Below are 123,362 nucleotides of genomic sequence, written 5' to 3' on the forward strand. Positions count from 1 at the left end.
TCACAGCGAGCGATCTCTCTAGACCTCACCACGTTTGCCTGCGCTGCTCTCTCCTGGTATTTGATCAAACAGGACCTGTTGTTGTTGTTGTTAATACTCACCCAAGGATATTTTTCCACTGATTTTTAGAGAGAATGAAAGGGAGGGGGAGAGACAGAGAGAAACATCGATGTGAGAGAGACACATCGATTGGTTGCCTTCCCGCATGCACCCTCACAGGGTCTGGGTTCAAGCCTGCAACCGAGGTACATGCCCTTGACCGGACTCGAACCCGGGACCCTTCAGTCCGAGGGCCAACACTCTATCCACTGAGCAAACCCGGCTAGGGCTGGGACCTGTTTTGATTTCCATACTTTGACAGCTGTCTTGTCTGTCCAATGCCCTCAAGGACAGGCACGATCCGTGTTTCATGTCATTTATATACATTCCTTCCTTCTTTTCTTCTTTCCTCCCTTCCACAGACATTTACCTGCCAGCCACCTGTTTGTCAAGCACTTTGCTAGACACTGGAGAAAGAGACAAAGTTGTATAAGCCATAGTCCCTGCCCTTGGGTTCTTGTATGATTTCGCCCCTCCTTACCGTTCCTGCTTCACCGTAACACTTTCTTTTAGCTATAGACAGGTCGAAGGATACTCAACCCTCTAAATAAACTCTGTCCTCGCTTTCCTCTGTGTCTGAGAATACTGACCCTCTATGCTCCCATGACATCCTCCATCTGGTTTATCTGACTAACACCTACTCCGTTCTTCTGGTCTCAGCCGAGATGATGCTTGTGCCAGGAAGCCTTCCCTGATCCCCAAAGTGAGGTGCCCTTATGGGCTCCCTTGTACTCTGCCCAACATTGCATTTTCAAAATGGAGTTATAACTGCCTATCCACCTCTGTGTGTCATTGCAATCTATTCTCTGTTAGTACAAATATGTGTGTGTGTCATTGCAGTCTATTCTCTGTTAGTACAAATATGTGTGTGTGTCATTGCAATCTATTCTCTGTTAGTACAAATATGTGTTTCTTTTGTGTATTGGGTATGAGCCATGTATATATTTAGCTGCTGGTACCTAGTAGGCTTTTTAAAAAATATATATTCAATGAATGAATAAATGCGTGAATAGATGTCACAAAGGTAAACAGGTCTCAATCCCTGCCCTTGAGGACATCACCATCTAGTGGGGGAGACAGAAATGTGGGTAAACCGTCATCAAGGTGCTAAGTTTTAGAGTAGTTACATAGTGAAAAGCTCATTTTGCCTGGGAACGTCAGGTCCTCCACCCAGGAGGTGACGTTGGAACTGAGTTCTGAAGGATTTCAAAGGCAGATGCTCAGTAATCAAGTATTGTAGAATGTTCCCAGCGTACCTCTATGTGAGTACCAAAGGGCACCCATGCCTCTGCTTTTGTCAGAGTTCTCAGTGTTTGTCTGTTCCCCAGTGAGGTAGTGTCTCTGGCGGGCTAGTCCTTCTCACCTCACTGCGCTCACCACAGCACCTCTAGTTCAATAAGACAGATGGCACTTATCCTCCGTTGGTGTTCGGCAAATAAAACTAGCTGTTTATGGACCTTGTGGGTTCTAACTCACGGTGATGGACGCTGGAGAGAGTTCGTGCTAGCATCCTCTCGTGATTATGCTGGTCACACCACTTTAATTAGCCCCCGAAATCACACTTCGGCAAGCGCCCCTGCAATGTGCTTTCTTAGGACTGGGCAGTGAGCGTCATTCACTGTCTAATTCTATATTCAAAGCTTGCAGAAAAGGCACGCCTTCCAGAAACCATGGCAGCAGAACTCCAGAGTCATCCCCTGCAGCTTTACAACTTCCTGGGGGAAGAGTGCAGTTCATGAATGTGCTGTAATTTCTGTGAAGGGTCTCTAAAGACCTTAAAAACATTCATGAATGAGGCTTTTCAATACAACTTGGACGGAAGTCAGGAACTTCACCATCGAAACAGCAGTAATGAAACTCCATGGCCCCGGCACGGAGATATATGAATGCCTGAGGGCAGAACAAAGGCCAGTGGAATCGGCCAAGAGCAGTTACTTCCACAAAATGCATTTACCTGAATAGGAACTTGAATGGTTTCCAAGTAGTGACACAGTACGCTTCCAAAAAGTGTCACGTGTCCTTCATTCATCCTCTGAAGCTAAGAGTCTAAGTTTAAATTGTATTCTACTTTGGTATTGGGGTTGTATTTTGGGGTTTAATCATCAGGACTGGAAGATCTTAGGAAGCACTGCTTTTTTTTTTTCCCCCAGATGGAAAATGGGAGCACTGAAGGCTTGCCTTTTCTGCAAGCTTTGAATATAGAATTACAGGTCTCTGGTGCTTAAGGAACGCCACAGCACATCTCATCCAAGCAGGTATGTTATGGATGAAGAACTGCTCTCTGTGAACCTGATAACATAGGAAGTATCTATCCTGTTTTGTGAAATTCGTCCTGCTCTAGAAACAGGAATTAATGGAGGAGAAATTAATGGTAGTTATATTATTAGAAGAAAGTGTGTACACAGCCCCGACAGAAATCAATGCCCTGGACTTCATCTACATGCCTTCAACTTATTTCCATCCCATTTTCTGTCATTCAGAGTGGACAACCACTTTAGGTTTCTCTGGGGAAGCCCATGAGTGTCTGCAGTGTGGTGTGTTAACTTTAAAATAATTCCTTCTTCGGTTTGTACTTTTTAGAAAAATAATTGAAATGAACTTCAAGAGTCTGCTCAAAGACACTTACATTACTTCATTTAAAAAATTAGGCTAAGACACACTTTCTAGATGACATCGTGACTACCCAATTGGACAATGGATGGAAAAGTACTTTAAAAAATCTAAAGTGCTTTGTAAAGAAATGGCTCCTTTTGTTTACTTGATGTACACATTCTACTCCATTTATGCCTCCAGCAAATATTTGTTAAGCACTATGTGCCGGGTCCTATGCTAGCTAGACACTGTGGACATGAAGGGACATTAAATGAGACCCCAACTCCAGGAGTTCACCACGAAGTCTGTACCTGAGCCTGGCAACCATCCGCCCCCCACCCCCAATAAAACAAAGCAAGAAACTAGGCAAGGTTCCCTGTCACGTGCTGTCACAGCACTCAGTACTTCTTTCTTTAGCATTATCAGTTAAATCGTGCGTTGTGTTTTTTTTCCCATTTCAGTTAAATGGTTAAGTAATTAATGAATTGCTTACTACCTGTGCCAGTTGCTAGAATTTTAGCTCCATGGGAACGGGTACTTAATCTCTTTTATTCTCTGCTCTATACTCCACGCCTCGCGTGTCTGGAATAGAAACGAGGAGCAATGCACATTTGTTGAATGGGTGGATGGGTGAATGAATGGGAAATCCAATGCAGGTCCAAAGCGTAAGCGAGTAACAGTGTGACGCATAGTACTGTACGGGGTGTGCATGGCACCCTGGGAATTTGCAGGAGGCGCATTTCAAGCTAGCCTGGGGGGAAGAGGCATTCATCTTTGCAAACTCGGGCACTTGCATGCTACCGTCCCCCACCGGCCTGCCTCTGGTTTAGCCGGGATGGTTCTCTGCACGGTCAGGATCTGGCCAATAGCAAGGTACCCCTAAGATCGCTTCAATGACAGGGCTCGACGCGGACAACAGCCAGAGATCACCTCCGGCGAAAAGCCAGAATGAATAAAGGGGGTTCGTTCCTGGGAGGCGGCGCAGAACCCGCCCCGGAGTCGGTCGCAGGCCTCCACGTCGGCGCGGGGCCCCAGGGCCGCCGCTGGTCACGTGACGCGGCGGCCGGGCCGTTCTGCGCCTGCGCAGGGCTCGGGGGGCGGGAGGGCCGCGTGCGCTGACAGCTTCCGGTGTGGTGGCCCCGCCCCTGCGTGGCAGACGCTCTGGGGCTCGGCGGCGGCCCCCGTGGGGTGGCGGGGGGCGGGCGTGGTCGGGTCGGGTGGGTGACCGGCGGGGCCGCCGGGAGCCATGGCCTGCTCCGTGGTCCAGTTCTGCTCCTTCCAGGACCTGCCGGCCGCCCGCGACTTCCTGTTCCCTCAGCTGCGGGGGGAGACCCCCCTCGGCGCCCTGCGGAGGGACCCCAGTAAGTGCCCCCGCCGCGCCGCGCCCGGCCCCGGGGGCGCCCTCCTCCCCGCGCGCCCGCCCTCTCCCCCCGCCCCCCGCGGGGACCCCCCGCCCTGCGCGTCCCCAAGCCGCCACCGCCCGGCAGCGTGGGTGTCGCCTGCCTCTCGCCGGCTTCCTCCTGAGCACCCCGCCGCCTGCCCCAAGCCTCGTCCGCCTCCTCGGTCCCCGTGTGTCCCAGCCCCGGCCCCTGGCTCTCTCCGCCAGCGTCCTCTTCACCTCCCCCGCCTGCCTTTCCACCCGGTGTTCCCGGTGCCTTGACAGCTGTCGGTGCTCCAGCCCCATCCCGCCCTCCCCCCACCCTGGGTCCGGCTCCCCCACCCTTGGGTCCGGCTCCCCCACCCCTGATTCCGGCTCCCCACCCTGATTCCGGCTCCCCAACCCTGGGTCCGGCTCCCCATCCCCGAGTCCGTGTCCTTCTCCTACCTACCCCCCCCCCCAGTGGTTCTCAACCTTCTGGCCCTTTAAATACAGTTCCTCATGCTGTGACCCAACCATAAAATTATTTTCGTGGCTACTTCATCACTGTCATGTTGCTACTGTTGTGAATCGTCATGTAAATATCTGATATGCAGGATGGTCGTAGGCGACCCCTGTGAAAGGGTCCTTCGACTGCCAAAGGGGTCGCGACCCACAGGTTGAGAACCACTGCTCCCCCTTCCAGAAGTGTTTATCTTCGCCCTCGCGCCTCTTCTCCTAACCCCCCCTCCCCCCCTTCAGATGTAGAGACCAAATGGCTGATTGACAAGTGAGTGACTCCTAAGTAAGGGTAGTAACCTGTCAGGAAGGGAGCGAGAACCCACAGCAAGAACTGAAATCGCATGTAGGGAGATATTTACATGAAGGTTCATTGAGACGGGAGGCCTTCCGCCAGTTATTACTATTATCATCACAGCGCGCAGCCTTGGCCCCGAAGTGTAAGGTCCTAGGTCAGGTTCATTAGTCACTGCCTGGCTCCTCAGCGTCCTGCTGCCTCCTGTGGAGAGGGCGGGTGTTTTGTGTGTTGTTTTCTTCACAGTTCCAACCGGAAGCACCTTTGGCTTTGCAGCCCCCTGCTGTCACTTTGGGCTGTGCTGGGGTGGTGGTACAAGGCCCACCGCATAAGCTCCACCCTGTTTTTTAAATTTCCAGGAGAGCAAATCAAAACTGTCTGAATATTTATTCTAGTGCTACACACCCAACAAGGTTGGTGGTCTCTGCCCTCTTGGAGCTTATAATTTACTGGGACGAATAAATGAGCAGCCACCATGCCGTGCGAGCGAGATGTGTACATATATGTACATATATGAATATATGTATAAATGCAGATATAGTTTTATGAGGCACTCGGGACACTTCCCTGAAGTGGTAATACGTAAGCCTACCTTTGAAGTAGTCGTTGGATGAATAAGGGAGAGGTAATAATAACATGTGCTGAGGAAGGATGCTGAAATGACAGGGTATTAGAGAACTAAGAAAGCCTGACAGAGGAGAATGTGGGGGGTTGGGGGGGCTGTGAAGGTAACAGGGAGGGAGCTGGATCATAAGAAGCCTCGTGAGAAGTGGTGGGATGCTTTAAGCAGAGAAGCGATGTGGATGGTCAGATTTGAACTTAGTGTAGTCAGTGAAGTTTTTGAATCGCTATGACGTGCTTCCACAGCCACGGGCAGGAGCGGTAGGAAGCTGGTAAGTTAGTTGGGAGACTATCCCAATAATCCACGCAAGAAGTGATGTGAGCTTGAGCCAAAGCAGCCTGAGCAGGACTTGAGAGGAAGGGCTAGATTGGAGAGCATTAAGGAGGCAGAACCTGCAGGACCTGGTGATGGGCGTTATAGCTGATGAGTGAGAGGGCGTTGAGGATGCCGCTGGGCTTTTGACTTTGAGCAAGGGAATGTAATGAGAGAATGAAGGAGATCAGTTTGGGACCTTTTGCATTTTAAATATTGCGGTATGCCCAGGTAGGAGGGGCCAGTCCAACACCAGATACAGCGGTCTAAAACTTAGTAAGGATTCCTGGGTCAGAGATGTTCATTTGAGAGTTATCAGTGTCCGATGAGTTTCAGGGATTACGTATGCAGTCATGCCCCGTTAGGTGGTCGCGCTGTTGTGGGAACAGCGTAGAGTGCACAAACCTGGGTGGTACAGCCTGCTACTGTGGCTGTATGGTCATACTTCACCTGACCGGCCGCGCAGTATGCTTGTTTACACCAGCACCACCACGAACACTGAGCAGTGCTTTGTACTGTGAGGTTAAGATGGCCACAAAGTCACTAGCCAGTGAGGATTTTTCAGCTCTGTTATAATCTTATAGACCAGTGATGGCCAACCTATGACACTCATTTTTTTGGTTGATTTTTCTTTGTTAAATGGCATTTAAATATGTAAAATAAATATCAAAAATGTAAGTCTTCGTTTTACTATGGTTGCAAAAATCAAAAAATTTCTATATGTGACACGGCACCAGAGTTAAGTTAGGGTTTTCAAAATGCTGACACGCCGAGCTCAGAAGGTTCGCCATCACTGTTCTAGACCACCCTCGTCTATGCGGTCCGTCATTGGCGGAAACACCTTTTGCAGTGGGTGGCAGCCTAGTTGGCTTGAACTGAGGACTGAAGTTTGAGTCAGGTGGGGGTTCATTGGAAGAAGGCTGAACAAGAGTAAGAGAGAGAGAAAGTAGGTGAGCTGGATGCCCCAAAGCTGATGGAGGAGAGAAATTGAGAAGTCAGAGTGGTCAGCTGTTGCAAATGCAGCAGAGGTGAGCCAAGGTAAGGTAAGGAGAGAGAAGTGCTTGTTGGTTTGGGGAAGGTGGAGGTGACTGGGAGTTTAGGACAGTTTCGGTGGAAAGGTGTGGGCAGAACGTATATTTGCAGGATAGTGAGGAGTTAAAAAAAGGAAGTTGACTATTTCAGGGAGCCAGGGTGTGAAGGACAGTAGACACAGGACTGTAGATGGGATGCAGACAAAAAGAACCCAGTCTCTGTATCTCACTCTCCCAGTCCAAGCCACCATCTGCTCTCACCTGGGCAATGGCACCTGCCTTCTAACAGGTTTCCCTGCTTGCACTCTGGGTTTCTTTAACTAGTTTCCTAAGGCAGCCAGAGTGAGTTCTTAGACATAGTTTAGATGGTAACGTTCCCCTCTTTAGAAGTCTCTATGCTTCCAATTGCACTTCCATATAAAACCCAACATTCTTGCATGGCTCACAAGACCCCTGAGGCCCTGCCTCCTTCCACTTCCTGCGCCTCAAGCTCCCCTCTTTGATTTCTTGCGCTTCAAACATAGTTCGTGTTGTTAAACCAGCCAAGCGCATTGGCACCAGAGGCCTCTGCCCTTGCCCTTTTCTCTGCCTTGGATGCTCTATGCAGGCCTTTGCATGCCAGCTGCATCTTGTCATGCAAGTCTCAGCTCAGATGTCAACATCTCAGTGAGGCCTTTTCCACCATGTCATCTAAAGTAGTCACTCCCGCTCCCTCGGTCTCATTTGTTGCTCTCAATCATGTCATCTCGTTTATTTTCATCGCCATGTCTGCACTGTCCAGTACGACAGTCTCTAGCCACATCGGCCTGTGGAGCCTTTGAAACGTGGCACGTGCCTTGAGGCACTGAATTTTTAACTTTATTTCATTGACATAGCCCCGTGTGGCTACTGGCTGCCATATTGCATGGCACGGTGACGGGTGCTAAAAGTTAGGCACATACAAATGGAATAGTTGTCCCAGGTCACACAGCAAAGGGTAGCCTTAGGATATGAACTCAATCCAGGTAGTTGGGGATATAATCGTACCCCACACTTCTAGGCTAATTTGCAATATGCCTATGAGTTTGAAGATATTTAATTTATTACCCTTTTAAATCAACTTTGTAGGTTTATGTTTGTTGGTATTATGGCTAACATCAGTTCAGGTAGAAAGTAAATGGAGAAAGAACCTATTACCCAGTGAGCCCCTTTGCCAAGACTATATTTTATAGTTTAAATGGTGCTTTAATTTACAAATAAAAATCAGGAAAATAGCTTGCCCTGCTGGGGGTAGTTTACTGGGAATTCTGGGAAAGGCTAGGGCCATGGATTTCAGTAATCCCTCCGAGCCATCTTTTGCAAAACATCAGGTTTTGTAAAGAGCTCTTTTAAAAAAAAACCTGAACCTACATTTTTGTGAGGATGAAATCTATAGAGTAAAAATGAAGTTAGTTCAGTGGGGTAAATAGTTTGGCTCAGTGGATAGAGCATCGGCCTGTGGACTGAAGGGTCCCGGGTTCGACTCCAGTCAAGAGCACATGCCCGAGTTGTGGGCTCAATCCCCAGGATCGTGCAGGAGGCAGCCCATCAATGATGCTCTCTCCTCATTGATGTTTCTCTCTATCCTCCTCCCTTCCTCTCTGAAATCAATAAAAAATACATTTTAAAAAAATAGTACTTGCCTTAAATTGCTGGTGGTGTTTAACTTTGCTTTTCTTCACTTTATTGGTGTTATAAATGATTACTTTATTGGGAAGCAGAAATCATGAGATTATTTCTTTTCCTAGCTCATAGTTTTAATTTCTTATCCCAGCTAATGTCTAGAGGATATGGAAAACCAAAAGAAAGAAAGAAAGAAAGAAAACTTACTTACTTTTCATGAACTATTTGTCCTAGATCAGTGATAATTTGGGAAGCTTATTAGTTGGGTTAATAATTCTTTTATTTTAATGTGAGCAGCTGCCATAGACATAGCGCTAGCTGGTGCCTGGGTATTTGAGTTGTCAGCGAATAGCAGCATGACTTGGTTACTCTTTATCTTCAAAATGAGGCTGTCCTCTGTCGCTTTAAAGGAGACATCGAACCCTACTGTTTCCCAGTGGTTTACATTAGTGAGAACCCATCATAGTTGCTTCTACTAAATCAAAATTTAATATCTACTAAGCAGATAGTAAAATGTCTCCTACTTTGAAATTTCAGATACGGGTGATGGCATGGGTCCTTACTTCACCTACAGTGACTAGATTTCCAGTGAGCCTGGACTTCTAGACTGGAGCTTTCTGATATTTATAACTGAGTTGGGCAGTAAATAAATAAGTAAATAATACATTACATTAGAATAGTATTCTGTGGAGGAAATGGAGTGCAAAACAGAACTTGAAGGAGAAATAAGGACTTATAAAATTACTCTTAGAGAAGGTCATCATACTTTTTAATGGATGTTGGTGAGTATCATTTCCCTATAGTATTTAGAATCCACTGAATAAGTTTAAAAGGATGATATAAATTTATATTAAAATTTTAATGCCCATGTTTATAATATATCAGAAATCACTTTTTTTTTTTTTTTTTTTTGTGCAAAGGATACATACTAGGGAAAAGTCTTTGGGAGTGTATATAAGCAAAAAGTGTGAAGACATTTTTTATAGGGCTCAGTCATTCCCAATCTTTTTTCTTTGGCATCATAGCATGCATAAAAAACGAGACATGGACCCTGAAAAAGAAGAAAAACGTTGGGGATTCATACTTCCTGATTTCAAAACATATTACAAAGTGACAGTAATCAGACCTCTATGGTGCTGGCATTAAAGACAGACGAGTAGAACGGTGCAGTAAATAGAAAGCCCAGCAATAAAGCCTTGCTTATGTGGTCAAATGATCTTTGACAAGGCGCCAGACCACTCAGTGGGGAAAGGACAGTCTCAGCAGCACACATGTTGGGAAAACTGCATATCCATGTAAAAAGGGATGATCTTACCCCATGTACAAAAAGTAACTCAAAATTGCATTCCTAACCTTGGCAAACCGAAGTGCCTATTTACATACATATTTGTCATCATACTAGGTTATCAGTTTCTCTGACTTTTGCTCTTCTAATAAATGAAAAATGGTTTTCTTGTGGTATTAAGATCATTGTATATATTCTGTGTGTTTTTTTTAAGCAGCAAGTAATAGCAAGATTAAGCTGGTATTGGAAGGATTTAAGGAAAGCTTTCTCCTAGGGACAGTAGTTGAATATTAGGATGGATTTAATAAGGAAGATGTCGAATTGGCTTCTTTAGAATATTCAGAGATTAGCCTTAGCTGGCAGTATTCACACACCTTCAGCTACATTTCATAATGGCATGCCCTCCCTCACCTGATTAGCTATGCCTGTCTTTGCTGCTTCGGATATAATAAATCAGTAACATAAGTATGAAGTTGTCGGAAACAATTATAAGAGGTATATAAGTTCTTTCTAACAAATTATTGCCCTTACTTTGAAAACCAAATAATACAACAGAGAAGAAGGCATATTAAATTTCTTCAAGTCTGTTTTATTGTTTTTGTTAAGTTGGGCCAAAAGATTTCTTACGTCTTTCGGCAAAGGGAGCATATTTAATAAACCTCTTTCTGCCTAAAGATATGTTCAGTTTTGTCACTTTGTGAATTGGCTATCAGAACATGTGTTCTTATGTGATGCATGAGGTCACCTATTTGACAATATGAGTCATTAGAATTCTAGAACCGAAAGGGACCTTAAAGATCCAGTCTGATTTAATCATGGGATTTGAAAGAGCTAAACCCCTGCTGTTGAAAATGGGATGGCCTCCTCATTTTAGATTGCTGCATGTGTTTATGTGCTGAAAGGAATATGCTAATGCGAGATTTAGTTTCCCATTTCCATCTCTCTAGAAATAGAAAAATATTAATAATTCTGAGGCATAGGAAATCCAGAAGCAGATTCTCCATGAGTTAGTCTTTTTTTTTTCTTCTTTTTTCTTTTTTTAACTTTGTATTGCTACATGATACTTTCCTTGCCATGGCCTGGAAGGCCCAACTAAATTGTGTTGGATCCCCTGAATTATTTACAAGTCATAGCTTCTAGAGGTTCTTCCTCTTTATAGAAACAAGTACATTATTCCTCTCTCTCTCTTTTTTTTTTTTTGTCTCGGAAGGACGGAAATGAATTTGCTTCTGTGCTAATAAGATCTTTCATTAGGCCATAGGGATTAAATTAAGTTTTTCTTTTCCTAACATTTAATGATTTCAGTGTCTCATTTAGTTCTCGATCTTGACATACTCATATTGGAAAAAGCAAATGCTGTCAAATTAATTGCCCACTTCTAGAATTCAATTTCCTTTCTAGCTTCAGGTTCTTACTATATGAAAAACATACAGGCAGTTTATGAGTTTTATGAGGACAGACTGTTCAGAAGCAAATCAGAATGATGTATTTTTGGAATTAAATAGAGCTATAGAAAGCAGAAGTTGAATTTCTTATTTAAGCTTTTGTTGGTAGAATAACTCATTCATTGGGAATAACCCTAAAAAAGACATCTGTAATTTTTTTGATGGTTGATAAAATGTGTTTTCTCAGTGGTGTGAAGGGTTCAGTGAGTATATCATTTATCAAGTGAGAGACTGAACAGGTTTTTTTTAATACTAGTATAATCTGATCTCTTCGGGAAAAACTTCTCTCCAGAAGGAGTTGTAGTTACATTTTATATTTTGAAGTCATTGGTTTCATTTATTCAGGCAAAACATTTAACTTGATAAGGGTAAGAACAAGGGTTTATGCTTATATTACCAATTATTCTAGTCTTCATTGGTGCTGGGTATAAAAAAGTTAAGGACTGAAAAGTCAAGTTACTAGTCAGTGAGGAGGTAGTTAGTTGCTTTTTGTTAATTCTCTATATTAATTTTATTCAGAGAGAGAGCAAGTATGATTCAAGATGTGGTATAAGATCAGGGAGAAGGGTATTCAGCAAGGGAGGTGGACTAACAAAATATTTTAAGTGGACAGTCTTCTTAATACTTTAAATGAATCTTCAATACATCCTTGGTTTTCGGTGAATTTTAAAGAAAGATGACTAAGAATGTGAAAAGAATACGTATGTGTGTGTATAAGTGTTGGCGCACACACAGTACGCCCACTCCCTGCTCTCCAAGGCTTAAGTTGTATAGACAGAGGTATCTATATTTATGAAAAACCAGACAAGTTAACAATTCAACAGATGGCCCAAGCAGTTTGTAATTAAGTTCTGAAACAAAAATACAGCCAAATGCTGAGGTTTCACAAGAGAGAAAGATCATTGGTGGATGTAAGTAAACTCCCTAAAGGATTCCTCTGAGCCCTTGAGTAAAAGCTGAATCTGAAGAGGTAGAGACAGTGTGTGTGAGGCAGAGGCAGAGAGTGAGAAGGAGGAATTGGGGATGTTGTATTTGGAGAATGATAATTTTATCAGCACTTAAGGGTGTCTCGTGCCAAGCACTGTCCCGAGGGCTTTGCATGTATTAACTGTATATATGAGTAGATACAATGACTAACTCCATTTTGCTAAAGAGGAAGCCAGGCAGTAAGAGATTAGTTAAATTGCCCAAAGTCATATAACTCCTTAGGGCAGTGGTTCTCAACCTTCTGGCCCTTTAAATACAGTTCCTCATGTTGTGACCCAACCATAAAATCATTTCGTTGCTACTTCATAACTGTAATGTTGCTACTGTTATGAATCGTAATGTAAATATCTGATATGCAGGATGGTCTTTTGTTCGACCGCCAAAGGGATCACGACCCACAGGTTGAGAACCGCTGCCTTAGGGGTAAAGGTGGTTATCCAAGCCAGGCAGCTGGAGACCTAATAGTTAACTTGATAAGGGTAAGAACCGGGGCTGTCTCACACTGTAGCCACCATCACTGTGCGGGCAAGCCCTTGAAATGTGACTAGCCTCAACTGAGGTGTGTTCTAAGTGTAACATACACAGACTATGAAGCCTGAGCATGGAAAACACAGTAAAATGATATCATGTGTCAGTGAACATAGATTGCATATTGAAATGGTAATACTTTGACTATTACGTTACATAAAATATTACCATTAATTTCACCTAGTTTTCAAATATAGCTGCTAGTAAATTTTAAATTACTTGTGTGGCTCGCATGATATTTTCCTTGGATAGTGCTGCTAACACCTGCCCACCAGTGAGGGAAAAAGAAAGAAGGGTGATGGTAGGAAAACGATGTTTAGGATCAGATTTTATTGGTATTCAAGTTTATCTTTGAAGCTAGTGATCTGCCTCAGATTCGTGGGTGGGTCCAACCCTGAAACGTCAGTCATCCCTAATTCATTACTTTCATCTCGTCCTCGCCGAGATTTTAGGGCTACCTGGAGAAGGAGGGGAACCAGCAGAAGAGACCAGCTCTGGCTGTATGAAAGCAGTGAATGTGAATGCCATTTTCTTAATTTTCTGCTCAATTCCATTGATTTGGACGTCAGCAGCCTGCAAAACAGTGTCAAATGATTTTAACGGAAGTCAGGAGGCTGCAGAAATTCCATCACTGGCACTGCACAGAAATAGCCACAAAGGCAGTGCACAGTTTGCAGGCGGTTGTTTTAAAATGTTTCCCATTGTTAAGACGACTAGAATTTGGAGTACATTTTCTTAGAGTATTATAAAGAGACTTGGGATTCTAGGCGAGCCTTCAAAAACATCTTTAAGCTACCCGAGTATTAGCTTGTTTCACCTCCCTTTAACCTCCGTTGGTACTGTGGCCTCCTTGGAAAATGTATTCCTGCGATAGTGGGAGATGCCTGATTAAATTCTTCCCCACTTCTTAATAGAAACTCCCCCGTCAGGGGCATGGAGAAATGGCTAAGCTGTCATAAACACACATAGCTTATATAAAAGAAAGCATTTTTTTTCAAGTTTTTCCTCTTCCTGGATGTGTTGAATTGTGGCATAAAGAGATATTGGGTCTCTGCAGGGGCAGGAAGTCCAGATTGCTGCTGTCTTCTGTTTGATCAGATGAGTCATCTGGGAAGTGAGTCAGGTACTTTTAATGCCAGGATGGAGGAGAAAGAACACAGCTTGCATGGTTTGGTTTTGTACAGCATTCAACAGAGGTAATGTGCACAGACTCATCTGTTTGAAGGCTTATTTGCTTTTGTATCTCCAGCATTTAGCTCAGTGCTCAAGACAGAAGAGATGCTGTGTTTCATGGATGGATGGATGGATGGATGGATGGATGGATGGATGGATGGATGAATGGCTAGTTGACCTTCATGAAGTGCTATACATTCTGCATGGTTTTCAAAGATTGTGGTAATTTGATGAATACATTATTCTTACAGCAATTTAAAAATTGAACCTTGGATTTTAGAGTGATGCACTTTGCTAGTTACTTTGCTTTTTCATAGCAGGGCCAGTGAGTTTTCTAAAACTGTGCAAATGGATGGCCTAGTTGCCACCAGCCCCACAATGAGGCAGTTGTTTTTGGTGCAATGGAAAAATTAGCAGAATAAAGAGATTACCTAACCGAATTAGGTTGCCACAGAACAAACTGTAATTTTCCAAGGTATACACACAAAAAAAACTGCAAGTCTCAATCTCCAGGAAATGTTTCTATATTAAAATAATAACCATTCTTACTTTCGACCTTAACTGTAAGCCCCACTGTTTCTTAATGGTATCCTTCTTCATAAGCCATAGGAAAATGAGTATACTGGGTAACAGAATACTTGCAGGCATGGGCTTTGGAACTCAGGCCACCTGGACTCAAACCCCACTCCACCACGTAATCCCCTGTGATGGTGGTTAAGCTGTGTAAACTAAGCGATCTGTTTTTCTCATTGTAAAGGGGGGATGATACAGGATCCTTGTGGAGCTTTAAGTGAACTAATGTCTAGAAAGCACTTAGGCACATAGAAACTCAGCATAGGTGTCAGTTGTTATCCAATAACCCCTGTAGCGCAATGCGTCTGCTTGCCTCTTTGCCTTTGCTCGTGCTGACCTTTTTTTCAAGTATATCCGCAGGGTTCCTGGCCACTTTTGAAGGACTTAGTTTAAGATGACTCCTCACTATGTTTTTTCGTCTCTCTCACTGCCTCATCTGGTTCCCATAGTAGTCAGTTACAACACTCAGCATGTGTTATAATTATATGTTTGTCCCCTACACTAACTACACTACAGGTTCTTTAAGGAGTGGGTTTGTATTTTGCTCTGCTCCTGCTGCCCGTTTAGCAGAACATTTGTTGCACTGTTTAAGGGACATGTATTTGGAAACCTTTTGTAAATTATACAGTGTTAATCAGAAGATAGTGCTCCTTGAGGACTTAATATATACCTAGCAATGTGTATTCAGAAGCAGTTACTTGGTATTTAAATCCCAGAGATTTAAGAGAGTATTATTACCGTGAAGCTAATTGAACAATGATTTCAAATACTAGACTGTAACATTCTTTGCCATCTAGACCTAATCGATTTTAGCAACTTGTAAAACCTCATAGATGGGAAAGATCTATTTCCTTCCTACCGGTAGGCATACTAGATATCAGGTTCAGCTCATCTTTTTAATTGATTCTTCCCTTTAGATTCTTAAAGCTGGTTGGTTTAAATACAGTATTTTGTTCATATTTTATAGTGTTGTAATGGCTAAATCTTGAGTACTGCCAGCTTACATGTTGGGCCTTGAGGACATTAGTATGCGACCTGGTTTACATCGTATAACAGCCCTACGAGATGTAGGTACTGCTGTTTTCCAAGCTTTTAGTGTGAGAGAACTAAAGCTTGTAGAGGTGGGTAACTTGCTCTAGGTCACAGAGCTGGTAAATGCTGGATCCAGGCTAAGAACCTAGGCAATCTGATTTGGGGGCCTCAACTTATCATTCATCTATTGTTTGACTCAGAGTAAATGATTTAAAAAATGATAGTTTTATTCCTTCTTTCTGGTGGGATACCATAAAAGATAAATTCAAAAATATTTTATAAAAACATGTAACATGAACAATGTAAGGAATCATACTCTCCAAACCTATATAGGATTTTTAATTCCTTGTTACAGTGTTTGTTTTTCTCATGTGTAAGAAATCACAAAATATCTGAAAAAGGTAGAGAATAGTAGATCTGTCATTTCAATACTTAGTTTTCATTGATACCTTGTCTTATCAAAAAATAACTCACTTTTTAAGACATCTGTGTAAAACTTTAGGCATTTTTGTCACTGTGTATATTTAATTTGTCTAATGTCTTAAGTAACAAATGCTGTCATTTTGAGATTTTTTTTAAAGTCACCGTCGCAGTTTGGTTTAAATGTGGACGTCCAGTATCTTAAGATCCAAACAACTTGCACAGTTATATTATGACATAGATTTGGAAATTTAGGTCATATGTTTCCTGGTTATTATTACATAAGCAATATCCTGATATAATATAGTTTACCGTTATTTTCTTCATTAACGTCAGCATTATATTTATATACTATACATCTATATAATGTGTACTGTCTATCAGGGGTTGGCTTTATTATGTTTAGAGAAGATGTTTTAAAATGCTTTAAGCTCTATATTTCCTGTAAGTACTTTTCATCTGTTTTAAAACAGGTAAATCAGCGAACTGGGAAGATGATGGGTGGGGAGCATGGGAGGAAGCAGAGCCCGCTCTTCAAGAACCGGTGAGTCTTTATCACTGCATGCACGCGCTTTGATAGTGGCATTTTCCTTTTGTAATGATGGTGACACCTTGCAGTGTTAGGTTGAGATTTTAAAATCTTTGTCAAGAGCATTTTTGTGCTTAATAGTACTAAGTAGATACGTGTTGTTTCCACTGCTTTCTGTGATTATGAACCATTCCAAAGGCATAGCCAGCTCCAGGGACAGAACAAGACAAGAATAAGAGCAAATTTTGGCCGATGTATGAAATGCAAAAGTATATGCGGTAGCCACCTAATCAGAATGGAAACAGCAAACTCAACACCTGCCTTCCCTGCAAGTCTCATTATTGACTTTAAGGGCTTACAAAGGTAGGCATTTTGCTATAGCTTTAAGCTGGTTGAGTGACTGAATGAATGAGCAAACAGAATTCTGTTAAAATGGGATCATAGTATGCATACAATTTAAAAGTAAATAATAATAGAATCAATCCTACTTGAATTGACAGTGGAAGTAAAACTGTAAGAGTTACTGAATTATCATTAACTTCCTTTAAAGTTAGGAAGAAAAGTTGTTTTAAAAATTGAAATTGTAGGTCTATGTGACTAATAGTGTTTGTAAATTTTTTTCACTGGGTCACCTGTAATCAGGTTAGTAATGACATTTAGAAAGAGCCTCTTGCCTGGTCCCATTTTAATTTTTGAAAAGACCTTAGACCTTGCATCTGAGAATTGTAGTGTCTAGTGTGGAAGATGGCCTAGAGCTGTAGTTGGCAAACCACGGCTTGCAAGCCACATGCGGCTCTTTGGCCCCTTGAGAGTGGCTCTTCCACAAAATACCATGTGCGGGCGCACACGTACAGTGCGATTGAAACTTCGTGGCCCATGTGCAGAAGTCGGCATTTTGTGGAAGAGCTGGTATTTTGTGGAAGAGCCACACTCAAGGGGCCAAAGAGCCGCATGTGGCTCGCGAGCCGCAGTTTGCCGAGCCACAGTTTACCGACCACTGGCCTAGACCAGTACTTGTCATACTTGTTAGAGCGCTGGGGCTCCACAGAGCTGCTGTATTGCTCCTACGCTCTGCTTTTATCTGTCTCATATATTAGTCTGTTGCATAGAATTTTGTTTGGGAATGAAAAGTCCTGCTACCTAAAAAAAATAAAAATAAAAACGTTGAGATACATTGGACATTACATATGTTGATAGCAGATTGGGTGGGTGGGAGGAGACAAACCTACTTACTTAGCATTATTTACTTTTTGTGTTTCAATATTGCCAAAGCACTTACATCTCTTGGTTTAGAAAGTGTAGGTGACTATTTTATTTCTATGATTTAGATGGGAAACTGGTGAGAATTACAGTGAATTTGCTGACAGCCCCTTAATTATCCTGGGTTCTCCACTGCAATATGTAAATGTCTGTGAAAGCACAGTGACAGTGACAATATAAATTGCAAATCATGGACTCATTATACTAAAGTTGGCAACTTTGAAAAACTATTCCGGCAATCTGGTCACCGCAGCAGCTGAGGTACCAAAACCGGGTGCCATTCTGTTTACAGAGGGGTAATTTACCAGCCCCGGTAGTGGCCAGCTCTACTTGAAAGGCTGGTTACATCACTGCAGTTTTTACCACCTGCTTCATTCTGAAAAAAACACTCACTTGACAAATTTGCGGGCTTAAAATCAAAAGAAAGAAAAATTTAAAAATATGTGACAGCCCTAGTTATTTAGAATGAATTCCTTTCTATAGTCTAGGTTTCATAATCCATATTTGTGCACACTAAGAAAAAGTTTTGCTGCTCTCAATTCAAAGAAAACAGGTCCTTGAAGTTTAGGCCACATTTAAATAAAATTATACATTCTCTCCCCAAGCCCCAGCAGGAGTTATGCTTATAGCCAATGGGTGCATTTAATGTTCACTTTAGTAATTGGTAGGGGCGAGTCTTTGTGGAAAGCAAGGTAGTCCTGGGTGGTGCTGTTTTTGTTTTGTTTTAATTTCATGCTTCTCTTGGGAAATTAACCAGCTTGTCAAATGATGGTGTTGTTTTAGAATCAGCACCTTCCAGAGAGCAGTATTGGTGACTATGGGCCCCGTTACTATGGGGGAAGTTTTCAGAAAACCTAATTGGTAGGCAGATGCCTTTATGGTACAAAACAAACCGATGAGCTGGCATCTTGTCGGTGCCCAGTGTGTGCTGGTACTCACTGAACATTCTCCCGAGGGCTTTCCGGCCCACTCTCCAGCCTGGGCTTTTTTGACAAGTTGGAAATCAAGCTTTGTTGTTCATTATATAAGCAAATTAGTTCAACACTAGTTCACTGTGACCCGCACTGGCGAGGGGATTTCCTCATCTCTGCTGTTCCAGGCCATTGGTGATGTTACTTGTACTTGGACTCAAAACATCTTAAACATCTGACGTGGGACAGACCCACACTCTTGTATTATTTATTAGTTACTAGAGGCCTGATGCATGAAATTCGTGCAAGAGTAGGCCTTCCTCCCTCTGGCCACCGGCAGGCACCCGGGACCCGGGCTTCCCTTGCAGCCCCGGCTTAGTCCGGAAGGACATCTGGTCTAATTAGCATATTATGCTTTTATTTATTAGTTATTGTATTATTTGTCTTCTTCTGTAACCCACTTTTGTGAACACCTGTATGTAGTGTGCTGCCATTTGTGTTAGAAAAAGGGGGAAAGGGTAGTAAATGTATTTATTTGCATGTGCAGAAAGCCTCTCTGAAAATACAACCACAACTGATTGCCTGGCTTGTCTCTAGAGCAGCAGTTCTCAACCTGTGGGTCGCGACCCCTTTGGAGGTTGAATGACCCTTTCACAGGGGTTGCCTAAGACCATCGGAAAACACATATGTAATTACCTATTGTTTTTGTGATTGATCACTATGCTTTAATGATGTTCAGTTTGTAACAATGAAATTGGGGGTCACCACAACATGAGGAACTGTATTAAAGGGTCGCGGCATTAGGAAGGTTGAGAACCACTGCTCTAGAGTCAGCAGGGCAGCTAGAGGACAGGAGTATGAGAGAGACTTTCCAAAGCAGACCTTTTAAGATCTGTTGATTTTTTTTTTTTTAACTCTGGGAATTCACTTATACATAAATAATTTTTCAGTTGAAAAAATGAAAAAACCTTTCAGGTCAAGTAAAAAAGTGTCAGATGTAGCAAACAGTTCACAGATCCTACAGCCGTACTCATCAGATAGTTCTGTTTTGCTATCTGGCTGCAGACAGCCTGGCTGCCTCTGGCATAGGATTATTACTGCATTTTCTAATACTCAGTCATTTTCGGAGTGACCCTTATGTGATATTTAATGTCTTGCTAGTTTATATTTGTTTACGTTAAAAGTTTTTGGCATTAATATTCAAAGCTGAGGTTTGTATGTAGTGGACATTTTGCTGGTCATCTTTAACATGTTTTGATAAGAAATATTATTGAGACTTTATGAAATAATTGGGAAGATTTCTTGTCCCTTTTTTCTTCCCCCTCGCCCTTCAAGGTGGACAAGCTAAGTTTAAATAACTCTCGATATTGTTGCATATACAGTCTTTGCCCTGTTACCCACAGGAAGAAGAAGGAAACACTTGCAAAACACAAAAAACTTCCTGGCTTCAAGATTGCGTTTTATCCTTGTCGCCAACCAATGATCTTATGGTGATAGCCCGGGAGCAGAAAGCTGTATTTCTAGTGCGTGAGTATCTGTTATTTTCCAGTGGTCTTCATTTTAATGCATAGACTAGGACAGAAAATGTATTAGAGGGAAAGAAAAGATGTTATTTCTGTTGTGTGCATTATATGGTGGCATTCGAAAGTTCATGTTATATATTGTATAAAACTTTGTATTTCCTTTTTTGTATTTCTTTGTCTTTTTTCCTTTTCTGATTTTTCCCCGCTCTCAGTTTTTCTTTCTTGGCTGCACACACTTTAGCCATCTCTCTGTGGCACATCGGAGACATGGCTGGGCATTGCCCAGTCCTTGCAAGGGCAGCCAGAGCTCAGCGGGCCGCTGACCCTTTTTAGTAATAATGAGAGCGAGGAGATTGTCAACTATAATTGAAAACTCACAGTACTGCAATTTTCTATTTGGGACATAAGCGTTCAGCTCATGATGTTTGCTGAGGTTAAAATTATGGTTTGGGTATACAGAGCATAGGAAGACCTCACTGATCAAGATGAGATCCTATATTGAATGGCTGTGGGATGATCTTATAAAGCAGATTTACCCTCCAGTAGCATAAATCTAACAGGAAGTTTTCTTGTCATCTAAAGATAAAAGTAGTTTTATACATAAAATAGGTTGGGGGTATATATGAATTAATAACTTTATTATATGGATTTAATTAGAGGAAGGAGAGACGAAGGGTAGAGTTTTATAAATATCTTATTAAAATTTTTGAACATTCTCTTATATTTATGACCCAAATCTATTAATACAGAACTATTAAATTTTGTACTCATCCTTCTAAAGCAGTGGTTCTCAACCTTCTGGCCCTTTAAATACAGTTCCTCATGTTGTGACCCCCAACCATAAAATTATTTTCATTGCTACTTCATAACTGTAATTTTGCTACTGTTATGAATCATAATGTAAATATCTGATATGCAGGATGGTCTTAGGCGACCCCTGTGAAGGGTCGTTCGACCGCCAAAAGGGTCGCGACCCACAGGTTGAGAACCGCTGTAATCTAAAGGGAAAGAGTGAAATTTATAAATTATTGTTTTAGTATATTACAGTTATTTTATGTGATAACTTAATTTTTTCAGCAAAATGGAAATATAGTGATAAAGGAAAGGAAGAAATGCAATTTGCTGTTGGTTGGAGTGGCTCTTTAAATGTCGAAGAAGGGTAGGTACCGGTTCATTTTTTGCCTCTATGTGTGTTAAATGCGTATATGAAATTGTTTGAATTGTAAGCGAATCTATTTAAGTTTCATCTTTTGGAAAGTGTACATTCATTCCAACTTTGAGGTGGTAGAGCATGACTCAGTTAGCAAGTTTTAATTTTACTCATCATGTGATTTCTTAAAAACACACACAACTGTTTGGAGAGGATTTAAAGAAGAGGTCAGAGAGATTTTATAACATCTTTTCTACATTTTTTCTTTTCCGCCATCTTCCATTGCTAATTTTATTCAGCCAGAAAGTCAAGGGCAGTAATTGTCTTCTCTGCTTCGCTGGCATTGGACTTGTACTTAAAGGGGACAGTGCTACAGTAATTTTTTTTTCTTTTCATTTCTATTTTTATTTTTATTGAATTTATTGGGGTGACATTGGCTAATAAAGTTATATAGGTTTCAGGTGTGCAATTCCATAACACGTCATCTCTACTTTGTTTTCTGAGTTCACCACCCCAGGGCTACATTAATGCTTAGAACTCACAAATACTTCAAAAAAGCAAGTTGGTGAATTCAAGGTTTCCTGCTAACCCAGTAAGAGTCATACAATCAAATCTCTGACATGGTTACAGGATGGAGCTGCTAGCCTGAACCTGGAGCCAAAACTGTTTCGAATTGCATTTTTATGACCCAAAGCTCTCTGATAAAAATGAATACGATTTTTTAGACTTTGAATTCAGATAAAAGAAAGCCAAGTGGGAGCCCGTAGTACATGCCTGCACATTATAGATACTCTTATCAAAAAATGAAAATATTTCTCCTTACTAGTAAGTCATTTAGTCTAAAGCATTTCAAAGACACTTCATTTCTGCCACGAGTGCAGAGCAAACATACTGGCTGAATTCCTTTACAGACAACAAGCAAAAAGATTGACTGTGTTCAGTGATTCCCTGGCGTGTGGGCAAGAGTATTTCTAGTTTCTCCTAACGGTCCTGGGGTTCGACTGGTTAAATAATGATCAGTCAAGGAGTTATTTTATTTTCGGGCTTGTTCTCTGAGCTCCTGACAAATTTTTCAAGCCGACATGTCATGAAAAAAGAACCACTCGGGAACATCCATCCTAACCTGTGCTTAGAGATAGGTTATCAGGGCCAGTTTGTGCAAACTCTGAACGAAGCAGCCACTGGTTGAAGCACAGTAGGTCCCTGGAGTCTGTGCTCTGCAGACCTGCACTCCCGTGACCAACAGTGCCTCCTGCCCTCGCCCAAGTTCTCACTGATGCGGAGGAGAGGGGAGTGGGCTGTAGCGACAGCCTGGTGAGCTTTGATACTGTCTCAGTTCTGTGTACATAATCACAGTGTGTCGACAGGTTTTGCTTTCTTTACTTTCATGCTTTTCATGACAATACAGAATGAAAAATACTGCTTTTAAATTACCCTCAAGTGAATGTGGCATTGCCTTTCGTGAGAATGGATTTTATGGTCCTACTTACAGTGGAGTTTGTTTGTTTTAAATATATTTTTATTGATTTCAGAGAGGAAGGGAGAGGGGAGAGAGAGATAGAAACATCAGTGATGACAGAGAATCATTGATCGGCTGCCTCCTGCATGCTCCACACTGGGGGAATGGAGCCCACAACCTGGGCAGGTGCCCTTGGCCAGAATTGAACCTGGTACCCTTCAATCCGCAGGCCAGCGCTCTATCCACTGAACCAAACCAGCCAGGGCTTAAGGTGGAGTTTTACTGTGATTTTACTGAGGCACTGAATCAGACTGGTCCACAGAGCTCATCTCTCACTTACCGCCCTTTAACGTCACATTCGAGAGAAGTAAAAGCAGTCCATCCACTCATGAGATAAGCTCTCACTTTTGTTTTTGTTCTTAGGGAGCATGTCACCAGTGCCCTATGCATCCCGCTGGCAAGCCAGAAGCGGTAAGGATGGATAAGAGGGGTTTGTTTGCTTTGCTGTGATTGCTGGGCCGTTCCGGTCATGGCTTTTGTTTGTGGCAGGAGTTCCACGGGCCGCCCTGACTGGACCTGCATCGTGCTGGGCTTCACGTCAGGTTCCGTGCGCTTCTACACGGAGGTGAGCCCCGGGCCCCCTGGTCGGAAACAGCAGGGACTAGGACACCTAGTTAGGCACCACTGTAGTCGTTTGTGACTCCTTCCTGCCGGCTGGGAACGTGTAGTTGATGCTTTATGGGGGTGGAGGCTGGACAGGGGAGGGGCGGTGGTAGAAAGTTCTGGTAAGAGTGATACAGAAGAGAAACTGTATTCTTCTGAGAAAAGAGGACCTGGTGTCCGTGGAGAACTTATTGGGGATGCAGTACTCCTTGCCTGGCCGCACCGGCTCAGGTATGTTGGTGAGAAATCAAGCCGGGCCCTTCTCTGTGCCTCCTCCTAGAACGGTGTGCTGTTGCTCGCACAGCTTCTGAATGAGGACCCTGTGCTGCAGCTTAAATGCAGGACCTACGAGATCCCACGACATCCGGGCGTGACTGAGCAGGTATGTGAGAGTTCGTATTCAAGTACCAGTGGCTTTACCTGAAGTCGTGTCTTTCTCTGTATCAGGTGGAGAGGTAAAACTATCTTTGTCTGATGGCACAGTTAAGCTGTACGGTCACATTCTTGAGATACAACCAATTTACAGCTGAGCAAAGAGAATACCAGTCATGCTTTTACTTATTTAATGAAGTTTTGCATTAATTATTTAATGTTTGTTCTGCAGTCAAATAAAATATTTTAGTCAGAAGCCAAGAAAGGTTTCTTATTTTTAGAATTTAACAGTGACTTAAAACAAGAATGTGGCATTATATAACTTTATAATATAGTTTTAATTTGGATTTAAGTATCAAAATATATGTGCAAGGTGTCCCTCCAAAAATGTATCCACACTTTTTCCTGATAGCTCAATTGATTTTTCTTTCTTTTCAGATTTAATCCATTGGAATTAATAATTATTCAAACTATGTATACAATTTTGGGGGACACCCCATATATTCGATCCTTCCTTGTACCACCCTGCTTCCAAAGGTTTAAAGTTAACAGGTGTATATATTGTGTGCCTGTGGGGACTTAACTAGCATTATAGATGGAGTAGAGCTATGAGGACTGGAGCAATAGAAGAAATTAATCTTATAAGAAAGACTAAATTAATACCCATTAATTCCTATGAGAGAGTTAATTAGTAATGTAAAGCAATGCCTAGTTAATTACTGTGTAGCCATAATGAAAAACTACTTGTTCGCTTAGCAAAATGGAAAATCATGGACATATTATTGAATAATTAAAACATGTTATGGGATAATATATGTGGTATATTCTCACACAAAAGTGTATGATTATATGTGAGGATATGTACTGAGACCTGTCAGAGATTTCAGGTGAGTTTCCTTTTTTCTTTCTACTTTTATATAGTGTTTGTATTTGCGCAATGACTGTATTTTATTTTTATAAAATGTATACCTTTTTTGTTAATCTCACCTTGTATCCTAAAAGCATTATTCACCATGAACAAAAGTTTATATTCGAGAAGAATCTCAATTCCTTGGCCAAAAACTTTCTGAAATTAATTTTCCATTTATTTTTACTTTTCCTCTGCTTGTGTTGTTTTTTGTTGTTGTTTTGTGTTGGTGGTCGACAGTTGTCATAGTATTTTTTACTTTACATTAGTCATGACACTCAGCTCTAATAGGAAAATGGATACATTTATTTGGCAGTGATGATTTATTATTTTCTTCTTTCTTTGGTAGAATGAAGAGCTGAGTATATTATATCCTGCTGCCATTGTGACTATTGATGGATTTAGCCTTTTTCAGTCTCTTCGTGCATGTCGAAATCAGGTAGCAAAAGGTAATTTTTGGCAAGAAATAGCTAACTTGTGGTGATGTTTGTCTAATTTCATTTAACCTATTTAACCTGTGAGTTGCCAGAGGCGAGTGTGACCAGCACAGGAACAATGGGGTTGTTCACGGATTCGGCAAAATGTGCATCTCTAATAGACACGCTTTTCTACTAAGTCAGAATTCAGTTGAATTTTTATAGCTATTTCATAGTTTTTGAAATTTTGAAATTTAGCCCATTATAAACTGATTGTCTTGGGGACACTTAAAATAGTCACTATAGCCCGGCTGGCGTGGCTCAATGGTAGAGAGTCGATCTATGAACCAGGTCACAGTTCGATTCCCAGTCAGGTCACATGTCCAGGTTGCAGGCTTGATCCCCAGTAGGGGGCGTGCAGGAGATATCTGATCAATGATTCTCTCATCATTGATGCTCTACCCCTCTCTCCCTCTACCTTCCCCTCTCTGAAATCAATAAAAACATAAAATGTTATTACATTTTTTGTGATTTTTAAAAAATATAAAACTTCACTGTACTCATTATAGTGAAGTTGGTTTGTCTAATTTTTGTCTTTGACAGCTGCAGCTTCAGGCAATGAGAACATACAGCCACCACCGTTAGCTTACAAGAAATGGGGTCTGCAAGATGTTGACACTATCGTTGATCACGCTAGCATTGGTAAGTAAGCATTACTAGCTCAGTTCTTTTGAAATTTACTTTCTATTCCTTTTGATTGCAGGATCTCATTGATTCGAACTGTAGATTTATTCTTATGTGAAAAGAAAATGCATTGCTTTTAGTGAGACACGTGGAAGTTAGTTCAGACTTTCACTATTTGATTTGATTTTTCTGCAGACAAGTTTAATCATATAATTTCCCTATAGATTAGTGTTTTTAAAATGTAACCTTTAAGCCAGCAGAATATAGAGAAAAGCAGATTTCTCCTTGAAACCAGTATTTGAAGGCTCACCGTGCTAGGCCTCGGGAATAGAGCCAAGAAGACATGGTCGCTGCTGCCAGGAAGTGTGTGTGTCGTGGGAAGAAACCGTGGAATAGGTCCAGGACCACAACCGAACGGTCGTTGGAGTGGACGGTGGACTGCTGCGTTGGGAGCAGGGGGAGGCCCGGCACTGAGGGAGTGCGGAAGAAGGGTGGACTTTAATCCGGGACGGGAAGAAGAAGGACTTGGCCAAGAGAACAGACACAGAGAAGGCATTCTTGCCACGCAGGCATGAGGGTGGAAGTGCATCGTCTTCTGGAAAAACAGTGGATCCCAGGAGAACTGGCAGGAGCGAGGCCAAGTTTAGAAACAGGAGTCAGGTTTTGAAGGGCCCGGTGTGCTCTCCAGGAGGCACTGAGAGCCTTCCCACAGCCACACTGGGAGCCACTGAGGAATGGTGAGCAGGAGCATGACACTATCTCAGCCTGTTAGGAAAACCACTGGTGGAAGTTCAGAGGTCGCGATGTAAGGGTCAAGACTAGGAAATGAGTACAGTAGGGAAGTGCAATAATCTTGGGAAGAAGTAATGGGCTCCCGAGTTAGGGTAGTGAAACGGGGTGGAGTTGAAGAACATGCTATTTTAATATTTTTTCTATTTGTCAATGTAATATTTGCTTGTTAAAAATGTAAATAGTACATAAACAGGTAAAGAGAAAAGGAAAACAGTATCCCCTTACATTCTACCATCTAAAGATACTTATCATTGGCATTTTTGTAAACATTCGTTCAGAATTGTATGTGTGCCATTATGTATGGTTATGTAGACAGGCTTTCAAAACTAGGATTATTCATACCAACTATTATAGCCCTTTTCTTATCAACATATTATAAAGAGGCTTTCACATCAATTTTGCCAAATGTACGTTTTTATCAGAGTCCTAATAGAAGACAGGTGACATCTTAAAAATAGCATCATTGAAAGGGGGTTATTTGCAGAGAAACTATTTATAAAGTGTGAGACCCACCCATTCGGGATAGGGTCTCAGGGCTGGTTAACAGCACAGCTGTTACCCACTCCCAGGCCTAAGAGATGAGGGCCCAGAGCAGCGCCAGGACTTGGGGGTGAGGAGTAGGCTCAGCACCTGAGAGCAGGCTCTGTCTCGGGTGCAGGCAGGGGAGCTGGAGAGAGGTGGACAGAGTTGAGACGTCCTTTGCCCTTGCGAAGGGATGGGCTTTTGTTCAGTGGTCATGGGAAGTAGGTATCCTGACCTCATTCTCCTTACTCTCTTTGACCCAGCTGTCTGACCCCAACTGCAAGTCCTCAGGATCGGCACACTGGCCCCGGGAGTGAGCAGGGAGAGAGGGCAGGAGTGTGAATCTAGAGGCCAAAAAGTAGATGTTGGACAGATGGTCTGTTTACTGTTGCATAGGATTGTATGCAATCCTCTGTGTTAACACCTTACTGGTAGACATTCAGTTTGTCATGACTCTTTTGCTAAAATAAAATTGCAACAAAACTCCAAAGTGTTGAGTTCAGTTCAGGGTAGCATCCCTGTGCTGTTAATTAAACTTTGGAACATTGAAACAGGCTAGGATAAATGAGTGGGTAGAAAAATCTGACTCTATTCATTTATCTCCCAGCCTACAAAATGAAGAAAAAAAAGTGCAGTGGACTTTATGCAAAGGTTTGATTAGTTCATTCAGCAAATAAATGAACAAGTGCCTGTTGTGTCCCAGCAGCTAATATTGGCGCTAGAAATGCAAGGCAGACGGATGAAGTGTACATTCTGGTGATAAGGAGACAAACAGTATGGTAACAGCAGAGTGTTAGACGCATCAGGAGTAAATCATCAGAGTTGTGATAAAGGAAGAGGGTACTCCAGGGGGGCCTGTGAGGAAAGGCCTGTCCAGGGAAGTGGCATTCAGACTGAGACATGAGGGTGAGGAGGAGCCAGCTCTGGGCAGAGGCGCCAGGAGAACATTCTCAGCGGAGGGAGCAGTGAAGATAAGATGTAATGGTTCATAGCTTAGAGGACTTACAGGTGCACTTTTAACCTTACAAGTACATTGTGATAATTACTTTTGTAGCTTTTAAAAATGACTTCTATCTGTGAAATTGAGCGGTTAATGTCCTCGAATGGAATTGAAGTAAACATTCAATGGCCTACACTGACAGGGTCCTTTCAGTGCGTTCAGGTCATGCCTTGTTGTCGCTTGATCACTAGGTATTATGACGCTGTCCCCTTTCGATCAAATGAAGACTGCCTCCAATATCGGCGGATTTAACGCAGCCATTAAGAACAGCCCACCTGCCATGTCTCAGTACATCACTGTCGGGTCCAATCCGTTCACTGGCTTCTTCTATGCTCTAGAGGTAAGAGGTTCCTCGCTGGTCATGGGTAAGGCCGCAGACTGAGTTTTCACCTTGTCTAAAAATGGCTGTGGTACCTGAGCCTTACAAAGGTTGAGCAGTTTACGTTGCTGAGTTTCAGTCTAAGCTCATATGAATCTCCGCTGGCTTTCTTCTCAATTCTTTAAATTAACTGAAAGGTACTGAAGGCAGTGTAAACAACTGAACTTTGTTTCTGTGGCCCGAGTTCGTGGACACCGCGTTGCCTTGGATACTGTGGGGTGGTCAGAAGCTCGGGGTGTGGACCAGCCCCCCCGGGTTTGCATCTGTGAGGATTGTCAGGACAGAACTGGCTGCCAGCTGTCGTTATCCACGTGGTGAAAATGGCTCCTTAAAACAGGAGACAGTTAGATTTGGCAGCTCTTACTTCTCGCTTGAAAAGCAGCCTTCTCAGAATTGCCTAACCTATCTTTTTACTTTAGTAAAATATATATATATATATTTTTTTTAAAGAGGGCAGAGAGCAAGTTGTGTATGGTTGGGAAATCCACAGCCCTGATATAGTAATGCCATTTTAATATCCTAGTTTAAAAGTTTCAATTAAGTTACAACTAAAAGAGGGAACTCCTAAAGATAAAACGCCAGTGGCTTTGACGTTGACACTTTGATGACACTGCTACCTCCTGAAATAAAGTGACTATACTCCCCTTAAGGAGCTGCATAGGTTCTTGCTATCCAGGCTTTACAGCTTTTTCAGACTTTATAACGCAGGCCTCGTTTAGAAAGGCTTAGAAAGCTACCCTGTTCCTTTGTCAGCGGGCACGTGTTCTGTCTTCCAGGGAAGCACACAGCCGTTGCTCTCTCACGTTGCCCTCGCCGTTGCCAGCAAACTCACTTCTGCTCTGTTTAATGCCGCCAGGTAATCGCATAACAATTACATTAAGCTGTCTCTACTTTGTCTAGCTTGGTTTGGCTTCTAATGTGATAGTCTGCACTTGGACGCTCTGCGAGCCCCGGTTTTATTCTCACGCTCTCTTTCCAGTGGTTGGCTTGGTTGGAAGAGTAGGCACGAGGAAGAAGCTGTCCAGAAGCAAAAGCCAAAGATGGAGCCAGCCACCCCATTAGCTGTAAGGCAAGTCGGCCATGCTCTTCTCAAACTGGGGTGGTTTTGGAAACGTTCTGTGGGATTTAGGGTCTTTCGATGAGCTTAGCTGATTCGTTAACCTTATGAGTCTTTGGAGCCTCTAAAAGTCACTGGTATGGGATGACTTTTCCAGTAGAATGTAAACTCCCGAGGACAGCCGTTCTTGCCTGTTTCATTCACTGCTGTCTCCCTGTGACATCACAGGGGCTCAGTATGTATTTGTGTGTGTGTGTGTGTGTGTGTGTGTGTGTGTGTGTGTGTTGTTGTTGTTGTTTTACAGATACCTGTAAACTTAGCTTCTAAGTCGCAGGAACATTAACTCTGTGATAGCTGATGAATTTCTTTTTAAAAATAGTTTGGTTTGTCAGTAAGCTATAAAAATAAAAAATAAAAATACTTAGTAATTTCTTTAAAAAAAAAAAAAAAGAAATGAAAACAGGAGCCCCCTGCATTCAGGCCCTCTTCAGAATGCTGGCTTTGCCTCTTTACTTACCTCCATCCTTAGTGCTGTCAGGTTTGGAGAGGAGAAGAGGTGTTTTTTGCTAGATTTTGTTTTAAAATTATTTTTTATTACCTAATATAAAGAACCACCATGAAGGGAAGTAGAAACACTCCCTTCCCCCTTTTAGATATTCTTTACCTAAAGAGATATAACTAATTATGCTACCAAAACTTATTAAAGTTTCTCTCCTAAGGTTTTTTCATCTTATTTTAAAATATGCCACATTTTTAAATTCATTCAGGAATCAAGAAATAAACCAAATGGCCCGATGCATCCCCAACAGATGTAGCGAAGTTGAGCCCTTTGTTTGCCTCAGGGACTGTCATCAAAGTGAGCTCTCCTGGTCCTTTCTCAGTACCGTTCGCTCTTACTGTACTTACAGCTCTAGTGCGATTGGTTGGTTACAGACCAGGAGCAGCTTAGAGAGAAATATTTAGAAGGGAAGTTCTCCCTTCAAGCTAATTAACATTGGTATCAGCAAGATGTGATACCCAGCAAAGAGAAAACAGGTTAGGAATAAGAACTTAAAACAGACGGCACATGCCTGTGGAGGAGCCAAGTTTTCTAAAATTTCGCTGGTTGTGAGGGTGTTTTCCATGACATACCGCTTAATCAAGGAGAGATGGTTATGACGCACTTGATGTTCCCTGAAAAATAAGGTCGTGCGTATTTACATAGAAAACCTATAACATAAATAGATGTTTTCATTTTATAACGGAGGAAACTTCTTATAGTGCAAACTGTCATATGTAGGTAATTATTAGTCCATGCAAGGTTCGTATTTCTTTATGTAAAAGTAGATTCAGCCTATGTCATTTACACATTTCATGATTGTGGTATATATCTCTAGATTGGAATGTGATTTGAGCTTTTTGTTTTCTTTTACATTTCAGGTTTGGGCTTCCAGATTCTAGACGCCACGGTGAGAGCATTTGTCTGTCTCCCTGTAACTCTCTGGCAGCAGCAACGGATGATTTTGGCAGAGTTATTCTATTGGATGTAACCAGAGGAATCGCAATACGCATGTGGAAAGGTATGTCCTTACAAACATCCAGGAAAAAAGCTTAATTTGTTTAAGCAAATAGTTGAGCAACATGATCATTCTTTAGCTTCTGGTTGATCTGTCTAATCCTTTATGCTTTTTTTTTTTTTTTAACATGAACTGGGATTGGCAACACTTGATCCAGAAATCCAGTTGATATGTCTTTAAGTTTGATGAACTCATAGGCCCGTCTAACCTCTTTTTTATGTTCTTTTCAATTCTCTCTGTCATTGTCAATTTCTGAACTCAGTTTTTTTGCCCCGGCCACATTTATTCCACTTCACAAGGCTATGTTTGAGTCAGATGTTCTCCCCAAAGCTAGAATGCCGAGCCTTTCAGATTTAAGAAGCAAAACCTAGCGAAATCCATCTTCGCTGGCTTGATTTCTCTACCGTATGCTTGGCCACTTCACTTAACGTTATTGGTAACTGTGTCAATTGGGAGTTGCATTTGGCTGCTAATATCAGATCCAAGTACAGGATTGATGTGAAATCACCACAGTGTCCTCAGGAACCCAGTGTCCTTCCATGTAGCTTCCCCACTCAAGGTCCTCTCATGGTGCAAAAGGCTGCTGGAGCTTCAGCCCTCTTGTCTGTATCCCATGACGGAAGAAGGGAAAGGAGTCAGTCTACTTTGAAGATACTTCCTGAAGCCCTCCAACCTTTTTCGATAAGATATTAGCCAGAAGTTAGTCACATGGTCTTACCTAACTGTTAGGAAGGCTTGAAAATATGAAGTTACATTGTCGACCTGAACAAAATAAAAAGTCTTTGACGAAGGAAGAAGTGGAGACTGCATCGTTGGGAATCACCCGAATAACAGCATGTGAGCACAGGTTGGAAACCACAGTTATGGTGCAGTCTGGTCTGCACTTGGCATAATGGACTCGAGGACATTAAACTACCCTGGACCGGATGGAGTCCATTCTCATCTTGCTGACGAATTCCTACAGCAATCACTGGCCACGTGCCTCAGTGTCTGCAGAAGAGGGTTCAGTGCTATAGACACATCATTCCTCCGTGATGTTCGTCTTCTGTAGCAACATCAAGTCTGTGTTCTCAGCAAGACTTGCCCCGAACCTGAAAGGCGCAGGTGTGCCAACTGGCCCAGATCCCCTGTGATGGGCGTGTTGCTGGCCTTGCTGCTCACCTTTTGGCCCCCAGTGCAATCAGTTCTCCTCCCTGTGCTGGGAAGAGAGGCATCGATGGCCTGTGAGAGCGGCCACCTCCCTTCACTCTGCGGCCCACACTTTCCCTCCATCTGCCCACCACCAAGGAACTTGAGTAACAGGAAATCAGTTTGATCTCTTCCTTAAAGTTTAAACTGATAAGAACAGATACTACACTTGATCTTAGCCAAAAGGCCGAGAAGTGATAAAGTTTAAATGGACTGTTGTTTCAAAACCCAACCTGATCATCTCCCCAGAGTGTTTTAAAGGAAGAGAGTTTTTAAAGAGAGGGAGAGAAGGGAATCAGATGGGAGGTTCACGAGGCTTCAATGACACCTGTTTTCTTCTTAAAGAAAAAAGCAATATGAAGCAAACTGAGCAAAATACAAGATTTAATAAGACTTCTTGGTTGATTCTATATTTATTATAATGGTTAGTAGTTTCTGTTTAAGATATTTCATAATTTAAACATAAAGTTTTATAGCTTTTCTTAAATTCCTCCCCACCCCCCAAAAAATCCCATAGTGCTTGAGAAGGCTACTGTTAAACTTACATTAATTTACCAATTAGCATCCCTTTCTCCTGTCTTCAGGGTATCGGGATGCCCAGATTGGTTGGGTCCAGGTGGTAGAGGACCTCCACGAAAGAGTCCCAGAAAAGGGGGATCCCTCCCCCTTTGGGAGTCCCCAGGGCCCCAGTCGAGTGGCTCAGTTCCTCGTGATCTACGCGCCGAGGAGGGGGATTTTGGAGGTGTGGAGCACACAGCAGGGACCCAGAGTGGGCGCTTTCAACGTGGGCAAGCACTGCAGGTGAGCTGCAGGACTCCCCTTCCTGGTGCAGCAGAGCTTCATCCAAGTAAAGCTTTCATTCAGCCTGCTTATTCGTTTGCAGGTTGTTTGAGACACATGTTCTTTATTACGGTTTTTCCTGCAAGTGTGTGATAACAGAGAAACCTTCTTGAAAAGGCCGCGATGTGCTACCAAATGACTTAGCTTTGGTGCTGCCTTTTGTCCCGTCCCTCACGCTGTGGAGGCTCCGGAGGGAAGATGCCTTCAGATGTCAGATGCTTTGTTTGCCGTTGCAACACGGGCCTGTGTTCATTTCCTTTTCTAGCACAGTTTTTAAAAATATGTTTGTAATGATTTTTAGAGAGAGAGGAAGGGAGAAGGATAGAGAGATTGAATTATCGTTGCGAGAGAAACGTCCATTGGCTGCCTCCTGCACTCCCCCTACTGGGGATCGAGCCTGTATCTCTGGCATGTACCCTCAAACCAGCGACCTCTTGGTTCATTGGTCGATGTTTAACCACTGAGCCACACTGGCCGGGCTCTAGCACATTTTAACAGGCAGCACTCTGCCAATCGAGTCCCGCTTCACTTCCGTTTTGGTATCCGTTTATATTATTTGCCTTATTGATGCTTCTGCATTGCTGTAATGTTGGGTCCCAGGCTATAATAGAAGCCCCTAGTGGCATTCCTTTCTCTGATGTGGTCACCATATTGGTGTGTGATTTCTTTGTATATACAGGCTCCTGTATCCTGGCTATAAAATAATGGGCTTAAATAACGTCACCAGTCAGAGCTGGCAGCCACAGACCTACCAGATCTGCCTCGTGGATCCCGTGTCTGCAGGTGTGAAAACGGTGACTGTTCCTTTCCATCTGGCGCTGAGGTGAGGCTTCTCGGGTGTCCCTCGCTGGCGCCCCGCTACTAACTCATCCCACCCGCATCTTGCTAGTAGTTTTGCAGTTATTGTTTTCCTGTGTGTGTGTTTTCTTATGAGACTGATACCTTTAAATTTAAGTAGGAAGAGAGTAAAGGACAGGGCACAGTCGGAGGGTCAGAAGTAGAAGGAAGCAAGGTCACATTTGTAAGAACGTGTTGTGTTTACTGTTTCAGTGACAAGAAGAGCGAACGGGCCAAGGACATGCACTTAATGAAGAAATTAGCAGCCTTGCTGAAAGCAAAATCTCCCAGTCTTGGTGGGTGTTTTCTAGTAAAAATGCTAAAGCATACTCTGTTATTCCTTAAATTAATATTATTCTCTAACTTGGGTGGGACACATGCGGCCCCTGGGCCACATAAGGCCCACAAAACCCTTTGGTCTGGCCTTGCCAAGGCATTAGGGGTGAGTTAATGACATGTTTGACCAAATACAGCCGGCTAATGTTTAAGGTGATAATTGTGTATGGTCCACAAAAGATGTTATAAATATCCTCATGGCCCTTGGCAGAAAGAAGGCTCCCCACCCCTGCTCTAAATGGAGCCGTCAGACACTGGATCGCGTTCATGAGCTGTGACGGCTCTTCAGAAGGAGGCGAGGCGCAGGCGCTCACTGTGCTGTCCAATGGAGTCGCCCTCTCAGGGTGTGTGCACATCTGTAACAGTAGCGCCAGAGACCCAGACACCCTTCAAGCAGACGGGCAGTACACATAGATCCCTTTTTCTTTCAGAATAAAATTTGCCTGCAATAAAAGTGGAAATTTTACTTTGCTTAATTTTCTCTTTCTAGATTCGGTTGAAACAGAAATAAAGGAATTAATTCTCGATATAAAGTACCCTGCAACCAAAAAGCAGGTGAGTGTATATGTGAAGTTTCCTGCTGAGTAGCTATTCCAGTTCCCTCCGGAGAAAATCTTTATTTTCTTCGTTCCCCTCCAAGCACGAAAGGCTAGCCTTCCTTTTGTGTTCTTACTCATGTTCATCCTTTTTTATATTCCCACACGGCCGTTCCTGCTGTCCCTTTTTTCCTTTCTTTTTTTAAAAAGTCAGTAATTCTACCACACAGGCAAGTGCATGTGTTTTACACACACACACACACACACACACACACACACACACACCGTGCATGCCATCCGTTGAGATTAAGGAATAATAACATAAACCCACGTGCTGACCACCAGGAGCTCTGAGGAGCCCCCATGTCCCTCATCAGCTGTGCCCCCTCTCCCCCTCTCCCAACCCTCAGGGACCAGTGTTCAGAATGTTGCTTCTCTTGCTTTCCTTTTGAGTTATGTTATTTTTACGTGGCTCCTTTAAAGCTGATGGATGCCCTCTCCGCCTTTTCAACTGTATGTAAAAGGAGTCACGCCCCACTTCTGTGACATCACCCCTTCCCCGTGTGTCTGGGCCTCCCCCACATTGACGCACAGGCTGCCTCGGACGGTGCCCTGCGATTCCACTGACTGCAGTTTAGTCACCTCCCGCCCGTGGACACTTAGGGCATTTTCAGTTTCCTGCTGTGAGGAGCTGTGAACTGTGACCATCCTTCTGTGTGTCTCCTGGTGCCCGTGAGCAGGACTTTCTCTGGGCATCGGAGGTCTTGCTCCCTGGCACATGTCGTCAGCTTGACTCAAAAAGCTTTTCTAAAAATTCTCCAAAAAAAAAAAAAAAGAAGCATTGTTTCTCTTGTGTTTCTACCTAAGGGGCTTGCTAGGCTCGGAGCCTCTTCGCTGCAGCGGTTGGTGGCAAATTGCTTCTGGACATCCTGTCCTGACTCACGTCTACTCGTACTGCGTAAGGGACCCTGCGCTCCCCGCCTCCACACCACGGCTCTAATGTGGTGCCTCATGATTTCTTTCACGACCACCCCTGTCAGTCCCCTCGTAATGCTCAGTCCCAGCTCCCCTGCCTTCCAGACACTTCGCCACGGATGCAGCGAGCTCCTCCCCCGCCACTCATCGCGCTAGTATCGCCACAGCTGATGCTAGTCATGGCTCCCCGCCTTTTCATCTGCCCCTCTGTTGAGCTCCTTCAAGTGGGGACCTCACTGAATGTGTCATTTCTATAATCCTCAGTGTCTGAAGCCAGGCTAGATACGTGGGAGGATTCAATGACTGACTACTGATTTCTTTTTGCCTTTTATTTTTTAAAACACGTTGTATTGTTTTATTGTAGAACAGGCAAGTCCCTCTGACTTTCAGTCGAGTTTTCCATCCCACTGACAGCTTGGCTCAAAAAGCTCTTATAAAAAAATCTCAAAAAGAAAGAAGCGCTTCTCTTGCATTTATCCCTCAGAGGGCTTGCTAGGCTCAGAGCCTCAGGGCTCTCCTTTCCTCAGAGCAAGTCTCGGGTATCAAGGATGGCACTCTCATGACAAGGTGGGCATCTAGGCAGGCAGCTCGGAATCAGTAGCAGAAAGGGGGCGGTCATAACCACACACGCCTTCTCGTTTTCACCCCATCTTTCTTCTCTCACATCCTGGGAATCTTGAGCATAGTGCAAACTGTCGTCTTGACTGTTATTGTTGTTACTATACTGCTGAATTGTGTATGAAGTTATGAATTTTTAAAAAATGCCAGGAAACCTAATAGTGAAAGTTGTGTGTTGTTTTTGACACTAAGGGGAGAAAAGAAACTAGTTTTGACTTGGGAAGACTGAGTGGTAGAGAAGAAAGCAAGCCAGCTGCCGGCTTGTGTCAGAGTAGACAGAGCAGATGCAGATGACATCTGCCAGGGTATTTGCCACATGTGGTCACTTTCTGTATAGTCTTCAGGTAGCTGTGTCATCATAGGCCTGGCTGGCCTCTCGAGCCACCTGCTAAGCCTGATTTTCCCCACAAACACACAGCTGGTGTGTCTCATGCTACATTCTCAGCCTAACCTTTTACACTCACCTCATCAATAAAAATCCAATTTAATGTGCTAATATGAAATGATAATATGAGCTGTAACTGCTGTGTCCAACCCTTTGGGGACTCTGATGGTTGCCTCTTTAGGCATGAAGAGAGATTTGGGAACTGGTGATAAAGCTCTTAAATTTCGCCGAAACCGGTTTGGCTCAGTGGATGGAGCGTCGGCTTGCGGACTGAGAGGTCCCGGGTTCGATTCCGGTCAAGGGCATGTACCTGGGTTGCGGGGCACATCCCCGCAATGTGCAGGAGGCAGCTGATCGATGTTTCTCTCTCATCGATGTTTCTAGCTCTCTATCTCTCTCCCTTCCTCTCTGTAAAAAATCAATAAAATATATTTTAAAAAAAAAGAAAAAGCTCTTAAATTTCTACCAGGGGGAAGGAAGGGGCAGGTGCGGTGAGTATATATACGGTACCCCCAAAACATGTATACACACTTTAACAGCTGATAACTCACTTAATTTTCACTTCTTTTTAGGTTTAATTTGAAATAATGGGTGAAGCCAGTCTTAAGTTTTGAACAAAGAAACTTATCCACTAGACTTTCTAAAGGTGATACATACAAAACCAGCAACAGTTGACGAATTGAGGGCCCACAAATACCCAATGAGATTATTCTTGATGTTTGCAATTCCACTGCTTCACATTATCAGCAGTTCCTGGACTAGAACGGTCATCAATTTGAAAACGCATTGACAAAAAAAATCATTCATTTCTGTAGGTCCTTTTAAATTTTGAAAATGAACTGTATGCTAATAAACACTAACTTTATAATCATTCAAAGTGTATACATTTTTGGGGCACACCCTATATATCTAGACTGGCCTAGATTCAGTCAGCCCCATCCATATGCAGTAATTAAGTTGTCACTGACATGACAACAGCCTCTACTTTTCGTTGATATTTACATAATATAGACTTATTCAAACGCATCTTATTAGTGAGTAGCTTACCTCTCTTTCTAATTAGTCTTGGCTATTCTGTTAAACACCAGTCGCTTTTGGTTGTTTCATTCTCCTCTGAACTTTTTGTCATATCATGTTCGGCATGACAAGAAATTGATTACATATTACTTACGATGCACCCTTCACTCACAGGTATATATACTAATGCAGCTTACATATGGAGCTTCCCTTTGAAATGTGGTGTAGTGAAAGTGGAGGCATCAATGTCAAATATAAACAAATAATTGCCTTCTAATGACTTGGATTGCTACTTTCTTCTAGGCTTTGGAAAGCATTTTGGCAAACGAACGTCTACCATTTTCCTGCCTTAGAAACGTCACCCAAACTCTCATGGACACTTTGAAAAATCAAGGTAATCAGATTGTCCTAATTGGTGGTTATGGTCTCACTTCATTGTATAACTGATCGTAGAAGTAGAAAGCTATCCACGGCTTATGATGCTCTCCTATTACTTCAAGGTGGAAATAAAGTACTTAAGATAAAAGGAAACTTCTTTCATACCTTTAAGATTTGGGGACTTTTTTATTCCCTGTTCTTGGTATGAGTTGCTCTTTATCTGAGCTTTTTAATCTTGGGGAAAAAAACTAATTGATAGGAATTGTACTTTTGGTCTCTTTGCCACCCTTTCTTGAGGATACATCTGGCACAGTCCACAGTTTCTGGTTGAATCGTCATATCTTTGACCACCACGATAGCAGCTTTAATTGGTTATCTTCAGTGTGAGAGTCTAATAGGCAGTGATGAGTCATGGACTGAGAGAGGACATTTTCAAAGCTGTTTCCAGATCATTTATCTAAACTGGAATATTAGACCAAGATATTTCTTTTTTTTTTTTTCTTTTTACTGTTAGAGTACCTCATTTCATTTAAAAATTTAAATATTTTGGCCATGATAGAAAAATTATTTTTGCCTTATTTATCGTCTATAGTGTAAGCTTCCCAGTATTTAACAAATTAGAGCAGGGAATTAGGTAATATTAAGAGACTTAATGGAGAAAACCCTTTTGTGAATCTGGGAAACATCTCTTTACTGCATGTTGCCTTTTAGAGGTGGAGTCTGTTGACGAAGGACTGCTCCAGTTCTGTGCCAGCAAGCTGAAGCTGCTTCATCTTTACGAGTCCGTCAGTCAGTTAAACGCCCTTGGTTCTCCTGCAGACACGTCGGTCTCTGAGAACGTGAGTACTCCCACTACCCACTCGACAAAATCGTCTCCCCGATTATTTTCAGTTTCTCAAATTGGTAGTAAAGAAGTAGAAAATGGAAAAATTTTGTAAAGCTTACAGGTGTATTTTCTTTACAAGACTCCCTGCTGGTTCTCTGTGTCTTGCTGCTAAGTTTATATTATATATGCCAGAAAAATTAAAGTTTATTGTTAATCCATTTACACTACCCTAGAAGCTTCTAGTTTTTCTGAACTCATTTTTTTTAATCCTCACCTGAAGCTATTTTTTCCTTTGATTTCTAGAGAGAATGGAAGGGGGGAACAAAAGGGAGAAAGAGAGAAACATCGATGTGAGAGAGACATCGATTGGTTGCCTCCCGCACTTGCCCCTACCGGGGCTGGGGATTGAGCCTGCAACCCAGGTATATGCCCTTGACTGGGAGTCAAACCCAAGACACTTCAGTCCACAGGCCGACGCTCTAACCACTTAGCAAACTAGCCAGGGCCTGAAATCATTTTTTAATTTACTACTTATAATACAACTTCTGGACAACATTTGCCAGTTAAAATAGAGTCAGCTTACCGAAGTAGCAAAACTTTAATTTCCTTTAAAGAAAAAAAATGATTCTGCCAAACAGAGAGACCACATTTTCTGTGTTGTTGTCAGCAAACGCATACAGCTCATCTGTTGTGTACACATAAAGAAATGAATTTTTAAAAGACTATCGTACATCTAAGTGTTTACAATAATTATAGTAAATGTTCTATGCTTTTATTCCATAAAACGTAACATAACAAAAGTGATAGCACCTGGTAATCTCTATTTATTACAGTGTAGTATCATTCATTTCTGAGGCGTGTATATAAAATCCTTACATTCCATACAGAGAAATGAAGTTTCTTTAATGGGGACTAGAGAGAAGTATGTCCCCTCTCCCACTCCAGTTTCTGTGTTACTGTGGCCATCTGTCTGGTTTTACTGATGTCAGGTCACTGGTAGTTCTTTTAAGAAAATTATCTGGCGCATCTGAAATGTACTTTAAACATGCATACATGAATAACAATTTCTTAAACATAAGAATAAGAGAAGATTTTTCTCTCTGTAATGGAAACAACTTCCACATTCTAGCATCTTTTTTATCTTTGGGATTATAGATGGATTTTACAAAGCACTTGAACAGTAATATATTCATAGTATTCTGTGACTGCTGTTGCACATGACAAAGCCATTTTCCAGGATTTTCAGGTTGATTGAGTTATGTGCACAGGACTGCCTAGGCATTTCACAGATTCCTCAATGCCTAATGTGTTGTTTTTTTTTTATTATATTTCATTGATTTTTTACAGAGAGGAAGGGCGAGGGATAGAGAGTTAGAAACATCGATGAGAGAGAAACATCGATCAGCTGCCTCCTGCACACCCCCTACTGGGGATGTGCCCGCAACCAAGGTACATGCCCTTGACCGGAATCGAACCTGGGACCTTTCAGTCCGCAGGCCGACGCTCTATCCACTGAGCCAAACCGGTTAGGGCAGTGCCTAATGTTTTCATGAGACCCAGCTACCGTCTCACACTCTGCCAAAGGAAGTTACATAGATGGCTCTGCTAATCCCCTGCAGAATGCATCTCCACCTGATAGCTCAGCATAATATGCAAAGTTAAAAATCAGTTGTCAGATTGTTCTTTTTTTTTTTTTTTTTTTAAAGCACTTTTTAAGAATTAAAACCTTATTTGCCATAGACTTCTTTAGATCCTTTACACACCATACACTCAGCCTCTGGGCTGACTGGCTAATTTTGTGCACACAGAACTGAAATTCAGGGCTGAATTAATTCATTTTGCTATCTCTGGGACATGGTCCATAAGCTCATCTATAAACCCAGTATAGCATGGACTGCTGGCATGCGTTTGGTAGCATTTGGCACTTTACTGCTTGTTTGTAGAAACAACAGCCTAGTCAATAAATAGATAAAACTGCTCTGGTTTAAGGATGCAGCCTTACTCACGTCACGTGGGGGGAGCGAGTTGTGCTTGCTGTGGCAAAAGTATGGTCTTTAAAGTGTGTGTGTGTACTTTTCCCTAATTTAGAAAAACAATCAGGTCAGGAGATGTTCCTGCACATTGGTATAGAAGAGTGGTTTGAAAGGCTGCAGGCTGTATCAGGGACTTCCGATCTCTGTAGCCCCGAAGCCACATGGAGAATTTATATGTAATACATTCTCCAGTGTTTATGCTGCTGAATAAATGAGGAGTCCGTTTCTTATTGACTAGTTCCTTAGTTTCCTCAGAATCACAAGAGTGACAGTGGACACCCTGTTAAATTTTTTTTTCTGATTACACAGTAACGCATTCATTAAAACCTGAACATTTTAGACAAGTATAATCTCAGGAAATGTTCTAAAAATGGTACTTTTAGTTTACTTTATTTAAATAGCCTCCTCATGAATGTGGGTCAAGTTTTACGCAGAGTAATTGGCGAGTAAGGCCCTAAGCAAGTTCATTGGAGCAGTCACGTTAGTTAAAAATCCATCTTTGGCTTGTGGTGTTGCATTTCACTTCAGGGGACGGGGTTGACACCGTGGCAGACTCAGAGAGAGCAATGTCGTCCATTCAGAATTTTTTCCTGTTTTTAAGGACTTGGCTGTATTGCTAAGGCTGGATGAAAAGGAACTCGTGAAGCTCCAGGCATTGCTAGAGAAGTACAAACAAGAGAACAGCAGGGCTGCTGTCCGCTTTTCTGATGATCAGGATGGTGTGTTGCCTGTGAAGACATTCCTGGAATATCTAGAGTATGAGAAGGACGCGATCAACATAAGGAAGATGGGTGAAGAGGAGCACGTGGCTCTAGGTGGGTGGAATCACAGACCCCTGTTGGAATCCCGCCCGCTCTCAAAGGAAGCCTGGACGAGCCTAGAGCATCTCAGAGATTCGGTTCATTTTGAAATTAACCGAAGAATTTGTCAGTTCCCTAAAGATGCTCTGGGCATGCAGGCACTGTGTCACAGCAGTTGTGTTGTATCCATAAGTATACTTAAGAGACGGTGTCAGGACGGGCTCCGCTTTAAGAAGTCAAGCAGATTGAACCAGCAGTTCCCCTCCTCTCCCGTTCTGTTGCTCTGTGGGGGTTAGGTGGCCGTTGAGGAAGCTTGTCCGAACGGTGAGGTCACTGGTTAATGCGGCCTGTTTCCGCCCACAGGCAGCTTCTTCTTTTGGAAGTGTCTGCACGGAGAGAGCTCCACGGAGGACATGTGCCGCACGCTGGAGTTGGCGGGACTCAGCCCGCAGCTGCTGCTGGTGAGCTTCCTTGTTGCTGACGCTGTTCTCTCCTGCTCACTCATCGGAACTGTCCATCTTTTTCTTTTTTTTTTTTTTTACCATATTCTAAAGCAGCGGTCGCCAACTGGTGGTCCACAGACCCCTGGTGGTCTGTGAGGTCTGAAAGGTTGGCGACCGCTGGTCTAAAGTATATCATAGAACATACATGAAAACCTTCTAAAAATGGTCAAAAAAATTCACCCCATATTTAGTTAGTTAATAGTATTTTCTTTTTCTCGTTCCCTGTAGATTGTAACAGCATAGCCCTAAAGGAAATTTATCATGTGACATGCATGCATGCATTCTCAGTGGACCGCGACCATCAGTAGCAATGTTCCTATCAGAATGAACTTCCTCCCAGCAGTGCAGGGTGGTCAGGTACTCCCAAACAGAGTCTATGTTAGACCTTGGCCTCTGTGCTAGAGGAAATGTAGACAGAAGATTCATCCCGTGGGTAAACCGCAGCACTGACGTCTGCTCGTTCTAAAAAGGGCGAGGAAGTAACCCCATTGTCACAGGCTGTTCTCTTACCACCCCACATGCACATGGACGCATGCCCTCGCTCACAGTTCACAGCTGCGAAGGGAAGGGAGGGGGAACTTCTCTAAAAACAAACAAACACAAAAAACAGAGCCCAAGAATCAAAGTCAGAAATTGGATGTAGAATAAGATTGGCTTTTAAAAAGAGCCCTGCTTGGTCACTGTGGTCACGTCCAGCAGGGGACATGGCAGCCGACCTGGCCCTTGCTCAGCCCTCTGGCCGAGGTAACCTACATGCGGGTCTGTGTGCCACGCCATGAGCGGGTGTCCTGCTTGCATCTGGCTCATTCCCAGAGCAGCCACTGCCAGTGCCCAGGCAGAGCAGAGGAGATGCCACAGCCTACCTCTTCCGTGTGTGACGTAGCCATGGCTTTGTTACACGTCATAAGGTGTCGAGGGAACTTAACTCGTATGTGTGTGACGTAGCCATGGCTTTGTTACACGTCGTAAGGTGTCGAGGGAACCTAACTCGTATGTGTGTGACGTAGCCATGGCTTTGTTACACGTCATAAGGTGTCGAGGGAACTTAACTCGTATGTGTGTGACGTAGCCATGGCTTTGTTACGCGTCGTAAGATGCCAAGGGAACTTAACTCATATGTGTGTGACGTAGCCATGGCTTTGTTACATGTCGTAAGGTGCTGAGGGAACTTAACTCATACATGTGTGAGAGGCTACGGTACAGTTGGGGTTTTGTTACACATCATTTCACTTAAAGTCGCAGACCCTGGTGATGACATTAACTGAGGACTTAGTGTGACAGAGGCTCCAGCTGGAAGGCAGCGCCTAGACCAGGGAAGAGGTGGAGAGGAGGGGTGTAGTCTCCACAGAGGACTAGGGATCCCTTAGGCAGACGGCACCTCGTTCTGTCCTTGTCACATGATGTCCCAGCCCCCACTCATTCCCCAGAAACACTGGATCCCGTGTACAAGTGCGAGAGTTGAAGTGAAATGTTGTCTAGACTGAAGAGGATCTACATCTCTTTCAGTCTCTGCTCCTGAGCGTGTGGCTTTCTAAGGAGAAGGACATCCTGGAGAGGCCACAGTCTGTCCGCTGTCTGCACACGACGCTGTCCCTCCTGAGCCGGATGAAAGGTAAAGTGCTGGGGCCTGGCCTGCGGGTCCGCGGCCTCCGCTCTCGGAAGCCTGTTTAGTGCTTGAAGTGCTAGAGAAGCCGCAGGAAAGAGAGATCGTGTCTCCTGCAAAGTCTTTCTCCCCAGAGTCTCGTATCCAGAGAACGCGCCTCATGCATTGTGAGGACGTGGCTTTCTGAAAGTCGCATTTTATGCTGTCACCAAAAATAATGTAATCTGCACAGTGCGCTTGCTTAACTCGGAGGTAAATCTAATGGTCTCTGGTGGAGGTTATTACTTTTCTTACTTTTGTTCTGCTGAGAACAATAACCTATTATATTAAACATTCGATGCTCCATTTCCGCAATGATGAACTATTCCAAGCAGGCATTTAAAGTTGGTCCAGAAGCAAGGTGACCAACACAGCAAGAGTAACTGGAATAGACGTGTTCTTACCAGGTTCTCCAGCCAGGTTCTGTAGCCAAGTTCCCTCGCTAGGTTCTCCAGCCAGGTTCTGTCCAGGTTCTCCAGCCAGGTTCAGTTACCAGGTTCTAGTCAGGTTCTCTTGCCAATTTCTGTAGTCAGGTTCAGTCCAGGATCTTTTGCCATGTTCTCTCGCTAGGTTCTGTCTCTAGGTTCTGAGGCCAGTTTCTGTCCAGGAACTTTTGCCATGTTCTCTCCAGCGAAGTTCTTCTGTCTCTAGAGAACGTTCTGTGTAGGTTCTGTGCCTAGGTTCCGTCTCTCTTGGTTCTGTCTTCTTACATCTGTATTTATACCAGTTGATTCCAATCCTATCAATCTCTCTAATTCAAAGGTTAGGGAGTTTCTTATCTCCATTCCAGGGAGTAAAGATTATGTAGCTTAAGCATAATTGTTCGTAGTTAAAGTGATTAATTACTCACCTGGCACTTAGTTAAGAGGTTTTATTCCCTCCCTAACTTCAGGGGAAAATCCCTACCTGGGGAAACAACCTTTCTCAGAGACCTTGGTTAAAACACATAGTGCCAAGAAGGTGAGCAAACATATTAAGAACAGTATGCCATATATGCCAGGTCCCTTGAAACAGCAAGCATGGACCGGCTCCTGGCACTGACTCAGCTAGACTTAGACCAATTTTCCAGTTCATTCAGAAATAGGCCGGTTCGTCCCTGGGAATTTACTTCTAACTGTGTTTAATCTGGAAAACCGGGCCCAGAACTGGGGAACTAAGCTTCCTTTCTGACGTTGACTGCAGTGGCCCTCGACGACACGTGGGACTCCCAGTCGGTGTCCCCATGGTGGCAGCAGATGCGCACGGCCTGCGTTCAGTCTGAGAACAACGGGGCTGCCCTGCTGTCCGCGCACGTGGGGCACTCGGTGGCCGCACAGATTTCGGACAGCGCGACCGAGAAGAAGGTAAGTGGCAGGGTGCAGCGTCTGTCCGTGCCGGTCCCACCTGCGGAGGCACCGCACGTCCTTGTGCTGTGCAGCATCGGGGGTCTGAGCTGTGTGTCCCATTCTTACTTGTCTTTCTTAGGGTCAGGAGGGGGTGAGGGGTGCTCCCCTAGTCTGTTTATTCAGACAACACCCACACATGTGAGCATAGCACACGTGGCCCAAGGGGGCAAGAGCTGAACTTGCTGTGGCTCTGCCAGTGGCTGGTGATCGGTGGCAAGTCCCTTAAAGATGAGTCCTGTGGCCTCAGTTTCCCATGTGGGAGAGGCCAGGGTTGGACCACATGTTTCCCCGGTTTGTTCCAGCTCCTGGAAATGCAGCGGTTGTGTTCGACCTCCCTTGTGTGAGCACAGGGTGTGTGGGGCACGCAGCACCAACAACTCAGAAGTTCCCTGCTGACCCTTTCCTGGGTGGTTTCTCCTCACCTCTTGGAGACACTTTAAAAAAACAGGGGGAGCCCTAGCCGGCTTGGCTCAGTGGATAGAGCATCAGCTTGTGGACCGATGGGTCCCGGGTTCGATTCCAGCCAAGGGCACATGCCTGGGTTGCGGGCTCGATCCCCAGTGGGGGTGTGCAGAAGGCAGCCGATCAATGATTCTCTCTCATCATTGATGTTTCTGTCTCTCCTTCTCCCTTCCTCTCTGAAATCAGTAAAGAAATATATTTTTTAAAAAAACGGGGAGTAGGGGAGGTGGGGAGGGAGGGCTAACATCCCATCGCTTGTGGTAGCTCAGATTATGTTTCCTGGCGGGAAGCCCAGTAACCTGGATGAGACCCTCAGCTAGGTCTGCAGTCACTTACATCCTCAGTCTCAGTAGTTCATAGTGTTGGTTAATATCAGCAGCTGGAGAGGTTTGCAATATGAGGGAGAAGTTGGAGACACGTTTTCTGTGTTGGTGAGTGCATTCTGAGGAGAGGTCAGTGTCCTGGTACTGATAGGAGAGCCGGCCCTTCTCCAGCGCGGCCCTGACAGCCCGAGGGAGGGGGCGCCGGCAGGTCTCTGTAAATGTCCACACTCCATCCCCCGCGCCCCCGAGCCTCCCGCCCACTCCTGACCCTCACGTTTCATCCAGCTGAGTGGTAACATCTGTGCCATGTGCCTGGGCTGTCCATCAGCCCACAGGTTCAGAGCTCACTCAAGTTCGTGGTGATGGGAATCCCTGCCAGGTCCTCACCGGGCGTTGTCTGTCAGTTTTCCCAAACAGTTTTGGGTGCGGACGCGGAGGCCCTCACGGACTCCTGGGAGGCCCTGTCTCTGGACACCGAGTACTGGAAGCTGCTGCTGAAACAGCTGCAGGACTGCCTCATCCTGCAGACCCTGCTGCACAGCAGAGCGGACACGCGCCCCGCCAGGGCGCCCTCGCTGCCGGCCGAGCCGCTCCCCCGGCTCTCCATCAGGAAGCTCCTGGAAGGAGGGAGAGGTAACGGAGTCTGTGGGAGCATGTGTGTCTGCAGCTCTGTTGTGGTGGTGTGAGCGTCTGTTATGGAAATGACCGAAAGAATAGGAAAGAGCAATCCGCTCAGATTTTAAAATGGGTAAATAGCCCACCACATACTTCTCAGAGTCTGATCCTGTCAATTCCTTGCTCAGGGAACCCCACCCCACCCCCCAGCCTTGCAAAATAAGCAGCCGTTCTTAAATAATGGTTGGGGCCCTCCAGCGTCCCCCCTTTACCAACTCCGTGCCTGGTGCATCCCTTCCTTCCCCGAGCAGTTCACCCAGCACAGCGAGCCCAGTGGGCGGGAGGCAGAGCTCATCGGAGACTCCAGACCGAGCCAGATGGGAGAGAGATTTGCAACGTGTAGCGCCCCTCCTCCCTGGACATCCTGTTGGGCTTTGGGAATTAGTTATTTTCATAAAACATTAACCTGCAGTGGGTTTATTTTTTCATTTTAAAATGAATTATAACATTTTTTACAATTTCTGCATTGTAACTTCTAATGCCATAACTATTGAGGCATATGAACCATAAGCTAGTCTTTGGGGCTGCCCATATGGTTAAGCGTTTAGGGACTAAGGCTGACACTAAGAAGTTCAGAAGCTGCCGGACAAAGTGACCTCGGCAGCTGGCTCTCCAGCACGGCCGACTGAATCCAGCCCCTTCCCACTTCCTGCTGGTCGCTAGATTTCAGCGCCAGTGAAGCCCGGGGGTCCCCATCTCTGAGCCTGCGCGCTTCCCTCTCCCCGCCTCCCCCTTTCTCATTCTTCTTCTCCTGGACCCTGAGCTCTACATCTTAGTTCAAGTGCCACCTCCTCCCAGAAGCCTCTCATGAGACCAGAACTTCAGGTCTCCTCTTCTTCCTGCTAATTTCCACTGAACCGTGTGCATCTTTTCCGACACATGGCTTCCTGCCTCCTGGAGTCGGTCCCAGGCTTCCATCTCAGGACCATAAGCATTTACATCTTGAATGACCTTGATCGTCCCCTTTTCTTCCCAGCAGCTCCGTCAGGCTTGTGATGCTGGGATGACTATTTCTGGGTTTATAAATACGCATGTATTTATAGGTTTTTATTTAGTTAACCCATTTTCTCATTCCTTATAAGACTTGTGAAGTTTTTAATTATAAATTCACAGCACCCCACGCTGCCACCCGGGGCAAGTGTGGGAACACCACTTTCATATTCACCGAAGCAGTATCATCAGGGCCTTGATTCCGGAAGGAAAATTTGCAGGTGATTGGGAAGCCAAACATACGAAATTACATCTCGCCCAGCACATTGCTCTCCCATTCCCCTGATAATTGTAATTTTACTGTGAGGCATTCTTTTTGTGGAAAGGTGTACATTTGAATCAAAATAGGAGGAAAGACTGAGAGAAGACATTTCAGTAAGTTACAGAAGATGTGTAATATGTTTTGGGTAATAAACAGGACTCTTCATAGTGAAGGTTTTTCAGTTTGCATTGATAAGTTTTTGGACTAAATTAATTGCAACATGGCATATAGCATCATGTTGTTGATTAACTGTAGCTAAATTTTGCCCCTAAATGTTCCATTTAGGCAAGTTAGTTGACTCTTAAAAGTAATATATTGCCCTAAGAAGCCTAGACCAGTATCGTGCGAATCCATGTTTTCACTTACATTTAAATGAAAGTGTTTTTCAAAGATGTGTTCATCCCTTCATCTCCCTATATTTTGAATTTGTGAATGTAGAAGGTATGCAGTATCCAGGCATGCATGCATATGCACTTACATTTGTCTAATATTTTAGGTGAGTCTAAAAGTGCCCTTAGGTAGCCAATGCCCGGCTACCCTCACAGGTGGAGTGGTAGGTAGGAACTGCAGTGACTCCCCTGGGGTTGGGTCACTTTCCGGCTGAAAGCTGAACATTGGCACTTAGACTTGTGGTTGGAAATGCAGGTCCTGCCAACGGCTCCCTTCCGCAGACGCTATGCTGCAACTTTCCATTTTCTTGTCTCCAAACGGCAGGTGGCATCGCAGACAGTGTGGCCAAGTGGGTATTTAAACAGGACTTGAGCCCCGAAGTATTAAAACTGGCTAACGAAGAAAGAGATGCCGAAAACCCAGACGAACCCAAGGAAGGTATCAGCCGAGGTTTATCTGAGGCGTCAGAGGTGGACGTGAACTTGGGAGCCATAACAGGTAACACACAAATGCGGGGAGATGGGCGCCCGGAGGAGGCCCGCCCGTGTCCGTGGAGGCGGCAGTCACAGCCCCTGCCTCTGCCTTGCAGACCTATTGCGTGCGGCCCGCGAGCAGTTCCCGTGCAGCCTGGAGCTGGACGTGCTGCACGCACACTGCTGCTGGGAGTACGTGGTGCAGTGGAACAAGGACCCGGAGGTGAGACGCCGCCCCTCTCCGGGGTCGTCTTCCTGTGCTCACCCTGTGCACACGGGCAGTTTAATTACGTAACTTACAGGGACACGGGATTTCCCCCTCGGATGTCTCTGTCCTGGGAGCTGGGCATTGTCCTCACGCTCACAGGAAACCGTGGCGTGTAGGCATTGCCATTATCCTCGCGCTAGAGCTTGGTCCAGAGAAGCTGCGTTCCTTGCTAAGCGCACTGCTGAGTCGGGATTTAGCCTCGGGGCCTCTGATCTAAAACCAGTGTGCTTTGCCTATTCCCTGTTAGACGTGAAAAGTAAATACATGTGTGTATTTATATTTATTGACTTCAGAGAGGAAGGGAGAGGGAGAAAGAGAGAGAAACACCAATGATGAGAGCGGATCATTGATTGCCTCCTGCTCGCCCCTTACTGGGGATCAAACCCGCAACCTGGGCATGTGCCCTGACTGGGAATCGAACCACTGACCTCCTGGTTCATGGGTCCAGGCTCAACCACTGAGCCACGCCAGCCGGGAAATAAGTATATTTGTTATTTCCTTTTGAGTTCCTGCATGAGATAGCACCTACCTAACTGAAAAGTCTTCACACTGTGGTCACCGTGATAAAAGTGAGTCAGGAGCCTGATGCCCGCCCAGGGCCGACTGTGCAGAGGCGTCTGCATCCCCTCATCCCTTCTGCGTCGGCCTCATTGTGCACAGGGCGACTCGAGGCCAGGCCGGCCTCGGGGCCTCAGTTCTGCGGGCATCATTCTCGGCCACTCTTGGCGACCACCTGTCTCCGGGCGTTCACGTCTGGAAGTGTGGAGAGAAGGGCCCCATGCCTGGAGGCACTGCCTCTCTCAGCCCGTTTCTCCTCGACGGTGCCAATCCCTCAGGACTGATGCCAGGATAGATAAGATGTGAAGACGTGGTGTTCGGCCCCCTTTCAGGCACAGTCGCTCACCAGGCCTCCCTCGTCAGTGCCCTGCTGCCTTCTCCCTCTCCCCCCAGAACTCTTTCCCTTACTGTCCTCATGTCGGGTTGCACTTCTGAGTGAAAATCTCCCTGATGAACGAAATCATAGATGATATAATATAGTGATGATATTCTTCCTTCCTCAAAAAGAGTCTCCAGTATGTAATCACTCACATATTCAAGGAAGACCTTTAAAATGTAAGTGCTTTCCACGAAGGCGTGGTCTGATCCGTTACACTTTGACCAGGAAGAGCTCAGGGACAGGGGACCTTCCGGTGCCCTCCAATCACCCTCCCAGTCTGAATGGTAATCGTATGTAGGCTCGCTACAGAAGTGGGTCCTTTTCCCACGTGGAAAAGAATACTAGGGCAAAACGGGCATCGTAATTGCCAAAATCTGAATCAATTCCAGGTGCCCGGCTAAGAAAGTGATGTTTCAGAGACGCTGTTTTAAGCATTCACTTATAAACCACAGGCAGAGCTGAGTTCAAGGCCCCCCACACACACACCACCACCACCACCACCACCACCACCACCACCACCACCACTGGTTAACAGCTTTGGGAATGTTCTGAAGCCTTTGTCCTGTTTTCTCCTTAAAGCAAATGAGGGTCTAGCAGCAGCTGCCTCGGGGTCGTAGCGGTTTATAGAGAAGATGCTCGCACGGTGCCTGACGTTTTGACTAGTGTCACCCTGGTCCATTAGAGCTGCTGCCTCTGAAATAAGTGGCCGCTTTCCTTATTTGCTTGGTTTTTTTCCTGTTAAATATGTATCTCCCTGCCCCACGCAACCCCATCCCAGGTCCATTTTGCACACACAGCTTTGTTAGGCTCGGAACACTTGAAATTACCAAGGTGATGTGTTTGTTTAGTCTTTGTGCAGGCCACAAACTTACTCAGCAAACATCTGGAAATTTCTGGGGAACATTTCACAAACTGTATCTGAGTCTTAAACTACCTTGATTAGAAAGAGTGGACGTTCCAGCATCCCCTCTAGTGTTTCCTGTTTCCCTTCGCTGCGTTCTGTTTTCTCCTTGGCATTGATCACTCACATCCTGTGTGGTTTATTTGCATATTTTATCTGGCCCCCTCACTAGAGTGTCACCTCAGCGAGGACAAGGATTGGGGTCTGTTTTGTTCACTACAGTGGTCCTGGTGCCTCACACAACCTGGTGCATAGTAGTTGCTCAACAAATATTTGTTGAATAATGAATGAATGATACTGCAAAGCAGGAAATGCACTGTTTTCATATCTGTGTGGAATGCAAGTATTTCTTGGGGAATGCTGCTGTGATGTACAGATTACAGTAAATCTTGAACTCAGGTGTCAGCATCTATGACCTGGGGGTGTCTAGGAATCAATCATTATATAGGTGATGTGGACTTAAGAGAGCATGACGTTATCTCAGGAAAAATTACTTCTTACCTAATACTTCCATGTTCTTACTGCAGCATCCTTATGTAGCTTTATGGAGAAGCTTATGTGAGAAGTCGCCATTTGTATTTGAAACACTTACTAAATGACATTCTTTTTGCTCTTTTTTCCTCCCTTCATGTAAGGAAGCACGTTTTTTTGTGAGGTCAATAGAACACTTGAAGCACATCCTTAACGCACACGTTCAGAACGGTGAGTAAACAGGCCTAAAAACATCACTGATTCAAGGACAGGAATCTTTACATTCACATCCTGTTATGTTTCTGTTTGGTGGTCTTACCACCTAAACATTAGCGTGTATTGTTTTATACAAAATACTGGCTTTCTTAACTGCTTAGAGAAATACTGTCCAGAAAAGGGAGGGGCTGGCAGCTGTAGAGAAATTGTAAACAGGTTGCTGGTTCCACTTAGGTGAGTTCCCAGCAGAGCTGAGGAGCTGAGCCTTGGCTCGTGGGTCACCGAGGTTTCGAGACGAGGTCTGGGTGGTAGGAGGAAGTGTCACTGTCGGTCCATGTGGTCAGCTCTAGCGAAGCTGCTGCTTTCTCCTCCGCGACCACCTCCCAGTCGGAGGCACGAAGTCAAACGGCAGGAATTCCACAAGGCCTCATGTGACATGAGGGGAGCTTGGAAATTAGCTCATTACTCACCGTTTGAGATCAGACCTTCTTCCAGGAAAAGAAAATAAGATTTAAAGTGACTCCTCAGGGAGTATGGTCCCCAGAGTCGTGTGTCCTCCCTGATAAAACTGTTACCTGCGGACGTCAGGCAGTGTTTCTTCAGGGTAGGGCCGGACCCCGTGTGCACCGCGGCTCCCGGTTTCCTCACAGCCTGGCAGGGCCTCGCTGCTCCACCAGGAGCGGCTGTGTGGGTGTAACTGCACGTGGTGTCATGCTGCACTGACAGTTTCTGACTACTGTTTCAGAATTTTAATTTAACCGCCATAGTTTATTAAATATGCAAGCATAAAGCCTGGGTGTGCTTTTTAATTATATTTTCTGTATTTTGGTTCTTAATATTTTTTACCTATCACTTTATTTGATGATTATATATGAGAACAATCAGCTCATGGACATTTGGTTTGTTTCCAGTGTTTGGCTGTATGAATGAAGCTGTATTCATTCCTGCAGTGGAATCGCTGGGTCATATGGTAGTATTTTATATATTTAAATGCCATTTAACAAAGAAAAACCAACCAAAAAAATGAGTTCGCGTGTCACCTCTGACACGCGTGTCATAGATTCGCCATCACTGTTTTAGTTTATCTTTCTCTTATAACTAAAGATTTGAGTCTTTTCTTATGGTTACTGGCCATTTGGATGTCCTCTTCGGCAGTCCCGTTCTGATTTTTATTAAGTGAAGGTTTTTATTAACTTTGTACGTATTGCCTGAGGCATAAGAGCTGAAATCTCAGTACACAGCCCGCGTAGTTGTATAAGCTTCAGGAAGCCGGGTGCGTCCCGTGTGATGGAGAGGAAACCCGAGTCTCCGCTCACTGCATTCCTCCGCTTGCTGCAGGCATCGCCCTGATGATGTGGAACACGTTCTTGGTGAAAAGGTTTTCTGCTGCCACCTACTTGCTGGATAAGGTAACCCTAAATTTCACGTCCTGGCTGCTTGTTTATTGGTCCCGAGTGAGTGGATATTAGAAAGATTATTCCATTGGCCTCGCTAGACTGTGTTTTAGTTGACACCACATTTCACTCCTGCTCAGTGAGACGTGGTCCCATTGCTGGCATCCCATGACTCGAGCAGGAGCCCACGTCCTGGAAAGTCCTGGTGAAGGCTGTGGACCCCGTAGGCCAGGACTGGCGGTCGGGGCAGGCAGGGACTGGCCCTCTGTTTTAGGTTAAAGCCTGCAGGTGCCGCACTCACTCAGCTCTGGGTGCGGAGCCCAGGTATCTTCTTAGAACGGGGTCGATTGTAGTTCTTCGGTTTTCCTGCATAACCTCACCCATAATGCATTGCCCGTGAGTTCTAGGACCTGTTTCTCAAAGGTATGGTGCAGTCTGAGTGCAGAGTCTTTAGATTTTTATAATTGAGCCCCAATCTTTGTAGCTGCTTCCTGTGTCTATTCCAGTAGACCTAGGCGTCAGCTACTCTCCATAAATCTTTTTAAAGCAGTCAACATAATACTGAGAGGCATAGCTGCCTTGTTTCGTCATTCACCTTTCATCGGTTGAATTCAGTTACGTAATTGCAGTATGTGCAGCCAGCATTAGATTTGGGGATGAACTTAATGTGCCAGCATGTCCCTGGGCTGGGGGAGCGGAAGCTGTCGGCGCTAACAGGAGCCTCCCGGCCTCAGGCACAGCGGCTGGGGCCCGTCTGTGAGCTTCAGGAAGACTGGTGGTTAGGACTGGAGCCTGATCTGCAGCTGCTGGAGGCCGAGCTGCAGGCTGGTGTGGGTTTGGGATTTTCTAGTGAAATGTGTCGGCCGCTTACCCTCCGGCCTGGCTGTGGGGTGAGGGCTCAGTGAGGGGCAGCTTTTCATTTTTCTCGAAGACACTGGGGCCACTTGAAGCAGAGGAATGATGTGTTCAGATTTGCATTTTGGAAAATGATTCTAGCGACAGGGTGAGACACATTAGAGTTGGGTGGGCTGAGCCTGCTTGTTGGAAGGCCACTGCTGTCATCTCAGCAGGAGCGAAGGAGGCGGAGTCCTTTGTACTGGAGTCCCGTCTTCCACCGTCACTCCCTCCTGTGAGTTGTGCTGTCACGTAACGTTACCTGCCACTCACCACCCTGTGCAATGCAGTGAACAGCAGGCTTATTATCCGCTGTGTCCCGGAAGTCAGCTGGCTTTCCGAGCTAGAAGTGGGGCTTCTGTCTGCTTTAGATCGCCCCTCCTTTCCGGCCAGTTAAAATCATTGTGCCTTCATCAGCCAGGAGAATTCTTACCTGCTCCTTGTTTGTAGCATGGAGTTTCGTTCTGAGTTCACAGAAACCTAGTTATTTAATTATGCAAAGAAAGAACCAGATTTTTTAGAGTCTTCCTTATTTAGTAGTTCAAAAATCTATATTTTTTAAAAGGATTATTTGTGAGCCCAGAGTGTTATTTTTTTCGTAATGTACTTTTACCAAATTCCACCACACAATTAATTGCATTGTGTTATGGTGGCCACACTTACTTATAGGTGTATCTGTATTTTTAGAATTTGGTTACTTTTATTTCCCATACCAGAGTGATGCCTTATGTGTGTGTGTGCTGCCTTTTTGTTTAAGTTACTAAATAAATACAGCATTCCCATCCTTTGTCTTAGGTTGGAAAGTCACCCAAGGAGAGGCTATGCCGGAGGGTAAGTGAATCGCCCTGAGCTGGATGTGTAGTTGCTGACCCCACACTTGAACTAGAACCCCCTAAGGCAGGGGCGAGCGCTGCCTTTCACCGGCTGATGGCATGTCGGGAGAAAAGGAAAGTGGAAGGTGGGACCGTGTGAGGGGACTGCTCTGGAGCTCTGGCCGGTCCTGATTTGCCTGTGCGGATCTCAGAGAGCTGGGCCAGCCAGGCTCTCACGAGACGCCTGCAACTTTGCCCTGTGGACAGGAGGGTAACAAGTTGCTGCTGCTGCATGTTTTTGCTGTCGTTCAAGTAAGAACTTGATCACAGAACATCGAACTTCAAATTGAAGTAGACCCAGGAGTAGCGGTTTGATCTACCTTTATGTAATAAGAACTTGTACAGGGAGAGTTAGATCAACACTCCCGCCCGCGGGCACTGGCTTTTCCTCAAACTTTGGAACATTATTGCACATATAAGAAATATAGGGACAAACTCAGTTACTATAGATCCTCGGTCCCCCAAAATCGCCGTGGCTGAGGATTCTGGTGCACGCTCGAACGTCCCTGTGACTGTAGTTCATGTCACACACACAAACTGTCTCTCTGAACATCTTAGGGATGAGGGATGTGCTGGTTGCCGGTTTAATAAACAGCGTGTGACTGCAGGGGCCCCTCGGCCAGGCCCTTCAAGGGCGTCAGCAGGAACGACCGTTGCACACAGCATCGTGGGGTATTTAGTTCACAGGCTTGAGGGTTCAAGTTTTGTTCAGAGGGTTCCGTTCAGTCCCTAAAAGGCGCTCTGAGCCCAGGCCAGGCTGTTTCCTCGGAACTGTCAGGTGGGACCATACGAAGTGGCTGTCGAATAGCTGTCCCCCATGACTCTGGGACAGTGAGCACCAGTGCCCCGTCCATGGTGGCGGATGACACGGTGTCTGAACCGTGCACCCGGGACACCAGCTGCTAAAAAGGAACCGTGGTGCCACTTTCTTAAAGCAACTGAAATGTGCTGGTGCCGTCCGTTCAGGGTGGAAAGTCGTGTTGTTTCTCTGAGAGCAGCTGGAGCAGCTTTGCTGCGGGAACTAAGTCTGTTCCTTGTTGAAACCAGGACGTGGGGATGAGCGACACGGCGATGACCTCGTTCCTCGGCTCCTGCTTGGATCTCCTGCAGACTTTATTGGAGGTAAAAGGCGTATTTTCGCTCTAAACTGTCTGAGCTGTTAATTAGTTTGAAACTCACTGGACCAATGAAAGCACTACAAAATACTTCCATTTATTCATTTCAAAGTTTTGACTTAAGCCTAAAAATAGTGCTATTTCTTATTAGAATTGGATTGGGGGGGTTAAAATTAGAATTTGGGGGTGGGGAGAACTAGGGATTTGCACTTTGCTCTGGTGGGCTCTTTAAACGAGAGATGTGCCAGCTCTGCCCTCACCAGCTCTGAATACGGGTCTCCATTCTCAAACACGCAGGCGGATGTTGGCAGGGATGAGATGCAGGCGCCCGACCTGGAGACGGAGGATGCGTGGCTCGCGGCCGAAGGGCCCATCTCCATCGTGGAGCTGGCCCTGGAGCAGAGGCCCATCCACTACCCGCTGGTGCAGCACCACTCCGTCCTGTGCTCCATCCTGTACGCGGTCATGCGGTTTTCTCTGAGGGCCGTGAAGCCACTGTCGCTTTTCGACAGCAAGGCAAGTGCCTCAGGACCAGAGCCCCTGGGAGCTGGGGTCGCAGGTGTGGGCGGGGCCATCACGCTGGGTCCTCTCCTCCCATCACACTCCCGGGGCAGAAGGGGTGGGCCTGGGACGAGAGCCCGTGGCTTCCGGTTCAGCGGCCACTCTGCTCTGTTACGTTTCCTTCCGAGGAACGTGAACCCTGGATTCTGCTTTGGCTCTTCAGACACACATCTGCTCTCGAGCAAGGTGTTTTTAAAAGGATTCGGAGCACATACTGAGTATTATTACCTATTATTGCATGACAGATTATCCCAGAACCCAGTGGCTGGAGACCAGAGGTGATTACCATTTTTGTGAGCCGAGAATCTGGGTTCTCCTATCTGGCTCAGACGGCTGGGGCTGTGTGTGGTGTGTGTGTGGGCGGGGGGCGGGGCGGGGTCCAAGCTCACATGTAGGCAGGATTCAGTTCCTCGCCCACAGGCAGCTCGCTTGCCTCAGAGCAGGCGAGGGACAGGAGCACGCAGGCTGAGGCCACAGCCCTTTTGTAACCCAACTTGTAAAGTGACCCGCTGTCATGGCTGCCCAGTTGCTTGCTAGCAGCAAGTCACCAGCCACGAGTGACTGCCAGGAGGAGGGTCCCTGGCACCGCCTACCAGATAAATGTTCTTGGAGGAGGAAAAACATCAACCACAAGATAGTCTTAAATGCTTTTTAATCCATACTCGTTTTCTTGGTCTCTTCTTTCTCTTCAGGGGAAAAATGCATTTTTCAAAGACCTAACTTCAATTCAGTTACTACCCAGCGGAGAAATGGATCCCAATTTGATTTCTATACGACAACAGGTAAATCAGTTGCTGGGCTTTGTTTCTGTTTCTTGGGGAAAAGGTAGTAAAACAAAACCCCAGCTGGCCTGTGAAGGCCGACCACCTCCGCAGCCTGTGGAAAGCTCGTTTACCTTTACCTGTGTCGCTTCTTGACAAGTACACAACTTCCATGGGAAAGCCACTCTCACAGGTATGTTTACGGAAACATACTAACGGAGGCCACTGTGTCTGTCTCCCTTCAAGTTCTTGCTGAAGGTTGTCAGTGCCGCTGTCCAGGCTCAGCACGCGGGCGCCAGGGAGAAGGAGGGCTCCGACACGGCTCCAGCCGCTCCTCCTGGGCAAGACCTGGAGTGGCCAGTGCTGGCCGTGGACTTGGCCCATCACCTTCAGGTTAACGAAGACGTGGTGAGGAGGCATTACGTGGGGGAGCTCTACAACTACGGAGTGGACCACCTCGGGGAGGAGGTAAGCCTCTCGGGGTGCTAACTGGGCTCAAGTGAGAAAGGGGATGGTTGGAGTCAAGAACCAATCAAGTCTCCATAAAGCTTTTTGCTTATCCTTCTGTTAGAGCTTCTAGGCACAAAAACAGAACAGAATATAAAAATATTAAAATCCCTGCTTAATGCTGAGTAAAGTCCAGTGTGCAGGCCTGCTCTCTGCACCGGCCTAGCCGTCAGGAAAACAGGCAGAAGCTTGAAAATGATCCACAAGTTGCAGTCGTTCCAAATTGGAAAACAGAAATTTGGGTTGGAAATGCCAAGTTTGATTTGGATGATATGTTGCTTGAACGTGGGGGTTGAGGAGCTGGCCCCACACGGTTGCAAATCTGTGTCTAACTTCTGACTCCCCAAAACTTAGCTGCCGATAGCCTAGTGTTGACTGGCTATTTGATGAACACATCCTGTGTGTTGTATGTCTTACACATTAAGCTCTTGCATACAGTAAGCCAGAGTAGAGGATGTTATTTCCCATGTTGTTCAAGGGTCAACTGTACACACGGCCACAGATCAGAACCAGCTCTCACCCTGGTTGTCCGTGTTCCCCTCCGCAGGCCATCCTGCAGGTTCAAGACAAAGAGGTCCTGGCCTCTCAGCTGCTGGTGCTGACGGGGCAGAGGCTGGCGCACGCGCTCCTCCACACCCAGGCGAGGGAAGGCAGGGAGCTGCTGGCCCGCCTGTCACCCACTCTCTGCACCTGGCTGAAAGCGATGGTGAGTACACACGGACGGAGACCACCGGGAGGTCACCGCCTGCCTCCTTAGATACCAGCTCAGGAGAAAATCTTAATTATTAGTTTACTTCGCTCTGAAGAAAAGCATTTTTATTCAGGTGTGTATAACTGATAGATTATTTTTGTGTCCTATTTGTAGGACCCCCAGGATCTTCAAAACACAGAAGTGCCAATTGCAACGACAGCTAAACTAGTGAATAAAGTCATTGAGCTTTTACCAGAGAACCACGGGCAGTACAGTCTAGCCTTACACCTCATCGAAGCTGTGGAAGCCATAGCCATTCCTTCTCTATGACCCGTCCACGTGTGTGACTAGCACGTGAAGTAGTGCATGGTTATTTTATATAGTCAGAGCTGGGATTTGATGGAGGGACTCTGTCTTTTTTTTTTCCTTTTGTAAAATGAATTTAAAAATATGTATTTTACTTTTAAAAAGTACAGTCCTGGCTCAGTTCCACTCCTTTGGTTAATACCAAAGGTAAAATATAAACAAGTATCAATTACGGCAAAATATGAACAAATATCAATGATACTATTAACTACTCATACAGATGTTTTCCTGTTTATATCTAATTCAAGCACTTAAATAGCTTTATTGTTAAATTTTGCTATTTAAAATTGGTTATAGTTTACAGATTATGTTCTTATTATAGGATTCTATATTTCATATGCAGATGTTATTGTTCTAAGTAAATTCCAATGGTCATGTAAATACAGTCCCATCAGTAAAATCAGAGAAACGTCCCACTCACTCTCCTTTCACAACTGTTAGGAAGATGCTTTTGTTACGCGCTTAACCTCTCACGGGACTGCCACCCGGAGTCCTGGAAGCTGACAGGTTCCTTTCCCAGAGGATGGCGACCTTGCAATAGAGTAACACGGTCAAGGTCATCGTATCCATCAGAAGGGAGATTAGCTAGAACCCCTGTTCTGGTATGAAAGGACCTGCCTGTACTTGCCAAAACAGAATCTGAGATGTGAGCCACACACAAAATTAATGATAACACAAGGTAAGGCTTGCTTTTTGCCAAGATTCAAAAGCGTATCCACATCAGGTCATTGTAAAAATGTACAATCTTGTAAAACTTATGTTTAAAAAAAGGGGCAAAGATGCTAAAAATGTAAGTCTAACTTTATTTTTCTTACAAATGTTTAGAAATGTCTGCTGCTGGTAATGTTCTCTGTTCTGGGGAACAGTAAGAAAATGCGTCGTGACAGTACAGCTTTAGCAAACCTACCTCAGAGCGGGTTGAGAGGATAAAACACAACTGACCTTGTACCCTCAGTGCCTCGCAGTCCAAGTGCTGAGTAATCGGAGTAAAACCCAATTAACCCAACTCTGAAAAGTGCTGTGAGCCCTTCAGGTCCCAAGCATTTACACTGGTGCGTCTGGAAGTAGCCATTCCGTGCGGTCAGTGGCACCTGTCGTTCTTCGTGTAGCTCAGTGTGATAGACGATAGATCAGTGCTTCTCTTCCCTGGGAGAAGCCACTCGAGCAGCTGCACAGGGCTGAGGAGTACGCGCTTCCGGGGCATAAAGAAACGTCTGGGGAGGGCATCCCAGTGTAAATGCTCTTGAACTACAGATCACATCCAAATAGGAACGCCCCTGTCTAAAACTTAGCAACTCCCGCTCCATTGAAAACCTCGGAAAAGAGCTGTGCAGGCTGTTGGGCCAAGGAGGCGCCTGAAGCTAGTCCAGCCTCTGCTTGGGTCCCCGCTGCCCCATCCAGACGCACTCAGATGGTTTCTGGTGAGCGTAGGCAGCGTCAGTCACTTGTTACGATCAGTCTAAGACTGGCTCTTCCTGTGATCTTTCTACATATTCTGAAGGTAGTGATACTTTGGAAGCTGGTTAAACGTCTTGGAATTATAGGCATTTTTAAAGATTCCATATCACTTTGGGGGGAAGACGAACCTACTCAGCATTTAAGCTAATTATTCTGGAAGGACACACAGTCACGTAGAACCATAACAAATCGAGTCTCTAGTTAGATGTGTAACCGAAAATCCGCACCCAGAATTTTAACGTTGAGTGCTGAGTTGTATGGTTAAGAAACAGTTACACAGGTTACTATTTCATCAAGGGCTTTTAAAATAAACCTGATAGAAGGAAGACAGAGCTCTGTGCAGGCAGGCCTGCTCTCCTGCACTTCACAGACACAGTGTGTACAGACTGACGGCAAGACCATCAGCAGATCGGTCACGAACTGCTTAACTGCAGTGGCCTGGACTGAACCCAGGGTCGCCGAGGTCTGCCTGCACACGGTCTGCAACAAGAAAGAGCCACAGTCAAGGAGTGAGGTTTGACGTCGAGTGGCTGGTTCTGAAACAAAGGGCTTATTGCACTTACCGCAGTTACTGATGGAAGCCAATAACCAGCAGTTTTCCCAGATACACGCCTCCCCCCGCCCCCACGGCATTAAACAGGCGTGGTGGTCCGTGTTCAGTCCCGCTGTCATGCTGAAAGAACAAGCATTCACGTGATCACAGATCTACATCACAGGCGTGTTTAGACGTAGACTCCCAAGAGCCGGGATAAATGTAGATAAAGAGGAACAAACATCAGGCTTCTAAAGGCTGCCTTCCTTTGCACAGAAAAAACAGAAACAACAGGTCTTCTCCATTTCGCCATCGTTATAAAAATTCATCTTAGGTCAAAGTTAACACCATGACGTTTAACTAGCTTTCTTTTTATAAAAAAAATACACGGTTAATTGCAATTTACAACCACAAAAATCTCAGCTGTAGTAATACTAAGCTTATAGGAATATGACAGACATCCAGTTAGAAGTGGCTGTGATTCATGTAATTAAGAGAAATGTTTCTAAAGTACTGACAGCAGCAGGGAAAGCCCCTCAGCCTGACAGGAGTGGATCTGTTGGACTTATAAGAGTTGGATTTGGCTGAGTAGTCGGCCATCCTGGAGAGTGTAACCAGCTCCGAGTGGTGTGTGGAGCCCTCTGTGGCCTAGCGTCCTGTGCTGTAAGTACTAGTCTGTATATGCAGTTCTGTATATACCGCTGTTTCCTGTCTGCTCGTTGTTGTGAATTTATGTATAATAGTGAAATAAACTTCCAGCTTTCATGTTCACAAACCTAAGCACGTACCGTTAGGGTTTTTCCCTCGTCTGTGAGAAGAACAGATTCACTGATGTTTCCGTCCCAATCCAGCCCCACAAACCAGCTCCGCTAAGAGGTGGGCGTGCGCTGGCGAGGCGGAACGCAGTGCCCTGCAAACCTCTGCGTGCATCGCACAACTTCTGCACCAACACCACTCGCTTTCCAGAATGCCTTTATTTGTAGACATTGAGGGCTGGAGTACTGAGTCAGGAAGACTTGTAAAATATAAAACGTTCCCTGCTCAGCACACTTGAAGGTAAGCGGACCCGGTGCCCGTGTTCTGAGCGAGTCCATCGTGGATACCCCAGTCTCCGTCTGCACATGGGATGCCTGCAGGTATATACACATGGTCTTATCCAGTGACAGGAAAAGCCTAGCATTCTGACGGGCGCTCACCCGCCACTCGGGGCCGAAGCGTTTCTCCCCGGGGTTGTAAACAGCCCACCGGACCCGCAGCGGCCCTGCCGGGTCGTGCTGGGGGCGGCTGTCAGCAGCGCGAGGCACTACTTCCCCCCCACGACGTCGGCGCAGCGGGGACAGAGCGTGTCTGAGGCCTCGGCGGTGTACTTCCAGCAGCGAGGGCACTTCTCTTTGGTCGTGGGCGTGACGATCACTTTATACTCGGACTCTTCCCGGATGTCACCGCCTGTGGAGGGAAACGCGTGCTTGACGGGCCACTCACCTCGCCCCGCTGTTGGCGCTGGTTCTGCAGGGGCTCCTTTTTGGAGCTTTCTCCTTCCTGCTGTGGGAAAGCCTGTCACATGACATACGTATGTAGCCGGGACAGACTCGCACAGCTGAAGGGAACAGGGGAGGTGAACTGATTGCTCCCCAGCTCAGCTCCGGCTCCATACCTAACTCAGGCAGCCCTCCGGCTCCCAATCTGGGATCGATCTGGTAAGTATGTGGCTGGAAAGGCAGTGAATTTGAGAATTTTAAAAAGAGCCACAGTAGAGAGACAGCTGCAGTGTCCCCGCTTTTCCTGGTCTGGACGAAAGGACATGACACCTCTTCCACTATGAAGACCCTCAGACGTCAGACTGGTAACTAAGTTAGTGTCTAGTCATCGCACCAGGACCGGACGTCAGCGTCGGGGGAAGCAAGCTGAGCAGAGGCCTCGCTGTGCGGTCCGTGCTGCCAGGAAGCCAGCGCGTCCTGCCGGGACCTGAGCCCTGGAGGAAGGACGGGCAGCACCCCCTTTCCCGTCTCCACGTCCATCAGTGAGCAGGAGTGAGGCTGACAGACACCTCACTCGGGAATGGGTTCCAGAGAACTCTTCCCCTCCTCCTGGACAGCTGCGTGCTGGTGTAATTTGGGGTCTACCCCGGACATCTTAGAGTCAACGCGGGAAGGGTGGGCAGGGCCGGCAGCACTCGGATTCCGGGTATCACAGGACAGGGGGACACAGAGGCCAAACGGGAGTGAGGGTGCTGACGGCCACTGTGTGTCAGGACAGAAGGAACCCCTTCCAGCCCTGGCACTGCGTCCCCAAGCTCGTCGGGTGGGACACTGTCGAGAGCTGCTGAGGAACCTGCCAGTCCCCATGGGAGGTGCCTTCAGAGCACAGGCGCCACTGGACGCCAGTCCGTGCTCCAGCTCCCGCTCGTCCTCCCTCCTCCCTCCTCACCTTCCAGGTTGATGAGGAACGTCCCTCTCAGCTCCGTGGCATCCGCAGGCATGGCGGGCGGGTCCTGGGGGAGGAGCGTGGTCTGGGAAGCCATCATGAGCTCGTTCAGCTGGGAGGTGCTGGACGTCTCCTCCGCCTGCAGCATCTGGCAGTGAGCACGGGAGAGTCGCTGAGCTCAGTGTCACGTAAGCTGAGATCAGACACTGCGTGTTCGTGAGAAACCCTCTGTACCGCTGCCCCGACGCTACTCCACTAAAGCACGTCAGTCCCTACTAGTGTGAAAGGTTGGAACGGAAACGTCCAATCAAACAGGGACGCAGGCTCCAACAGTCCAGCTGCCCAGCTCTCAGCCCCTCGGGCGCCACCCTGCATCGTGCTGCTGCCCGCAGGCGCGGGGTGAGGGCACCGCCTGGCACGGCACCGTCCGCATACGAGGACACTAACTGGGGTGTACGATGCCCACTTCACGTTTTTCATTGTGATTTTGATCCTCAAAATGCCCGTGAACTAAGGGACACTCCTTTTAAAAAGCTCATGAGAAAACTGGAGATTCAAAGAGATTAATTTGGTTTTAACAAATCATGTGGTTAGTAATTGACAGAACCAGGACTTCATCTGACAGCTACTTAGTGTAATTCCCAAGGAAAATATAGTCACGTTTTTTCCAATATAAATGATCCAAACCAGCTGTATTTTCAGCTTATCACTCAGAGCTACTGAATCAAAGGACACGTGACACGTAGGGACAAACCCAGTCCGGCTGTGTGGCCTCGGCCGGGTCAGGATCAGCAGCCCCATCTCCTCACTCGTGAAATGAAGGAGCCAGAACTTCCCAACCATAGAATGTGGGTCTCTTCTCAATTCTCTATTCTGACTGACAATCTCATCTACTAGCGACTTCAAGCCTCAGTTCTTGATCAAGTACAACTTAAAAAATTCAAACTGAGCTTACCAACCAAATGAGATGGTCATTTTTTAGAAAACTGGACAGAACTTTGGACATAAAAATAGGGTGAATGTTCTGAGATCACATGACAATCTGCTGGAACAAATGATCTTTTCCCCAGAATTCAAGAAAAAAATGGAAATCTTGTTTGGATTTGTTTTGAATCTGATCCACGTGGACAAAAATTCTCAGAAAACTACACCGTTAACACAGAACTCCGATTTTTGTGTATTCTTATGCCGCTGCCCTGGATTTGCATGTCATGTCATCTCAATAGCCCTGAGGGCTTGCATTTCAAGTGAAAATACCTTCCCTGTCCCAATATACAGATTTTTAAAAGACAAATTTCCAGTGAAACTGTGATCCTAACACCATTTCAAAAGCTACAAATGACTGCTTACCTCGATTATCTCGAAAAGTAGCCCAGGCTCGATGACGATGGTCACCTGGTGCTCGGCTGCATTCTTGCCCGGGATGCTCCTGAGGAAGGCGTCCCTCATGGCGCACGCGCTCTCCATCGCTTCCTCCAGCCCCGGCTTCTTCCAGACGGAGCTGGTGGTGATCCACCCCGTGCGAAAAACGCTCTTGGGCTCTTAACAAACACACACACGAGTCTGCATCTACTCTAGACTCCCTACAAAGCTTAACCACTAAACATTTACTATTCATGGGAAATAAGGACTGTTATTTAAGGTAACCATGGGAGGAAATATTACGGAGCTATCCTAAATGTTTAGCAGACATTTATTTATATGAACATTTGGAGATCATGCTCAATTTAAACAAAGGATAAAACATATAGTGAGATCTCAAAGAAAAAAAAGATGCCTAGAAGCAAAGAGAACTATCCAATAGTAACAGTAGTTGTTTTGGGGGTAGTCAGATTTATAGTTTCTGATTTTCCTCTAAGTTTAATCCAATCAGAGGAAAAAAGCTTATAAAAAACACTATACTTCGTTGTGATAAAATTTAATGTTTCTGACCTTTATAAATATTAAAGGGAAAGTGATTTCTCAATGTCACTGAGCTACTAACATTTCAGAAAGCACGTCCAGGCCCCTCTGAAGCCCCCCGACCCCTCCACAACAGGTGCCGAGGGACTAGGTGTGCCACCCCCATCACTCACTCACGGGGGTCAGGGCCCTTAGGTGAGGGCCTGCCATCAGCAGTCACACCCTCATCAGCACCTTTCTCATTTAGGGAGCAAGTCGCTGCCCTTACCTTTCAGGTAAGGCACGTGCTGGAACACCTCTTCAGCCAAGTGAGGCAGAATGGGCGCGAACGAGCGGACGATGACATCCAGAATTTCCGCCAGCGCAGTCTGGCATGAGCGGCGCTTGGGGTCATTTGCCTTTTCACAATACAGCCTGCACAGGACAGCTTACTCAACAGCTGGCCACGCTGGCTGCCAACACGACCTGTCCCGGGTCCAGCTCATGCTTACAGCGGCTAATTCATGGGTCTAATCCCCTTCGAATTCAAGAGTAAGACCCTCTGTCCTACACGTTTCCCCTAACACTCTCCCCTGCACTCTCCTCCTCCCAGTGTGCCCACCGCCTCAAAACCTCTCAGCAGCTCTGCACCTCCAACTCCCTTCTCCAGGTGATAGGGCCTGGGCTACTGCGTTAAAGGCCAACCAAACTAGTAAGTTACCTGGGGTCTTTGAATGTGGCCCCTACAAGGCTGCCGGCCCTTGCGCTTTACTAACTCCCAGAGACAAGCATCCAGAGCAGCTACTGCTGAGCTCTGCATCACACACAGCACCGAGCACGTGACTGTTCTTTCATTGTCGTAACCACGCGGAGGTGGCGTCAGCCACCCCGAATCACAAAGCCAGGAAGAGGCAGCCTTCACTCAAAATCCACCTTGGTACCGCCCAGCTGCCCACCTGCTCACAGCGGGATGCCCAGCCCTTGCCAAGCAGAACAGACGAGCAACCCTTGAGTACGTGACTGCTCAGCTGTACATACCTGTCTTTGATTATGCTGAAGTAAAAGTTGGAAAGTTCTCTGGTGTAAAAGGCTTGTAACAGCCGAATCACTTTTCCGAAATCGTACTGTTTATATGAATCGGTGATCTAGGGAACAAAGGCAGAAACACTGGCATGCTGGGGTACGCAAAGGGAAGTGCAGGTTGTCACTAGCAAAAGGTGTTCCCTAGAAACAGCTGATCTGGGGAGAAAAGGTGGTTTGAGTAGATACCTGGGCCTATTGGGAAGAGGTCGTAAGACTTAAGACCTCAGGTCAACCTCGGAGCATGTGGGGTTTATCAAGGGTAACTTTTCTCAGGGCCGGAGCTACAATTTCTAGCAATTTCCTTGCTGCGCCTCGGATTTCACCACATAACGGTGCTGGTGTTCCCACTTCCCAAAGGCCGACCGGCGCCCACTCACCTTGCTGGCCAAGTCCTGCAGCAAGTGCAGCACATACTGGTCTAGGACGTACATCTTGTTCACGGGGATGGAATCTGTCTCCGGGTTGAAACCAGCCACATTTCCCAAAAGAAAGCGGAGTGTGTTCCTAAGCTATTGAAAACAATAAAAAAATGTCTACAGCTTTTACGCTCTTACTGAAAAGGTCTCTTATTTCTATTTCTCTGCAATTAGGTTTTATACAACTCACGTTGTATAAATGAGCATTTATACTTTCTCAATGGGATACTTTTTAAATAACATTCCTAAATAAGACTACAAATGCAAAAAAAAACATGAAACTCATTTTAAGAGCCCAGGTATAGAAACCACCACTAAGGTACAGTCAGCATGTGCCTTTTAAATAGGGGGAAATAGTATCTTCCATGTCCAGACTAGAGTCTCCTTAAGGAAGAAATAACCTGCGCTGCGATTAGCGCCTGTGTAAGCCTGTCTTACGTAACGTGGGCTGAGCGGGGCCTTAGGGGACCGTGTGCTGCAGGAATTGATTCTGTAGGGGAGGTCCAGCATACTTGCTTCATTGTCTCGGCAGATTCTGTTTTTGTTTACAGTGTTAACATGCCTGTCAGCAAAAATGGGTGGATTTTCGAATAAAATGCAGCCTCCTCCAAAAATATTAGCACAATTTCCCGTATTATGCTATATATTTAATAATAAAAAGACTGTATAAAATTATTACTGATTTGTTAAACAAATCACATAGGATATTTGTAAATGCTCTTAAGATCTGCAGTGCCACACAAACCGTGCCTGTTTTAAAAATAATGGTCTGGCAAACGTCTCACGGGGCAACAGGACGCAGGAGCTCTGACCTTGGAGATGTCCTCTCGGGCGGCATTCAGTGCAGAGGGACCCAGTGTCACCTCAGTGAAGACGTTGGACTCGGCGACCCACCAGCGAAGGACATCAGCACCATAAGGAGGCTCTTTGCTTTGATCCTTTTCATTGAGGGAAAAACACACACAAACGTAAACCTGGCTTCCATTCCAGTTCCAAGCAGGTGAACAAGCCTTCCTGGTATTCCTACGCCCAAAGGTTTGAGCACAGGTGAGCGAACAGACGCCTGCACTGGAATGAAAGGAGGGCTACACTCAGGAGTCAGGCTGCCTCTGAAACAGCTCAGGAAAAGGGAGTGTCCCCTGCAGTCCTGTGTACCGTGCAGATGCTAACACACCGCTTCCCCGGTCACGGTGGCTGCCCAGACAGAGCCGCGCCCGGATGTCTCCGGACGGAGGGAAGGGCTGCTTTCCCTCTCAATGTTCCCTAGCAACTCTACACAGGGAAATGACTCCTGGCCATTAGGAGGGCAGTAAAAGGCCAAAGGAACAACAGTCCATGATTTCTCTTATGCAAACTACTTCAAAATTAACCAAATTATCAGCAACCCCAGGTTTCATGTTCATTAATGGCGTGCTTTAAAGAGCAGAATTTCCAAGAATAATGAAACATGCATTTAGAAGTGGCAATTTCATTTTTTCTTAGATCATTTCCATTTAAATGTAAAATTGCAGTTCAGAGCTCAGACAAATAAAAAAGGGGTAGCAGAGTTCAGGACCTACCTAAAGGTTCAGACCAGAAATGGGTCTAAAAGGGCCGAAATCCAAGCCCTTCCCTTTTTCTTTAAAATCGTATTATTTAAGAGTCTAGTTTTAGGACACAGTAAGGCATCTGCTATTCATATAAAAGATGGGTTCGTTTTTTTAACACTGACTACATGAAGGGTCTGGGGCCTTAAAACCAATATAAAAGGAATGTTGAAAAGTCACCTACTTTTCCTCCATTGATGACAACATCAGGATCAATGACATTCCCTAGAGACTTGGACATCTTCTCTCCCTTTTCTCCAAGGGTGAACCCATGGACCACCACCGTCCTGAGAAGGCAAATCAGCTGTTACAATAACCATAATAACAATCATCCCGATCATTTTGAAGGTGACCTATCGCTTTAAAAGACTATCTTCGTTTAACACAAAAATGGGGTTTTTCTTGACAGATTATGTAGGAGAGCTTTTCTTGAAAGTCCAATTTCAGCAGCTCATTTATCATGATTGTTAAATAGTAAGCTCTCTACTTACACACAGAAACGTTCTTGATGTTTACGTTCCCTAAATAAGCATTTCCTGAGCATCTATTATGTGCTGGTTTTGATCATTAAAACTAACCGGGAAGGCCGAAACCGGTTTGGCTCAGGGGATAGAGCGTCGGCCTTCGGACTGAAGGGTCCCAGGTTTGATTCCGGTCAAGGGCATGTACCTGGGTTGCGGGCACATCCCCAGTGGGAGATGTGCAGGAGGCAGCTGATCGATGTTTCTCTCTCATCGATGTTTCTAACTCTCTATCCCTCTCCCTTCCTCTCTGTAAAAAATCAATAAAATATATTTAATAAAAAAAAAAAATAACCGGGAAAAAGTATGTTTTAAAAAGAGCAGATTATCACCTCCAATTATCTTGAAAAAGGCAATTTAAGAAAAAAATACCTGCTGTTCTACTGGCTTAGAAAAGCATGTTATACAAGAAGCAAACACTTAAATTTGCTGGAATGGGTTTTCATAGTAAAATAGCAAAAGTGTTATTAAGCTCTTTAAATATTTCTGATTAGAACCTCTATACACATATTTGTACAAACAAAAGCAATGACCTATAACTATGAATCCCTAATTTAATAAACCTCCTGATGGGATTGTTCAGTACAGTAGCCACTTCTGGAGATTACGAATGTAAGGACATCTGAGCCCAGACTGCCTTCGATCGACCTAGGACGCCCTTGTCTCCGTCCCTCTGAGTGAGTCCGACCACGTTGGAGGCCTCGCTCTCCGCAGGTTTCCCTGTTCTCCGGTCAGTGCCGAGTCCCATATCAGTGACCAGACATTTCTGCATTGTTACCTCCTTCCTCTCTCTCTCTCTCTCTCTCTCTCTCTCTCTCTCTCTCTCTCTCTCTCTACCTTCAAACTCTGCCTTCTCTCATGAGACTGGAGACAGCAAGCTCAGGAAAGGTGGTGTTTGGCACAAGCTCCCCACACTGGCAGACCTGGCAGAAGCAGAGCGTGCGGTGTGTTCCGTTCGGGTGTAAGACTCACCTAAAAGGGGCTCTTTTCCTCACGGCCACACTTGTCAACAAGGAAGACTGAAACCAACCGCCAAGCTGGTCTTTTCCTTCCAAGTATAAGTCTGCTCTTTGGTCCGTACCTCAAAACAAGCATTGACGAGTACAGAAATGTCATTATAATAGGAAAGAAAAATGTATCTGTACCCAAGCACTGAAAGGATAGAGGGATCACACTGTTTATTTCCTGTGTCTCAGTAACCAATGGCTGTTACCCTCACTGCCAATTTATTAATCCAGATGAAGAAAATACACCTTGCGTGTGAACTCCCAAGCCGTAGGTAATTAACTTTACAGGTTAATTCACTTGCTGTGCACTGTAACTCAGTAAGGCAGGAATTACTATCATCCCCACTTTACAGATGAGGAGGGTGAGACCCTGAGAGGTTTTACTTGAACAAGGTCATGCAGATGAGCAGCAGTGACAGATAAGGGGAGGGTCCTGAACCTAGACAATCTGGAGTACATGTGCTCAACCAAGACATTTAATCAGAAAAAAAACCAAAACTCTTGATAAAGGGCAAATTATTAACTTCTAATTTGACAGTGGCCCGGGAAAAAGATGGACAAACTATAAAAAAGCCACATGAGCCAGGGGTTGGGGTAGGAGGTGAGGGGCGGGGTGGTTGGGATGAGTGGCGGGACACAGGATTTTTAGGGCATTGAAAATACTCTGTATGACCCTATCATGATGGACACGTATCATTACACATTTGTTCAAACCCCAGAAGCTACATCGGCAAAGGTAACCCTGCTGTCACCCATGGACTCTGGGTGGTGATGACGTGTCAATGGAGTTCACCCACGGTAACACATGTGCCATCGGGTGGGGGATGCTGATGGGGAGACTGAGGGGGAGGGGGGACAAAGGGTACGGGACTCTGTGCCCGACACTCCATCTTGTGGTCAACCTGAACCTGCTCCAAAAAATTAGTCTACTTAAAATTTAAAAATAATTCATGGTGTGTGTTTTTAAAAAAATCACTGCAATAATTAATGCCTTTGGCAAATGTTTAAAGAATGTTTTAGAAATACAGGTATGATTTATTACCTATATAAGATTCACTTAAAAATACTAGTTCCTTTCAGGAAGTTTCAAGTTTCCATTTCTTAAGTTCTATTGACCTTGAACTCACAATGAAACCCGAATTTGGCCTGGTGTTAAAATTGATAAGCCAAATCTCTTTCACTGCTATAAAATCTGTCAGCAAAAGTAAAACCATATGCCATGTAATCACCAAATTTATCTCATTAAACATTAGCAGGTACTGATGAAGTCTGGTAGCTAAAATTTAGCTCAAAATCAGGCTGATTTTATTTTTCAATAATGTCCTCTCAAGGAAATACGCAGACGTAGGCAATAAAGTCACTTCACATTGGACTTGATGCCGACCACTTGAGAATGAGGAGTACAACAAGCCTTCTCAGGAAAAGGTGGCTTGTGGTGCGTTTTTTAAGGCAAGTCACCTTCACTTTATGGCCTTTTGAACTATGAATTCGCCTCGTATCTTGACTCCCACTTCATGTGTATGCCTATCTTTTCAAGTTTGTTGGGGTTTTTGGTCATAAAAGAATAAAAGGAAAGAAAATAGGTAAAATATAAACCAATTATCTAATTCTTATTGACTAATCTCATAAGATTATTTTGTTTACTTTTTTTTTTTGAGGAGGAGGAATATAAGACGAGTGAAAAAGCAGAAAACTCCAGTCTAAAATGAGACTTATGTATTATCATAAAAGTAGTTTCTATTCTGGCAGCATCCTATGCATGCAACATACATCTTTAAATAACAAATTAATTTTCTTCCTTTGAATTACCCATATGTGACAGGGAAGAAAAACATGGTTTGCTCATCAGGTGTATTTTTGTCATAAGTTTCATTTAATAAAGTATTTCTGCCACAAATATTTGGTTCAGAACATCACAAACTAGAAACAGAATGACTAAACGCCATCAGCACCACGGACAGGGCAGGGGCGAGGCGGAGGGGGGTCCTTAATGGCGTTCCCCCGTTCTGTGACCCAGGCAATGACCAGGTATAACTGGCACGCGATGATGTGCTTGGTGATGTAAAACCACTTCAGAAATTAAAAAGCAACAATGCTAGCAGCAGCAATTCTCACCAAAGCCAAAGCAGTTAGTGAACTCTGAAATGTACTGCATGAGCACTAGGTCACATGTTTTCTCTTCAATACAGTGGGAGAAACTTACGAAATACTAATTCTGAAAATTCCTACATAAAAAAATATAAAACTGTATTACTATAACTTACACTTGGCCATGTTACTCTGTATATTGTAGCTGTAACATAGAGTAAACATGGATTTACATGCATTTTGCTTTTCCAATTTCCTAAGCTGAAAGGCCAAGTGCAGGAATGGTTCCCCTACTGGGATCCATACTGCAGTCCTCCCCCTACCGAGGCCTCGAGCCAGAGCATGCCGCAGGGAAAACCTGAGGTCAATCCCCTCCCATCCCTTTAACAGCGGCCTCTGCACAGACAAGCCATTTCCCCACACTCCCTTATTCCCAAAAGCAAACAGGGCCTCTTGGGCCAAAGCCGGCCCTTCGGAGCAGTGCAAGCACCTGCCTGAGCTGCCACTGCTCCCGGGGCAACTCATCCCGTCTCCTCCCTCCCAGGGGTGACCGCCGCATACTTCGCTTTATCGCGAACTTTCCACTTAGTATCCCCAAGGACATTCTCCCCCAGCAACTGAACACATCCTCTGGTGTGCACCTTCTCCTGCTCGCCTAGTTCCTGCCCAATCGCTCCTTTCCCTTTAGCCAGTGAGTCACAGACTCACCCTAACTAGGAGTAAGTGTAAAAGTAGTCAGTTGTTCATACTGGGCGGCGGGGGGAGGGGGGGGGCGCATGTAGTAGAGAAGGAGGAGAACGGAAAGCCAGGTACTGAGTCCCTGAGCCTGACTCTAGGTTATGTGACCAGCCCCTAACTGGCCTCTGATTCAGTCTCACTGCCTCTGCTGAAAAATGCTGGGCAGACCGTTTCCAGATGTCCACACTTGCTGCTATAGAACCGGGTGCCTCGGGGTGGCCAGGTGGGCTGGGGAGGCTAAAGGAGGGAGAAAACTCCCATTTTTCTCTATCTCATGTATTGAGGTTCCGTATAAAATTTCATTTGGAAAAACAAACACGAAGTGTACAAATCCTCAGATTGAATGATCTCCAAGGGTCCTTCCGATCTCAGATTACTTAGAGCAGATCTTCCAAGTAAAGCCAGAGGGATCCTGGCTATAGATTTCTGCTAAGTACCGTCTGCACAGTCAAAAATTGCTTGGCTGGTGTGTAGACTCCGATGTAATCACCTGGAAGCACACAGGCCCAGGAGGTCCCGCTGTCAAACCAGATGTCCAGGATGTCCCGGCCGGGCTCGTACTCCAAGGCGTCGGGACCCCCGACCTGAGGAGACAGGTAAGAAGAGCACTTGAGTTTCACCAGAAATGCACACGAGAAATCCCCGGAAGTCCAAAGGACATGAAGTGCTTGCAACTGTTACCCTCACATTTTCACATTAAATTTAAAACACTGACAAACATTTCACAATTACATACAACTCACTCATTTGCAGGCCAAAATTAGTAAGGCCACCTGATTTACACATTTATTAATGCAAATATAAAACTGTTTGTAATGTTGCTTTTGTTTTTGTTTTCTCAAGATTATGTTCCAGTTCGGATATTTGGTGTGTGATGCCACTGGTTACCCCTAATTCAGATCCTACAAATTTCTGGTGTACCACTATCAGGCCCTGTTCTCGCAATTACAGCTACTTAAGCAAGTCCATTAAAACTCTGGACCTCAATGAGATGACAAAAACCCTCCCACCCTCAGCTATATTAAATACCAAGCTTCTCTAGCTAAACAAAAACGTCTCCCCTCCATGCACTGACTTCTATTTACAGTGAATAGCTCCTTCACTTTACATCAAGCGTGTCGAACTCGTGGCCCGCCGGCAGCGTGTTTGACATGCTTGCTTTACATGATAATGTACCTACTTTTTTAACTCCCAAGACTCTCTTCTGTTGCTGGTAAGTCATGCAATGCACACAGAGGCTGGTGGCTGACAAAGGGAACTTTACCTGAGATAAGACTTCCTTAGGAAGGAGCTGCTCGGGGGGGAGAGTCCACCAGATATCGCTGCCATGCTGCTCCACCAGCTTAGCAATGTGCTCAATGGTCTGGCTGTTTGACGGGGACAAGACAGAGTTGTTCCATTAACTACTGTGATTAATACCAACATTTTAAATGTTTTAAAAAGTAATATTTTTCCTATCGCAGGATATTTTCCTATCCTTTCCCACAAACTTTAGTGCAGCGGTTCTCAACCTGTGGGTCGAACGACCCTTTCACAGGGGTCGCCTAAGACCATCAGAAAACACATGTATAATTACATATTGTTTTTGTGGTTAATCACTATGCTTTAATTATGTTCAATTTGTAACAATGAAATTGGGGGTCACCACAACATGAGGAACTGTATTAAAGGGTCACGGCATTAGGAAGGTTGAGAACCACTGCTTTAATGGTATTCTCTTCAATTACTTGCTCACTCGGCTGATGCTATCATCTTAAATTCAATATAAATAATATCAATATATCTCAAAAATAATATTAACTCATATGGATCCCTTAAAAGAAAAAAACTTTTCCTATTTCAGTTACTCATTTCCCTATTTCTATCCATCTATTTCCTATTCAAGTACTTATATTCAAAACCTCTTAGTTATCCACCCCTGCCCCCAATTCCTGCCCCAAAGCAGCACATCCTGACAGCCCTACCTTTGAAATATTGCTCCAACTTGTTCTTGATCTAATACTGAATTCGTGCAACCTGTCTGCCACGATTCTGGATGGATGCAATGGTCTCACTTCTCCCCAGTTCTCATCCCTTGAATGTCACCATACCGCTCTGAGAGAACCATACTCCTGAAACGGCCTCACCAACCCCCTCAGACACTTTCAGTGCCCGTCACAGCTCACAGGCCTGAGTCCAAGTCCATGTGCACGGGCAGCGCCACACCAGAACACCCCCAACACCAGGACGACCCCTTGGACAACAGATACCCAGGCTGCCATCCTGACTCTGCCACTTTTTATAGAGACCGACCTCAAGCACTAACACACCTCTAAGTCCTGGTTGTTCTCTGTGTTGCAAATAATAAACTTCATTTGTTCAAAACTATCTATTGAGCACCCCCAATGTCTCGGACAGTGTTCCGAGCACCGGAGACAAAGCAGTTGAGGCAGGTAGGTCCCTGCCCTGGTGACCCTCCATGCCAGTGATCCTACGTACTTCCTTAGGAAGACGGCAAACCGCCTGAGCTGAGCCACGGACCCCTCAGCACAGTGCCTAACACCCAGCAGAAAGCCAGTGAGTGCAGAGCAAGTGAAAACTGAAATGGACCATGTCTTTGGGGAGATACAGTTATAAATTATTTAAAAATCAAACTCAGGGAAATTTATACTAAATTTTCTCAGAGGAACAGCACGCTTTAACTTATTGTCACAGCTTTATGGATTTTACACCTTCCTCTGCTGGCTTTCCGCCAAGTCGCAGTATATATCCTGGTCAAGAACATGGACCCTGGACCCAGACATCTTTGGGTAATTCCTGGTTCTATCACTGTCTAGCATGTGGCCCCGGGCAAAGCACGTAACGTTTCTGTACCTTGGTTTGTGAAATGCAAATAAGAGTATCATTAAGCAAGTTATCACAGATCCTAATCAAGCTTATATATAAGATGCCTGGACCAGTGTCTGGTACCTCTTAGTAAGAAGTAGAGGAGCTGTAACTATTACTCAAACTGATTCTCTGAAAGTCGGGTAAATTTAGAGTTCATTTTGTTACCAAAACACATACCCACATTAACAGTTCAATTAATTAAAATAAAGACACTAAAGCCGACTTTTCTGTTATCCTCCTTTCTTCCACAGTCCATCAGCGCAAGTAACGAAGAATTAACTATCGGTCCATGAGAGCCAATGACAATGGACAGAGTTAGTGGGTAGGAAAAAGCTTTAAGTTCTTAATCTGCATCTACGGTTTATGAATCATGACTGCGCGGTGCAAATCATTTCACCTCTCTGGGTCTGCTCATTCACCGACCGATGACTGTTTATTTAAAAATGTGGGAAGCAAAAATCAAATGGATAGTATAAATTAAATACCTTATAATAGCAAAGTATCACTATGAAGCAAAATATGTTATGAAGGATTAAAAAGTATAATGCTACCAGCATCTATTTTAAAGAAATTATGAAAAGCAATAATGTTAAAATGGGCACAAGTCCATAAATCTAACACAGTCACACATTTTATTTTTTTAAATATATTTTTTATTTATTTCAGAGAAGAAGAGAAATATAGAAACATCAATGATGAGAGAGAATCATTGAGCGGCTGCCTCCTGCACGCCCCCTAATGAGGATCAAGCCTGCAACTCAGGCATGTGCCCTTGACCGAATTGAACCCGGGACCCTTCAGTCCGCAGGCCGACACTCTATCCACTGAGCCAAACCAGCTAGGGCAAGTCACACATTTTAGATGGACTTTAACAGTAAAGATAAACTTTTCTGATGAGACCATAAAACACTCTGCAATAACTAATTATATGACAATATTTAGTTACTTATTACTAGTTCATGCAGTTTGCTCAGAACATTTTATCAGTTAAGAAAATATGAATATACTATAATAAAAAATCTGAATAAACCTAAATAAGAGAGATACTAGAAAAAGTATACTTATACTACACACAAGTACAATATGCTGTAAAAATCAGTTGCAATTTCAGGTAAACAGTAAAATAAAATAGGAAACCAGTCTTAAATGTTGGAAATACACAGATTAAACGAGTAGTACAAAAAATAAAATTAAAATTAAAAAATAATACAAAAGTAAAAGCGAATGGTTCAAATTTCATATTCACTTAGAAAATAGGATTGAAATGTTGGGATCAATATTATTAGTCAAAATAAACATTTCTGTGTCCACCATGCACTACACTTGTCAAAGCCCCTTTTAAGCACTGATTCACAGAAAATACATTTAGCTCTGCTCTGTGCCTCCTGGTTCCTTAACACTCGTGAGCCGGAGCCAGTAACACAGTGAAAGCCAGGCCTGGAAAGCGTGTCTCCTAAATCATGGTTCAAATGTTTTTACTCTGCTATTCAGCCTCTGTAGCGCATCTAAAAGACCACCACTTACAGTCAACACACACTCCCCATCTCTCAGGTTTGCTAAGCAGAGGCACAAGGACTAGCCATGAGCCAGGGGCAGGCGGGGCACAGGGAGTCTCAGGAGATTAGTGCTGACAGAAGGAGCACCAAGTCCAAGGACCGGAGTCCACCTGCAACTCGGCAGATCCTGACAGGAGCACAGCATATTCTTCTCCTGAGCTTCAGTCGCCATGGACACCGGGAAAAGCAACTTACAACTACAGGTGATACTGACATGTCCCCTTTTTTTTTGACATGTCCATTTTAGAATGCCAAAGTCAATGCTTTTTTACATCCCTAAATAGCAGGTAACTCAGTGAAGATTTACTATAAGTATTACTGAACTATACTCAGTTACTCTGCCTCGTCGATAACTAGAAATACCAAACAACAAAGAAAGATTCTGAGTTTGCAGCTGGCATGTTACTAAGAAATTGTAAAAACCCACCCGCTCTAGTAGAACTAAAATTCATGATTTAATTGCTACATTTACTCAATTCTATTTTGAGACCGTAGACAACTATTACTCACATTTTTAAAACAAAAAGAAATTAAAGACAATTCTGGAGTTAGAGGATAAAAACTGAACAAAACTTCTGATACATAAGAATGCAGGTTTCAACGAGAAAAACATCCTCCCATTCTAAACAGATCACAAGTTAAATGCCCAGAACTGGTGTCAGAAAGTGACAATTTTCTCTTGACCTGGACTCTGGGGGTCCGAATGATCCTAAGAAACTCTAGGAGAGTTTTAAGAACAATACTTGCAATAAAAATAAACACACACATCCAACCTACAGACTTGAGGTTTACTGGATCACAAAATAAAAATAAATTTAATATTCAAACAAAAACCAATAAGATAACTTTGGAGGAAAAATACAAGCAAAGGCTGCACAACTGCTTGAAAGATACTCACAGATCTGCAGCAAAGCCCCAGAATAGCCACATGCTGGATGGGCTCCATTCATTCATTTTCACACACAGTGAACTGGCACCCATTAAGAGCTGAGCTACCACTTTTAATGACTGCACATTCATTCTTCTGAAATTGGCTTAAGTTATCTGTTTCCTATACCATTATGTGCTTTTATAAACAACTGTATGGGACCTCCTTACATATACATCATTGCACAAGACATTGGTCCCCTTATGTCCCTTGGATAAATATTTAGAAGTGTAAATTTCTTATAACGAAACTGAGATCATGCTTTAAAATTTTTTTAAACTATTTGATAGGCATTTTTTTTAGTGATATCAAATATTCTTCAGAAAAAAATACAAGGATGAAGTCAAAATTTATCTTTGGAAAGTTAAGAATTCCCCCATCCTATATAATAAAGCGGGAATATGCAAATTGACCATCATGCCCTCGCACAAGATGGCCAGCAGGGGAGGGCAGTTGGGGGGAACCAAGCTGGCAGGGGAGGGCAGTTCGGGGGAACCAGGCCGGCAGGGGAGGGCAGTTGGGGGTGACCAGGCCAGCAGGGGAGGGCAGTTGGGGGCGATCGGGCCAGCAGGGGAGCAGTTAGGCATCAATCAGGCTGGCAGGGGAGTGGTTAGGGGGTGATCAGGCTGGCAGGAAGAAGTGGTTAGGGGCAAGCAGGCAGGAAGGCAGGTGAGCGGCTGGGAGCCAGCAGTCCCGGATTGTGAGAGGGATGGCCCGATCCACAGGGATCGGGCTTAAACTGGCAGTTGGACATCCCCCGAGGGGTCCCAGATTGGAGAGGGTGCAGGCTGGGCTAAGGGACACCCCCCCCCCCAGTGCACGAATTTCGTGCACCAGGCCTCTAGTTTTGTTAATAATGGCCTATATTTAACAGTTAACTTATAACCTGAAGATCAGTGTAAATTACTGTCGATGTGAGTGGGTGGAACTGCTTATCAGCACCTAACCTATATGCTTCCATTTTAGCGCTGTATCTCATAAAGCGATAAGTCCACCATAAAACTCTGTACTTTACGCAAGAGCCTTATCTAAACACATGCACTAAGTGCCCAACAGGTTTCGATCGGCGAGAATGCCCTGGCAGTAAAAGCAACTACAGCACCAACCAATCCCCCTGGACTTTGACACTGACGAGGCTGGAAGCTTATTTAGCGTGTTATTGGAAATTAAGCAGCATTAGGGTTACTAGGTAATGAAGAAACGGTTGCTGTCCAGTGTGTCCTGCGTTTTGTCTGCATAGAAGCAAGAAATACTAAGGACTACAAGAACTTCTCTTCTTCTGTAAGTTACCAGATGAAGGTAAGAGACTAAATATTTCCTATTTACGTACTAAATTTAATTCTGGAACACACTGAAATCAGAGAAGGGAGCTATTTTTTACCTTTACGCTATGCTTATGTTTGAAAGGTGAAGGAAACCTATTTGTAGAAATTTTCTTTGTTTAATACACATTATAATTTTTCACCAAATGGCCATGAACATGAGTAAAATTTTGAGGTAGCCAAAGCTTACACCCAACTTAAATTAGAAATTCCTAGACTGTTTCTAGGAAATTTCTCATAATTTCCAGAAATCAGGAGCTACTAAGTTCCTTAAATGTGTAGGTTAACTATTGCATTTATACTGTTAAATTAATTATAATCATCTGAAATGGTGAAAGGAATTTAACAACTTCTTTTCCTTCCTAGGTAGCAGTGTTTCTATAGTTTATCTTTTTTTATGCTAAAAAGTACTTATTTTATCTTTGCTAACTAGAAATAGATTTCCACCTGAATTATAATGGCATTAAATTACAGATTCAGAAAATGACTGATGATGTTAAAGACAGAAATGGAATTATTTGAGAAACTACAAATATGAATATAAATGTAGATGAGAAAATTAATTCAAATCAAAATTAAACATCAGAGTTTAAGTATACTTACGAGATTATTATAGACTTTCATCAAGAAAAGCTGAAGGCATCTTTTGATACACATAATGGAGTTATCAAGTGTAACAGCAACTCCATGTGGACTGTGTACCAATTTCCAGTGGAGATGCTGTTACTTTTGATGGTTACCAACTCGCTGCAATATAAAGGCACATCCAAGACAGCAGATCCTGGTCACTATGGTTCTCATCTCGGCTAAGCTCCCTGTCTCACAACCTGCCACCTACCAGTCAGGAGTGGGCTGCCTCTTCCTCCGGTCCCTCCCAGCCCTCCGCGCGTGGGGCCGAGTTGTGAGCTAACGAATGGTGTACAGGAAAATGACCTATGAATTGACAGACAGTGTGGCTAAGTGTGTCTGTCATTTCTGTAGGCCAATATTCTGTATATCTCTACGACTTTGGAATCAGAAACCAACTGGGACCATGCAAGTAACACACACAAAAAAGAATCTGTAACAACCATGTAAATGTACTGACTATAAATAAAACATAAATGGTACCTGATGCATATCTGCTTGTGTTTTTCCGACGAAGCTCGCATTTATTTCACCCAGCTTACTGATCAATCAACCTATGTACCATTTAACTGTCTTGATTAAATAATAATCCAATAAATCCGTTTGCTCTGCTTACTAATATATACACAGGGTCTACCTCAATCAATTCAAGAAAATCCCCTAACACACTTGTTCTGCCCTGGCCAGGTCGCTCAGTTGGTTTGAAGCATCATCCTATGCACCCAAAGGTTGCGGGTTCGATCCCCGGTCGGGGCAGCATACGGGAGGCAACTGATCAATGTCTGTCTGTTTCTCTCTCTCTCTCTCTCTCTCTCTCTCTCTCTCTCTCTCTCTCTCTCTCACTTGTGTGCACTTATCTCAACTTTAATTCTTAATAGAGGTAATAAGGTATTAGTAGTTTATATCTGATCAAGCCCTCAATTAAAAAACAACACATAAGCAACAATATTTAGGCTCAAAGAATCTTAGCTCCAAGTATTAATAAAATTATAATTGTAATAAAAAGCCTTATAATGACTTCCTGGTCTCCAGAATCTAGTTTCTTTTCCTAAAACATACACTCACTCTTCATGTCTACTTAAAAGCTTAAATTCCTTAACCTAGTACTCAAGACTCACTATAATTTCCCCCAACCAATGTGTCCTAGAGTTCATCTTTCTGAAGTTCCCTCGCAAACACTCAGCGCATTATGGCTCTTACACACACATTCTACTTTCCCCCCCAGCTCCTCAGCTCCTGCAGATGCCAATACTTCCCCAGATGTACTTCAGTGGTCGGCAAACGCATTAGTCCACAGAGCCAAATACGTATCAACAGTACGATTGAAATTTCTTTTGAGAGCCAAATTTCTTAAACTTAAACTCTATAGGTAGGTACACTGTTATTAACTTAATTAGGGTACTCCTAAGGCTCAGGAAGACCCACACTCAAGGGGCCAAAGAGACGCATGTGCAGTTAGCCGACCACGGTCCTAGCTCATCCGCGAGGCCTACTCCAACGCCACACCCTCTGTGAAAGAAGCAAGTGAGCAGGCATGTGGTTCAGTATTTACCCCAGGGCCAGCCTCTCGTGCTGCCTGGCCATGCGGCCAGAGGTGTCAGACCCCTGGGAAGGAGTGACAGGTGAAGGAGCGACAGCGTATTTCAGATTGAAAAGGAACTTTCACCCCCAATGTATGGGCTATAAGTGATTAAAACAAAACAAAACAAAAACCACTGTAATCAACATTTTGAAACTCTAAAATACGTATTTTCATAAAAGCTCTATCTAAAGATCTGTGCTAATGTTGACGATGAGACGGAGAACCTTTCACAAAAACGATGACAAACCCAACGTAGGCCAATCACCCCTGTCTGCAGGCTCCTGACTCCCCCCCACCTGTCGGCCTGCATGCCTTCAAAGCCTCGCTCATCCTCACGGATGAAATGTGAAATGACTCACAGAATGTGCTCACACTCCTGACTCGTCTTACAGAATAATTTAGTAAAAAGTCCATAAACCAAATTAAAACAAATGTACTCAAAACAAGTAAAAACCTCTTCTTAAAGGGACTGACTCCTGTTCCCCTTCCCGTATGTGTGGACAACACAAGACGGGCAGCCTCCCTAACTTCCTAGAAGGTACACCAGCTAGACCATCATCTCATCTGAGCAGGGACCACGGGAATCTTGTTCACTAACTCAAAGGGTCAAGTGTCTGGCCTGGGGAAAAATCTCCTTTGCACTCTATAAGCTTTTCTGCTCCAAACTGTTTACTATGTCCATATGTTATCTTTCCAAATGAAAAAAAAAAAAAAAAACTTACGAAAAAAATAAGATACAATAGGGAATGTAATCACTATAACAAATGTAATTTTATACATTGAACTGTATTATAGTTTCTTAAATTTTAAGGCATCTACACAATCACATGACACTATTCCCGCTGAAAGGGTGGGTAGACTCAGTAAGAGAGTGATTCTACTTCATAAAGAAAAATTACACCCTGGGACTCCCCCACGAAACATTGTCCATCTTTGGATTCCCGACAGCTGGTTCTAACACACGGCCTAGCACATAGGAACAATGAATTCTCAGAAAAAAAACATCAGAGCCTCTGTTCCTATGTATAAACACTGAAAAAACAAAGCTGTTCAAACTTCAATCATAGTGAAAGGATCTTTCTGAAATTTATATTTTATTCCTCCCCCAAAAGATAATTATTTTAGAATATTTTATTTAACATCTATTAGGAGTTCGCAATAATCCATTATTTTTCCATTTCTGAGGAAAATACAACTCACTTTAAAATGTTGAAAATATTCAGAAAGTCCTACCTGTTGATCAAGACTTCGTCTTTTGTCTTATGATGGAACACGGGAATCGGAACACCCCACACTCTTTGTCTGGATATACACCAATATGGCCGCCGGTCCATCATGTCAACCATGGCATTCTGGGCTGATCCAGGAATGAATTTCACCTTTTTTAACAATTCCTGCAATTGATTCACAAAGCAAGTCCAGTGAGAGAAAGCAGAACGAGTTTCCTAGAACAGTCACTATTTATCCTAATATAGTTCTTTTCTTTAGATATTTGTATTCATTCACATGTCCCCTGCCAACTCTCCTTCCCCAAAAAACTACCTTAAACACTACACATTTCAGAGCAAATGGGGCAGCTGAACCAGGGCCACAAAGAATCTAATAAAGAGCATCAAGAGCAGACGGCAGCTTCTGAGTATGTAGTGAAAGATTTTATGCCATTTCTAAGCACCAGACCAAAACTGGCAATAACAGGTAGTAATAAGAGGTTTAGTAGAAGTATTACACTTCTTTAAACTAGAGTTAAAATCAATTCAAAGTTGAATTCAATCATTTTTTAAATGCTTAAGGAAAACTACTGTCATACAAACAAGGATTGCAAACTAACCTAATTGCATATAGTATGGTTTAAAACGGAAAAACACGTTCTCAAAATAAGTGACTTCTCCTTCACTTGCTGTCTCTCATCTCTCAAGAACGCTCCCTCCTTGCCCCTCCCACCCCGCAAGCAAGAGCTGAAAATTACTAACATCTAATTACTAACATCTGATTTCATTTCATTTGTTAATTACTAAAAACACATTAAACAGCAAAAGTATTTAGTAATAAGCTCAAAAAAAGCCAATACGTTAACTTCATTTTTAAAATCTCCCTACCCATGAATAAAAGCATTTCTATATTTTCAGTTTCGTGTTGCGTTTTTTCACTTACCTGAAACCCCTTCTCCCCCAAAGCCATTTGTAGCACCACCTACTGGCAGAATGACAAAACCTGCCATTCAATTTAACACCTGGGTTTAAAAATCCAAGAAATGTGAATGCTGAGAGATATTTGATTTTGTTATGGAATAACTATGACTTATTTAAGGTGATGATGATGCCACTGGAATTATGTTTTAAAGAATCTTGCCGAAACCGGTTTGGCTCAGTGGATAGAGCGTCGCCCTGCGGACTGAAAGGTCCCAGGTTCGATTCCGGTCAAGGGCATGTACCTGGGTTGCGGGCATGTCCCCAGTAGGAGATGTGCAGGAGGCAGCTGATCGATGTTTCTCTCTCATCGATGTTTCTAACTCTCTATCTCTCTCCCTTCCTCTCTGTAAAAAAATCAATAAAATATATTAAAAAAAAAAAAAGAATCTTTATCTTTCAGATTCACATGCTGAAATGTTTATGGAAAAGGGTTGCCTGAAATTTGTTTCAAAACAATACAGTGGGGGGGGGGGGTGTAGGAGATCAACCGAAGGACTTGTATGCATGCATGTAAGCATAACCAATGGACACAAGACACTGGGGGGTAGGGGAGGCCGGGGGAAGGTCAAGGGGGAAAACAAAGGAGACATATGTACTACTCTTTGTAATACTTTAAGCAATAAAACAAAATTTAAAAAAAAACAATCCAGTGGATAGGGAGTAAAAATGAGTGGTGGGCCCTGGCCAGTTTGGCTCAGTGGCTGGAGGGTCAGCTCACCCACCAAAGGGTTTGGGGTGTGACTGCCTGTCGAGGGCATGTACCTCTGTTGCAGGGTCCATCCCCAGGCCCATTCAGGGCGCATGCGGGAGGCAACCAATCAATGTGTCTCTCTCACATCAATGGTTCTCTCTCTCTCTCTCTCTCTCTCTCTCTCTCTGTCTCTCGCTCTCGCTCTCGCTCTCGCTCTCTCTCCCACTCTCTCTCTTTTTCTCTGGCTATCTCTCCTCCCTCCTCCCTTCCACTCTAAAAATCACTGGAGCAAATATATTCGGGTCAGGATTAACAACAAAAAGTGAGTAGTGGGAGGGGTTTAGGTAAAAACAAAATTGGTCGTAAGTTGATTGTTGTTGAACTTGGGCGAAAGAAGCATGGCAGTACATCACTCTGTTCTATCTCTGCAAAGAGCAACTGAAAATTGTATAGAAGACATTTTTTAAAAACAGCTTCAGCATATTGCGTCGGACTAAGATGTTCTGCATCCAAAAGTCTGCGCAGAGCTGGAAGTTACAAATTTTAACATTTACAAGTAAGGGCTTCATGGGATGTCAAAAAAAAAAAAAAAACACAACAGTCCATGTCACAACTGTTGACTCAATACAAATTCAGAAAATGCAAACTGCTACACATAGCTTTGGCGAGGGCCCCAAACTGCCATGCCAACATTTCATTAAATGAAAGAGCTCAAATACATATAAAACTTTAGAACCTCTGTCCTAAAGTATGAACACAAAGCAACAACTTTTCAAATAGACTGAAATTTCAATCTTAGGAAAACCAAGGGTCTTGAAAGTATTGTATTGAATCCTCATGTGCCAGACTCCTGTTCCAGAAACGTTTACCCACCTGTTCCAGGAGGTAGGCGTTATGGTCGCCTGTACATAGATGAGGAAACGGAGGCTCTGAGAGATGAAACAATCTGCCAAGCTCCATTCTGCCCCAATTCTGTGCCACTTTCACTGCACTGGGCAGGGTCTGGGCAAGTCACTTAACCCCTCTCAGGCTGATTTTCCTCACGTGTATAACGAGGAATGGAAATCCAAGGTTCTTCCTGATCTGAAATTCTACAATTTTATGAAACCAAATCCTCACAGCACCACACCCTCCCTCCGCCTCACACTGAGATCCTAACAGCAGCCCTCCCCCACTGAGAACAAGAAAGCCCAGCCTGCAGTAGGACGCCTTCCTACCTTGGCTGTGGCCTTGAGTTCCGTGATGTTTATAAACCACTGCTTGCTGGCACGTATAACCACTGGTTTCTTAGTCCTCCAGTCATAGGGATAACTGTGCACCAATTTTTCCTCTAGCAACAAATTCTTTGAAGCCTGAAGCATCTTTATAACTAAAAAAAAGTCAGTAACAATTTGCGTTAGACATATTTACAAGTACTATGAAAACCCTAGTAACCCTCTACACTCCCAGGAGACCTACATCTGCACCAGCAGGTGCAGGAAGAGTAGCCACCTGCCAAGTACCACAGGCATAACCTGGGGCTCTCGGGGCAAGACACGCAGGGACTGTAAAACCTCAACCAGACTCCGGATTATCCCACTGCCTTCACTTCAAAGGAAAGATGAACACGATACACTTAGAATTCTACACCTGAAATTCAGAGTAACCATCTTACATGTCTAGGTTCTTAAAATGGTGACCATGTTTCCAGAAGAAACCAGGTACAGGTGGAAAAAAAAAAAAAGAAACGAGGCACAGTGGTTTGAATTTTGTTCCCCAAAAAGAGATGCTCAAGTCCTCACTCCCAGACCCTGTGAATGTGAGCTTATTTGGAAATGGGGTCTTCGTAGATGTGATCGAGTGAAGATGAAGTCACAGGACTGGAGTGAGCCCTAACGCCATCACTGTCCTTACAAGAGGAAAGAACACAGTCACACAGAGGACGACGGTGGCACTGGGGGCAGAGACTGGAGTAACAGCCGTGCACCAAGGACTGGTTTAACCCAGGGATGACCAGGAGCCACCGGAAACGGAAGAGGCAAGAAAGGATTCGTCCACAGATCTTTCAGAGGGAGCGCGCCCTGCCCACAACTTGATTTGCTTAAACAGAGCATCTTCAAAGGGAGATATGAAAAACTCTACACTCTATTTTAAACCATGTGGCAAAATAAGACGTCATTTTAGCCTTTTGTTTTTGTTGAAACTATAAAATGGGAGCGTAAGTCAAGGCTCCTGCTGGCTACTTTTCAGAAAATACGGATTTATGACACCAACATACACAATACTCACCCACATCCGTCCCCTCGTCAAGGACGGCCTTGTTTTGAAGTTCAGGCCCTGCAGCTGCTGTGAAAACGCCATCTTCATCCACTAAACAATCCTACAAAGTGTCATTTTGAAAAATTAAAGTATCAAGACATTTTACCTATGACAGTATCTGGCAAGACAACACAGATAAGACATCTCAGTCTAACAGACGAGGCGTGCGGCCCGCCGGCAGCGAGTTTGACATGCTTGGTCTAGTCTTTCACTACAGTGAAATTTCGAGGATTTATTCAGTGACTAGGAAATGTAAATTTATACATTTACATCACTAAAGGCAAAATGTCTTATTAAAGCAGAGACCTAATGTTTACTAAAAAGTAAAACATCACTTTTAATTTGATCTCTATTAATTCATGGATCTATGGCAACGTACACACACAGTGATGACTTTGAGACTCACCTTTAAATGGAAAAACTTGCTAAGCAATTGATGTGTGTAAAATTAATTTAGAGAGGACTACATAGTTTTAAAAACACCTGTTCTTTTCAACTAGTAAAACTAGTAAAATCCACTTGCCAATTTTCAGAGAAAGTACTTTGTCCATGTGACTTCATATTTGAAAGAAAAAGCTGCCCCCACTCAATATACATTCTTCAAATTTAATTTTACGCTGATTTTGTGTTGTCTGGGAAATCTTTCTCAATTAGGGCGAATTAATGAAGCTCCAGCGTATTTCACAAATTTCACAATTATGATAAGTGATTGTTTATTATTAAAAAAGAAAGATGTTACGCGGTTTATCACTTTAATTCTACGAAAGCAGCGATTAAAAAGGAAGGAAGAGGACCAGTACCGTGGACAGGTTGTGTTGGGAAGCTACACTGTAATCTTCCATACCATGAGCGGGGGCTGTGTGAACCAATCCCGTGCCTTTGGTCATGGTCACATGATTTGCAGGTAGGAGCGGAGAGACTTTATCGGGAATTAAAGGATGAGCGCAAGTACCATTTTCCAAATCGGCACCTGAAGGCGAAGAAAAGCACAATGAAAAGAATCATCTCAGCTGGCGATTCTCCTACCTCTCTGAGAGCAGCAACAGGGCAGACAAGAGGAGCAGCCTGGCCCGAGACCGGCCCACGCCCGGCTTCCCCCTTCCCTTCCTCTGGGAGCTCTAAGTGATTAATAAGAAACAATATATTCTTTCTGCAAAGAAAACCTACCCCATACAAATTATGCTGCTTTAGCTGTTCAACATTCTTACCACTCTAAGCAGTCGTAAGCTAGTTGTCACCAGCTTATTTTGCTAGACGTGAGAATTACATCTACTGCTTGGAAATGTGGTGGCTTAAAATAGCAACCCAATAATTCTCTGCACAGTAATAATTTGAAACAATTACATAATCTAGAAGAGTGATCTTAACTATAACCACTTTCAAAAACCTTCAGAGAATGCCCTTCAGCTTCCGTAACAACACCTAACTTGTGGAGTAGACATTTTGCACTAAAAATGCAGGTAGGGGATTGGCGAGGGGCGGAAAAGAGAATATACTGGATCCTCTTTACCTACTGCACCAGTAAGGACCAAATGATATTAAGTGTTAAACATTCTGTAGCTTCTTTCCTGCCTTTCACAAAAAATCCTTTTTATTGCCCTGACCGGTTTGGCTCAGTGGATGGAGCGTTGACCTGTGGACTGAAGGGTCCCAGGTTCGATTCTGGTCAAGGGCATGTATCTTGGTTACGGGCACATCCCCAGTAGGGGGTGTGCAGGAGGCAGCTTATCGATGTTTCTCTCTCATCGATGTTTCTAACTCTCTATCCCTCTCCCTTCCTTCTGTAAAAAATCAATAAAAGTATTTTTTTTTAAAAAATCCTTTTTATTTTTGCTAAGACTGTATAAACTTCTAATTGGCTTGTATCTGAACCTAGGCATTTAGATGGAGGGCTTCACTATTAGTTAGGCAATCTTCCCATTTTGGGTTATCTCATTCATTTAAAAAACATTTTTTTGTAAGAAACTCAAAAATATATCATCCCTAAGGATCAAAGGTAATTCTGTTTATTTATTTTTAATGATTTCAGAGAGAGGAAGGGAGAAGGAGAGAGAGAAACATCAATGGATGAGAGAGAATCATTGATCAGCTGCCTCCCACACAGCCCCTACTGAGGATGGAGGCACAACCCGGGCAGGTGCCATGACCTGGAACTGAACCGTCACCTCCTGGTTCACAAGTCAACACTCAATCACTGAGCCACACCAGCCCAACCAAAGGTAATTTTCAAACCTCCCTGATTCCACAGTTATATCTCAAAACCAGTCCCAAATGGAAGCCCACTAAAGATTGTTTTGATTGAAGCACTGTTTTTGGACTAATTTTCAGAATTTACTCAATTTCCTTAGTAAAATCATGTACCAAAAATAAATATATTTACTTCCTTCCGTGTTCTTTTGATTACATCAGATAAAAATGCTTTTTAGCAATTTAATTTTGGATAAAAAGTTGAAAAGATCTTTGTACATTCTACCTCACAGAAAGGACACTTGTCCAATTTTACATTGGATATTTGGCAGAAATATTTTGTCTGTTGTGCCTTTGTCAATGTTCACATTTTTCTATACCCCTATCATGTTTAATATATAGTCTCCTTCAGGGGAATCACTGTAACGTATCTTCTGGAAAGGCAGAAGCCACGTCTGTTTTGATTCAGAATGAGCAGCGTTCAGCAAAGTACCTCAATCCACCCAATAGTTTGATGACTGTGATAGTGAGAATATCTACAAATCTTCACCTGAAAATGTTGAAATAACCTCAAATGTTGTTTTCAAAGCAGAAGCAACAAACGTCACTTTGTCTGCAGCCAGTACGTACAGCTCTCCAGATGTGGAACACTTCACAACGGCGTACCTCAAATAAAAGTTTAGGGTAACGTTACTAACAATGACGGAAAAAAAGCCACGGATAACATTTAAAATCTGTTAGTGCCATTTTAGAAAAACTACCTTCAAGATCCCAAAAGTACTATTTTCAAAGGACTTCATCCCTTACATGTTTTGTTTTCCAAAAAACGCTGGAAATAAAATCTTAAAGCCTATATGAACACGGTTAAGTTATAACACATTAACTTTTAAGAGAATAATGAGGATGAAATAAGTTCAAAATAATGCTACTGATAGAACTGATCCTATTTGTGGATTAAAAAAAAACAAACAAAAAATGCAATGCTCTACCTACTTTGCATCTGGCATATAACAAACAGCCTGATTGGCTGGAATTGTCCAAGGCTGTGTGGTCCAGACTAAAATACTAACAGGAGAGGAACCATCTGTGGGAACAGAATTTCAAATATGTTAGCAAATGTTCCCATCCCACAACTGTCATAAACTCAAGCAATGAGTAAATATGAATAAATCGCACCTATGAGAGATGCCAACTTGGGGGCAGGTTTCGAGAGAGGGAATTTTACATACACAGAGCGACTGACATGCTGGGGGTTATACTCCAGTTCCGCTTCAGCCAAGGCGGTCCTGAGGTGGAAACATATTAGACATAAGGATCTGGCGGCCTCACAAAATGTCTCCTTTAATGAGCAAAAACACACAAATACCTCGATGAGGGAGACCAAAACACAGGCTTATAAGACCGGTAAATCAGGCCCTAGAAAAGACAAAGACGGTCTATGAAAAGCTGGGATTCTGTAACAATCTAACACTCCCGGAGGAAAAAAGTAAAAAAGTACTTCGGTACCTTGTCATACATTTGGTAGAAAATTCTCAACTGTTTGGCCTCGTAACTGCCGTCAAACGTATAGTAGCCATTGTCCCAATCTGCCATAATTCCCCAACGAATAAATGCAGACCTCTGTTTCTCAATTGCTGCTTTAGCAAATGACCTAGCTGAACAAAACACAGACAAGAAAAAGCTTTGACAAACCCGTAAATTCACATTCTTAAAAATGGCTCAGCCGTGTATCTCTCTAAATGCAGGTATTGTACACAGTTTAGATGATAAAGTTTACTTAATAGGCAAAGTTATTTTGAAAGTTAAAGGTGTTCAAACTCTAAAATTAACTAGAATTTCAAAAGTTAAAATTTTGTTACCATCTTCTGTATTTTCTAGACTTTGTACAATGACCTCACATTTAGAAAACAATGCACTGGAAGAATTCCTCAAATTTCTGAATTTAAGAAAAGATCAGAGGATATATTTCATTATACAAAAGAAATTAATCAGTACATCGAGTCGATGATAATAAATTTCACAAGGAAGTAAATAATCTTCACAATCATATCCAAATATACAATAGCTTAACATAAACAAATACAAGATTCCTTCCCGACCCAATCTACTGAAGAATCAAATAAGAGATTATTTTAAAATATATTTGTATTTCAGAATTTACTTTTGTTTTATCACCTGAAATAGGTCAACAGCCCTAGCGAGGAAAAGAAATAAAAACACTGGTCAAAATAATAATCTCAAAATATGAAGACTAGGCCTGGCCAGTTTGGCTCAGTGGATAGAGCGTCGACAGTCTGACTAAAGGGTCCCAGGTTCGATTGTGGTCAGGCATGTACCTCGGTTGCCGGCTCGATCCCCGGCTCTGGTAGGGGGCGGACAGGAGGCAACCAATCAATGCCTTTCTCTCACATCGATGTTTCTCTCTGTGTGTCTCCCCCTCCCTTCCATTCTCTCTAAAAATCAAGGGAAAAATATCCTTGGGTGAGGATTAACTAAATAAATAAATAAATAAATTATATATATACATATACACACACACACGCGCGCGCACACGCACACACTCACACGAAGACTAAAGAACTAAACGATGTACTTTGAAATGCTTACAAATCTTTCCTTCAATCTCTGAACATAAGTTCCCACAAAGGTCAATTTTTAAAAAATCTGAATTTTCTGTGACAAAGTGGTTTCCAACAGATCTCATTCTAACTACAAACAAAAACAAAATAAACAGGTCTCTCTGATCAGGCCCAGACTTTTCCAAAGAACCAGTGTTTACAAATACCATTTCAAAACAGAAAGAGAGGTTACTTACCTTTCTCTCTAATTTCCATCGCTGACAGATCCCGAGCTTTCCCGCCAAGTTCTGATAAGACTTTTACTTCAATGGGTAACCCATGACAATCCCAGCCCGGCACAAAGTGGATTTTGGAACCCCTCATCATATGGTATCGATTGGCTATATCTTTCAAAATCTGCAAAGAAAATACTAATCATCACTCATACATGAAGCATGTATCCAACAGTTTACCTTATTTTCTTAATATTTTAAAACACTGAGAAAGCCCAATTTTAAAGGGATTTATATAAAGTAACCTATTAAATCTCCCAATTCAAGTTCTACATAATAACAAGAGTAACAGATATTTGAAGTTATGCTTTTCTTTTTGGCTGGCTGTTGTAAAATGTGCAATAATTCAAAAATGAGCTATTAAGCAACAGAGTTTGTTCTCTGTGGAATGTGCAATATGTATAACATATCTCAAATGCTAAAAGTTTTCAATACAATTTTCTAATACAATATGTACAATCCATATTATAATGCAATACTGCTCTAAGCAGTATGGACCTGTTTGGTGACCAGATTCCTGGTTTTGAAAGCAGAGACAGATGTCCAAGGCCACACCCTCTCCCAGTTTCCCATGGAAGTATACGTGAAAATAAAGAACTCAAAAAAAAAACCACAAAAAAACTGATGAACAAACTGTGGTATATTCTCTCAATAGAATGCTACTCAGCCACGAAAAAAAGAAGCGATTACTGACATCTAAAACAACATGAATGAATTTCAGAAATACTCCATCCGTGGTTGATAGAAACCAGACATAGAAACATACTAGTATATGCTTTTATTCCGCCTCTCTGAAATTTTCAAATAGGTAAAAAAAATCTACAGCAAAAGAAGCCAAAACCTTGATTGCCAAATACCACCCCAGTAGGGAGTAGGTTTCAACATATGAATTTGGAAGAAGAAGCCAATGTGCAGTCTATAGCAGCTCTAACATACTTTATTTATCTGACTGATGATGTCTTCCCTGACTAAAGCATAAGCTCCAAAGGACAAGGCCTATCTTTATTTTGTTCACTGATTATTTCCAGCCTAGAACAACGCCTGGCACATAGGAAGTGCTCAATAATGACTTACTGACTAAAATGAAATTTACCAACATAAAATAACAAGCTCAAAGCAAATACCAGGGATGTTATTCTTCACGCAGGACCGAAATGGTTGACTGCTGCTTTCTGTTAAGACGTTCATTTTATGTGTCAATGCAAATGTACATCATTGTCATACTATTCTAGTACTCTTTTGTAAAGTGTATTTAAATATTTACCCCAAGTCTTACAGACCTGAGTATGATTACCTTATTCAAAGCATGTCCAACGTGAGGATCACCATTAGCATAAGGAGGTCCATCATGAAGACAAAATTCTGTCTTTACTTTCCTTTCTCTCTGCCATGAATAGAGTTCTGAAAATCCACATTTCTGTTTAAAAAGAGCGATAATGTCTGAACGTCATATAAACACATACTCCTGAGTCTTACCATGAGGAACAGGCAGCACTTATTTCTTATCTCATTCCAATGTCTTTAACTCTAAAACACAAACGGTGGTGTTTCTGAAATGCACATCTGAGTACTTTTTTTTTTTTTTTTTTTTTTTTTTTTTTTCATCCCACAAGAAGCCATAACTTTATTAATGATAGAAACAGTACAAATTTCAAACCAAGCTGCAGTAACTCTTTTGAAACACACAAAAAAGGGTCTTCCTTTTTAGATGGTTACATTGTTAATTCCATAATAGCATTTACAATATCATTACTGTTGTTCTTCAGGGCTCGGACTGCCTTGGCTCTTGACACATTTGCTTGTGACATGACCAATTCTATGTCCTTAACTTCCACACCTGTTTCATCAACCTCTTCCTCTTCACTCTCCTCTTGTACAGTTGGAGTCTGTGTGTTTTCTTGAATGTTTGAGACAGCTTCACCTTGAACTTTAAATTTCTCAGCAGCTGCTAGCTGTGCTTGCTGAGATAAATCCTCAATCTTGGCTTCACCAAAAACTATGTAGGTATCTGAAGCAGGGCTCTTGTAGACATCTGGTTTTGTGATGACAAAGAGGATATTCTTAGATTTCCGTATAGTGACCCTGGTAACCCCTGTAACCTGTCGAAGACCCAGTTTGGACATAGCCTTCCGTGCCTTCTTTTCACTCCGGCTCTGTTTTGCTTTACTGACTGGTTCCTCATCGATTTCAGCTGCCGCCGCCAGCTGAGCTTGTTGTGTGGTTGCCTGTGTGGAATCTTGTTCTTCGAGCTCTGGTACCGATTCATCACTGTCAGACTCTGTTCCAGACCCTGTCTCAGCCTGGGGCTGTGGCAGCTCCTGCTCCGTAGCAGGGACGGTTTCTGTGGCTTCGCCGGGCATTTTGTGCGGGGAACGCGGAACCAAGATGGCGGCAGAAAGAGAGCGAGCGACAGCGTGACCCACGCCTGTTGCAGGAGGAAGCCTGAGTACTTTTTTCATTGAATTTATTAGGGTGAGAGTGGTTAGCAATATTATACAGGTTTCAGGGGTACAGTTCTATAATACATCATCTGTATACTGTATTGTGCGTTTACCACCCCAATTCAAGTCTCCTTCCATCACCGTTTATCCCCCCTTCCTTCCGGTAATCATATTGTTGTCTGTGTCTATAAGTATTGATTTTTAGAGAGAATGGAAGGAAGGGGGAGAGACAAAGAAACATCGATGTGAGAGAGACAGACACATCGATTGGCTGCCTCCCCCGCGCCCCCAACTTGAGGCTCAGATGGAGCCTGCAACTAAGGTACATGCCCTTGACTGGAATCGAACCCACGACCCTTCAGTCCGAGGACCCACGCTCTATCCACTGAGCCACACTGGCTAGGGTGAGTTTGGGTTTTTCTTTTGTTTTGTTTTTTTGCTGAATCCCTTCAGGTTTTCCACCAGCCTCCTTAACCCCCTTCCCCTCTGACAGCTGAGGACTCTCTTAAAACCTTTCAATAGTCGCCCTCACAGACTTCTGATTAAATCCCAGCCCTTGCTCCTCTGCAAGTCTGAGACAACAGCAGGGCAATCTACTACGTGACCTTGGCCCACTCAACTTTGCCCTAATGGGCCTGTTTTCCTCCTTTGAAAAAACCGTTAACATCTACTTGGCGTGAAGATGAAATAAGAGAACATCTGAAACGGTCACAGTTCCTGGAATACAGAAGGTCCCGGATAAAATGCATTCAAAAACTAGGTGCCGCCCTAACCGGTTTGGCTCAGTGGATAGAGCGTCGGCCTGCGGACTCAAGGGTCCCGGGTTCGATTCCGGTCAAGGGCATGTACCTTGGTTGCGGGCACATCCCCAGTCAGGGGTGTGCAGGAGGCAGCTGATCGATGTTTCTCTCTCATCGATGTTTCTAACTCTCTATCCCTCTCCCTTCCTCTCTGTAAAAAATCAATAAAATATATTTTTAAAAAATTAGGTACCAGAACAAGTCCATGAGTCCTGAAGGCTGATAACTGTCATATGTAAGCTAACCGAAACTTGCTTAACCAATATATCCCGAGTGTCATGGGCTTTAAAGACCCTAAGAGTGGTTCTCAACCTTCCTAATGCCGCGACCCTTTAATACAGTTCCTCATGTCGTGGTGACCCCCAACCATAAAATTATTTCCGTTGCAACTTCATCACTGTCATTTTGCTCCTGTTATGAATCGTCATGTAAATATCTGATATGCAGGATGTATTTTCATTGTTCGCGACCCACAGGTTGAGAACCGCTGCCTAGAATGAAACTAACATGTGCATCTCTGCCCTTTAGAATATTCGACTGAATACAGGAGGCAGTCACCTAGTTTGGGAAGCAACTCAGAGAGAGTTAAGTCTCACCACTCCGTCCTGCAAACAAGTCGTAAGTCCAACCAGGGATCTAGTAACACCACAAAGGTGAGCTTCCACTTGTCCTCATAACCAAAAAAAAATTTTTTGTACAGTTAGGCAACAAATTTTATTTAGCGTAGTCAGTCCAAACATTCAGCACAAAAGTTTACAGAGGATAGAAAGTGCATTAACCAAAAATTAAAAAAAAATTTTTTTTATTGATTTCAGAGGAAGAGAGGGATAGAAACATCAGTGATGAGAGAGAATCACCCATGAGCTGCCTCCTGCACGCCCCGTCCTGGAGGTGGAGCCCCGAAACCCAGGCATGTGCCCCGAACGGGAAAAGAACTGGGACCTCCGGGTTCATAGGTCGAGGGTCAACCACTGAGCCACACCAGCCGGGCACTAATCAAATTTTTATTTCTATGTGAACAGATTCATTTACTTTTTACAAGCCGCTGGGAAAGTATCCACACTGGCCTGTTTTGCCCGAGCGGAACATGGGACTTAGGTTTCACCCCTTTAATATTCTGCTCGGGAACCTGCGGCCGCTTAGGGACTCTTACCTCCAGGTTCTTCACTGAAGTTTCAGGCAGAAAACCCGTAAGAAGTGGGTGGTTTAGTGGGTGGTTTCCACTCATCTGATCGCACACACACACGCACCCCAAAGGGGCCTGGAGCCCGCGGGCCTGTCCCACGCCCTCCCCGCCCAGCGCGGCCCGGGCCCGCCCGTCTCCCCAGCTCCCGCCGGCCCGGCCTCCCTGCCGGTCCCCCGCGCGGCGCAGAGGCGGGGCCCCCCGCACCTGCTGGAGCTCCAGCTCCGTGTCGGGCTGCTGGCGGCCCAGCAGCTTCATGGGGAAGCTGGTCTGCGGCAGCAGCACCGTGTCCCGGTACTTGCCCTCACTCGCGCTCTGCAGCTGGTTACTGGCCCCGGCGACCGAGCGCACCACCAGCCCCCGGGCGGCCCCTCGCCACCCCGGGCGACAGGGGAGGAGGCGGGGCGGCCCCCACAGGTTCCAGGCGGCGGCCAGGGCCCCCGGCCCCGGCCCGCGAGGACGCAGCCCCCAACGCATGCCGGGCCGCCCCCAAGTTCCCGGGGATCGCCGGGGCCTCGGCTCCCACCCTAGATCGGGGAACAGGGACTCCAGCAACACCTCGCGAGCCGAGCGGGAGTGCGCACGCGCGCGGGGCACGGAAGGGTAGGGCGCGCAGTCTTCCCGATCCGAGATGGTAGTCCAGCTCCGGGTATTCGCTTCAGCCGCTGGGGTAGGGGCGGGAGTGGGTGGGAGGCCTGATTCCGAGGGGCGGGGCTGGCTCCGAGGGGCGGGGCTGAGTCCGAGGGGGCGGGGCGGGGCCAAATGTGGCCGCAGCTGGGGCTTTGATTTCAATCACAGCTCCCTGCCCTTAAAAAATAATAATGAAATAAAAAATACATTGATGTTTCTATCTCCCTCTACCTCTCCCTTCCTCTCTGAAATCAATAAAATCTTTTTAAAATATTTTTTAATATTTAAAAATAAAGTAGTACCTTTATCATGTCAACAAAATTTGCTGCCACCAATCCAATGCCAACAGGCGTCCCCAGTTCGGGGTGCATCCCCAGTTCGGGGTGCAGTAAAAGAAAAGATTTTATTCAGATGAACTGTTTGCCAACCTGAGAACACAGCCTCAGGAGGAAACTAAAGGTGAGCTTCCCTTGAGGCAAATGGGGGGAGGAGGCCCAATTTTACAACGACAGTCCCCGCCCAGGTCCGGGATGGGTCCAATTTATGCAAATGAGGAATCCAAATTTGCAGTTCGAACTTGCCTTCAATTTATTTAAAAAACAAAAACAAAACGCAATTCCCGTGAAGCGCAATAATGCAACGTGCAATAACATGAGGTATAACTGCAGGGGTCTTGGCTTGCCAATCAATCGCAGAATTTCTGTTTATATGGAGGAGGCTAAGCAACTTGCATTTATAACCCATAGGTTTGCTATTTACTCTGCCATCTTGCTTTTCATTATTGGTCTAAGCACAGTGCCCTGCTTTTTAATATTGAAAAAAAGAATGGTTGGCTATTCGCTTTGCTCAAGCAGCATAAAGTGTGCTCCTTAAACATACGCTGAATGCCTACGTGGGGTGGGAGAGGGAGAGACAAATTTTGTTTTTGCCGGTTTTAACTTTTGGCAGTGCATCAAGCAAAAAAAAAAAAAAAAAAAAAAATCATTAATATCCAGGAAGAGGCCATCTCCTGGGAGTGATCAGCAGGCAAATGCAAATTCAATTCTGCATAAAGTTGTTTTGTTGTTGGGAGAGGAGGTGGAGGTGTCGTGGTTAACCCCTTCGAGGGTGAGATCACTAACCCAGGGAACATATTGAGTGGACCGTGGCCCTAAGTGGTGTGGCTCAGTGGATAGAGCCTCGGCCTGCGAACTGCAAGGTCCAGGTTCGATCCCGGACAAGGGCATGTACCTTGGTTGCGGGCACATCCCCAGTAGGAGGTGTGCAGGAGGCAGCTGATCGATGTTTCTCTCTCGTTGATGTTTCTAATTCTCTATCCCTCTTCCTTCCTCTCTGCGAAACATCAATAAAGTACTTTTTAAAAAAAAAAAAAAAAAGGGTGGACTGTTTGCACAGAGTGGGCTAGGAAACTCGCTGAAAGCAGCAAGAATCCTTAAAAAGGTAGACACACACCTTCCACTTGGGCCGCGGGCAACTTAGCGCCAACCGAGAGCTTAAGGAAAACACGGAGCAGTGGAGTTTCGCCGGGCCGGGAGTCGGACGGTGCCTCGGCGACGCAGCTGCTCTGCGCCTGCGCCAGGTTTGCCGCATGCGCAGTAGCGGGGGTAGGGTTGCCCTACGTCCCCTGACGTCCGGTTGACTGGGAGACAGCTGTGCCGGACGCCGCGAGGGACCTGTTGCTTCATAACGCCTTTTGGGGGGTTATCCCTGGAGTGTCTTTCGACCAACTCTGTCCCAGGCCTGTCCGCGTAAGTAAGTTTCTCCCCTGCGGGTCAGGGCAAGGGCAAGGTCCCCTAACTCCGCCCCTCTGCACAGATACGCGGAGATTCGAGGGATTTCTGTGCAAAAAGATTGGCGTGACTCTGCGCGTCCGGATGGTCCTGTGTCGGACCGAGGTTCGTGAGTGTCACCATTGCAGGTGCGGAGATGAGATTTTATCTTCATTCTCCGGGGTCTTTATGGGCTCTATTTTGTGAAAATAACAAGGCAAACCTAGACTGTGGGTTAAATCTACAATTAAAACCTACAATTAAATCTCATTAAAAGAGCAGGCATTCTTCCTACTGTGGGTCCTCCCTACACACCTGTACACCTGCTTGATTTGCTTGTTTTCCTGAAAATAGAATTGCTAGTTCGAAACCTGTACGTTTGGCTTTTTTCTTTTTGATTTTTTTACAGAGAGGAAGGGAGAGGATAGAGAGTTAGAAACTTCCATGAGAGAGAAACATTGATCAGCTGCCTCCTGCACACCCCCCACTGGGGATGTGCCCGCAACCCAGGTACATGCCCTTGACCGGAATCGAACCTGGCACCCTTCAGTCCGCGGGCCGAGGCTCTATCCACTGAGCCAAACCGGTTAGGGCCGTTTGGCTTTTTAAATGCGGTTTTTATAACCTTTCCAAAAGGTTTCACCACTTTGCATCCTTGTAACAGTGCTCAGGACGAGGTGTCCTCACACTCCAGACACATTTGGGCAAACTCTCTTGTCTATGCCAATCTCACAAGCGAACAGCCATTTCTCATGGTTTTCGTTTGCGTTTCTATCATAACTAGTGAAGTCGAGCATTTCAGGTATTTACCAGCCATTGCTTTTCTTTTTTCTAGGAATTGCTTGCTCGTGTCCTTTGCCCCTTTTTCTATTGGATTATTCATCTTTTACCTATGGGTGCATAAAAGCCCTTTTTTTTAATTAAATATATTTCTTTATTGATTTCAGAGAAGAAGGAAGAGGGAGAGAGAGAAATATCAACGATGAGAGAGAATCATTGTTCGGCTGCCTCCTGCATGCCCCCTACTGGGGATCGAGTCCAAAACCCAGGCATGTGCCCTTGGCTGGAATCGAACCCGGGACCCTTCAGTCTGCAGGCCGACACTCTATCCATTGAGCCAAACTGGCTAGGGCTACAAGCCCTTTTTATGTAACAAAAATGAGCTCATGTATCTAGCATGTGATACAAATTTTTTTCTGTTGGTTTTTTTTTGTCAATCATCTTTTTGCATTGTTTATGGTGTTGTGACTATACAGTCAAAATTGTATATGCAGTCAAATTTATCAGTACATTCTTTTATGGATTCTTTTTTTTCGTCATGTTTATAAGCCCTTTAACCAAACTTATAAAACACTTCACCCGTTTTACTCCCATACTTTTAGAGTTTCATGCTTTGCTTTTAAAATCATGCACTGATCTGAAATTTGTATCAATATAAAGAATGCAAAAAGGATCCAGCGTTTTTTTTAAAAAAAAAAATTACCAATTGCCCCGCCATTTATGCCTAATTAACTTTCCCCCGTGATTTGAAATATCAGCTTTACTGTGTTTGGTTCTAGCTCTGGAATTTATTTGATGCCCTTAATTTGTCTTATTCTGCCCAGGACTAACCTGTTTTAATTACTCTAATATTATAACCTATTTTGGTAACTGGTAAGGAGAGTATGCTCTGTTGTGCTCACATTTTTTATATTTCCAGATGACCTTGAACATTAGCACCATTTGGTTGGGTTCCAAAGATAAATAATCTCAGTATTTTGATCGCACACTCATTAATCCCTCATATGCTCGCCACCTTTATACAGAATTCAAGATACTCTCCCAGGCTATGAAAAGAGAGAGAGAGAGGGAGAGAGAGAGAGAGAAAGAGGATTGTTGGATTCCTGAACTAGCCACGTTGGCAGCTGTAAAGATTCCCTAAAACAGCGGTTCTCAACCTGTAGGTTGCGACCCCTTTGGGGATCGAACGACCCTTTCACAGGGGTCGCCTAAGACCATCGGAAAACATGTATATAATTACATATTGTTTTTGTGGTTAATCACTGTGCTTTAATTATGTTCAATTTGTAACAATGAAATTGGGGGTCACCACAACATGAGGAACTGTATTCAAGGGTCGGGGCATTAGGAAGGTTGAGAACCACTGACCTAAAAGATAGGATTAAGTTAGGTTGATTGTTTTCCATGGTCATACAACCTTTTTTTCATACCTACTCTAAGCCTCAAGCCCAGAATGTGATTTAAAAGAAGCTGTACTATGATTCAGGGTCATATGATTATCAACAGAATATCTTCGGGGTGAAAATAACGTTGCAAAAGCTACGGGAATGTTTTAGCCAGTGTAACTCCGTGCTTCCCTTGTGCCGGGGACTGTCTTACGTGCTTTACATGTGCTTCTCGTGTAATGATTACAACTCCGTGCTTTCGGTACCCTTGTTAGCTCCATTTTACAGACTGAGGCACAGAGAGTTTAAGTGGCTTTCCTAAGGTCACACAGCGTGTATGTGCCAGGGCCATGATCTGGACTCAGGCAATTGTCTCCAATGCCTGCGCCTGTAACCGCTATGCTGGTTTTCAGTAAACTCGCACAAGACAGATCAGGTTCCCTTACTGTAGGGCAGTGGTTCTCAACCTTCTGGCCCTTTAAACACAGTTCCGCATGTTGTGACCCAACCATAACATTATTTTCGTTGCTACTTCATAACTGTCATGTTGCTACTGTTATGATTCGTCATGTAAATATCTGATATGCAGGATGGTCTTAGGCAACCCCTGTGAAAGGGTCATTCGACTGCCAAAGGGGTCGCGACCCACAGGTTGAGAACCGTTGCTGTAGAAGTGTTGTTCTAATTGTTCACAGGTATCACTCACCTTTGAGCCAGGTAAGCGAACGGGCGTGTTTTAGGACCCAGTGGAGTACAGATGGTAGAGAAGGAAGCAGGGTGAGTTTAATCTGAAGGAAGTTAGTTAACTTGCAGGTAGCTTTTTTGGCCTTATTCTGTATCCACTGGTACCGGCTACAGGTAATTCTCATTTGGGGTCTGGGGTGGGTCACAATTAAAAAGGCTCAGAGGGCCCTGACCGGTTTGGCTCAGTGGATAGAGCGTCGGCCTGCGGACTGAAGGGTCCCAGGTTCGATTATGGTCAAGGGCATGTACCTGGGTTGCGGGCACATATTCAGTAGGGAGTGTGCAGGAGGCAGCTGATTGATGTTTCTAACTCTCTATCCCTCTCCTTTCCTCTGTAAAAAAAAATCAATAAAATATATTTTAAAATAAAAAATAAAAATATGCTGCATTTTCCTTATACAAAGAGCCAACATTGTATTCATTTGTTTAAAAAAGTATGTGAGAACAATATTAGGGCTAGGGGACCGTAACATTTCATTGCTGATTCAGCTTGGACCAAAGAAATTCTTCAGAGGACATGGTAGACATGTTTTCCTATGTGCCGATTGAAAAGAGATTTACAGGATCTCTTTGTAAGTCAATGTGCGCTTCGCACCAAACCTGATTTTCCACATTCGCATAAAGCTGATGTCGGTTCCTACATGGGGGTTCGTAAATATACATTTTCTGAAGAACGTAGGAGAAAGACAGAGCCTACAAGTTTTTCTTTGGAAGAAGTGACCGTGGACTTGGCAAAAAGAAAGGGGAGTGGTTTAGTCATGTATGAAGCCTGGCAAGACTGTAATGACTGCTCAGCCGGCTCAAAGGTAAATGCTACATGAGAACAGGAAGAACAACACCATACAGTGCGGGAAACCGGTCCGCCTCCCACACGGCCATCTTACGTAAGGCGGGGACTGAGTGTGCAACACATTAAAACAGCCTCATGGCCCCGGCCCGTTTGGCTCAGTGGGTAGAGCGTCGGCCTGTGGACTAAAGGGTCCCAGGTTCGATTCCAGCCAAGGGCACATGCCCGGGTTGCGGGCTCAATGCCCCCCAGTGGGGCGTGCAGGAGGCAGCCAATCAATGATTCTCATCATTGATGTTTCTCTCTCCCTCTCACTTCCACTCTGAAATCAATAAAAATATAAATTTTTTAAAAAGAGGCTGAAAGGCCCTGACTGGTTTAGGATCAAATATGTTCATCTTTGAAGATACAGATTCAAATCCTGCAATTTTAGTGACTGAGGGACTTATTTCCTTGGCTGCCGAGTGCCCCCAATGGGTAGCCTTTAGCTGACACCTCTCTGTGGGAATGCATCTGCTGAGAAGAGCCACTTCACCTGGAATGGGTCGACAAAGGGGTGAAGGGCCTTTCTCACTTGGACTGAGCTGCTGCCTTTGATCCTAAAGGCTGTTTTCTCCCTATTTTTCTACCGGGGCCAGAAACGACTCAGACACTCATTACTTTTCTATACAATTGGTCTTCACTCCAGTTAGTTACGCTGCTATTCTCTCTGTGTGGCTACTGATGAGGATGCTGGTAAATAATCAGCAAGTGAAATTTCACTTTATCTCTAAAGCAATACTTGCCGATTTTTCAGAAACTAATTGTAATCACATGCAATCCCTCCCCTTTTTAATTACTCCACACATACAGGGTATACCCCCCCTAAAAATGTATGCACACTATGTCTGTAGATTCTACTTCATTTTGAAAATGAAATGCATTTTAATAATACTACTGCCTTTATAATTATTCAAAGTGTGCATTCATTTTTGGGGGACACCCTGTATATCAGTGATGGCAAACCTATGACACACGTGTCAGAGGTGACACACGAACTCATTTTTTTGGTTGATTTTTCTTTGTTAAATGGCATTTAAATATATAAAATAAATATCAAAAATATAACTCTTTGTTTTACTATGGTTGCAAATATCAAAAAATTTCTATATATGACACGGCACCAGAGTTAAGTTAGGGTTTTTCCAAATGCTGACATGCTGAGTTCAAAAGGTTCGCCGTCACTGCTGTATATCCACATCCCTTATGCTATTCACACCTGTCTTGGCACCAGGTCTATGCTATAGACCTGAGGGTTTAATACTTTATTCCCAGTGCACCACAATATCAGCTCTTCAAGGAAGTTGTTATGTATTTTCAGCTCCGGAAGCGCCCACCACAGTCTTTGCACGTCACACACCTCGTGCATAAAGCTTTCTCGCGTGCTCAGTCGGCTGGGACCTGTTGCCGCCACATGTCCCATCTGCAGAGAGAGAAGACTTAGAGTTTATTGAGAGCTGTTACTGAAATGGGGGTTTTTCCAGATCTCTCTTAACGATCTACACAGTTAAATGGGGCAACCCCAAGTGAGCATGCACTGTACTAGTATACGTGCTGGATTGAATTCAAGTACATAAAAGCCAGTAGTTGGCTTTGAAAGTAACAAAACCTTTCTCTCCCTTTCCCTTTAGGACTGACCATGGCTTCCGGTCACACGGTGCTGATGCGGTTGGTAGCCTCAGCATATTCGATAGCTCAGAAGGCAGGAACCATAGTCAGACGTGTTATCGCCGAAGGAGACCTGGGAATTGTGGAGAAGGTACCGGGAAATCTCATCTTATTTCGTACCGACTTCGTTTTTGTTCCTTGAGGTTTCGCTCAAGGATGTAATAATCTGGACAGACTTTAATAGCTGGAATAATCAATGGCTCCCCTTTGGGGATTGCAGAATGGTGAGATCTGACCCTCTACCAGTAGGAAGAGCAGGAAATATTTGTGCTAGGGAAGAAAAGAGTAGGAATAGCTTTCTCATAGAGTTAAATGGTTGCCAACGTGTGTGTTTTTCTCTGGAGTGGTGGTCTCTGAACTTCATTGATATATGTCGTCTTCCAGTTCAACAATTCTCCTCAGAGTACCTACTGTGCGCCAGACATCACTCTTTAGGGAATGAAACAGAGATCTCTGCCTGGTGGCACCACATTGGGGCAGAGTAGCACTTGGCATCGAGATAAGCAGCAGACCGCAGTGTGCCTTAAAGGGGTTGATTTTCATGATCATTGCCGAACTCATTACAAAGCATCGTAAAAATTGCACTGCGTACGCAAATTCATATCATCTGTGAATTCACCTAACCAGGCATGTGTAAATGAGAGCTAGTCATAATTCTCTGAAAAGAAACTAACAAAGCAGGTTGTGGCTGTCAGTTCTGAGATTTTCCACTGTCTTTCACTAGAATGACTGGGTTGAGTGAGGGTGCCATAAGTGAGCAGCATATTAAATATTATAGTTGTTCATTTTTATATTTCAGGAATAGGGATTTTTTCTTTACACTGAGGAGGTGCCCTGGGGACCCCTTGAATTACTAGGATTCGGATTAGTGAGTGAAAGTTCTGGAAGAATCCATATAAAGAATTCCTTTCAAGTAACTGAAGATACAGTGTTTTTTAGCTTTGACTGCCTTGAAGAAGTTATGAATTTTCTATCTCTTAACCTGTTTAAACAAAAAAAATTGATGTAGAGATCTTTGAAAGCAATTTCTTTTCTTTTTGTAAAATATGTTTTTATTGATTTCAGAGAGAGGAAGGGAGAGGAAGAGAGATAGAAACCTCAATAGAGAGAAACATTGATCAGCTCCCCACGGGGAATCAAGCACACAATCTCGGCATATGCCCTGACCAGGAATCCAACTTCTACCTCCTCATACATGGGATGACACTCAACCAACAGAGCCATACTGGCCAGGCATGAAAGCAATTTCTGAACTGGGAAGAACATCTTCTGATAATCTGAAAGCTCCTCTCCAAACTTTTACCACTTTGAATCCCCTGAGAAAAACCAAGCCAAGAAAATAGTTGATCATATGATGTTAAGTCCTATGAATCTAACAATAGACAGGGTCATTTAAATGATACAGATGCTCATGTCTTAGGCATCAGAGGATGACATTGCATATGAGCTCTGCTAACGCTTGCCTCTCTGTTGCAGACCAGTCCAACGGACCTGCAGACCAAAGCCGACCGACTGGCACAAATGAGCATCTGCTCCTCCCTGGCACGGAAATTCCCCAAACTAACCATCATAGGGGAAGAGGTGAGAGTTGGCAGGGCTATGTATGTATTTAAATGCCTGTTTACCATATGGGTGTACAGTTGCCACGTTAGTGATTTATATACCACTATTATGATCTCAAGCATTATATCTACCATTTTAATGCAAAAATAATTATATTCCTTAAGACTTGAAGGAAATGTTTGATTATGAAATATTTTGGTCCATTTTTAGGCCAGATGTCTCAATTCTTGACCATCAAAGATATGGTTTTTGTTATAATATTCAGCATCTGAACTAAAAGATGGGCAGAGTTCTAGAAGTTTAGAATAAAATGGGTTTTGTTTCTGTTTTTTTCAAAACATACTGATTTTAGAAAGGAAGGGAGAGGGTGAGAGAGAGAAACATCAATGATGAGAGAGAATCATGTTGGGCTGCCTCCTGCATGCCCCATACTGGGGACCAAGCCCCCATCCCTGGGCATGTACCGTGACCAGGAATCGAACCACAACCTCCTGATTCATAGGTTGACGCCCAACCACTGAGCCACACCTGCAGGGCGTCTGTTTTTCTAATTAGGCTTACTTACTTACGTAGCCAAACACCCTAACGCTGAGAAAGTGAAAGAATGGATGTCTCATGTAATTGAGAGAGCAGTAGCTGACGTCAGAACCACTTATGTTGAAAAGTTTATAGTACGTAAAAATTCTTTTCCTTCTCACTGTTCAGCCTAATGAAGTTGGGACTCTGTAGCCAGCTTTGACGAGCCCTATCTGGTCATGTTTGCAGTTTTACTCGGTTTGCTTTAACACATTGTATGCGGGAAACGTATTTATACGTTTTACGTTGACTGGTAGTAGAGCACAGGACACATATTAATACGTTTTTTATAGACTAGCGGTAGAATGCGGGTACGTATAAATACGTTTATTTTTATATTTTTTTATTGCTCTAAAGGGATGCTAACATGCAGATATACAAATTCCAAAGGACAAAATTTGGGTCTCTAACACATACAATGGTGAATTATGTATGTACTTCCAGGTATAACGGTAATCTATTCAACTGCGTAGAGTCATCCCTTCACACAATTCTCTGCCTCGCCATGCATTCAGTGAGATTCTAAGAAAAATAATTCAGTATACATTTTATAGTAAATCACAAAAAGTTTCATTGAAAAAAATATGTAAAACTAAAGTTATCATAATTTTACTGAACGTTGCCATTTGCGCAAAAAATTAGCAAAAATGGCCCGCGCCACCTGTTAGCGCGCGATAAAAACTACCCGCAATTAAAGCGCTGAACCTAAATGGTAGGAATAGTGAAAACGGATGCTGACATTTCTTCCGTCCCTGACACCGAAGTGCTCGGTGGACACCCGGCCGCGTCAGTGACCAGTGTTCTCTGCTGCAGGACCTGCCTTCTGAGGAAGTGGATCAGGAGCTGATTGAAGATGGGCAGTGGGAAGAAATCCTCCGGAAGCCGTGCCCGTCGCAGTACAGCACGATTAAAGAGGAAGATGTATGTTCCACATCATTGCTCAGCTCTCTGTTCGTCTTTCTTGGTGGTCTCTTTGTGTTTGTTTCTGCCATAGTAAAGGGAATACCACTCGCCTAGAATGATGGGAAGTTGGCAGTTATAAAATAGGGGCACCCGGGACTTGGGAAACTTTCAGAGCCAACGTGGGGTATCAGGCACCACATGGAATGTCTGACCTGTTAATTTAGAATTCAGTTTTTCTTGCTGCTGGTTCTTCTTCACTCTAAAACTATTATTAAAACTACTTTTAGGGAGAAAATCTAATTTTTTACGTAGCAGATTTGGTACTAAAACATTTCATTGGCAACTGGGGCCGGAAGGAGATGAAACAGACCACTACCTTACATTTTTGGAAGGCCGTGAAACTCGCCTTGCCTGCATTTTGTCGTTGCTTAAGTTACATCCGTGACTTCAGATAACTGTCATACTTCTTTGATTTTCTACTTTTAATTTGTCTAACACACACTCATTGAATACTCACCGTGAGTAAGGCACCTTGCTCTGGGGTCTGAAGGATGCAAAGGAAAGGAGACGTGTCTTTCATCAGAAGAAGCCCTCGCTGGCAAAGTCCTATCGTGTTCCAATTCTAATGGTTCATGGCCACCTGGCCTGAATCAGGTCAACAGTCTTAAGTAGAAAGGACTCCTTTTTCTGTCTACCATCAGTTCTATAAACTGTGGTTTTTTATTTGTCATATACAGACGGTGACCTTACGTCAGTCACGTCGTCATTTTTTAAAATCGGCGCACTTTGGCGCCACTGTGGTGTTTCTCCATCTCACCATCTAGAGCAGCGGTTCTCAACCTGTGGGTTGCGACCCCTTTTGGGGGGTCGAACGACCCTTTCACAGGGGTCGCCTAAGAAACACATCAGAAAACACATCTATAATTACATATTGTTTTTGTGATGAATCACTATGCTTTAATGATGTTCAATTTGTAACAGTGAAATTGGGGGTCACCACAACATGAGGAACTGTATTAAAGGGTCGCGGCATTAGGAAGGTTGAGAACCACTGATCTAGCGCTCAGTGTGTACCCGGCATTGTATCCAGTTGCCGCTGACAGTCAACCCGGGAAGCACTTCATTTTTAAAATTCTTAGGTCGGACTTTTCTTCAACTGAACAGGACTTGTTCCATGACTGCAAAACAATACGTTTCTTTTTACCATCACAAAACTGATGACACTGGTGTAAGCCATCTGTAATATAATTTCAGAACTGAAATAAAAAGGGAGTTGTTTTGGTTAGTCTATTTAAATCTTTTTTTTTTTTTTTACATGTATATGTTTTGGAGACTTAATGTGGATATTTCCTGGTATCTTTTAGCTCGTGGTCTGGGTCGATCCTCTGGATGGCACCAAGGAGTACACTGAAGGTTGGTACCTCTTTCCTGTTTGTATTGGAAGCAGGAGGACTAGCCTGTGATGTTGAGTGTAAACATTTACTGTTTCTTATGTTGTGTGAAAAGCCGGTGTTATTTTTTATGTGTGTGTCCTAAAGCTGTGTGTGTGCCCATCCTAGCTAACACAAGACACAGAGAAAATTCATCTCCTTCTCATACCCCCCCCCAACACACACACAGTCTACCAGCCCCCCAATTCTAATGGCCTTACGTGAGAATAACTAGCATTGAACCAGTGTTACCACACTGAACCCCAGCTTTGTTGGTGTAGAGCCCCAAAGAGAAGCACAACCGTACTGCCCTTGTTCCTCCACTGGCCCTATTCCCCCCGCCCCCCCATACACTGTCCCCTCACTGTCTTTCTGTTCCGCCTCACCTTTAAAGATGGGTTTGGAAACACCGTGCAATATTTCTCTCTTCTGAAATTATTGAAGATGAGAAAGAGAACAAAGCAGCAAATTAACTTAAAATGGGCAACATGAACGTAAGCAAGACCAGGCTCAGAGCCCAAGTTTTAGATTTTACGAGCATAACGTAAGCTTTGAGTTTTACTTCTGAACTAAAGAGCTCCCTAGTTTTTCTTACGTTGGTTCTCAGCTGCATGGCTTGAGAAAAGAAAATTTCTCATAATTACTAGAGAAAACTCCTTCTCTGTCCTTGGAGGAGACGTAGCTGCAATGAGCGAGTCCTGCAGAGTGTGTGCGTGCGTGTGTGAGCACGTGTGCATGTGTGTGCGTGTGTATGTATGTGTGTGCACTGAAGACATCTCCACTGTGGAACAGGGAGGCTCTGGACAGCTTTAGGGTACACATAGCACCTACACAGCTGGTCTAGATTCCCACCTCCCCCACCTCTGGAGATTTTGATTCACTGGTTCTGGGAAAGGGCTTGAGAAGCCTTTATTATAAAAGTGACTCCAGCAGGCAGGAGTGAGCTGGATGGTGGCAGAGGGGGCACAGGGATCCAGTGATAATGGCTGTGGAATTATGGCCGGTCAATTTAATTGGTTTTCAGAGTGTGCTAATGAGACCAGGTGTGGCAATCCAGTGACGTAGCCCTAGACCCCGCTTCTCTCTCTGGCCAGCTCTCTTATAATGTGTGCATTTTGCCAGAAGTTGGATTGATCATGGATGAATCACGGTGGATTCCATACCTTTACTGCAAAAATAACCCCTCAGCAATTGACGTGCCGATGACGAGTCATAACATGAAAAAGTTACATCATAATCGATACTCATTTCTTCTCTCTAGGTCTTCTTGACAATGTAACAGTCCTGATTGGAATTGCTTATGAAGGGAAAGCCATAGCGGGAGTTATTAACCAGCCGTATTACAACTACCAGGTAGGACTGTAACGGATACAGTTGTTTTTTTAATGCAACAAGGACAGAGTTTATTTCAAGAGGCAGCCAGATGGGACGGGGGAAAGCCCGACCCGCTTCCCCCAGGCAGATGAAGGTTTTGAAAGAGTTGAAAAGGGGTCTTTTCGTGCAAAGGGAGAGGAACCCAACAAGCCTAGAATCAGGTAAAGGGAGTTAATGATTTGGTCTCTGGAGGGCAGTTTTCACAGGACTCCTGTGCTAAGTCTTCCGCATCGCTGTGGCGTGTGGTGTCTGAGAAGTCACCCCTAGACTTCTTGGAATCTTCTGGGTTTCCCTCCGTATTATCTTTAGATTCAGTCTCCTGATTCCCGAGGTTGCAGCAGACAAGTCACGTTTCAGCATCTCCAAGCCTCAATGGCACCTGCTCACGTTTCTTTCCCACTTGAATCACTTCTTCTGTGGGAAGGCAGATGCCAGGAAATAGGGCCACTCAAGCAGACTATGGCGGGGTCCAGGGGTCAGGGAACGGAGAACTCCGGCCAGTGACCAGTGCGGGTGGAGGCCTCGCCGTGCACCTGGCTGTGCTGTCCTGCTCTCTCATGCAGACATGGGAGCTGGGCTGAGGCGGCCAGCAGGTCGATGTTGCCCACACATGGCGGCCCCCACCGGCAGGGAGGTGGCAGGGGAGCCACACACAAATATTTTATTAGATCAATAATTACAGTGATATATGGTCCCTGATATTATCTAGCCTGGCGGTGTCTAGCTCGGTTGCACGTGCATTCATCTTTTCAAAATACGCCCCAGACCTGTGGAGTCAGAGCTTCGGGGGCATTGGTGCCAGGGATGCGTACGTCACACACGCAGCGCAGGCCTTGACGTTCAAATGCAGACGTTGGGGGATTACTGATGTGGTTCTGGATTAGCCTGGTCATTGAGACACCTGGTTTACAGGTGGCCCTTCAAGCACATTGAAGAAGGGAGCCATTCGAACCGAGAAAGATGCTAGCCATGTTGTTTCCCAGGTAACACTGCCTCGCGCCTAGACTAGAGTCAGCGTTGAAGCAGAACCAAGTACGCTCCTGCACCCTTCTCGTACTTTCTCTCTAGTAGGGCTGGGCTTTCTACTCTGCTCCCAAGAAATGTCTTCCTCAGAAGCAGGAATAGATCACTAGATCACATTAAAGTTAAAGGAAACAATTGAGGTTATTACTTCAGGTATTGACATGAGTCTGACCTTGATAGAACGTTGGAGAAACCAAGTAACCTGGGGAGTCAGAGCTTCGGGGGCATTGGTGCCAGGGATGCAGAGTGAGGACTATTCCTTCTGAATTTCCAATTTGAGTTAAGAGCAAGCATAACCTCTACCTCTAAGATAGTTTTGTTATATTCTGCCATTTGTATGATAATAACTATTTATAATCATACTCTTCTTAGGACTATTTCGCAAAACTAGTTAGGCATTATTGGTAAAGTTTCTCATATTAAGTGTCCACTAAGTATTTTACTCTGACTTTAATGTTTATGTAACATTTTATACAGATACAAGTTTGTGGCCGCTACGGAAACTTTAAGTTAACACTGTTACTTGAAAGGGAGACATTTTTATTCCTAGATCACATTGTAATGCATGGCACCTTTCATCCACAAAGGATCTGAGTGCTTAGAAGTTGTGAATAACATCCATCCCTCCCATCCCTTCTGAGATTAGAAAACTTGTATTCCATTTTCCACAGAACAATGAAAAGCAGAAGTTGAGGGAACGCAGGAAGGAAGCAAAGGTGAGAAGAATAGCTAGGGTTTGGCTCCACTAGTTGGCAGCAAAGAGGTAGGAAACCTGTGTTGCCAGCCAGTCCTCGTCGAGCCCACACAGCCGCTCATCCCTCCTGTTCTGTTTCTCCCTTCGTCGCCTGTCCCTTCACCACATTCCCTCTGTATACTCTCGTATCCTTTCTTCCTTCCCTCTTGCTTGTGCCTTGAAATATGTTGCAGCAAGGAGAAGGTTGCTCAGCTCTGTTGGTAGTGCGCAAGGCTGAATATTCAGCTTCCAGTCATCATCATCATCATCATCATCACCATAATAGCTCAAATGCATCAAGAACTTGTTATATCCTACCGGACTCAAGGGGTTCACATGCATTATCTCATTTAATGCTCACCATCATCCTTTCACCTTGTCCCTGTTTTATTTTTTAAATATTTTTATTGCTTTCAGAGAGGAAGGGAGAGGGAGAGAGAGATAGAAACCTCAGTGATGAGAGAGAACCACCAACCAGCTGCCTCCTACACACCCCCTACTAGGGATCGAGCTCGCACCCTGGGCATATGCCCTTGACTGGAATCGAACGCGGGACCCTTCAGTCCTCTGGCTGATGCTCTTTCCACTGAGCCAGACTGGCTAGGGCCCTTGTCCCTGTTTTAAAGATAGAGAAACCAAAGCAAGTAGCTTCCCTGGGTCACCCAGTTTGTCAATGGCACGTCTGGGATTCAAACCCCAGTCCAACCTCTTACCGATTCCTCTACATTGCTCTTTTGAGCCGGATGAAAGACCTTTATCAGTTAAAACTCTGTTATTGCTTCTAACAGATACCGAAGCTGGTAGGCAGTTGAAGGAAACACTTGGCTTAGTGCAAAGAAACCCAGTGTATCTTTATATGGGCGCTAGCTTCTTAGCCATTCTGAGATTTAATTTAGCTCATCGGTAAGGTGAAACGAGTAGCCTCATTGCCCCCAGAGAGTTGGTGGGGAGCCTTTGAGGGAGAGAGACAGTGAGGAGAGGGCGATCAGGAGCACAAAGGAAGCTGGCTGGCCGCCTCATGGGCCTGCATGGCCCTGCCCACCAGATGCTGGATTCCATGGTCCCGTACTCTTTGCCTCCATATTCATTTATGTGGCCCAGAATATTCATTTTCAGGCCCAGAATACTCGTGCCCATTATTTGTGTTTTAAATATATTTTTATTGATTTCAGAGAAGAAGGAAGAGGGAGAGAGAGAGAGAAACATCATTGCTGGGAGAGAATCATTGATTGGCTGCCTCCTGCACACCCCCTACTGGGGATCGAGCCCGCAATCCGGACATGTGCCCTGGCCAGGAAGCGAACCGTGACATCAACCACGGAGCCACACTGGCCAGGCTCCTGTCCACTATTTGTATTGCTTTCCTTTCTGCTTCAGAATAACGAAAGCTAAGTAAGTCGGCTTCTTGATAAGTCCTCTCAGCAGTCAATCTGAGGCCCACTGAGCCCTCAGAGCCACCACTGAGCCCATCGGCGGGTCAGGCCCCAGCCTCTCGGTAGTGCATGCTCCAGGGGCTGAGAGTCCCCAGTGCTGGCCCTGCGGTGCCTTCGGTGCTCCATTTGCAGGGCGTGATACTGTCGGCGTCCTCGGGGATCGCTCACCTGCAAAGAGCTGCCTCGCCCAGTGGCCCGCTCCTTCCCAAGACGGTGCACTTCCAGTGACTGATGAGTGCAGGACAAAGGCCTGGCGTTGCACCCCAGTTGGTACAACCCTGAAGGGCCAGTCTAGCTCCAGAGCTCCCATAGAGCCGGCAGAGGCTGTCGGGTCTGCATCACAACTCAGCTTCCCCCTCTGTCCACTCATGCTGCCTTCCCTCCCTCCCATGGGTGCTGGCCCCAGGGGCACTCCTCCACCACCATCCCACCACCTCAGGGTCCTGCTGCAGGACACGCAGGGTGCTGTGTTTGAAAGCTTTTTGCAAGTAAACTGAGGCAGCTCAGACTAATGCTCAGGACTGTTGGCTTTGAACCCAGAAGAGCCTCAGTTTGGTTATGATTTTCCTAGAGTCCTTGGTCAGCTTATTTAATGGTTCCAATCTCTTTTTTTCTCATCTATAAAGTAAGGATGATAACACCTACTTCATGGGGTAGTTTGGGAGATTAAATGAGATACTACATGTAAAGCACTTAGTACGTGTGAAGTATTCAGTAACATACTTATGTCTGTATGCCTACCATATACTAGTATGTCTATTATCTATAATAATAAAAGCATTAATATGCTAATTAGACCGGACAGCCAAACGACCTTCCAGACGAACTTGCATGAATTTCGTGCATCGGGCCTCTAGTGTTAAATAATGGTCTTTTTGATGACTTTGCATTAATCATTTTATGCATCAGTTTTACTTGACATGCAATACCGGTTATGTTTTTCTACATGAAGTGCGTGGTCATAAACAATGTGGTGGAAAATGCTCCCAGCTCTGCAAAGGCAAATACAGATTCTAAGGCTGCGTCGGCATTGTCATTTTACTACCACCATTGCCAGTGAAGTCTGTGACCTTGACCTCCATTATCCAGGCTGCTCTTCGGTATTAGCCTGTTCAGCTGTTCTGTCTCTATAGCAGCAAAATGCATTATCACCACCGCCTAGGCCAGCCGTGGGCAAACTACGGCCAGCGGACCGGATCCGGCCCGTTTGAAATGAATAAAACTAAAAAAAAAAAAAGACCGTACCCTTTTATGTAATGATGTTTACTTTGAATTTATATTAGTTCACACAAACACTCCATCCATGCTTTTGTTCCGGCCCTCCGGTCCAGTTTAAGAACCCATTGTGGCCTTCGAGTCAAAAAGTTTGCCCACCCCTGGCCTAGGCCCATGTCGACAGGATCCTGCCTGCTTCTCGAGTATTGAAAAGTACTAATCAGTACATGGCGTTTCATTTCCTGGGGACTTCAGTGCCCTTTGCAAAGAGCTATTTCAAATACGATAATGAGCTTATTCGATGATTCAGAGAGCAGCAGGAATTAGCCTGTCTCCTCTCCCGAGGACTCCGGGGAATAACCAGAAGTTCCCTTCAGTACCTTTGAAACCCAATTATCAACCAAAACAGCAGTGAGAACGACCCGCTGATTCCATAGGGAAAATGTCCCTGTCGATGTTACTGTCTTTGTACTCTATAGCATGATCATGTTTTTATGATCTAACAGTTAGGATGCTGTGACAGCTCAGTGTTCTATTTGTTCTGAGCTGACATGTTCTCCCACTAATCACAGGCTGTGTTGGTGTTTCCTGTTTCCACAGGCAGGGCCGGGTGCTGCTCTGGGAAGGACAATCTGGGGAGTTCTAGGCTTGGGTGCCTTCGGGTTCCAGCTGAAAGAAGTGCCTGCTGGGAAGCACATCATCACCACCACCCGGTCCCACAGCAACAAGCTGGTCACCGACTGCGTCACCGCCATGAACCCCGACGACGTGCTGCGAGTGGGCGGGGCGGGAAATAAGGTACGAAACAGTCTGCCACCCACTCGGAATGCAGTTGACTCACTGAAGGGAACACCTGAGCTTTTAACTAAATGTCAAAGAGGAGTTTGGGAGGAGAGATTAAAGATTGTAATTTGCCATTCAAAGCACATTTCAGCAACATTTTTGAATTTTTTTTTTTAAATGTGAAGGTTCAAATCTCTTGTGAAGACAGTTCAGAGAAAATATGTCAACTGGCTGGTGTGCTCAGTGGTTAGAGCATAGGCCGACCACCAGAGGGGGGTTGCTTCCCCCCACCCCCTTGAGGCATGTGTGGGAGGCAACCAATCAATGTGTCTCTCTCACCTAGATGTTCCTCCCTCTTTCCCTCCCTTCCACTCTCTTTGAAAAGCAATGGAAAAAAATATCCTCAGGTGAGGCTTAACTAAAAAAAAAAAACTTATATAAAATGTCGTTAGGATAAGATCCCGTGCCTCTTGCCAACCCTTTTTTTCTCAGGGACCCTCTGGGATTATTTCCTAGCCCACTCCTCCTAGCCCGCCCCGCCCCCTCTCCCTGGATACTTCCCCACGATCTCCTCCAGGCTCCCATCTCCTGAGGAAATTGTGAAATGGAACAGTGGGATCTGCGTCTCTTCTCATCTAATTCCCCTCCGGATACCATGATGATGACATTCTTCAGGCTCTCATTCAGCATGCCCGATTGGAACTCACCTTCTCTCTGCCTGCCCCAGATGTGTTCCTCTCCCTGTTCCTTTCTGGTTAATGTACCAGCATTTTCCCAATTGTTCCAGCTGGATATGTAAAAGTCGTCCTAGACTCCTTTACTCAGGTCCTATCAATTAGTCCTAGCTATAGGTAATATATATATATATATATATATTATTGATTTTGAGAGGAAGGGAGAGAGAGATAGAAACATGAATGATGAGAGAAAATCATTGATTGGCTGCCTCCTGCAGGCCCCCTAGTGGGATGACCAGGAATCGAACCATGACCTCCTGGATCATAGGTCTACACTCAACCCCTGAGCCAGGCCAGCCAGACCCAGCTAGAGATCTTAATTCTTCCCTAATGTCTCTTGTCCATCTCAACTGTCAGTGCCCCAGTTGAAACCTATCATCATCCCTCACCACACTTTACAGAAGCTTCCAGAGTTTTGTGTCATGCAAGTTCTATCAGTGGCCTCAGTTTTATGAAAGTATTACAAGAATCAGTAAGATGACTGCTTAAAAATTCATATTTTGGCAGTGCAACTAATAATGGATATGACCCCAAAGACAAGTAACTAACTACTTGTTAGATTGACTAGTCAGCATCACACATCTCTCAGGAGCTATTACAATTGACACATTATTGTACTAGTTGATGCTTCTCTATCCCTTGTATAATAATGGTCAATTGTTTATAACATTAAATAACTTAATTTTTCTACAGTAAATACAGGGTGCCCCCCCAAAATGTATACATACTCTAACAGCTGATACTTCAATTTTGAAAATGAAATGTATTTTAATAAACACTGCCTTTATAATTATTCAAAGTGCGTGTGTACATTTTTGGAACTATATATATACATACACACACACACACACATATATATTGCTTTTACAGTCAGTAAGAAAGAAAAACAAACATAAAAAAGAAAACTATTTTCTCTAACTTGGAATATGGAGACTGTTCATTCACCCTTCTTGTAGCCTATTGGCAACTTTTTCCCCCTTGGATATTATGATGCATGTTTTCTGTATGTTTCTTCATCATAGTCTTGTCATTTAAACCTGCTAAAGGCTTTCACCTAAGTGGATCCTAACAGAGGAGTTAAAATATATTTCATAGAAACAAGCAATCCTCTCTTATCTGTACCTCATTCATGTCATGGTCGAGGGATAATTATCATCGTTCACTTTACAGATCATTCAGCTGATTGAAGGCAAAGCCTCCGCTTACGTGTTTGCGAGTCCTGGCTGTAAGAAGTGGGACACTTGTGCTCCGGAAGTCATTCTACACGCTGTGGGAGGTGAGTCCGTTTTATTAGCGGGGATTATAGTTTTTGCAGTAACGCCACTTTACCTAGACTCTCAGGATATAAGAGCTGGGAGGAAAGTTAGCGATTATCTGTTCCAACCCCCACATTTCATAGGCGAGAAAGTAGATTTTCAGCCAGTTCATTTTTCTTTACATATAGTTTCTTTTTTTGGACCTTGATCTGCATGTAGTTAACTTAATTAAAGCCTTATTAATTTATGGCTTTAATGCCTTTAGGGCTTTTTAAAAATATATTTTTACTGATTTCTGAGAGGAAGGGAGAGTGAGAGAGAGACATAGAGACATCAGTGATGAGAAGAGAATCTTTGATTGGCTGCCTCCTGCACACCCTCTGCGGAGGATTGAGCCCACAACCAGGGCATGCGCCCTTGATGGGAATCGAATCTGAGACCCTTCAGTCCATAGGCTGACGCTCTATCCACTGAGACAAATCAGCAAGGGCTAGGGTTGTTGTTTTTTTCTTGAAAAAGCCACCTAATTTATTTTAAGCCAATGTTGGTAAATATCTCTGTATTAGTGCTAAAGGTCATAGAGTTAGAATTTTAAAAATCTGACTAAAAATATATTATAAATATGTACATAGGTGATTTTAAAATTTCAAATAGACATCAAGTCAACCCTTTTCTTTATTTATTTTTTTTTTAAATATATTTTTATTGACTTCAGAGAGGAAGGAAGAGGGAGAGAGAGTTAGAAACATCAATAATGAGAGAGAATCACTGATTGGCTGCCTCCTGCACACCCCCACTGAAGATCGAGCCTGCAACCCAGGCATGTACCCTTGACCGGAATCGAACCTGGGAACCTTCAGTCTGCTGGCCGACGCTCTATCCACTGAGCCAAACCGGCTAGGGCTATTTTTATTTTTTTTTATCTTTTCCTTTTTCCAAGTACATTATTTTATCAGTATCTCATTAACATTACATGACAAGGAAGTTAAATTCATCACAATCCATTTTCATTAGAATTATTAAATGAAACTAATATCATAGTTATATCTTCTGAATGTACTTCATTTAAACTCTTACCAAATAAAGTGTTAATATTAAATGGTAGAATAAAGAAAGTAGTTTTAAAAATGGGAATAGTGATGATGAAGTATAACCAATAGGAAAAGCGATCAACTCAGGAAAAGAGAAAGGCATTGACGCTGAGAAATAAAAATTGAAAATGCTAAGTGAGCCGTAACCGGTTTGGCTCAGTGGATAGAGCATTGGCCTGCAGACTGAAGGGTCCCAGGTTCGATTCTGGTCAAGAGCATGTACCTTGGTTGCGGGCACATCCCCAGTAGGGGGTGTGCAGGAGGCAGCTGATCGATGTTTCTCTCTCATCGATGTTTCTAACTCTCTATCCCTCTCCCTTCCTCTCTGTAAAAAAACCAATAAAATATATATATATTTTAAAAGAAAATGCTAAGTGAAATGATTTTAATCAGAAGAAAAAATGTTTTATCCTTCAGTTAGTTAAAATTGTTCTGTAGTCTTAAGTGTCAAGTGAATTATTAACACTTAACCACTATTTTCCTTCTGCAGAGATAATTGAATATTATTGCCCAGGGAAGCAAGAGGCGCTTACAAATAATGAACTATTATGGTAGAATCAGCCATTAACGTGCTGTGTTTTTTCTGTAGGCAAGTTAACCGACGTCCATGGCAATGCCCTTCAGTACGACAAGGAAGTGAAGCACATGAACTCCGCTGGGGTCCTGGCCTCGCTGAGGAACCATGACTACTACGCCAGCCGCGTTCCCGAATCTGTTAAAAAAGCACTCGTCCCCTAAGCCAGTCAGGTGGCCTTAGCTAGGGGGACAGCTGCAGGAGGAGAGGGAGGAGAGAGGACCACGTTCCCGAAGTCTCAGCCTTGGATGAGGATGTCCTTGAAGTTGATCCTGACACTGAGAAAATGCTGACGTTCGCGGACTCGGGCAGTCTGTCCAGCCTGCACGTCACTCAGCCTCCCGTTGGGATGAATTTCAAGACACCACGTGGAGCCGTTGGAGTCTGTCTGCTGTGCTGCAATATTATCAATAAACCACAGAGAACCTAAAAACATGCACTCATTCTTTAAGGGAACATTTCATTTACTTAGCTAGGAGGAGGACTTGCTTCTCAAAATCATACAGTTTAAGACTAATGGGGTGTAATCAGAGCGACCCCTTGACTTTATTCTGCATTGATCAGTGATCTGTTTTTAGGTACTTAGGAGTAGAAAATAGATTTTAAGAACTTGGTGATTAATTCATCCACCAGACCAATTTTAAAATCTGGAGAATCTGTAAAGTCTGTCTGTCACATTTCTGTTCCTCCTTTTATTGGGAGAAGTAAAAGAAAAGTTTAGTTCCAATTGACTATCCTTGTCAGTTGTTTAATCAACATTCCTATTGTATAAGCCAGATTTTTTAGGCCACAGAAGCACAGGTTGTTACCTGAATCTCATTCTTGTTTTCACAGTAATTTTTAAAAATTTCCAGTTATGAACATACTGAAATGTTGTTATGTATGTTGATGAAACAGATTTATGGAAAAATGGCTTCTTTATAATAAATTATTTCATTCTAGCTGGTCTCTGTCCCGTGCTTTTATTTTTTTATTTAAATTACAATTGACATACAATTTTATATTAGTTTCAGGTGTACAACATAGTGATTAGACATTTATAAAACTTAGAAAATGGTCAACCCTGTAAGCCTAGTGCCCATCTAACTGCTTTTAAATAAATTGTTCTGTTATTAGATGAAGCAAGTGGCTGAAATTAATCACTCCCAACCCCAACTGCATCTCAGAATCAACCTAGGAAGCTTTGCAAAAGTGGTCACAGGCTCCATCCAGCAATTTTGATTCTGAACAGTTTAAGAAGATTACTCCAGGGATTAACTCGGCATTGAAGTTCAGAACTCCCTCCATAAGACAGTATCATTTTACGGAGAGCATCTGTAATCGAGCCTGAAGAGGACTTGGCTTTGACATCTTTGGCTACTCCCTCCTGCAATTTTCTTCTCTTCATCCTGATATTTTTCCTCCCTTTTCTACCAATTCCTTCTCAGTTTCCTTTCTCAGTTTTTCTTTATCTTCCTTCCCTTAAATATCAATATTCCCACTAAAATCAGGAATTAGACAAAAATGTTCTTGTTCAACATTATCATTCCTCTTATTCAACATTATACTGAATCCCTAGACAAGAAAAAAGATGACATATAAGAGATATAAAGCCCTAACCGGTTTGGCTCAACGGATGGAGCGTTGGCCTGTGGACTCAGGGGTCCCGGGTTCGGTTCCAGTCAGGGGCATGTGCCTTGGTTGCGGGCACATCCCCAGTGGGGGGTGTGCAGGAGGCAGCTGATGGGTGTTTCTCTCTCATCGATGTTTCTAACTCTCTCCCCTCTCTGTAAAAAATCAATAAAATATATTTTTAAAAAAGATAAATATGGGATAGAGCCCAGCCAGTGTGGGTCAGTGGTTGAGCACCTATGAACCATGCCCGGGTTTTGGACTTGGTCCCCAGTAGGAGGTATGCAGGAGGCAGCTGATCAATGATTCACTCTCATCATTGATGTTTCCATCTCTCGCTCTCCCTCTCTGAAATCAATAAATATATATATTGAAATATTATTTTTATTGATTCAGAGAGGAAGGGAGAGGGAGATAGAAACATCAATGATGAGAGAATCATTGATTGGCTGCCTCCTGCATGCCCCCTAGTGGGGATCGAGCCCACAACCAGGCATATATGCCCTTGACCAGAATCGAACCCAGGACCCTTCAGTCCACAGACCAATGCTTTACCAAACACTGAGCCAACCCAGCTAGGGCTAAAAATATATTTTTTAAAATGTATTGGATAGAAGGAAAACAATGATCTATCCAGAAAATCCAACCTAACTAGAACTCTTGGGACTAATAAAAGCATCCAACAAGATCACTATCACTGGGACTCTTACGGCTCTATCTTGCTTTCCTGAAAGCAGGTTTCTATTTGTGTACCACAGCTCGGAACTAATCTTTTTGTTTTTTTGGCAGGCTTTTCACAAGTCATTTTTTATTGATGACATCCATTTCCTTGATTCCATTCTCTCAAAAATCAACAAGGATAGATGACTTGGATGCACTGAGTGATAGAGATGGAAAGAAATGATCTCAAAAGTTAAAATTTAGCAATGATATTTACAATGAGAAAATTAGTTCGATTAAATCCTGTACGGATCAAGACAAGGGTGAATGAATGCATGCAATGTCTTCCACTAGAAAACTGGAGAATGGGGAACTCTGGGGACTTGTTGTTTACAATCTTGACGTGAGTCGACACTTTACTGTCGCTGTGAAGAGCTACTGTGGTGCATTAATGGCCCTGTAATGGGGAACATTAAGAGCGTGCTTCTGCCAGCACTCAGCCCTCATCACACCACACCCGGAACATTTTGCTTAGCTCTGAGTATCACATTTTAAAAGGCACATTGACTAGCAGGAGTGTATCTGCTGGAAAAGGGCAGCTGGAATAGATTACAACTATCATTTGAAGGATTGGTGAATGGACTGGAGACATCTGACCTAGGGAGCGAGAGCATGGGAGACAGGACAGCCTTTGACATATGAGAGTGTTGGGGGGGGGGGGGTCCCAGACTGTTCTGGAGAGCCTGAGAGGAAAGTGGACAGAGGTACGGAAACGCATTCCTAGGTGCATAATAATAGGTATTTAGAAACAGTGGGTCTTGTCTTGGATAGCATTAAGTTCCTTAGTACCTTCTAGAACAGCAGTTCTCAACCTGGGGGTCAAATGACCCTTTCACAGGGGTCGCCTAAGACCATCGGAAAACTCATCTATAATTACATATTGTTTTTGTGATTCATCACTATGCTTTCATGATGTTCAATTTGTAACAATGAAAATACATCCTGCATATCAGATATTTACACGACGATTCATAACAGTAGCAACATGACAGTGATGAAGTAGCAATGCAAATAATTTTATGGTTGGGGGTCCCCACAACATGAGGAACTGTATTAAAGGGTCGTGGCATTAGGAAGGTTGAGAACCACTGTTCTAGAAGGTGTTTTATTTATTTATTTATTTATTTATTTATTTTTTAATATATTTTATTGATTTTTTACAGAGAGGAAGGGAGAGAGATAGAGAGCTAGAAACATCGATGAGAGAGAAACATCGATCCACTGCCTCCTGCACATCCCCCACTGGGGATGTGCCTGCAACCCAGGTACATGCCCTTGACCGGAATCGAACCTGGGACCCTTGAGTCCGCAGGCCGACGCTCTATCCACTGAGCTAAATTGGTTTCGGCTAGAAAGAAGGTGTTTTAACAGAGACTATCTGGTTATTCACTTGTTGAATAATTGATTCCACGATTCTCTGTATCCCTAGTGCGTTATATGGTAGAAGACACTCAGTATGATGTCTAAAATAAAGTTTTTCAGCAAACAAGAACCTTGAGAATTAGCAGGGTGTGCAGAAGAAAAATCAAGTGCCAGGAGGGAGGGAGAAAGATGGAATTTCATGTGCACAGAATGACCTAGAGAACTTCATAAAATTAGATTATGGATCCCATCCCTAGGATTCTGATAGGAAGGTAAGGGGGAGGGGGGCGAGTCTTGTTCTGATGCAGGCACTTTATCCACTCTAGAGGCTGGCTATAATGAGGCAGCCACCTTTGATGGTGGGTTGGGACAGAAAGAAATAACTCCTCTATAGCTGCATTAAGCCCCATAGTTAAGCAGGACTATAGTATAAAATAGGGGTGTCTTTAGGAGGTTAAGAGAAAGTGGGGGTGGTGATGAGGTTGAGATGATTTTTGCAATCAATCCTCAGCCCCTTGAGCTTGACAACCAGCCCCTGAAGTGTGTGTGGTCACACTCACACACACACACACACATATACTCGTAACTGAGGACTTAAGAGCAGGAAACAGATGACGCTCCGAAAGGTTAGGGCAGTTCAGGCAAACAACGCCAAGATAAATTGGGACAGGGGCTTTTAGTAGTAATGCCTTTTATTAATAAATCCTATCTTTAAATTTTGTTTTCATTTTTCAATTCCAGATTACATTTATTATTAGTTTGTGTTAGTTTCAGACATACAGCAAAGTAGTTAGACAATCCCCCTGATATTTCCAGTATCAAACTGGCACCATACATAATTATTACCATATTATTGACTATATTCCCTATTCTGTTTAATCCCCATGACTATTTTGTAACTATCATTTTGTACTTCTTAACCCTTTCACTTTTTTTCACCCAGTCCAGTAAATCCTTTCTTTATAACTATTACTTTCAAGTACAAAAAGAACTATTGAAA

The 123,362-nt window shown here is 44.2% G+C and overlaps 4 protein-coding genes, 1 non-coding gene and 1 pseudogene across 13 annotated transcripts; 3 read left to right on the top strand and 3 right to left on the bottom strand.

Annotated features, from left to right (window-relative positions):
• The first annotated feature begins 3,937 nt into the window (after positions 1-3,937).
• On the top strand, positions 3,938-61,689 carry RAB3GAP2 (RAB3 GTPase activating non-catalytic protein subunit 2). 4 transcript variants are annotated; one of them, XM_036354986.1, is made up of 35 exons: positions 3,938-4,052; positions 16,385-16,455; positions 20,015-20,138; positions 21,212-21,293; positions 23,167-23,214; positions 23,293-23,368; positions 23,687-23,788; positions 25,035-25,134; positions 25,705-25,803; positions 28,291-28,439; positions 29,255-29,334; positions 29,458-29,547; positions 30,955-31,094; positions 32,864-33,080; positions 33,799-33,942; positions 34,170-34,252; positions 34,783-34,847; positions 38,127-38,217; positions 38,913-39,040; positions 41,662-41,875; positions 42,224-42,321; positions 43,870-43,975; positions 45,188-45,348; positions 46,580-46,808; positions 48,817-48,990; positions 49,082-49,188; positions 51,707-51,773; positions 53,097-53,167; positions 54,842-54,877; positions 55,966-56,040; positions 56,331-56,549; positions 57,287-57,376; positions 57,602-57,823; positions 58,410-58,568; positions 58,728-61,689. In XM_036354986.1, the coding sequence occupies exons 1-35, from the start codon at positions 3,938-3,940 to the stop codon at positions 58,881-58,883; spliced, it is 4,188 nt and encodes a 1,395-aa protein (XP_036210879.1). In that variant the 3' UTR covers positions 58,884-61,689. The 4 variants fall into 4 exon arrangements, with proteins under 4 accessions (XP_036210879.1, XP_036210880.1, XP_036210881.1 ...); XM_036354987.1 differs by lacking the exon at positions 3,938-4,052 and adding an exon at positions 13,773-13,909 and having other exon boundaries at positions 58,728-58,883; XM_036354988.1 differs by lacking the exon at positions 3,938-4,052 and adding an exon at positions 14,016-14,108 and having other exon boundaries at positions 58,728-58,883.
• On the top strand, positions 27,583-27,715 carry LOC118678990. Its single transcript, XR_004975085.1, has one exon. It is a non-coding gene; the product is annotated as a small nucleolar RNA SNORA36 family (small nucleolar RNA).
• On the bottom strand, positions 32,270-32,478 carry LOC118678996 (annotated as a pseudogene).
• A 175-nt stretch (positions 61,690-61,864) lies between the features above and the next one.
• Positions 61,865-96,761, bottom strand: IARS2 (isoleucyl-tRNA synthetase 2, mitochondrial). Its single transcript, XM_036354990.1, has 23 exons — positions 96,384-96,761; positions 93,047-93,169; positions 91,717-91,876; positions 90,408-90,556; positions 90,268-90,317; positions 90,078-90,187; positions 89,895-89,985; positions 89,452-89,567; positions 87,515-87,684; positions 86,685-86,775; positions 85,634-85,785; positions 82,770-82,930; positions 73,918-74,020; positions 73,144-73,237; positions 69,793-69,901; positions 68,484-68,586; positions 67,526-67,651; positions 66,675-66,806; positions 66,253-66,359; positions 65,504-65,649; positions 64,684-64,874; positions 63,337-63,481; positions 61,865-62,355 (listed from the first exon to the last, which is right to left on the bottom strand). Exons 1-23 carry the CDS (start codon positions 96,651-96,653, stop codon positions 62,213-62,215), a joined length of 3,042 nt encoding a protein of 1,013 aa, XP_036210883.1. The 5' UTR covers positions 96,654-96,761; the 3' UTR covers positions 61,865-62,212.
• Positions 93,357-94,193, bottom strand: LOC118678872 (nascent polypeptide-associated complex subunit alpha). The gene has a single exon (XM_036354992.1). The coding sequence runs from the start codon at positions 94,110-94,112 to the stop codon at positions 93,465-93,467; it is 648 nt and encodes a 215-aa protein (XP_036210885.1). The 5' UTR covers positions 94,113-94,193; the 3' UTR covers positions 93,357-93,464.
• A 483-nt stretch (positions 96,762-97,244) lies between the features above and the next one.
• Positions 97,245-119,614, top strand: BPNT1 (3'(2'), 5'-bisphosphate nucleotidase 1). Of its 6 annotated transcripts, none has more exons than XM_036354999.1 (10): positions 97,245-97,265; positions 103,942-104,069; positions 105,455-105,559; positions 106,931-107,038; positions 108,385-108,433; positions 109,712-109,803; positions 111,519-111,563; positions 114,829-115,026; positions 116,919-117,024; positions 118,685-119,614. In XM_036354999.1, the coding sequence occupies exons 2-10, from the start codon at positions 103,950-103,952 to the stop codon at positions 118,831-118,833; spliced, it is 972 nt and encodes a 323-aa protein (XP_036210892.1). In that variant the 5' UTR covers positions 97,245-97,265; positions 103,942-103,949; the 3' UTR covers positions 118,834-119,614. The 6 variants fall into 6 exon arrangements, with proteins under 6 accessions (XP_036210892.1, XP_036210889.1, XP_036210888.1 ...); XM_036354996.1 differs by lacking the exon at positions 97,245-97,265 and adding an exon at positions 98,379-98,558; XM_036354995.1 differs by lacking the exon at positions 97,245-97,265 and adding an exon at positions 98,381-98,554.
• Positions 119,615-123,362: the final 3,748 nt, after the last annotated feature.

The sequence above is a fragment of the Myotis myotis genome, unplaced genomic scaffold (genome assembly GCF_014108235.1).
Source record: "Myotis myotis isolate mMyoMyo1 unplaced genomic scaffold, mMyoMyo1.p scaffold_m19_p_21, whole genome shotgun sequence".
Taxonomy (NCBI): Eukaryota; Metazoa; Chordata; class Mammalia; order Chiroptera; family Vespertilionidae; genus Myotis; species Myotis myotis.

What these genes read in the sequence shown, in the direction of transcription:
- RAB3GAP2 (XM_036354986.1), top strand. Translation starts at nt 3,938, where the DNA reads ATGGCCTGCTCCGTGGTCCAGTTCTGCTCCTTCCAGGACCTGCCGGCC. An exon ending in CCTTTCCATCTGGCGCTGAG is followed by an intron (nt 33,943 to 34,169) that starts GTGAGGCTTCTC and finishes TTACTGTTTCAG; the next exon opens with TGACAAGAAGAGCGAACGGG. An exon ending in GCACCTGGCTGAAAGCGATG is followed by an intron (nt 58,569 to 58,727) that starts GTGAGTACACAC and finishes TCCTATTTGTAG; the next exon opens with GACCCCCAGGATCTTCAAAA.
- LOC118678872 (XM_036354992.1), bottom strand. Translation starts at nt 94,112, where the DNA reads ATGCCCGGCGAAGCCACAGAAACCGTCCCTGCTACGGAGCAGGAGCTG.
- IARS2 (XM_036354990.1), bottom strand. Translation starts at nt 96,653, where the DNA reads ATGCGTTGGGGGCTGCGTCCTCGCGGGCCGGGGCCGGGGGCCCTGGCC. An exon ending in TTGGACATGCTTTGAATAAG is followed by an intron (nt 91,877 to 93,046) that starts GTAATCATACTC and finishes TTTTCTTTGCAG; the next exon opens with ATTTTGAAAGATATAGCCAA. An exon ending in TCTACCAAATGTATGACAAG is followed by an intron (nt 90,318 to 90,407) that starts GTACCGAAGTAC and finishes TGTCTTTTCTAG; the next exon opens with GGCCTGATTTACCGGTCTTA.
- BPNT1 (XM_036354999.1), top strand. Translation starts at nt 103,950, where the DNA reads ATGGCTTCCGGTCACACGGTGCTGATGCGGTTGGTAGCCTCAGCATAT. An exon ending in ACCTGGGAATTGTGGAGAAG is followed by an intron (nt 104,070 to 105,454) that starts GTACCGGGAAAT and finishes TCTCTGTTGCAG; the next exon opens with ACCAGTCCAACGGACCTGCA. An exon ending in AGCCGTATTACAACTACCAG is followed by an intron (nt 109,804 to 111,518) that starts GTAGGACTGTAA and finishes CATTTTCCACAG; the next exon opens with AACAATGAAAAGCAGAAGTT.